Source organism: Diachasmimorpha longicaudata, chromosome 5 (genome assembly GCF_034640455.1).
Source record: "Diachasmimorpha longicaudata isolate KC_UGA_2023 chromosome 5, iyDiaLong2, whole genome shotgun sequence".
In the NCBI taxonomy this organism is placed as follows: domain Eukaryota; kingdom Metazoa; phylum Arthropoda; class Insecta; order Hymenoptera; family Braconidae; genus Diachasmimorpha; species Diachasmimorpha longicaudata.
In genome coordinates, this window is record NC_087229.1 from 1,006,116 (window position 1) to 1,125,852 (window position 119,737).

Here is a 119,737-nt window from a genome sequence, read left to right on the forward strand (position 1 = left end):
TTTTTGTGATAAACTCGATTTTATGCGAGTCAATTTTAGTTTAGTTCAAATCATTCGAATGCGGCGCTGATAAAATGGGTAATTACATACTCCATTCGAAGAAGATATTTGACAATATAGACGTTGATTTGTATTGACTGAAAAGTAGATAATACAAAAACGATGGGATAACTGATCTCAACTTTTCTCAATCGAAAGCATTGAAATAAAATTGCTGATTGTATTTTAATAGCATTTTCTTTTGTGCCTATTCAATCGATAAATGGTATGGATTAATCATGGTATTTCTATATCTTAAAATTAATTTTCTCAGTGCAGAATTGAATCATTGATAAATTATCGCCTTCACTATTTTCCAAGCGTACTATTTCGACTATGTTAACATTAAAAAATCCAAAGTTACATGAAGTAAGAACCAATAATCACTGTGGAGAGCATAAAACATTTAAAGAAATGATAAATAAAAGCGTGAGTTGTATAGAAACTCACGCATATGTGTCATTGTAGTGAGTATTTTCTAAACGTGAAAAAATCATTAAAAATGCGGCGAAATATTGAGAGAGATATGTGTGCGGGACAGATATACAAGGACAAATTAACACCTTATTTTCACGGAAGCCAAAAAAAAATGTATGCATAATATCAGTAACAATAGTCATAAAGCTATAATGTTAATCATAAAGTAGTGATAATGGTAAATAGAACGCATTTCATTCGTTATTTTCTGGAATAGATACATCTGCACAATATTTGGCTTCTGCTGACTATCCAGAGTGAATTACCAAAAACTAAATAAAACAGTTGATTTTATCATTAAATGAGCAATGTCAAATATGTTTGTTGTGAGACCATAAAAGATTCTATTAGTGTCAAAGAGTCCAATCTTTCTCTTATTTTTCATTAACGAGAGAAGGATGACAATTTCCATTGAATAATATTGCTTTCAGCAATTAAATTGTCTCGATAATTTCCTCATAACAAAGAAATTATCCTAGTACTTAATTTGTAGAATATATCTCAAAAGTGAGGTTCTTATATTCGTCCAAAGGAATTACAAAAATAATCAATGGAAGTGAATATTTTTCATGATTAAAATTCATTGATAGACATATGCACCCGTCGCTTTGCGCAATCAATAGATGATCGTTATGTGTATTTAAATCAGCTGGAATAGATGGAAAAAGGTTCTCCTTGTTTTGTCAAACTCCATCTTTCAATCAAAGCCTGATAACAACCTCATCATTTCGTTCCGATTGATGAAACTCAAAATGTGAATCAATAGATCCACAAAAAATTTATAATGAAACAGAGCTATCGGTGCAGCTGGCCTGCCTCAAAGCTTTGGAAATTTCATATCAATCGAGAATATCCAAAAATTATAAACATTAAGTGATGGAATTTGTGTTGGATAACACCAGTGGTGTGTTACATTGCCGTTGGACACTGTTAATTGATAATTTAATTCTAGTCCTTAAGTTGTTCGTTATTATTGAGAAGAAAAAAAAACCTTGATTATCTGTGAAACACGAAGTGAATTATTGAAATATGTAATAGAGGTGGAGAAATTATGTAATGGCCAATTACTGATTAATATTGTATGGCTGGCGCTACTCGGATACGCTGCTCACGGCTTTATCAACACCCTCTGATGTCCGATAATTAATGAAATTCATTTGACCATGACAAATATTCGTGAGGTGATCGTTTATTCGTCGTGATTATGTGGCGTAGTCAACTGAGCTCGGGGGGGGGGGGGGTTTATTCGAGAAGCGAAGCGAGATTAATAATAAGTATATGAAATAAAAAACTAGATAGTGTAATCAAAGTTGACATATAATAAATGAATGGACCTGAAAATAACCGATCAAATTATTTATTGTTACTCTCGTTTGAGATAACATAGAAACCGCATGTCAAAATTATTTGGAATTCGTGAATGGTGTGGGATTTGTGGGTAAAATTCCATTTTCTAACTTTGTGCTGATAACTTTTGTTCTCAACAGCATTGTTTTTTTCAGATACTGGCCATTTAATGAATAAAACACAATTACTTTAACTATCTTATTTTTCTCTTATTTATTTCATTTAGCTTTCATTTTTGGAGCTGATACAATCCAATTCATAAGATTTTTGAAGTTATCCCTGACATGAGTAAATCGTTTAGGATTATTTTGACCAGAAACATTTCCCTAGGCTAAACATGTCATGCAGACGATTGTGCTTCGAGCGTACTATTCTTTTGCACATAAATCTGATTGTAAAATGCTAAAGTCAGTAGTAGAACCGAGTGCATTTGCTCGCGGGTAGCAATATCGTAGGAATTGTACGTGGTGACGATCCTGGGGTTGATGATTATCGGAGGTAGTTGAGGCATGTACATCACTTGCTGTTCAAAGATGATTTTCGAGATGATGGCCTTTGCAGAAACCATTTCACTTCCCAAAATGAGATTGAACATTTTTGCTGGTGATCGAGCTTGCATCATGTAAAAGTTCCCCGTGCAAATTTCCTCTTTATCTAAAAAAAAACCGTAAAACATTTCTTCAAAGTCTCTCAAAAGTTGATGAAACCATAATTAATTGTTCGGATTTAATTACTGAAAGGAATTTAAGGACACATCATAATTTATGTCTAATTTTACGTAATTAAATTTATATGAAAATTGGGGGAAATATCACTTGTTAGATGTCTTCTCATCCCAATCCCACTGATGATCATGGCAATGATCTGCTGTCGCTGTAGATGAATGAAGTAGGTGGCCGGTTTTAATTTTCCCAGAGCTGCGTAGCCATCTGCCTCCATCACGTAGGCGTCAGCGTGTGGCATACGTAGAGTCAGCTCGGTTATCAGACTCACTAACGATATAATATTCATTTTCGATAAATTCAATTGTTCGAAATGCCATTCATTGATTTGGCCATCGGGCTCCAGTAGAGCCCAACTGACTGCATTTCCCCAAACGTGGACGCCCAAAATACTTTTAATTGCCTAATAAAAATTGACATTATTGAAATTTTTTGAAGTAATTCGTGAACATTTCTTATAATTTTTCTAATAAATATTGTTTTTTTACGACAAATTTCATGTTTCATGGTCCGCGAAGTTATAGTTGTTATAAGTGACGTTCTATTAATGTTAAAGCTCTAGTCAAAGTCAAAATTTTTCTAGAGAATTCATTCAATGGGAAATATTTTTCGATTTTTTTTTCCATAACAATAAGAATTGCACAAAAAAATTCATTATACCTTTCTCATTGACCTTAATTTAAAAAAAATAAAAGATAAAAAATCTCAAAGAATACTGCGAATAATGATATTAATATTAGCGATAAATATTTTGTTGAAATTTTATGTGACTTTCTCGAGAAAAAAGTAGGAAACGTTTCCGCAAAATCATTTGGTGACAAATAGAAGCAGCAAAAAAACTATATGATTAAAAATGCTATCAGAATACCTACCATTGGAGATGTTACCGCGGGAGTTACAATACTCTTCGGAGAGTTCCCCTTAGTACTTCTAACTTGTTTTCCACCATTTAAGATTGATGTGCAAAATTTCACCAACGACGATATATCCAGGGTCATGAGGACATCATTAAAGTCCCGAAAGGTCCCATGCTTCGCTCTCTGTGCCAATAGCCTCTTCAAGGGTCCCTCTTTTATATCGTATTTCGCGAAATCACTAACTTCACATTTATTTATCGTATCTACTATCACAGTCTCTTCCTCTTCGCTGAATGTCGATGAGCTTTTGCGAGGTGAGTAGCACTTCGACGCAGAGGAGAATTTCAATTTGTTGATGATTTGAGAACGACATCTCTGAAAAACAAAAAATTTTTGTATTACTGTCATTGCTGTGTATTCAACGAGAAAGAAGACAGAAATTTCATAGTCCCTTGTGGAAAGAGTGAAGTTCAACGTAATTTACCCCTTGAAGCTGGCGAAATAAAGCAGTAGATTCTGTCAACCACATTGTTTATTTACAATAATGATTAATTTATTTTTTGGTATTATGATGGGTTGAATAAGAGGTATAAAATCTACACAGAACTCACTCAGCAATTTTATTTACAAATTCGGTAGCATACAACCATGAACGTGTACTTAACCTCACAAAAACATGTGTTTCATTTTCATCTACAGGTTCGGACAATGGCTCATCAGCCAGAGTTTCAGAGTAGAAAATAAGATGACATTTGTTACGTTTTTTCAATAAAGAATCCGCATAAAAAATTCATATTTAGAGTAAGTAACTGAATATCAACATCAAATAATTTGCAATTGGGTATTTTATTGCTTAAAAAATTGAGTCTACAAATTCTTACACACAATTCTCTCAGAATCTAAATGAATCAGATTATTGTTCATCTGATTGAATCGGTTGTTTGAAAAATAACGAAGAATTTTAGAAAAAAAATGGGCAATTTTTTGTTCTTTTCACTACAAGGGGATTTGGAGGCGATATATTTCCAACTAAAATCTATGAGAAGCATTTTTAAACGACAAAAAGTTGTGGTTCCTCCAGCTAACGAGAAATATTGAATAATTTTCCTCTCTATCATCATTGCTTTAATCCTAATCATAATAGATAATTGATAATACAATAGATAAATATTGAATAGTTTTCGTTTCCATAATTATTATTTATCTCTCCACATTCTCCAGAGGTATTATATTGCACCCCAGGAGTCCCTTGCCCGTCCACGGCTTTGGCACAAGTGTTAACACTACGTAATCACTCCTGCGTTTGACTTTAACAATTACAGATTTGTTGAGACTGTGAGCGACAAGATCTCCAATATCCTTGAGGGATCCGAAGTTTTGAAAGTTGATGGATCCAAATTCGGTGACGAGGTCATTGATACGCAGTCCCTAGTGCAAAAACCAAGAATAGAACCATTACATTTTGTCGTATTAAATAAATAGAAAAACGTTATAAAATAAAAATGCAATTTGTAGTTGAAAAATGGACGAATAGAAGGAAATTACAGCTTGTTCAGCCGGCGATCCCTCTGACACCAGATTCACCCTGAGGAAGGGCTCGCCTGGTGATAAAGTGTCCTGGACAGGAGTTGTAGATACAGAACGAGGGGATGAAGATGATGAGGTTTCTGGTGGGCATGCCTTTCCCACTGAATGTATCTCGGTTAGTCCTGCTTCAATCCTCTTCATCAGGGCTTTGTAATCATTCTGAAGACCTGGGGACGTTGGTTAATGGTTATTCATTTAAATTTTTTGCCAGCTGCAGGGGCTGTTAGAGAAGTAGATAAGTCATTCTAAAATAAAAGATGAGTTGGTAATTACAACTACGTTATTTATTATTTTGTGACACAGTGTCGAAAGAGGATATTTGAGGACAAAGTAGCATCAGAGAAAATGGTTACACTGAGAGAAAACATAGTAACCTTTACGAAATATATTTCATTGGATGCATATTCTCTCGCATAAAAGTAGAATTCTATTGCTTCAACGTTTTAATTTTTCATTTTCACGGTGAGTGCATAATAGAGCATAGATCATGAAATATTCCGTTGAAAATGGACCATTACTCCATTAAAAATATTTTATTGCATGCGATTCCATTGATATCGCCAACAATAACTTTTCAGATCAATGGAAGGCGATACATTTGAATAACTATTAAAATCCAATGAAATAGTCGGGGAATACGAACCGATATACGATAGATTCAAACATTCATTGATCGAAGCATGAGATTCATGTTTAGAGCCCTCAGAATGAACAATTGAAGTATAGGTTATTCACACAATCCTCTAAAAGTGCCAACGTATGTCGTTACATCAGTGAATTACTTCATTGGCACTATTGAACAAGACCGAGTAATTAAGTCATAAAATAATCGTTCCATTTGACTAAATTTTTCTCTCAGAGTAGCTTAAATGATTAAATTGCATTGTTTACTAACAGATTATCTTGGCTCGTGCGTGTCTTACTTGGTAGACATCGATGTCAGCTCTAGGGTAACCCTCAGAGTCCACCAGGGCCTCTAACATCCCTACATGATTCTGAAATTCAATCAACCATTTGTCATTCGTCATGATATAAGTGCAAACATAACCAATTCTTGTAAATCACTCACCTTGTCCAAGATACCCTTTAACTCCGTCAATTCACCCTCAATTTTATCCTTCTCTTTCATCAGATTCAATACTCTCGTTTTAGCTTCTTCCAGCTCCATGTCAACTACCATTTTTTGGCTGTTTTTTGTCTCTGCCAGATGATGAACTCATCCGAATGAAAGGCAAATGTTTCTGTTTGGTTCAAGATTTGTTTGATCGGGGGGGCTCCGTTTGTACTTTCTCAACTGTACAAATGATCAACTGTACAGAAAATTTTCAAACGATAAGAGCACCATTATGTAGGGATTCAACTGTCGAGACAAAAAGGTAAGCTGGGGCGAGACAAAAAGGTACATGTGGCGCTGGGTCCACATGTACAGCCACATTATTGTCTCGACAATTGGATCCCTATACACCGGTGCTCTCTCAACGTTTGAAAATTTTCTCTACTGTTCATCATTTGTACAGTTGAAAAAGCACAAACGGAGCCCCCCCTATCCTCTTTGTCTCGGTATATTTCGATATTTATCTTCTATCGTTAGGTGACGCCACTTTCTATTTCTCAGTTTTGACTTCCGGACTGGGGGATTTCGGTTTCTCGATTTCTGGGAATTGACCCTCAGGTCGGGAACTGCGCAAGAGACACCGGTGTTCAACTAACAACTCAGCGTTGTAGTTCCCCCCAAAGCAGGCAACACGTGTTTTTTCGATAAGGCAAATTTTTTTCCCGTTCGGTTTTCTAAATAAAAACGATCAATTAACAAAAGATAGCCATTGTGATAGATGTGGTTGAGAGAGGATTGAAGAATGCCACGAAGTACCAAGGAATCCGACGATGAATTCGAGCCCAGAGGTAAGGGTTGTGTTCGTTTTGGCTGTAACGGTTTTTCCTTGTTCTATTTTTTATCTGCTGATATTTGTCGTTGAGGTTGTTCATCAGAGCTAATGCCTTCTAAGCAATGCAATCGTCCATCGCCAATGCTTTTTGGACTTCAAGTACTTTTTATAGGTTGACATTTTTTGGCGTTTTTTTATTTCGTTGCCTTTTCCATTTTACTGTTTTGTTTTGCATTCGTCACTTTTTTTACACTGAAATTTTTAAAGAATATTTTGATCACCATTTAACTACTCACGACGAGCTTTCCACTGAAAATGATTAACTTCAGCATTTTTACTGAGTAAAAAATTCTATTGGGAAGTTTTCCAATAGAAAATGGTTTTCGGTCAAAAAAAAAAAAATATACTACTTTTCAAATTAGTATGAATGAGCGAATTATTATGAATTCCACGGGTAACCAAAAATTCTATAGGACATCTAGGAGAACTACCCCAAAATTGTAATGGATTCATTATTCCTTTTTGGTCATGTCTTTTTCAGGCTTTCTATGTATTTTTCAAACAATAGAAATTTTCAACAAAAATATTTTATAGAGTAAATGGATAGAATTCTCTTTTTCATACACGTTATTCCATTGAGACATTTTTTATTGATATTTTTCGCGTGATGTTTTTCACATTTCTACTGTAGAGAAAAAAATCGTTGATTTTATGGAATAAATGTCGTTGGATTCATATTCCTTCGTATTAAAATAGAATTCCATCGTTTTCAATAGAAATGGACGAGGTTAATCACAACCCATCTCCGGTAACTTAAGTTCTTCATAAAATAATTAAAAATTGCCTGATTGAGATTTTTTGTTTGCTAGGGTCCATTCATAAAGGAGAAACGAAATTATATTCGCTGAAAGGTTTTTGATTTTTTCGATTTTTTTGAAAAAACTGTGCGTTTTTAAATGCCTTTAATCACATCCAAATTTTCGCTGAATGTCAGTGTGTGCCGTTTGTAGATACTCCAATATTGTTTCCCTCCGAAATTAAACCAGCCAGAAAAATTTTCAATGCTCCTCATTTAGAATCAGTGAAAATAAATTTATAATTCATTACATGCAAGCGGTCCTATCCCTGGGAGCAAATGAGCCCGTATTTTGTAAAACAATTTTCATTACCTCTGCAACAATATAAATATAAAGGTGTTGTCCCCCCGCTCATTTATTTAAAAACACAATTTGTCAACGAAATGGTACATCGCCATGAGTTGACTTCTCACCCAGTCGCCCTTGTGTTTCTCACTGTAACAAATGATATGACTATAATATTCTGATCTTAGGGCGAAGAACACGAGCAACAGCTTCCTCAGTAACCGATTCCCCCCTGCGTCGTAGCACCCGAAGGAGGGCCACGACAAAAGATGATTCATCGCCGGAACCTGTGACGAGTGATGTTGGGCCATCGACTAGAGCGAAGAGACGTATAACACCGACATTGGAGTCAGCTCATGCTGAGTCGGTGAGGAATTTGAGATCCAGGAAGACATCGACCACTTCTGATGTCTCTGAAGCTACTGAGAGCGATACCGGCAGTGAGGCGAAGAGGAGAACTACCAGGAGGAGTTCGTTGGCACTCTCGGGCATTGAAACACCTACCAAAGCTAGATTGAGACGAACCATTAGAGCAGGGTCTGAATCAAAGACAATTTCACCAATGGTTCGCCTTACTCGTCGAACTCGTGCCTCCTCTGTGGATCCGGAGGCAACTGATGAGCGTGCTCCAATGACACCCTCGACCCCCCTCCACACCCGCAAAGGACGTGCCTCGATGCAGCCCTCAGAACTTCCAGTTCTTGAAGAAATCCAAAAGCATGAGAAAGATGTTCCTCATGAGGACGACGATGTCTTTCTGACGCAGTCCTCTCCCTCCAAGCTCTCGGCTCCATCTCCGAAAACCCCAGTGCTCCAGAAGTCGACCCCAACCTTGATGCACAAGAATGAACAGCCCATAAAAGCTCTCCACGAGGCGTTAATCACTTCTACCACTTCCCGAGCTCCGCAGGATTCTGCAGACACTCGTCAAAAGCTGATGGATAATGCCAGTGGCAATACCCTCAACGATATCCCCAAGGTCCTAGTGGAGAAAGCCCACGTTAAGGCGAGTCCGGGGAATAAAGAGAATGAGAAGACCCCCAAGTCCACTCGGGATCATTCTTCGAAGCTCTTTAAGGCCACCGGTGGAGACCGCAAGTCCCTGAGTTCAACTGTTCTAGAGCGTCTGGAAGTGGATTCACGTTCCAATATCGATGATCAACTGTCAAAGTCAAAATCTCCGTCAATGGCGCTGGAAAAAGTCATCACACTTGAGCCGGATGTCTCCGAAAAAAAAGGACTGGAGGAAAAGGAGGACTCAATAATTTTCATCGATGATACCGACACTGACGAGGCACCTGTCGAGGTATTCAGGGATGATAAATCCACCAATAAAGGCCTGAATCACGATGAGATCATCATTGCTGATGCTGGAAGTAACGAGATATCTCCATGTAAATCACAGACTCCTGAGGGCGATTCACCTGGGGTGGATTCGAAGCCTGAAATTATCGAGGAAAATTTTAAGGAAGTTGAACAGGTGGAGGATCAGGTCGAGGCTGAACTCAAGGATTTATTCAAGGACATACCAGCTGACAATTGGAAGAGTGGAGGATCCAAGTCTCCTGTTGACATCGAGGATGAGGATAAGAGCGATACTGGGTCTGATATAGTACTTGTCGGATGGTCTGCTGATGAGAATGAACTTGATGAGAAGACCAAAAAGAATTTCAACTACGATTCTGATGATACTGTTATCATTCAGAAGAGAAAGCAGAGCTCCGCTGGGCATAAGGGTAGTCTTGACCATGGGGGTGAGGAGAACAAGAACTTGCAGAGAAAGTCTGGTAAGTCGTTGAATCATTCTACTGGTGACGATGTTGATGAACTCGGTGAAAAATCGAGGAAAGGTACGAGGAAATCCTTGAGGAAGTCGCAACATCCAGCCGAAGAGGAATCTGTGAATTCAGATGTTGAGGATGAATTAAATAAATCCAGAGATCTGATTTATCGGTTTGAATCAGGGATTATTAATTTTGAAGAAAATTTTAATGAGTCGAAGAGGAAGTCGGATGTCGACAGTCAGGGGAAGCATCCTGAGGGAAGTGTTGAATCCAGGGCGAGTTTGTCTGGAGGGAGAAAGTCCACTGGAAAATCTGGGAATAATGATCAAGGTGAGAACGCTAAAGCGGAAGAGAGCCCTGATAAGTCTAGGAAGAGTATTCCTCTTTCTGAGGTGAGAAAGTCATTGGAGAAATCGAAGAACCCAGTGGAAGAAGAAATTGATGATGAAGCTATGGACGTTGATGTAGTGGGTGATGACGAAATGGAGATATCTGATTACCATCCCAAGGAAAGCCCTCAAGTGGATGCCCCTGGCGATGAATTAATTGAAGTCGATAATAAACCAGAAGCTGGAGAGGTGAATTCAAAACCTTCTGAAACCCTTATTTCATCATCAAATGGAATAGTGCATGATGGGCACTCGATGTCACCAAACGTTTCTGAGAGTGCTAGTACATTGAGAAGAAGTGCGTTACGAAATTCAGTCAATGAAGGGAGAGCTGAAGGTGAGGAGAAGGAAAATGAAAACTCTGCAGCTGTTGAAGAAGAAACATCAGAGGTCGATAATGTTAGTGATAAAGCTAGGAGGAGTGCCAATCAGTCAGAGTTACGGGTTTCCCTTTGCAAGATTAATACTCCGGTGAAACAACAGGAAATGTCTTCATTGGAAAAACATGAAGAGCTTCTACTGGGAGATAAATCAGAGAATGTTTTGAGAAAGTCACTATCGGTCTCGAAAACACCGACAAAAGTCCAGCAGGAGGATGGAAAATCCTCTTCTGAGGATGAAGACCCTGAGGACATCACCAAGAAATTCAACAAATCGAAGGAAGAGTTGATTGAATCTCGTGAGAATATCGAGTCATCTTTGGAGGAAACATCTGCGCTAGAGGGTAATGACACTTCAAAAACCGGAGAGACTCTGAAAAAATGCGAGAGGAGCCTCAGAAGATCATTAAATCAATCGAAATCGCAAGATGATGAAAAAGCTTCTCATCAGCAACGAAATTCTCTCGCTGTCGAGATATCGTCGTTAGCTAATACACAAGAAGATGAAGATGAGCAAAAAAATGATGAAGGAATTTCAGAAGGTGAAGAGACCCTCAATGAATCCCAGAAGAGTCTCCGGAGATCATCATATGCGCCGAAAGCAGATGAAGGTGATGACAAAGTTTCTCCTCAGAAACGAAAATCTCTCCCATTGGAAGAATCCACATTAGAAAAGCCACGAGATGAAGAAAGCGTAGGGGTTGAAGGAACCCTCTATAAATTGAGGAGGAGCTTGAGGAAATCATTGACACAATCGAAACAAGATGAAAGTGAAAATTCCGAAATATCAAAGGAAGTTTCTCCTCAAAAGGGTAATTCTATCGCAGCCGACGAATTATCAGAAGGGGAGGATGATGACGATGATGATGAAGATGATGAAAATACTCCAGAACTTGAAGCACTTAAAAAATCATGGAGAAACCTCAGGAAATCGTTGAACGAATCAAACACTCAGTCAATAGAAAAAGATGATCAAGAGTCTAATGAATCAGAAGAAACTTCTCAAGAGCGAAAATCGACATCCGCAGAAGAGGACGAAGTTGAAGAAGCTCCTGGGATTAACGAGTCTCTCACTCAGTCCAGAAAGAGCTTGAACAAATCACTGAATAAATCGAAAACTCCAGTGAAGAAAAATGACGATGTTTTATCCAAAAAGTCTCCAAAAGTTTTATCCCAAAATCGCAAATCTCTGGCAAGTGAAAAATCATCATCAGAACAAGAGGAAGAAGATGAAGAAATTCCAGAGATTGAAAAGTCTCTGGACAAGTCTAGGAAGAGTTTGGAAAAATCACTGATTAAATCGAAAACTCCAGTGAAGAAAAGTATTAATGACTTGTCTAAGAAGTCTCCAAAAATTTCTCCCCAAAAGCGCAAATCACTGGCAACTGTAAAATCGTCAGAAGAAGAGGAGAAAGAGGAAGAAACTCCAGAGATGGAGGTGTCTTTGAACAAGTCGAGGAAGAGCGTGGAAAAATCAGCGATTAAACCCAAAACTCCAGTGAAGACAAGTGTCGATGATCTACCCAAGAAGTTTCCAAAAACGACTCTCCAGAAGCGAAAATCTCTCACAGTCGAGGAATCATTGTCATCAGAAGAGGAGGCAGATGAAGAGATTTTCAACAAATCCACAAAGAGCCCCAAAAAGTCAGCCATCGAATCTAAAACTCCATCGAAGCAAAAAGACACGGAACAACCTCAGAAAACTCCGAAAACTCGCCTTCAAACGCGAAAATCTCTGGTACTGGAGAAATCACATTCATCAGAGAAAGAGGAAGAAGCTCTAGAGGTTGAAGAGACTCTCAGCAAATCTGCAAGCACTTTGAGAAGATCCCAGATTGAATCCAAAACTCCATCGAAACAAAATGGAGAAGGATCCAAGGCATCTCCAAAACCTTCGCCGCAAACACTTGGAGAATCATCATCAGCAGAAGATGACGAAAAGGAGTCTGAAGATGTCGATGAACAACGCAGTCTGTCGACTCAAGTCCAGGTAAATTCAAACTCAGACCCTGATGAAGACATTGACTCTGATATCGAGCAGTCAAGGGTTGTTGTTTCATCGTTGCTTTACGATGACGACTCGGAGACTAGTAATTCTGACATGAACTCTGACATCGAAAAGGAGTACAACTTGAATGGAGCCGACGTTGAGGAGTATTCAGACGATGGTATCCCTGGAGACGATCTCCGTAAGTCTGACTCTGAAGAGTCTGGTTCTGATGAGGAAGAAGACGACGAAGATGAGTTCGATGATTTTATCAATGATGATGAGGAAGAGGAAGAAGACAATGAAGAAGACGAAGACGAAAGCGAAGAAAACGAAGAAGAAAATGAAGAGGACGTGGAAGATCATGAGGACGAAACCGTGGAGATCGACGACGAAGATGAAGAGGTCTTCGTTTCACCCCCAAAACCCACCAAAAAAGGTCATGAAAAGTTGAAACTCAAAGAGACTAAAAAGAGTATCAGTGAAAGCCTGGAGGACACGTCTGGGAACAGTTCTCTTGAGACAGGAAAATCAGAGTCGACCAAGAAGAATAAGAAGAAGACTGCAGAGGTCCTGACAAGTGTAAAACCATCGGTTTCAAGTCCCCCCAAGTTCTCAGCGATTGCTACGAAACTACCAAAATCAGTTGCTTCCTTGAAAGAATCAAAATTAGAAAAGAAATCAAAGGTAAACCTTACAATGAGCCTGGACGATCCAGATTTAGCAGACACTAGGCTGTTGATGAAAGAGAAGTTGAACGACTCTATGCCAATCCTGAATATGAAGAGGTTGTCAGCCAGAAGGAGTGATTTGCAAGTACTTCCTGAGGATAAGGAAGAGAAGAAGAAAACAAAGTCGAAAGGTAAGAAGCACAGTGTTTCTGAAAAATTGACTGATAAGAGTGAGGAAGTGACTGTGTCCAGCAGTGACAAGAAATCGAAGAAGACGAAGAAGTCGAACAACTCAGAGCAGAGCAATGCTACGAATGAATCCACCAAAAGAAAGAAGAGCAAGGAAGTTGACCTGGAGATTACATCTGATGTCCCAAGATTGAAGAAGAAGAAGGTCCAGGTGGAGCAATTAGCTGACAGTGATAGTGATGATGGACCTGAGGTGTCATCGTTCACTCGAGGTCGAGACCAGGCACTGACAGCCGCGAAGGGACAGCAGGAGAGCATCAAGGCCGCCAAAGAAACTAAAAAGAGTCATAAGAAAATGAAAGGCACAAAGCCAGAGAATCCCAGCGTCGTCTCCAGGAAACCGATCGAACAACTCCCCGAGGAGACCCTCTCGAATCTTTCCGACATACCTCTGAGGCCCAAGAGGAAGAGGGAGATTAATGATGATGTCTTTGTGCCTACGAAAACCATGTTCGATGTCAAGAATAAAAAGCCTAAGACCATGAGTATCGATGATGAATTCGTACCTCTTAGTCTATCTGGGGGCACAACAACCTTTGAGGTCGTCACTTTGAAAGAAAAGAGGGGAAAGAAAACGTCGCCTGTACGGAGTTTCAAGGAGAGAATGATGAATAGAGTCCCTCGTCAACCCACTTCTGCTTACATGGTTTATCAGCGAAAACTTCAAGCGTCTGGCAAAAATAAGTATTGAAGAGGTCAGGAATTTTCATTTTTGTGGCATTCTCAGGGGGGGTTGAAATTTAGTTTCTCTTTTGGAGAGTTTTAGGGATAGGAGGAGGACTGGTACCAATTTTAATTAATAAAGCAAATGAATTTAATTGACGTTTATCTTTGTTGGTGTTCATGGGAAAATTCGATTTGTCGGTGGGAGGGCGAAGGTTGATAAGACGTGGGTAATCTCGGAGAATCAAATATTTAACGAAAACATTTACCCACGTCAGTTGGAAACTTTTTTTGTGAGAGTGGAAAAGAATTAAAATTTATCATTCGATTTGTATAAATAAAGCAGGGGAATAAATTCACATCTTATGATTTAATCTTCATGTTCGTTCATTTGATAGAAAAGATTAATCATTCCGTGCAGCTATCTAGTTTCATTTTTGCGTTTGTTAATCATGATTTAGATTTTTGCCTCACTTTGACTATTCCTTGAATTTAATTCTATTTTTTTCATAGTGTTGATTCCCTTGACATTTGGAATTCGACAGTATGGAATTATATTTTCACAATAGAACAAAGTTATTTCTCTGCATTGTTGAATAATAAATGGATCGCAAGAGGAACTCGAAGAATTCCTCTGGACGAGAAAAATCCACTCGCAGGCCTCTAGTTCTTCGTCGATTGTCGATTTAAAAAATTGATATTTTTTGTGTTAGAATATTTCAGGTGAAAAAAAGGTCTTCTAGAACTCCTCGTACCCCCATACATTTTCCACACAGTCACACATCGAATATAGGCATTAATTGACTTCAATCAAACATTAATTTTGTGAAATCAGAATACGAATAGTAATGTTATCTTTGTCACCATTATTATCTTCATTTTTATTAATTTGATGAGAATGATCGATAACTTTGTGCAACTGCTAGGTTTCAGTCGTATATTCGTCGGTTAATCTTTCAAATTTCAGTCAGAAACTGATTAGTTCTCCAATTTAAATGATGTTCTTGGTGTACCTTTATCGAATATGGAATTTAATTTCCCGAGTAGTAAAGCAAACTTATTCTTCGGAATTATCTTACGATAAATGACGGAAGACTGAGAGTAAACAGTTTTATCATCGCATGGAGCCATCGACTTTCCTCTCAATGTTGAAATTTTTGCAAAAATTCTAGTTATTGAATGTCTACAGAATGAATGGGAGTATTTTGTTTAGTGAAATGGAAAGACAAGTCGACGATGCCAGATGATGGGGAACCACGAGGAACTATACTCTTCCACTGACAATTGTTTTTTTTACTTAAAGCCATTTCAATTCAATTATAATTCTCGAGTTGACTGATATGAACATTATGTGGATGTGCTTGAGTTCGTATCTCTCATAATTTTTCCATTATTGTATGTAAAAAACCGTCAGAAGCATTTAAGAAACACGAGAGGAAGTTGATAGTAATGTCATTGTTTTGTAAATTATAAGGATATTTGAGTAATTGGAGAAATACAATTTTAATAGGAAAATACATGTGTTTTTATTTAATTTTCATCATGATTAAAAAAGGGCGCGCGTATGTATAGTAATCTCTCTGCCAATCTCATCTTCAAATGGGGAAAAAATTTCTAAACTTCAAATACAAAATAATTTTAAAAATATATATGAACGCCTAATGAGATATAGTTGTCAGCTTTAACTAAGAATAAAGTATATATTATACTTCCTATTATGTTTAATATTATACTTCAAAAATTCTTTAAATTATTCTATATATCAAATAATTTAGACAATAATTTTTTAATATTAATTTTATTTTAATTTTTCATGTCATATTTTAAACTGAAGTCGGTAACTCTACGCTTTCAGTGAATTCAAAGATTATTGAAAACTACACAGAGTTGTTATAAAAGTCGGTCACATTTGGAATTAATTTTTTCCTGAATTTAATCATCGTTTCTGTTTGTCAACAAAAAGGTAAACAATTAGAGCTTAACACAGTGTGTTATCATAAAATCACGATTACTGTTGTAATCAAAGATTAAAATCTGAAATTTTGATCATCACACACGAAAAAATCAAGGAGTTTTTTTATATTTCGGAAATAATAATTTACCGTTCGAGAAATAAGTTCTATTATTTGTTTATAAGAAGGAAATTTTGACTTTTTGCGAATTGTATTCATGCAACCAGTTGGAAAATTTGGTAACTGAAAATATTCAAAAGCAGTAAATCCAGTCGGTAGAATACCTACTTGGGGGTAAAGCTACTGCACTTTAGAATTTAAATGTCGAAGTAACAGTGGAGAGTGAACACTAATGGTGGCAATTATGCCGCCGTCATGCAGGGGGAATTCTGAAAAAGTCTAGATATTGATGATTACTTGTAACTACCTATTTGACGTAGCAAAAAACATTATTGCTACATCATTTCCCGCCGCTTTATGCAAATGGCAAATTTAGAAATGGTCTTCATTATTATAATTCTCCTATGTAAACTGTCGCAGATTGTCTATGTAGTTTACTCAAATTTCAAAGCGCATATGTATTGGCAAAAAATCATCAATTTTTTGCCTTTTTACTCGCCTTCACGTTGCGATAAATACTGTACCTTTCAGTGTAATACCTCTCCATAATTCTTGGATGGAAAGGGTTTGTCATGCGAATGGAGTGCTCATAATCACGTACTACATAAGAATTACATTATCACCTTTGGTTGTTATCACTCGTCATTAAATAAAGAATCACAAGTGCAATCGTGGTGATTTCCATGCTGCGGATGCCGATAGTGTATGTTATCGGAACTCGTCATGGACGAAAACTTGAAATTAAACGAACACCAGCTGCTGCGTTATCACATTGTTAGTTACAAGTGATGATTGATCATCGAGATATTGATCGCAATATTAACGTTATGTGTATAGGGTCACGTGGATTTCTAATGAGGTGATAAGCGCGTCCATAAAGAAGAGAGAGTAAACAATCAAAGACATAAATGCAAACAAAGGATCTTCAAATGCGTGAAGAGCAAATGATGAGTGAAGCAATTAATGGCCAATTGATTAATAATGACTGTATGACTGCCTGCAATTATTTTTATTCATAGCTGCCACCACTCATGCACTGAGAGAAAAATTCAAAAATGCCCTTAAAATGAAAAATATTTCATTGCTACTACCACAAAATTATTGTCTTTATTCGTTGAGTTTTTTTGCTCAGTGTTCATACTTCGATCAAATAAAGCTTCGAATCCCTGAATATCTCATTGGATTTTAATAGTTATTTGAACGGATCGTCTCTCTTTGATGTGAAAACTTATTGCAGGCGATATGAATGGAATGGCATGCAATAAAAATTTTTCAATGGAACCATGACACATTTTCACTGAAATATTTCATCATCTATGCTCTATTGACAACCCACCGTAAAAATGGAAAATTAAAACGTTGAAACAATAGAATTCAATAAAATCGATCGATACGAAAGAATATACATCCAATTAGATATATTTCGTAATATCTACGATATTTTTCTCTTAGTGTAATATTGTCAGAAACAATTGACTCTTCCCCGAGAAGATTGATTAATAAAAAAGTATTTGTTTAATACCACAAAAAGTACGAATAAATATCTTGTTTAATCAAAAAAATATTATCCAAGTTTATTTAACTCCAATCCATTTAATAAATCATTTCTTCAGTTGGATAATTACACATTATCAAAAATAGGTCAAAACGACTCGTTCTCGGTTAGCATTATTTTTATTATTCAAACATTTCTTGTTTCATGATGATCTCACTGATTTCGCCAAAAATAGGCAACTTCAGAGATAAGGAAACTTCCATTGTTCCTTTTATCTGAATTTCTCATTATTAATGGAGCACCAAATCCCTGAATATGATTCAATCGCCAGATACTAGATACTCAGTACTGCGATATCAATCCGTTTATCAGTCAATTTATATAAAAGGATGAATCGAGTGAAATATCACGGCAAAGTTACCCGATTTTTATCGAATATAGTTTGACGATTGTAACGACATAGATCATCATTAATAATTCAGGAAAGAACTTACTTAGTGACATTCACCCATCGAAAATAATTAACTGTTATTGTCCGTCGTTTAAGACAAATTGTTACTTTTCCTTTTAAAAATGCAAAGTTTCAATGCACATACAATTCTTATTATAGCCGTGATCAATATACCCCAAATATTGGGTCACGGTATGCTAATGGAGCCGGTGAATCGACTCAGCGCATGGAGATTGGATTTTAATACTCCAGTTAATTACGACGATAATGGTAATTTCTGCGGTGGATGGGCGGTAAGTTGAATGTACAGAGACAATTGCATTGCCCCCAGAACTATTTTCCGTTGATGTGTTGTATCATTTAATAGTTCGGGTTTGTTTCACAAATCATCGATCTCTCCGCAAATTCAAGTCTGATTACTGGCGATAATCTAGTTATTGCCACTAGAGTCTTATTAGCTATTTAATGGCATCTGAATAACAGTATTTTCTTCGGAATTTATGTAATTAATGCACTAAGGGGATGGATAATATGATTTTTAATGCTTTTTAACAAATTTTGTGCAGTGGTATGAACCCGATCGAAAATCGTAGCAGAAGAAAACAGCGAGTTTGGTATTTCTAGTGAACTTTCTATTAGTTTCTATTTTTCTGTTTATATTAATGCTATGTTAATAAATATTCCATAGAACAAGTCCATCAAATCTGATTTTCATAGGACCTTTATCTTATTTTTTACAAAAATAATTATCAAGTTAAATCATTTCATTTTTATCATTTATTATTTCGTTTTCAATAGAAGCAACAGTGACTTTTGATTATTTTTAATATTTTACCGCGGAAAAAAATAACTAGCTAATTAAATAACTACTACTCAATATAAATTTTTATCAATTTGGGATTACAACTGTGGATTAAAACAATAAATTGGTCAAATTATGAATGAAAAAAAAAAACTTTTTTTTTCGAATAAAATTCGTCCATTGGAAAATCCTGATTCCATTTAATTTTGCATATTTTTGATACTGTCATATTCCTGTGTGTGTGGATGATTCGATGGCTTATAATTATGTAAAAATATCGAGGCTAACATGTTGTAGGAACACGTCAGATTGAATGATCTTCACTGAAATTAATTTATTTCTCCCCAGGTTCAGCATCAAATCAATGATGGTAACTGTGGTCCGTGTGGAGATTCTTATTCAGATGTTCAGCCCAGGAGCAGCGAAAATGGCGGAGTCTATGGAACTGGAACAATTGTCCGAAAGTAATGATTAACAATTAATTTTTCAAAATGAAAAAAATATTTGTAGTGCAGGGGATATTATTTCCAGTGAAAGGAATTATAATTATAAAAAAACTTTTATAAAATTATGTCGCCATTTGCAGCTCGCAGGGCAGTAGTTGAATGAAAATTACGCGAATGTTTCATATTTCCTGAGTGGAAACAAAAATTTGGTGAAACTTACGAAGGATGCGATAAAAAGAATGTAACGCTCCGTACAAATTACGTCCCTCGGCGCGTAGTATTTACGGTGCGTTCACGAAGAGAAAAATTCTTTAAAAATTACGTGCTTATTCCGTAATCTGCCAGTCAAAACAGTACACGAAAAAAGTTATTATTTTTGCTAAATATCCATCTACTTCAGAGAAGTATTTATTTTTTTGTATGTCGGGGGAATTTTTTGCGAGGGAATGTGAGGGTAATTTTTGTGGGAAGGATTTTGTCCGGGAAATTTTAGATTGGGGGGATAAATCCAGTTACCTTATAATAAAAAGAGCGCGGTGTATCATTTACGGAGCGCTCCACACACAGGGAAGAATTCTATAAAAATGACGTGCCTATTCCGTAATCTACCAGTCGATCACCACAGTATTCCGTAAAAATTACGGAACAGTAACGCAGTTTTTTACTGAACGTTCCATACTCTTTCTGGAATGTTTTGAATTTTTTGGAAAAGGGCGTAACTGTTCGGTAATCTTCAGCAAATATTGTTTTGACTACCAGATGACGAAACAAGCACGTAATTTTTGAAGAATTTTCCTCTCTGTGATCTCTACTTTTTGTTCTTTCCAAGTTCTAGGTAATTTTTACTGATTATTTTTCCCACCCAAATTTCAGCCAATAGAATTGCACCATTTGTTGATATTTTGTATAGCCTACCTCGAATATCAGCGATTATTTTTCCCATCCAAATCTTGGCCAATAGGATTGCACCATTCGACGTTATTTTGTATAGTCAACACGGTATTTCAGCGGATATTCTTGGAAATTTCACTGGAAATTTTGCATGTTGATATATATAAAAAAAAACAAATGTTGAAGTAACCCTCAATTGTATCTGACAGATTAAATGGCAATTCGTTGAAAATTATGTCTCATGGTGCAATTCTATCGGCCAAGATTTGGATGCAAAAAATAATCCCCCGAATACCACTCGAACTTCGAAATTATCTGATATTTCCCTCAAGGTTCCCTGCAAACAAATAAGCTCGTCAAGTTTTCCAGAAAAATCACTCGCGCTTCGCGCTCGTGATTTTTAAACTGGAAAACTTGACACGTTCATTTGTTTGCAACGAACCTATCGGGAAATATCCGATAATTTCGGAGCTCTTGTGGTATTACATGCGATAATTTTTTGAATATTTTGGTAAACAAACGACACTTAACCAAATAAACCTCTTTTCATGTCATGGCACAATTCTCTTGGCCGAAATTTGGATAGGAAAAATAATCCCCTGAATACCACTCGAGCTTCAAAATTATAGAATATTTCCCTCTAGGTTCCCTGCATACAAATGAAGTCGTCAAGTTTTTCAGGAAAAATCACTCGTGCTTCGCACTCGTGATTTTTTAGCCTGAAAAACTTGACTCCTTCATTTGTTTGCAACGAATCTATCGGGAAATATTCGATAATTTTGAACCACTTGTGGTATTATATGTGAATATTGCTCTCCATTTGAGGTAAATTTCCAATTTTTATATCCTATCAGAGTTCCACTACACACAGGGAAATATTCAGTAAAAATTACGGAACTGAAGTCGACTAAGGGATTACAAACTTAACTAAGAAAATTTACGTGTTAACATCACAATTTTTCACAGAAAAATTCGATAAAAATTTCGAATTTATACTAAAAAATCCCGTAACAGTTCCATAATATATTGCTTCACTAGAAGAACCCAAGAAGGAAAGAAATCTAAAATCGTACTGAGACTTATTCAAGCCAACAGAAGATTAATCCACTAACGAAGTGGTAAAACGAAACAAGTCACTTTTCACCATCAACCGATTTTTCGTGAATATTTCGAAGTCTAGGAAAGATGGCGAAATTTTCCTCATGAACTTTTTTGTGAAGACAATTGAGTACTCCAACAAATGTCATGACCAAAATTGCGCAATCGCTCTTAGATTCGGAGATATGACTCAAAAACTCAACGTAGTGAGGAGTTCACTTATATCTTATTTCATCACTTTGTTATTGAATTTTTAATTATTTTCAATGTGAACTGCAGCAGTAATTACTAATAACTAATTCCATGTTTTCTCATAATTTGTTAATAGTTACACCGAGGGTCAAGCCTTCACAGCAATCGTCCGGATAACAGCGAATCATCGAGGCTACTTCACCTTTGCCCTGTGCCCATTGTACTACCCAAGTGACATTGAAACTGAAGAGTGTTTTGATAATTACCCAATTTTGACAGCGGACGGCCAATCGACATACTTTTTACTCCGTTACGATAACGATGATTATGCCATTGACTTGGTACTACCCGAGGGCCTGACGTGCGATCATTGTGCTCTCAGATGGCACTACACAACTGGAAATAATTGGGGTATGTGTGCGGATGGAAGAGGAGCGCTTGGATGTGGAAGACAGGAAAATTTCAGGACATGCTCCGACGTTGCCATCTATAGCAGATAATTGATCTGGTTATTTTCATAACAAGTAAATCTGTATTTATGCAGTTAGATGCCACTCAAATCAATGACATCGATGTCCTAATAGAAATCATCGAAATCTCATAATTTAAAAATTCTAAACTAATTTTAGTTCTGAGACCTATCGCTATTTAATTATGCAGTTGCACAGAGAAAAAAATTCGGTAATTAATTAATTATGATGGGATTTATCCTACAAAAAATGATTAATCTAAAAATCAAAGTGGCCTATTTTTATTAAAAAATATTCATTCAATTCCTCAATTTTAGTGAGTCTTTGCAGCTGAAACTTTGCATTTTGTAAGCGTACAAATAATTCAAAAAGATCCATTTCATCCTCCACCCCCACCTCTGCTGTGAGGACCATAGTCTGATATGATAGAAAATCAAATAAAACTTGGTCAAAAAAAATGGGGCGGTTAGAACACGAGGGCTCACGTTATTGATTACTTCTCCGAAAGCCCCAAATTTGTAAGGTTTTAAATCTGCCAGTTTCATTGTTTAAACGGGGGTTTCGCAAAAGACAACTGCACATGGGCAGGTTTTTTTCCTCATTTGAGGTTTTCACTCTTCACCCGGTGAATGTGGTGCAGCCAGTGGGGACGAGTCTAAAAGAAGAAATCGTAAAAATTCAAAAGGGTGTATGAAAGAGAAAAAATGCAGAACTGCGGTTCGCCAAATTTAAGCCGGCGAAATGTTTTTTTTTCCTTTATTGAGACTCAATTCTTCCAGTTTTATCGGATTAGTTTCTTCTTTGTTGAGATTCCATAATGAATGGTTAAACAGAATTATGCAAATAAATTCATGGAAAAATACTTCTTTTCTCACCATACCCTCCCCCGTAATCTCCATCATCATTCCAGTTAGTGGTAGTGTTGAATCCCATCCTCGAGGCGTTTTTCTGGTTCACAGGCTCCATCAGCATTCCGTGACCCAGAATCTCGGCACAAATTGGCCACTACAATCACGCCAACAAGCAACAATTTACCCATTCTTGCCAGCGTTACCTACTGTTTTCAACTTGAATGATCAATTTGATGTTCATGAACATCCGGAGTGGAAAGAAATCTTTAAACACTGAATTCTGAGGAGTTAAGTGAATTCAATGGAGCAAAGTTAATGCACCTCAGATATTTTTTTATAAAATTGCAGCGATGCAATAACTTAATATTATGTCGCGGTTGTTTGTTCGTAGAGGGAAAAAAATAGAATCAAATTGTAAGGTTATGTTGGTGTTGGAAAATTAGAACACAACTCTTCTTTTTATCTTCAAAAATCACTCGACAAGGTTTATGATGTGCTTGAAAGAGTCTCCAGAAAAGGACTAACTTATGATCTATTGTGCTCCGAACTTGAGAGCATTGTCATCCTTACCACATGTGGTATTCAAAGGAAACTCTGCCCTCTGCAGTCACAAACGTTTTCTTGTTTTTTCCCTTAGTAAAGGTTTTTCATATAGTAAGAAATTAGTCTCTGGACACCGGTCTTCTAGGTCAGTCGTGCCTTCCTCCTGCCAGTAATAAAGAGTTCTAATAAAATTAATTGATTGCATTGCTATATTTATTTATATACTTTTATCCACATCCCAATAGTTGATTTTCGGGGATTTCCCCGGGTACAAAATTCACTCTTTGTAAGTACAATTACGAGATTTCCCTTGGTTGTAAAATGACCACAGTTCTTCCTGAGTTTTTATAACATTTGGATATTTCCAAAATACATCTGCTGACCAGAAGGGGTCGTAGAAAGGAAATATTTCAGGGGGTGGATTACATTACCCCTTCCAGGGCAACGGAGTCTAACTTGTAATACATCTTCAGTCTCTTGTAGATATTCATTGTGTGAAGTGCCTTCTGTCTGTCAAGTCTTAGAGATATTTAAAATTAAAATCATTTCTGAAAGTTAACAAATGCGTTTGCTCATTTAATAGCATAATGCAATCGAATAAAATAAGAAACTTGCGACTTCCCTGGAAAGAGTTGGGGTAGTTGAAGATAGTTGAAGTTCACGACCTAGACTACCTTCTATGGTACTCTCCGAAGTATACTAAACAACGGTCGGACCTCTTCCAAAAACTGGGCAAAACGAACTGCATCAAGTCTTACACAACAAAAAAATTTACCAACGCAATGACCATATGTTCCTAGAGGAAATTTGCTGATTTAAAAAAAATGCGAATTCCAAATCTAATAAATTATCTATTGTAGGGAAATTAAATATGGACGGAAAAGTAATGTAATAGAATGAGAGTGTAAATAACCTGCATTATAGGTTCCATCACTATAAATAAATTTTTTTTAAATGATAGGAAAAGCTCACGTTCTAAAATTTTAGTGCGATTGTAACACAAAAATTCCCGGAATTCATTACGGACAACTCAAACCATTTTTTTGCAGTTTCCACGGACGGAAATAGTTCAATAAAACTTGTGCGAAAGTTCCGTAATTCTGATGTGAGACCAAGGGTCCGATAAAAATTACGGAGGGTTCAATAAAAAGTGCAGAACGCTCCGTAAAAATTATGTAATTCACTGCGGATGATGTACCGAGTGTTCTGAACTTTCTCGCTCGTTTCCTGGAATTCTCGAATTTCATTGAATACCGTTTTGTTTTCATTGAACTTATTCTCTTCTTAGGGAGAGAAATATTCGGTAAAAATGGTGTAGAAGGTCAGTGAATTCATTGTAGCATTCAGTGGAAATTATATAAATAAAAATTAGGAAGAACTTAGTTTCCTAATAAGGTTTTAGGACTTATTCCTCTATGTTGAAATCCTCCGCACAAAACTCCCTTGACAAACTCTCCCACCCAGAAATTTCTCCCAAAATCACCGAAAAAACTTTCTCAAACAGAAATTTCTCTCAACATCATCCCAAAAGAAAATTTTCAAAATACAGAACTCGTAGTATCGTGACTGAGGAACAACTAAAGCACAAAATGAAATAACTAAAAAGAGATTATGGATTATTATGGAAGACACAAAAAACAAGATCAAATGAATGTGCATTAATAATACAAAAAAATCACAATTACAAATGAAATAATTCAAGGGGAGTACAAGTTCGTCACATGTAGGACGGGAAATTTATACAGCGTTCCACATTTTATGACGTCACAGGAAATTATTGAGTGGGCTTTTGGGCGTGATAGGAACCGGCGTATTTTTCAAGCAGATGATTTTGACAAAAAATATTTTTAGCCGGGTGATTATGTCGGGCGACTTTTTTGCCAGGGAACGTGAGGGAGATTTTTGTGGGAAGGATTTTGCGGGGCACATTTTGCCCGGGAAATTTTGGATTGGGAGGATAAGTCCAGTTACTTTATAATAAAAAAGGCGCGATGTATCATTTACGGAGCGTTCCACACACAAGGAACAATTCTATAAAAATAACGTGCCTATTCCGTAATTTGTCAGTCAAAACAATATTTGATAAAAATTACGGAACAGTTCCCAGGCAAGAATCGCCAAGATTCACGCCCGGGCCAACTGTGAATTAGGTCCGGCAGATCAAGCTTTGGTAATCCTAGACTCCACCAGCTTGCGCCGAGCTAGATTCCAAGCTTGTGCCAAGCCTGGGAAAAGTCTGGTTCATTCAGCTTTGGTTCATATCCTCTCGATCAGTCCTGAGCCCAGACTGACGAACTGCCTAAAATTTATTTCTTTTTAACTATGCCGATTGTACTTACAGGTGAAACCAAAGGGTGGTAATGTCCTATGCTATTGTGCCTAATTGTTAACCCCCTATTGTTACATAAGTGTAAAGTAAGTTTAAAGTAATGCCACAGGGTATCTGGTTCATTTGTAATTTATCTGGATATGTTCAGTACTATAAACTGTTTAAATAAAGCCTAAGCATTTTTTGGAATGTAACGTGGGCCTGGCCCCACGTTACATTCCAATGCTCATCCACTATTGATCCAGGCTTGAATGCCAAGCCTGATCCAAGCTTACCTAGTCTTGGGAATAGCTTGGGTAAAGCTTGGGCCATTGGTGCTTTCCTACCTAGGTATTAACAAAATAAATAAATCCCTCACCCACCCGACTATTTCCAAAAAATATTTTTCTTCCTCATGCTGCAGAACCTTCAGCCCTTTCCCAAGGACTGTCAGGGCACCCTGCAACGCCCCTCCCTGTCACTAAAAATTAGTACGAAAATTCACAGTGCAGTTTCTCCCAAAGTCCCTCCAAATACTCCTAATTACAATTTTCATTAATATCCCCGAGTTCACGCTCCCTCAATTATTCAACCCACAGAAATAAAACCCCATCTGTTGGTACCTACAGCAAAACCTCTCCCTTTCTCACCCCCCCAAAAAAAGAAAAACAATTGGAAGCCGGAGGTGGCTGCATGCTGGACAATTTACGAGCATCCGGTCTCAGTTGTTGCCAAAATCGTTCCCTTCAAAACGAGGTGCATGGGGAAGAGTCAAAAACGCCGGAAGTTGAAGGTGCGACTGAGGTAGACAGACAGTCACGTCTGGTTTAAACGACTGAGACAGAAAATTCGTCTCGACGATCGATAAACTATTCTCCGTAATTTTATTACATCAAGAGGAGAGAGTAGCGCGGGATGATGACTTGGTTGGGGCATAGGCAGGCTGAGGAAAACGGAATTACCGTTAATTGCAATTACGATGGGTGGAAGAGGAGGGGGGAGGAGGTACCTATGGGCATATCGAAAATTTCATGCCCAACGGAGCGTTTGTAGATCGGGCCGCGTCAACCTAATGTCGGCTGCCATCTGCTTCCACTTGCTTTGGGGGTGGCTATTACCTTGTGAGATGTTGGAAGGGGTGAGGGGGTGGTGGGAGGCAATGTTTTGTGGCTGGAGTATAATGTCTAGAGACTTTGTCAGGTATATTGTGGGTTAACGATTCAATACAGTCAAAGGAGAAGTGTAATTAGGTGGATTTTGATGTTTTTGGCGATGGGGAAGGGGGTGGACAAGTTGGGGAAAGTTAGTCGGAGACTTTGGGGGATTTCAGAGGCTCAGAAAGTGATGGGGAGTTGGTTCAAAGTTGAATGGTATTGGAGTTTTTGAGGAGTGAGACGAGAGGGAAATAGGATTTTTCCTCCTGAATGCGTCCTCGTAGGGGCGGCTGGTGTGGGGGTAGAAATATTAATTATCGATACCCTTTATGAGTGTTTCGGTTTGCGAATCAAAGGATTTTCTTTTGATGGATATTTTTGGGAAGTCTGAGAGCTTGTAAATAGAGATAGAAGTAACAAGTGTGGGGAGAGATAAATTCTTTAAAGATCACCTGCCTGTTCGATAATCTATACGGAGAGAAAAATTCTTTGAAAATTACGTGTTTGTTCCATAATCTGCCAGTCAACACAGCATTCTGTAAAAATTACGGAACAGTAACGCATTTTTCACTGAACGTACCATACCTTTTCTTTTGAACGTCCTGCACTTTTTCCTGAACGTTCGCTGAAAAAGTGTGTATCCCAGGTAGGCAATCACCAATGGCCCAGGCTTCACCGAAGCTATTCCCAAGACTAGGTAAGCTTAGATCAGGCTTGGCATCCAAGCCTGGATCAATAGTGGATGAGCATTGGAATGTAACGTGGGGCCAGGCCCACGTTACATTCCAAAAAATGCTTAGGCTTTATTTAAACAGTTTATAGTACTGAACATATCCAGATAAATTACAAATAAACCAGATACCCTGCGCCATTCGAAAACTTACTTTACACTTATGTAACAATAGGGGGTTAACAATTAGGCATAATACCATAGGTCATTACCACCCTTTGGTTTCACGTATAAGTAAAATCAGCATGCCGCCTTGTTGAAAAGAAAGATAATTTCAGGCAGTTCGTCAGTGGGGCTCAGGACTGGTCGAGAGGATATGAACCAAGGCTGAATGAACCAGACTTTTCCCAGGCTTGGCACAAGCTTGGACTCTAGCTTGGCGCAAGCTGGTGGAGTCTAGGATTACCAAAGCTTGGTCAGCCGGACCTAATTCACGGTTGGCTCGGGCGTGAAGCTTGGCGATTCCTATCTGGGTACTGTACTGAGAATAAAATTTAGTAAAAAGGACGATTAGGTCTGCTCCATAGGGCCAATAGAATAGTTGATTGATGAAACGAAATATGGAGGTTCATTTAGGGGACTACGGGATTGAACTCGATGGGTCGATTATTGATTCTGAGAGGTCCGAATATGAAACTCCATATTCTCTGGATATTTTTTATTCATTTTTGACGAAATGCGTGGCAAGTTTCTGCAAGAAGCTGCAAGTGGCTATTGCCCGGGGGCATTCGCCAAGTATTTACATATTATATACTATCGTATATAATGATCTCCTCCAATTTAATTTCACGTCTAGATCTTTATTCACTTTTTAACATTTACTTTCTAGTGAAAGACTCGATATAATTCTCGCTAGGTTGATAATCCAACGTGGTTTGCTCGAGAATCACATGGTGACAGTTCGGGTTGACGTCAAAAGTGATGCTACCAATACACGATAACTGATGTAAGTAAGAACAGAAAAAAAAAATTACTTTGTTTTACTAAGTGACGATAAAAAAAGTATCAAAGGTGTTTACAAGTTTGCTCGTGTGACGCGATATTCCGTGCATATTTCACCGAATATTAATTGTTATTTGAATGTATCGCCTTTCGTTGATCTGAAAATTATTGTAGATGATATCAATGGAATCGCATGCAATAATATATGGTTAATGGAATAATGATCCACTTTCAGAGGAATATTTATTGGAAATGGGTTATTTGAAATAATAATTCTGGATATAATTCAAACTATTTCTCGACTTTATTACGTAACTCAAATAATTGTGCTTGAAAGACACATCCGCTCTGTGCCGATTCCTTAAAGGAACTAACTAGATTTACAAAGGGAAACAACATCTTGGACCTTTTAGTCCACATATTTAGAATCAAACCTCACACTTCTCAGAATTCCAGTCCACGAAAATGTTTTTCCCATTTAAAGTATAAACACTCAGAAGAGAATGAGGTTGATTTTTGCTTTCTATTTATTTATTTCATGAAAAATCTAACAATATTTAATTACCTTGGGAATTCACTGTGAAAAGTCAAAACTCACCGGTTGAAACAATAGAATTATATTTTGATGCGAAAGAATATGCATTGAATAATCATCATTAAGTTTGAATAATGCTCATTATACATTAATAGAATTAATTCATTATTACAAATAAATGGATTTTCGATGCTGCCAAAGGTCCACTGGATTCGATGAAATGTTCATTCGTTAATCGTTAACGAATGTTTATTTGATCAACTTATTTAACTTGACGTTCGGCAGCCAAGTCTGCCATTCGTTAACTATTAACCAATATTCATATTTATATTCAACTCTGCTATACGTTAATAGTTAACCGCTTTCGTTTGAAATAAATAAATTGTTCTGTCAGTGAATCGTTCTAGAAGATTGTTCTGTTAATTATAAAGTTGAGCGACGTTTTTCAAAGATTAAGAACATTAAAAAAAGCCAGTGAAATTCTCCATCTGGAAAATCTGAAATGAAAAAAAATCATTAACAGCGTCCATTCGAGGTCATGCGCAACATAGTCAAATCGTCATCTTCAAGAGCACTCAGAATGTCATAATTGAAACCTAATTAGGCTCCCCTAGTTTTCTAATGAAAAGTAAATCTAGGCAAACGTGAATTTTCATATAATATTGCGCACAGAAACCTTTCTGTTGGTTGAAGATCAGAAATCTTCAGAAGAATCATGGAAAAATCATCGGAAGATCTCTCTCGTCGCCAGAAAAAATTCTTTGGCAGATCTTCAAAAGACCAGTTTTATTTGGAAATATATTCAGAAAACAGCTTTTTAATGATATTTTCCAAATAAAATTCAGAACATTTACAAAAGAAAATGTATTCAGAGTGCATGGTATGTCTGTCTATAGCAGTGTTTAGTCGATGTCAGTATTTTATAGTTTTTTTCAGAACAGTGTTGAAATATTTAGAATAGTTTTAATAAACAAAAAGAGAGAAGGAAAAGAAAGAAATGAGTGAACAAGGGCCTTTTGTCAAATGGGCCCAGAGTGTGAAAACTTTGGTCACCAAGTGTTAGTTCCTCTGGAGACATCATAGGAGGAAGATATACCTTCTGCGTGCGATAATAAAGAATTAAAGTTTATAGACAAATCGTTTGATATTATTCAGTAAATCCCTATTCCTAATCCAATAAAATGTCTCTCAAAGAATTCTTTTGGATCAACAGGAAGATCTTACGAGGATTCGTCTAAAGAATTCTGGAAGACCGTTGATAGACAATATTTTTTCTCCACTGGATTTTCTAATATTAACACCCAAAATCTGTGAAATTGATTGAATTATAACATCGATAATAATTTGTTGTTGTAATTGTTTACATCGGTGCATTTTTACGATGTGGTATCAATGCAATGAGTGGTTCAATGTTCTATTTTATGGTTCAATTTTCACGTTGAATTATGTATTGGTACAAATTGAGAATTGAAGAATGGGGAACAGAAAATATTTTATTCAGAAAAAATGCCAGGAACATCGTTAGATAAAAAGTACTCAATAATGTTGTTTCATCCTTCAATTTCCCTCGAGATATTTTCTTTATGAATGGAAATAAAAGAGAAATGTTGAAATGATAATAAAGTCTGGATGTCGGTCACTGGGGCCACCCAATCTCTTCCCAGTCCAGAAACTGGTGATCGGCAACATTGGCCGCTTAGCATCATCCTTTTCCACTTGGCTCTCGCACGAATTCACCCGTAAACCCCTAGGAATGTCGAGGAGCTGTGGGAGGGGTCTGAGAATGGGTTCCCTTCCTCTTTTTTTTGGAAGGGGAGCTCGGAAACTAAACCACTATCTGGAAGTGCATTCACCTCGGATTTAAGGAATTCTGTGGCACAAGGTCATTAGCCAATTCCCTTCCTAGCAGTTTAAAGGGTCGTTAGGGGGTTAATTAACACTTGCTCATTTATTCACTTTGCGAAAATGCCCATCATCATCTGTCAAAATTCTTCGTTTTTTTTTCACACACGAAAAAAAAGCAGAAAAACTTTTTTTTATATTATGAACAAACTTACGATAGATAGAATATTCATTCAACTGATTGTCTTCTCATTGGATTAGGCATAGGGATTGTCTCAATAATATAAAAACGATTTAACTATCAACTTTAATTATTTATTATCGCACGCAGAAGGTATATCTTTCTGGTATGATGTCTCCAGATCGACTGACTCTTAGTGACCAAAGATTTCACACTCTAGACCCACATTTGACGAAAGACCCTTGTTTATTCATTACTTTCTGTTTCTTGTTTGGTCCTTTTTATTAGCAACATTCTAAACATTTCGGTACTGTTTGGCGACAAAGTATAAAAACTATAACATACTGAGATGGACTGAAAACAGCTATTGACAGATGATTCATTTTTCTCCACATATATCGAGCACTCTCAATGTTTCAAAATTAATTCAAAATTTGTTATGTTTGTGCTGATATGATGCATTATGGAAACAACCGTGATTCAAATCTCTGTCAGAATTATTTCCATATAAAATATATTCACATAATAATATCTTTATTACATTGAAAGACGTCTATAAACCTGAAATCCCCCGGAAATTCCACCTCTTTCATGATCGTAACCATAAAAACTCAATCTCACCTCACGAAAACCCTAATTCTTCTCCTTTTATCACCGATTTTTACGAATGTGAAAATTTTAATAACATTGTTTTTATCCGAATACACGAATGACCTAGTTTGGTATTTGAATTCATTGACAAAAATCATTTAAACGTTAAACCAATATGTTTATGACTTTGAATTTATTGAACACCAGGTGTTTCATTCATCGAATCTATTGAATTTAATCAACGTTTTATTGGAAAATTCGGAAATTGGGCATGAAGGTGATAACATTTAATAACTGAAGCGTGAGTTAGATCTGTTACCCAAGAATTAAGTGTCAATTCCTTCCGGAAGAATTGTTCTTCTTTTCATTACCAGTACAACGACTAATTTATATGTGTGTACATGTATATGTGTCTCTCCGATATAATTTTATCACAATAACAAAACAAATCAAATCAAGTAAATATTTGTTCCAATCGATGAAATGTACACTACAAATATCCGTTTTCATGTTGTACGGACCGAGTTCGAAAACTCATTCCGATGCGATTTCTAGAGTTACAGAATTATTTTTTTTAATTTGGTCCTTTGCTTCGCAATATTGGCGCAAAGTAGGCGTCACATTGGCACGGTGGTTCTATGGCAGTCTCATGAAGGTCTTGTGGTGTTATTAGATGGTCACACAGCAATTATATTTGTGTTTTGTGAGAGATTTATGGGGTCTAATACTGATATATGTATAGAGATTCTTTCATACATATATAAGGAGGGAAATTTCTATAGCGATCCACATGTTGTGACATCACAAAAAATTAATTTTATAAGAAAATTTTACTGGAAAAATGGACTGGCCAGACCGAGATATTAATCACATAACTACTGTGATAGATTAGGAAGTTAAAATTAAAATATTAATGTAACGAAGAACGGCTAATTGGGAGCTACATGCCTGGATACCGAGAGCAGCGGGATGTTATTGTTTTACTTTTCACAAGTATCCTACTTACTACAATTTAATACTTTATTTTATATGCGGAAACCAAAGATAAAAGGTCAAGTATGTTCGTGCATGCCGAATTTTAATAAAAACTAGAGATAATCGCGGGCGTGTTTTATGGTATGTGATGGAAGAAAAAGGAGTATAGAATGGTTTTTAGATTAAATAAAATTTTTTGGTCAATGAAATGACGTATTCAAAAATATGCGCATGTTTCATCGAATATGTATTTTAAGCATTAAATGCAGCATTCAATAAAATTTATGATAATTGTAAAAGATTTTGATTATAAGTAAGGTGGATTTTATTGAATGATCAGTTTAGTGGATAATATATATATTATTTCATTATATTTATATTATGTGATACTTTAGTGAAATAGAATGGTAACACAAAACTTTACTAAAAATAGACGCACGACTATGAGAATTAGGCAGTTATTGAATTATGATAAAACCTAAAAACAGTAGATTTTTTCATGTCCAGGGTTTATAGGGATCAGATAATTTACATGCAACATGAAAAATAATAAGCTATCAGCAATTCTCAAATGCGAGCAAACAGAATTGAACTGCAAGGAGCTTTCCAATTCAATTTAAACTGCCAAAATTGAAAATTTAATCGACACGGTGAGGGAAATTTTAGAAAAATTTCCAACATGGCATTCTCATAACAGCTTACGACATTTGTAAAGCTTAAATGTCCTGAAAACTCTTGTCACACAATCACAAGCATAAAAATTCAATCTCGCCCCTCGAAAAACCTAATTCCTCTCGTCTTTATTTACTATTCATATTCAATCTCTCGGCAGAATCTCCCCATTGAATGCGTGAAATCACATGTATACCTTCCGCATTGAAAGTCATATATGTTTGTTGTATACATCCTGACGGAGCATTGAGTTTTGAATTGAAAGAAGGGGGTCATGGGGCGCGGGTATAGTTAAGAACTCCAACGCAGTTGGTGGTGTGTAGAAAGGTACACGAATACATAACGCTGGAAAGTCCTCTTTCATCTCTCTCTCTCTCTCTCTTTGGCTGAACCGCGCCGTCGCTCGACTGGGCCTCGGCCACGATGCCACCACGCTGCCTCCGTCCTCAGTCCATTCCACGACGTCGATCCAAAACCTACTCCAGCTACTGGAGCAAACTCCGGCCCGCGCTTCATACAAAAACCCCAGCAATCGCATACTCAAATACTCACAGTTGAAAACATTTTTTTTCCAGTTATATTCGTGACGCGGGTGAATCGGACGCGAGTTTGTGGTTTGATAGGAGGGATTGTGGTAAGTTTTAACAATTGATATTGTTGGAGTTGAGGAGGAAGTGTATCGACAGGTATTGGATATTGATAGGAGCATTGTGGAGCTTTGATGCTTTTGGATGACAGGTATTTAATTACTGGGAAATTTCAAATTTTGATAAGAGAGGAATGGACATGACGGCTGTGAAAGGCATCACATATGAAAAATTCCACGTTTAACAATATAATGTTGCGCTTTTTTGGACCTTTTGTATTGTCAATGAGATCGTATATGAGTGTGTAATGCTACATATATATATGAAAAATTTTGATTGATGTTAAAACCGTCGTATGATTTTGAGGTGAAAGACTTGCGATTAGCCGGTTGCATGGCATATTGTTAAATTTTTGGGGATTTCCCCAAATACAAAACTCACTCTTTCTTCTCTGAAAAATATGTTCCAGAAATTTATGGTGGTAGGGCCCCGAATGTATGAAAAAAAAAAAGGGGAAACGTTTTTATTACCCGCCTTGCTTAGCAACATTTGGCGACCAGAAGTGGCCATGGGGCTATAACATAAAAACCTTTTCGGGGGTGGAAATGTTCTGGTCCATGAGGCCCAAAATCCTATCTTTAAGTTTAGTCTATCGTTAGAATCTCTAGAAGAACGTACCTCCTGACATAAGTAGAGTCAAAAATATATAGATTAAATATAAAGTGTTCAAAAGAAACCACAGTGTTCCTTATTTCAATCCCATAATTTATGATACCATAATTTTAAATTTATGATGTCTGAAGTTTATAAAGTTGCACGCGCGTAAGAAGTGCGCGCCCATTTCTAGTTAAACATGAAAATTTGGCACATTTACTGGACATTTCTATTGGAAATCCGTGGAAAGTTCTAGCTGAATTTTTCATTTGGTAGTTTCTCCGCTGTATTTCGTTTTGCATTATAAAATGCAAATAAAGCAACGCGATAGAATGCCTGGCTAACTGTATTTCGATAGAATAGAATTTCAAAGAATATTCATTCAGAGGAATCGAAATCGGGTTACCTTTCTTGTTACATGTGTCATAAAATTTTCCATGAAATTTTAACAAGAATTTTTTAGTTTTCAAAACATTCCACGAAAGAACTTGCCGCGTACCGAATGAAGAGAGCTCGCGTTACACTATATTTTTTTTATTATCGGGAAGTGGGCTTATATTAATAATTTTTTATCAACTATTAATGGTGTTTTTACTGGAAAAACAAAATATGAGGGATGAACTAGTATACAGAAGACAAAAGCATTTATTTAGAGACTATTTCATAAGTCTCCGGTAGTATAGTGGTCCAGTATTTCCGCCTGTCACGCGGACGACCGGGGTTCGATTCCCCGCCGGAGAGTTTTTTTTTTTCTAACTGAAGCCGATATTGTGATTATTACGTGCTCATAATTTTAGAACAAAAAAAATGTAATTAAATGGATATTCTACCTGTTTCCTTTCTTTTTACACATTTCACAATCACCTTAAATGATCGAAAGTACGCTTTTACATGGACTCCACCACTCTATAATCCTTCCCGGTTGTCGGTAACGAAGGTAGCCTACGCTTATTGAGGACATAATTCTATAAGTTAATTTTTAGATCAAGTTATTATTTAGAAAACACAATAATTACAGTATATATACATATAAAAATTAGAATTTGAAAAATATTTCCAAAATGTCACTCAAATACAACTTTTAGTCTATGACTTTCATAAATCTCCGGTAGTATAGTGGTCCAGTATTTCCGCCTGTCACGCGGACGACCGGGGTTCGATTCCCCGCCGGAGAGTTTTTTTTTTTAATAAACAAAGTCATAATGACAATTATCACATGTCCATAATTTTAGTAGAAAAAAATTTTAATTACTGCATGTATCACAATTAAAATAGTATTTTTTACTTCAGCGTCCAGTAAAAGGTGGATCACGCGTATTAAAGCATGTGTTACTGGAAACCAGGAAATTTATAGAATTTTTGGGTTAATTATTCATATGGAATATCTCAATCAATCTTTCATGAAAGTTCAAGAAGAGTTGTTCAGTATTTCAAACCAAATTTCGCGGAAAAATTCACCGCGTATCGTTTGAATAGACGTTGACTTGCACTATATCATTTCATTTATTCGAGTGACTTTTGAAGTGAAACTTCTTTGGGCTGTAATTCCAATATCGTATGTAACGAAAAAACGACAGGAAAAGGGAGGGAATGGCGCGCGGGGGGGAGCAGCAGTCGGACGGAAAGAGACATGGAAGAAAAACGAAAACGCGATAGATTCGGAGTAGGAACATGGCTCATTTTGTTAATATGATGAACAATACTAATGAAACCTTTTTATTAATATCGGGATAGTTCACTAGGAATTACCAATCCAGTGGCATCAAATGCTTTTTACACATTTGAAAATCATGAAATCTCCGGTCTAACTTATCCTTCAGTAAAATTCCCGAATTTTAAGTGGTTCGAAAATGAGAAATTCGTAATTTATTTAAATATATACTCTGATATGAATATTTGAGATCAATTTCCTTGATTTTTCAATGAAATTATTGGAATATGGGTGTAAATGATCAAATTATTTGAGACACAGTGAAATACTTCTTAGAATATTCTTAATTAGCACGAGGAAGGCATGTCTTAACTAGAGGGCCGTTGTCCAGAGACTGAAAACTATATCAAAGGGAAAAGAAAAACAGTTTTATGACTCGAAGAAACATTCAGCATATGTTTAGGATTAAACCGTCTCGAAAGCGGAGTACAACCGATCGTAAATTAGTCCCTTAGTAGAGCTGTCTCCCAGAGAAACAAAAAGAGGTGTCGAGTGATTTTTGTAGGACAATGAAAGTACTGTACTTAAATATTCCAACAGAAATCGTCAATTTCCTGATTTTTGTTCCTAAATTGGCTCCGGTATCACTGTTCCCCGAATTAAAAAATGCATTGACACCAATTTCCTTGTTTTCTGTTCATTTTCAGGGGAATATGGAATAGAAATTGACTATTCTATTTCGTTTTTCCACGAGATTTCCCCGAATTTTCAATGACAAAATGTTCTGAAATCTTCCTGTGTGGCTCAATAAAAATTTCCGAAAATTATCAGTAGTAATACTCCAAGACCTTCAAAATTATCGGATATTTCCCGAAAGTTTCGTTGCGTAGCAACGAGAGGGATAATTTTTGCAGGTTAGAAAACCCTCGCGCGTCGCACTCGTGATTTTTAAACTGAAAAACTTGACACGCTTATGTGTTTGTAGGGAACCTTGAGGGAAATATCAGATAATTTCGAAGTTCGAGTTGTAGTGTATTTTTTAAATTAGAGTTTATGTAAAGTAAAATAGTCTTTTATTATTGAATAGATGATAGTTAACGGTAAGATGTTTTACAATAATCGTTAGGTTTTTAACAAACAATAATTAATATTTTTAAGAGAATAAATGGGAGCTTATGGGTGAAGTGCTCTCGCCTGCGTTGCTGGGCGAACTGCCTGATCTTGTTCCTTGTCAAGATCTTTGACACTGCATGTGTCACCAACAACCGTGTGTTTCGTCATTTGTTTAGACGATCGAGTTCAGACCTGCGTCGCCATGGTCCAGTACCTCTCGTATTTCCATCCTCCAACTCGGTGGTTCCTCGCACAGGCCCGTCTTTGTTCGTTACCCCTAAAGTCTCTAATGACCCCTTGGAAAAATTTCTCCCACATTCGGCCATACTGACCTCATGGTCGACCTCGCCATGAATCCTGTAACATCTAGATAAACACAAAGTAAATTAGTCCTCAGCCTCCAACTACTCATGGATGTGATTTTCAATCAATTCAACCCGACATTGGCAATCTTTGGAGTGATCAATTCCACCTGCCAAGGCCAAGCTGCACCCATTGAATACCATTTCATGCAATAGGATTCAGGAATATTAGTAGCAAGGTTTTATCAAGTCCCAGCCTCTGCCGTAAGGTTCCGATCGTATGAGTTTGACCACCTCTCATTCGCGAAATCCTTCCGACTCGACCATTGATCCAGCCTCTGCCTGAAAGTCCTGACCATATGAGGGCGATCACTCCCTCACACTCGGGCCAACAGACTTGGCCCATATAGCCTTTCCTGAGCGCCTTTAAGGCATCTGCTCTAGGCGAATGCTATCAGAGCACCATTAAGGCAACCGCTCTTGGTTAAATCATAACCATGCAACCCGTGCAGTAGCTTTGCAACGAGTTCAAGCCGAATTGATAAATAAAACTGTCAACTCACCAGTCAGGTCTTTGTGGCATCAAATGTGACCCACCTCCGCATACTATCGACCGCCACCACAGAGCGCTTAAAAGGTGACTTCTTTAAGTCTCGAAGGTCGTGAACCTCATATCGATCATTTGGCAACACCGCTGTCACTTTGAACGGCCCCTTTGCCTTAGCAACTAACTTCTTGCTCGCACCCGTAGCAGGCGGAGCAGCAGCTACCATCACCACGTCGCCTACAGCATACTGGGGTGCCTTGAACCGTCGGGCGTCGAATCTCCGCTTCTGCTCAGCCTGTTCAGCATCTGTTGCGCCTTTCGCTGTCTCCCTCAACTCCTTCAAGTTGACCTGATCCAATACATCTTGAATCTCAGTCAATAGCCTCGCATCTGCATGGCTGCGTGGTTTGAACCCAAACAATAATTGCGTTGGGCTCACTCGAGTGGTCCTGTTGGTACTGCTATTTATTGCACTCTGCACCTTTTTTAGACTAGCATCCCAAAGATCTTCATCTTCTCCGGCACAAGTAGTTGCCAATGAATTGAGCACAACTCGATTCATCCGCTCACACTGACCATTAGCTCGAGGTGTTGCGACAGCATTAAGTACGTGCTTTATACCATACTCTGTACAAAACCTCTTAAAAGCATGGGACGTAAAGGCAGTGCCTCTGTCGCTTATTATACGAGAGGGTACACCAAATATTGCAATTAACTGGTTAAGCGCTTTAAGTACACATTTCGTACTCGTATCACGGACAGCCTCGAGAACACAAAACTTCGTGAAACCGTCAACTATCGTTAGTATTTGAGTATTCTTATTTTTACTCCGTTGGAATGGTCCTACATGATCTAGGTGGATTGTATGGAATGGTATCGCCACCTTCTCAATCGGATGTAAAAGTCCAGGTTTTCTCCCTGAGACAGACTTGTAATAAAGGCAATTCAAACATGAGTTCACATATTTGGAGACAAATTTCCTCATTGACTTGAACCAATAATTTTCGCGAACTTTTTCCAACGTTTTCTCTAAAGCAAAATGTCCCTGATCGTCGTGACAAAGTTTGACTATATTAAATCGGGACATTCGTGGCACTAACCATTTACTTCCGTTCTCTGTTTTCCTGAATACTATTCCGCCTTTCAAATCATATTTTTCAAAATACAGTTTGGTATCAGAACTCATTTCACCACTCTCCAGGATTTTCCTTATAATTTCTATGTCTGGATCTTGCATCTGCGCTACCTTGATCCACTCTGTTTCGGTGATATCCACCGCACAACAATCGATCGGGTTACGGCTTAGATAGTCTACGTGAGCTAACTGGGCGCCAGGACGATAAACAATGTCGAAGTTGTAATCTTGGAGAAATACCCACCACCGCGCGACACGTGGTTGGATATCTTTTTTATTCGCTGTTGCTCGTACCGCGCTGCAATCTGTTACCACCGTAAACTTTATGCCTAAAAGATATACGCGAAATACCCTCAGGGCCTCAACCACTGCTAACGTCTCTAAATCGTATGAATGGTATTTCTGTTCCACGGGTGTCGTCTTTCTACTAAAATACGCGATTACACGCTTAACATTTTCGGCTTTCTGAATTAGAATTGCTCCTAGTCCCAACGCACTGGCATCAGTATGAACTTCGGTTTCACGTTCAGGGTCATAAATAGCGAGCACGGGTCGACTGATTAAAATTTCCTTTATTTCTTTCACGACATTAGATTCCTTTTCCCCCCATGACCAAGTAATATCTTTTCGCAACAAATTCGTTAAAGGTGTCACCTTCTGGGCAAAATGATGAATAAATTTTCGGAAATAACCGGCGAGTCCTAAAAATTGTCTTATTTGTTTTACATTTTGGGGATCTGTAACTTTTGTTACCGCATGGATCTTATGCATTCCGGGTCGCACCCCTTCGATGGAAATTTCCCGACCGAGATAATCGATTTTGTTTTGGAAAAATCTGCACTTTGCCAAATTCAGAGTTAGATTATTTAATTGAAGGAGTTTCATCACTGTTTCCAATTTTGAAAAACCTTCCTCAATGCTTTCAGCTGGTATTAAAATATCATCGATATATACCAGTGCATAGCCCTTCATGATCTTATTCATTATCCTTTGGAATACTGCTGGTGCATTGGCAAGACCAAATGGCATACGCAAGAATTCCCACTGTCCATCGGGCGTTACAAATGCGGTTAAAGGAATGGACTCCGGTTCCACCGGAATTTGATAAAACCCAGATTTCAGGTCAAGAGATATAAAAACGCCCTTATTCGCTAATTGATCAATCTGATCGTCAATCAACGGCAGTGGATAAATTATGCGTTTCGTGACTTTGTTCAACCCGCGATAATCGACTGCCATTCGTGGTTCCCCATGTTTTCGATCAACCAGTAAAATTGGGCTGGCATAGGGAGAATTGCTCTCACGAATAATACCGTTATTTTCTAAATCGGCGACAATTTCTCCAACCTTTTTTCTTTCTTCCCTAGATAAACGATATGGCCCCCGACGAATAGGCTCATTATCCGTCAATTCAATTCGCATTTTTCCGGCGGTTGTACATCCTAGCTCGCTCATAGTCAGCGCCACATTACCCCGATATTTATTTAAAAGTGATATTAATCGCGTTGTTGATTCAGCATCAAGTTCCTTACAATTTATATCTATTATCTCAATCGATCTCCGAGAACCATTTTCAACCATGTTTACCTCTCGGGAATTTACATCGTCCAACTGTTTATTTAACGTGAACGTTACTCCGGTCGCATTTGACAACGCCATAATCCCAGTCTTAGCCAACACATCACGTCCAATAATGATTTCCTTTGAAAGTTCATTATCGGCAACTACAAAGACTTTGATTTCGAATGATATTCCATCGATGTGAATTTTTAATTTAGAACGAGCTAGAGGGACAACGATCGCGTGATTGAAACCTGATAAAGTTTTCTTTGTTTCCTTTTGTTTCAAATTAAAATGTCGAGCTACACTTTCCCGTATGATCGAACAATCGCTACCCAAATCTACAGTGCATATCCTGTCCTCTTTTTCGATCCGACATTTCTTCAGAGGTTTGTTTATCTTACCGGACTCAACCTCGAGAACACGTAGCGGTTGTGGTCCCCCCCGTTTTAGTCATGCTTTCTTCTCCATCTTCGTTTTATTATTATTATTTTTCTTTTTGTAACAGTCAGCCTCGATATGACCTAACATCTCACAATAATCGCATTTAACCCTTTTTTTTTCCGATTTTTCTTCCCCGGTCACTCGAGGGTCCTGTTTAGATTTTCCGGCTTGACTATTATTTGGACAATCGCGTTTCTTATGCCCCGGCTTCTTACACATAAAACACAAATCCTTCTCATACTTCCCACGATTTTTGAATTCGATCTTTTTAGAATCTTTTGTTTTATCCGTTTTTCGAATCTTTTCCTCTGGAAATTCACTAATACTTTCACAGAGATCGGCAATGGTTTTATTTTTTGATGCCATCAGATTCATACGTAATTCCTTACTTTCAATGTCATGAACGATCAATTGGACTACATTTTGCTCCTCAATTTCTAAACCCAATTTATTAATTCTTCGAGACTTCTCAAAGCAATACTCTAATAAATCGCTACCTGGTTCAGCCTTATAATCCGCTGCTGCATGGAATAATACCCCAAAATTATCTCTAGGTGGAAACTGTCTCATTAATGTCACCGAAAATGCCTCCCAAGTCAACGGTTCCTGACTGAGTGACTCGTACCATTGCCGTGCAATCCCCCTTAACTTCAACGTTGCTAAATACAATTTATGTTGGTCCGACCAATCATACATTATTGCATACCTATCAATTTTCTCTAACCATTTGGTTGAAGATAGAATTTTCGATTGCGGATTGAATTCCGGCAAAATCTTTTCATTAATATATCTAGTTGACAGTTTCGAACCTGTTTGTGCAAAACCCGCGAGCGCCTCAGTTAACTTGTCAATACTTGACTCACCGCTTCCTGAAGCTTTAATCCCTCCTTCGGTAGAACCAACCGTTCCGGACGTTTTCATTTGTAATGAACTGATGAGAGAGTCACCACTAGAAGGACTCAAGCCTCGAATAACTCTGCTATCCGTGCATCTGGATCCCAAATCATCTCGATTGCTTCGATGCCTATGATGTATTGATGGGCTCTTCTGTTGCCCACGACGATGACCATGCTCTCTAGAATGACTCCTGGATCGTCTGCTATGAGACTTGTGGTTCTTGGACCGACTTCTGTCTCGCCTGTCCTGGGATCTGCCAACCTTCGATCGGCTTCTGTCTCGTCGACTTCGACGTACTGGGGTCCTGGAACGAGTTCGATTTCGACTCGACCCCGAATTACGTCGATGCTTCCTGTCACGATCTCGTTCAAGATCCGACATGTTTGATGATCGATTAACACACGTTAGATCAAAACTATTAACTCACTGAGTTCACTAAGCACGTGTGTAATCCCACTTCTGAACTGTAGTGTATTTTTTAAATTAGAGTTTATGTAAAGTAAAATAGTCTTTTATTATTGAATAGATGATAGTTAACGGTAAGATGTTTTACAATAATCGTTAGGTTTTTAACAAACAATAATTAATATTTTTAAGAGAATAAATGGGAGCTTATGGGTGAAGTGCTCTCGCCTGCGTTGCTGGGCGAACTGCCTGATCTTGTTCCTTGTCAAGATCTTTGACACTGCATGTGTCACCAACAACCGTGTGTTTCGTCATTTGTTTAGACGATCGAGTTCAGACCTGCGTCGCCATGGTCCAGTACCTCTCGTATTTCCATCCTCCAACTCGGTGGTTCCTCGCACAGGCCCGTCTTTGTTCGTTACCCCTAAAGTCTCTAATGACCCCTTGGAAAAATTTCTCCCACAGAGTGGTATTCGGGGGATTACTTTTTCCATCCAAATCTTGGCCGATAGAATTGCACGATGAGACATAATTTTCAACGAATTGCCATCCAATCTGTCCGATACAATTGAGGGTTACTTCATCATTTGTTTTTTTTATATAGGCAACATGAAAAATTTCCAGTGAAATTTCCAAGAATTTCCGTGGAAATACCGTGTTGCCTATACAATATAACGTCGAATGGTGCAATCCTATTGGCCAAGATTTGGCTGGGAAAAATAATCACAAAAAATTCGCTGACGTTAAAGCCGCTGAAAAATAATGAGAAATCCGCTGATGTTCAAAAGAAAAAAGTGATTAATGAGCACACAATTATATATATATTTTCTCGAAACCTGGTTTTTATGTAGAATCAAGGGCGTTTACGGTATATGGATTTCTAATAATTTGTTAAAACTAGTATTTAAACAGTATTGGCAAAGTATCATTCAAATAAGAACTTTAGATTTAAATTTTCATACATCTCCGGTAGTATAGTGGTCCAGTATTTCCGCCTGTCACGCGGACGACCGGGGTTCGATTCCCCGCCGGAGAGATTTTTTTTTTTAATAAACAAAGTCAAAATTATAATTATCACGTACCCATAAATTTAAGAGAAAAAAAAAGTTGATTCCCATATGTATGACAACCAAAATAATATTTTTCACTTCACCGTAAAGTCACGGGTCACGGCGGAGTTGTCAGCATGTAATTGGCGAGTTATTGCGCACGAACATGTAAAATAACGTACGCTACTATGGCAAAAACTTCATGTTCATTTATTCCAACAATTTGGGGTGCAATACTACGCAACAAATGCAGTAAACGTGCGAGTTCTCGAAGGCCAGCCACAAACGATTTTTTTAACCACACGAGTCACAAAATCTATACCGCATGGGTTTCGTATGTTGCGCACGTTATTGATAATGCGTCTTGAAATTAAATATTCACCTACCACCAATAATTTATCTCTCATATGACATCTCAAATATATTTTCATTCCCCCATTTATTCCGCACATTTTTTTTATATTCAGTACCGTTGAGCGTCAATAATACCAGTGCTGTTGATGGCAGAGGTGAAAATATTTTCCACCGGTTACTTGGAGAGAATACGAATGAAGTAGCGCGTGTAAAGTGCATACCGAGCGTTGCTTTTACATTTAAAAACTGTTGGAGTTTGAAATTTATTAAAGGGATATTTGAATGTTCAACCCTGCACCGGGGTTTTATCATTAGTTTTGAGTTATGAATTGGGACGAACGAGAAATTATTTTTTGATGAATCCGGTGTGCGTCATGAACTTTCTACGATGACGCATTCAGATTTTTTTAGTGTGTGTAAATGTGTCACATGAAATGATCAATTTGCGAAGGTGATTCTAGACAATATTTTTAATTCTATACGAAGATAAATATTTAGAAAAAATAGAGGAACTCATAGTTCACTCACTGATTGACTGAGAAATTTTACCTAACAGCATCGTAATTTTTCATAAACGATTCACATAAAAATTCCGTGAAAGTTCCGTTAAATTTCGTGTCACCGCACCTCCATCCGGAATGACAGAAAAAATGTGATTTTTACCGAAAATTTCGCTCTGCGCAGATCTTGAAATTAGCTTTTTTTAAAGACTGGAAGAATCATTAAGAATTCATATGCTCGTAAAAAAGTTGACTCCACAAATACTGATAACTATACGATAGTGGAAGTAAAATAAAAGAATCCTCTGATACTATTACTCTCTCTTCCCGTTGCGATACGTTCAATAAAATAAATTTACCCGATGGAAATGAAGAAAAAACTTTGTATATTAACATGAAATTCAATTACTTGACATGAAATATTCAATGTATATTAAGTAGAGCCTCGGGAAACTTCTCGAGAGAGTTCGGTATCTCTCTAATCGGATTTACAATTGTTTGAGTCTTTGAACTCAAACGATTGTCGACCCTCATCCACTGGGTCAAAGGGAGGAAAAATCAGTGCCAAGTGGTTGAATGTTGGTACTTTGTATTCATCCTGGATAACATCGTGGAAACGTCTCAACAATTCTCTGTTTTCTTCCCTCCTTATATCTTATACGTGACGTACCTGATTCCAGCAGGCGTGATTGTCTGTTTGAATAAGCTATAGAAACTACCATGAAAGTTTCAGTGAACTACTCACGGAGTTTGATTGAAGTGGGTGAAGCTACTGGAGATAACTGGCATTATTGATGATTTTTTCGGGGGATTGAGTCATTACATTCTATTGTAATGGGGTGAATACACCCGTGAAAAAAATCATATAAGAAGCACAGGTTCCAATCTACCCGACCAAAAGTGTCTGTAACTACTTCCATTTGTGTTGCGAGGCTCCTTTTATTACTTAGTCTATGATACACTGCCTTACCGACACTTTGTGTCCACGAATTGCAATCATTTGCATAACGTGAGAGCAAAATTATACGTAAGTCGCTGAATTTTTAGGAAGCATCTCGTAATTTTCCGTGCCGGGGACTAGAATTGAGGTGCAACATCCTTGAATACTGGAATGTGTTTTACTCACACATAAAAATAATTCCTACACGAAGAGAAAAATATCACAATTTTTATAGTGTGATTCCAATTAAAATTACTGTGGTGCCTTAAAATTTCTTTATTGGCTTAGGAAAACTTCTATATCGGCCTCGTAAAAATTAAAAGTCAGTTACAACATTTCTCATGACGAAGTCCAACATCGGTAATAATCGGCTTTATTCGGCGCTCATCGTTAACCAATCCCAGTGAGTTATCGAAAAATTGCTGGCACAGTAAAAAGCCCCAGTAAGAGGGCCCAATAAAATAAACTGACCTAGATAGGACTTTTCCAAAAGATTTCTATCAATTTTTCATTTAACCTCAAATAAAAAATGATGGACCTTCAAATTTTATAATGCTGTTTAGTAAATTTTACGAAGCCACATGTCATTAATTAGAACATTGACGGTATTGATCAAAATTTTTACGTGTGAATAAAAGATATTCAATTGCACCTCGATCATAGGGCCCGGCACATTAATTTGTCACAGCCTTTTCTTTCCGTATATCAATCCCGTAAATTTTGTAATTAATGATATGGGATTGTGTAAAATTTACTGAACATCACTATAAAATTTGGAGATCTATAATTTTTTTATTTGAGGTCAAACGAAAATTTCATAGAATTGTTGTGAGAATTTCTATTTTAATCACTTTTCACTGTGCCACACAACAATTTTTCCATAACTCATTGTAATTGGTTAACGATGAGCGCCGACGATAGCCGATTATTAGCGACGTTGGCCTTCGTCATGAGAACTGTTGCATGCGACTTTGAATTTTTACGAGACCGATATAGAAGTTTTCCTAAACCGATTAAGAAATATGACTACGCGACATCGTAATTTTTCTCAGCCCTGCAGTTTCCGCGGAAATTGTAAAACAGCGCAGTAATATTTATCGGAATCACACTATAAAAATCGTCAAATTTTTCTCGCCCTATAATTCTAGATTAAAAATTCAAGTTCAATTAATAATTTTTCTCTGAACAATACCGCTCGATGACCACTCGATGGTTCGTCGATTCACCATCAGCTTGAGCACTTGGTCAATGGTTTTTGGGTCGTTAATCGATCATTAGATAATAATCACTGAACAGTTGATTGCTACTCGATAGCCAGTCGATGGTTGGTCAATCGACGATCAATGGTCGATGGCAATTCGATTGCTAGTCTCGATCCTCAGTCTATTAATTCAGTAGAGATCGACTAGTACTTGGCTGCATTTTAGTATTAAACGAGCCCTGGTCCACGTCTGGTACGCAAATCGCCAATACTGGTCGATCATTGGTTCGATGTTTGGATGATAACACCGAGCCAACCATGTCAAATAATAATAGACCAAGCATTGGGGTCATGTCGGGCCCAATTATGGCTGCAATCTTGGGCCATAATGAAGATTTCTATCGAAGGAATTGAAGATTGAACAATTTCCCCGTCTCTGTAAATAAAAGAATTACATCAATTGGCCGGTAATGGGAAGGGGAGGGGAATAAATTCGTGTTATCAGGCTTTTTTTCAGGGAGAAATGTCGGGGGAAAAAGCCCAGGAAAAATAATATAACGACGTGTGAATCGGGAGATTTTCACATGTGAAACTATCTTTATGCAATTCGCAAATACGTGTGCCCCCAGAATGCCTTCAAATTCTCTTTTAACGAAATGGTGAAATTGATTAACTAGGTAACTAATTAACTTCACAACAAGGCTTTTGCTCCAGTGAATATTCCAGTTTCTACATCCCACAATAATGTTCATTGTTTCAGTTAATTAATTTCCCTGAGGGAGCGGAAAACTCATTAATTCATATGGTAATTAATTCCTTGATTAAATTGGAAAGAACAAAATTTATATCACTCTGCAAATACCTCAAAAATGGTGGTATCAACTGAAAGTCATTAAAAAGCCTTTGAGGCATGAAGTAGATTTCACAAAAAAAAACAATGGTTCATTCCATGGAGAGATGATTTAGTAAATTTTCTTGGCTTAAGTTGCTCGTGTTTTTATTACATTTTCATTACAAGTGAATGAGAAGCATTTAGGGCCACATAATTGGGTAATTAATGGTGATGAATTTATCCGATAACTACCTCAGTGGTTTTTTAATGAAAAATCTCAGTTAAAAATTTTGGATAGAAGATAAACTTTGCAATTAGTTTTCTCGAAATGTTTTCTCTTCTCTTAATATCGATAATGTTCAAACATCGTCGGTAGGTTTCCACGTAAAAACTATGGATCTTTCGAATATTTTTGATTATTTTTCCCACCCAAATTTCAGCCAATAGAATTGCACCATTTGTTGATATTTTGTATAGCCTACCTCGAATATCAGCGATTATTTTTCCCATCCAAATCTTGGCCAATAGGATTGCACCATTCGATGTTATTTTGTATAGTCAACACGGTATTTCAGCGGAAATTCTTGAAAATTTCACTGGAAATTTTGCATGTTGCCTATATAAAAAAAACAAATGATGAAGTAACCCTCAATTGTATCTGACAGATTAAATGGCAATTCGTTGAAAATTATGTCTCATGGTGCAATTCTATCGGCCAACATTTGGATGCAAAAAATAATCCCCCGAATACCACTCGAACTTCGAAATTATCTGATATTTCCCTCAAGGTTCCCTACAAACAAATAAGCTTGTCAAGTTTTCCAGAAAAATCACTCGCGCTTCGCGCTCGTGATTTTTAGACTGGAAAACTTGACACGTTCATTTGTTTGCAACGAATCTATCGGGAAATATTCGATAATTTTGAAGCACTTGTGGTATTATATGTGAGAAATCTTTGAAAGCATCTTTCAAATATCTCTAAAAGATTGACTTGAATATCTTTTTGGTGAGCTTTTGAGAGTGCTTAATATGTATGGACAAAAATGGATCGTCTGTCTATAGCTGTTTTCAGTCCATTTCAGTATGTTATAGTTTTTATAACTTTTTTCCAAATAGTACCGAAATGTTTAAAATGTTTTTAATAAAAAGGACCAAAGGAGAAACAGAAAGGAATGAGTGAACAAGGGCCGTTTGTCAAATGGGTCTAGAGTGTGAAAACTTTGGTCACTAAGAGTCAGTTGATCTGGAAACATCATACGAGAAAGATATACCTTCTGCGTGCGATAATAAATAATTAAAGTTGATAGTTAAATCGTTTTTATATTATTGAGACAATCCCTATCTATAATCCAATATGAGCCATAAAGATCACAAGACAGCATTTTTTTAATATCTTCAGGAAGTATTTTTTCACGAGATATTTAGCACAGAATTTTTTTTTTCATATTTTTTTGTGCCGCAAATGTCTGCTGCAAATCTTGAAAAAAAAAATATCCTTCGAAGATAGCTTTGGCTCATCCAAAAACTATTTAAAAACTCTTCCGAAGATTTGCAAGAATCTTCCAAAGGTTTCCTTCCAAGGCTAAATTTTTCGGATAGATCATAGAATCCGCCAAAAAGTAATTAGAAGTTGAGTAGGAATTCGACAGAGTTGTTTATTTAATCGCCGAGCTTTCCGACTAAATTTTTTCGTCGGTGTATACTTCAAGTGAGAGTGACACATTTATTTAAAAGGTGCTTTTACGTTGAGATGTGAAGAGCTCCGTAGAAATGATCGAGTCGTTCGGTAACAGCTGGATATTTTGGTCGTTCGAAAAACTTATCAAATCGTTCATGAAATTTTTGAAAGAATCATCGAAAGATCTTCGGGTGATCTCGCTGGTGCCCCAAAAAGTTTCTTCGGAAAATCTTTGAGAGACAATTTTCGTTTAGAAATATATTCGGAAGAGGATTTGGTAAAAATCATTTTCAATGGTGAAATCCTATCACCTGAAAAAAATATTGCCAAAAATCTTTCTGAGAATCTTTTTGGGTCATCAGAGAGAGACCGAAGATCTCCCGATGATTCATCTGACGGCTTCCGAAAGATCTTCATCAGCAGACAAAACTTTTCCACGTGGAAATAATCCATTAATTTGGTAAAAATTATTGTTCAAAAAGCTCGTTAATTATTTAGTGATTATCAAACTTTACGATAATTTCTGCCGAATTTTTAATCTGGGTAGATGAAAAAATTATAAACATACTCCTCGTGTGGGTGGACATATTAAAAAAAAATGAATTCTATTGTAGTAGAAAACACTTAGCCCTATCCCCCTATTGAGTTTTATTCTATTCGTTTTTTTATCGATGAAATAAAAAACGAATTCCTGACGTTGGCAATCAGTGAAACGACAATAGAAAGTACCAGTTTAGTGAGATGGCTGATCGGCCGACCCGGAAGGAACCCGATGAGCACGAGTTGACCTACATCCGGTGTAAAGCCAGTGAGCCAGATCTTCATGTGTATAATGTTTGTAACTCACTCATACATCCGCAAAATACCTGTCCCGTTTGGTCAGGGTAATACCCAGTGCGGTTATCTGGCTCACGACCACATCAACCCCCACGCTCACTGTTATTCTCTATTCATCGCTTCATTATTTGCATTAACTGCATATTCGATACAGCTTAATTATTGCAATAGGATCATTCGATATACTCACAAGTTGTTTTGTTCATTTGTCGTTTCCCTGCGTGTCTGAATTGATTCTACACAATAAAATAAAAAAATACTCTAATCGAGTATGAAATACACTTGAACATAAAAATGAATAAAATAAAAAAATATATAAATAAGTGAGTAATATTATTATACTTATTTCAAGTATAATAAAATATACTCGATTCAAGTATTTTTTTCAAATATATTTTTCGCGAACGGAGAGCGTTTTTTAAAGAAAAATTACCCTACTCTAGAACGTAAAATGGAATCATGCGTCATTGTGTCTTCATTTTTATTGCAAAATATAGTAAAATTAATATATCATAAATTTTTTTTAATGCAAATTAATTTTTAACAAAATCTGCAAGGAGAGAAAAATGTCGTATCTTTTTTGGTATTGAACTTTCCGTCATTTTTATCTGAGTCGTCTGTGAAAAATTACGATACGATCACGCAAAATTTCATAGACGATTCCGTAATCGGTGTGCAAACTGCGACTTCAGTAATGTTTGCTGAATATTTCTCTCCGTGTGGGAAAAATGGCCGTGTTAGCGCGATAAAACACGTTCATTTGGATAGAACTAGAAAGTTTTATACGCTAGGGCCGGAATTTTTCTCTGGCGCTGCTACGGATTCCTTTGGAGTCCGAAAAATTCATGTGTCAGCGGTGAAGAACAATTTTGATTTTTTAGAGAATTTTCAAAAAATATCTTTTCTCGATAGTTTTTCGACCAACCCTTTTTTACAACTATTCTTGATTTGAACATTGTAAAAAACAATAGGGTCTTTTAAAAATGCTCGACAAGTTAATTGTTTTTGGATAGCTTTCGGCAAGTGATGAATAAAATACTCAACTTTCTAAATACAAATTCACAAATTTCCAAGCTCAGATAAAATACCAATACTGATTGCATAGTATATCCACCTAAAAGGTAAATAGAAACTATCAGGATATCTAAAAAAACATAAATAAATTCCTAAAATAATTTTCCTCTTGCCTGGCCACTTGAATTAATTAAAAATCGATGGAAAATGGGAGGAAAAAAATTACAAGTCTTGAGGTTAACTGGGGGAAATATAAAAAGCTCAGATATATCGATCCCGACGTCAAGAGACCGCCAAACTATATTCCACCGAACATGGGTCCTTCCGTTTATTTCCTGTGCTCTCTCTGGCACTCACCGCAAGGCTTTTCACTGAAAATTTCATTGCATCCGGGTAGCAGTTGAGGCAGAAAAATACGTCTGACTTGGAGGGAATTATCTTTTGAATTTATATGGGGCAGACTAGCGTTTTTTATCATCAATATGTTATTTTTACACGACGGCGCTTCTGGTGATGTCATTAAACTCTTATAGAAGTGGGTATAAAAATGTCGAGGAGAATTGGTTCTTTCAATTTGACGAGATACTCTTCTTCGGGGATTCTTTATTCATGAGATTCAGGGTGAAGGGTTGAAACAGAGAAGAGTGTGGTATCCGCAGAATAATTGATTTTATCAACAAATATTTGAAGATTCTATTGGAGGGAATTTCGTCATTGATAAAAAGGGTTTTCTAAAAATTTATGGAATTTGCGGGACAACTTCAGAGACACATTTTTAAAATGAAATTTCAAAACTAGCGGAGGCTGGGGCATGATCTGATATCTTAGAGAAGGACTGTCATTTCGGTTTATCCATCATCCTACAAATTTCGTCATTTCGATTTTTATCTTAATCCTGAAATTGTTAATTTACGCGTCCAATATACTAGAGTCGATGGTATAATGGGACATTCTTAACACACTAAACAAATTTTAATTCTATTTATACATTTTTGGAGCTTTAATTGTTCGGAAGATGGTAAAAAAGGATTTTTCAATGAATACAGAGGATTGAATGTGTTGATAGTTCAACCTGGGGTATAATGGGGTGCTAGAAAAAATGGAAACGATTTTTTTGTATTGGCTGATATATATTTATATACTTTGAATGTTTTTCAATGTCTAAAGCATTTTTGATCATTTACGAGATTTAACCTTAATTTATTCAGAATTTATTTTCGTAGCAAAGTGCTAAGCTATGGTAAATTACAACCGAAGCTTTCGAGAATTGTGCATTTATTGTGCATTTACACAAATTATTTTAGGAGAACATGTCAAACAATCTTTTTTTTTAGCTCATGAAATATCTCATTCTCTCATAAAATTTCTCGTTTCAAGGATAAATTCTCAATTATAGAAAATTTGAATCTCAATTTATTACACTTTACCACTTCGCTACTGATGTCACTAACTTCATTTTTAAATTTGATTTTACTCTTATTTATTTCTGTATTTCCCATTTTTTAAATTGTATTTTATTCAACTTTTTCATTTTTCATTTTCTTCATTCTCGAGCTTTTTCGTCTTACCAACGTTTCAACAAGTGCGAAGCGGCTTATTTATGGTGCTGTGTTCTTATAATACACAAAAAAGCGATCTTTCAAAATTTCACGTTTTCGAGGTAGCTCATCGTGCCACGGATACCCCACCACAGAAAAATCCCAAGCTTATCTCAACATCTTCTCACTATATCAATGATAAATTTAATAATTACCAACAAAAGACCTGCATGCCCTGAATATTTAATTTTCCTACCTCGAACCTTCCACCAAAGAAATACGACGAGGGTTTCTTTAGTAAGATATAAAGGTGAAAAATAAACGGGTAAAATATTTTTGTTGCACGCAAAAGAACACGGTTTATTCTCAAAGCTCCTGGGATAACCGAGAGAATGAAGACAAAGAACGGAGGCCTGTGTAATAAGCAACAATGAAGTACAAACGAAAAAAAAAAAACGCCTGCTCTCTTCCAATCCACCGAGCATTCGAGTATTTCGAATATTTTCTACCACTAGAATTGTAATTAAATTCTCTTCCTTTCTACTTTGTTGTTTTCCATACTGTTCACTCAATCCCTTGGCTCACTATTACCGCGGAAAACTCTTGAACGTTTTCAAAGATGAAGGAGAGGGCTCTCTTGACTTTCATCTTTCCCGATCTGTTAATTGATGTGTACTGAATATTAAAATTTTGAAATTTTAGCTGAGCAAAAGAATTTGTTAATGAGTCTCATATTTATCAATATCAAAGCCAATAATTTGTATTTTTTTCCTGAAGGATTCAAGTCTTTGACAATTTTTTTTTCTCTACAGAAATGTCTCTTAAAAAATCCAACTGTCTGAGAAATGCTGATGAACATCCGTCTTAAAACAAAACTATTAATTTCGTATTCTATCTTCTTCCTATAGGATAATTAATTCTTCTGTTTACAATTTCTTCGCCACTTTTCGTAATTAAAAGTTTCAGAATGTAAATTCTTAAGTGACACGGGAGAGCCCCTCGAGCTTATTAAAGCTCTGATGTCTCTCCAATTCCATATCTACCTGCACTTCCAATTAAGAAAATTATGGGAATATAAAATGAGTTATGAAAAAATAAATGACATTTATTTATCTTACTCTTGCTCTCGTTTATCTTTCTCAGCCATTTCTAATTTTGTAAAATGTTTTGTGTGATTCTAGGAAAGTAAAGGAGTTGACAATCCAAGGAGACTAAACTTCCAATTGCATGAACTGAGAATGCGAGATAATTTACGTCTACACGTTCATGATGGTGTACCACGAACAATGCTGGTTGCCATTGTTCCATGTCTTCTGGTACTCTCATCGATCCAAGCTGGTAAATTTCATCTGAAAATTCCTTGATAATTATGAAAGTGGAGTAGTCATTGTTGGCTTTATCCTTATCCTGGGCGAAGAGAGGGCTTAATTTAATTAACAACGCCTTGTCAATTTACAAAGGAAATAAGAAAAGGAGGCAAAAACAAAAAGCTACCACCATCTTCATCAGCTGCTTGATCACTCTAGTTTCGTATTTACATTTTCCCGAGTCATTTAATTGATAATTTCTTATTGAGTAGATTCAATGACAGTCAGTTTGACTTCTAAGACATGACTCCTGTGAAGGGCAGAATAAGGCAGGGATTACGTCGATTGAAATCATTAGGATTGTCCGGAAAATATTTCGATAATTCGATTTTAAGAGAAATTGTTGAGTCGATACTTTCGTAGGAGAAGGCTTCCAGTATTATTTGGGGACAGGAGAGGACAAGGTGCTAGCGAAATAGTTATTTCTCCAGCTTACAATTATCGATCTCCTGTTAAAATTCAAATGGCACTGGCAAAGATTATTCTCTAGATCGCTACATAAGTTTAAAAAATCCTCAATCTGTGAATTTTAAACGGAGAAAATTTTTTAGTAAAAATTGCCCTGCCCCCTGCTAAACCTGTATTTTACGCAATCATTGATATATAAAAATCAAATCTTGTTTTTCGTTTGAGAAATATTGTCCTGGTGATAATAAATTATCTCACCTTATCTCACTTATGTTAATTTTTGTGTTTCTAACCCAGTAATTTTAACTTAAATTTCGAGAAATATTCTAGGTCCGCTCAGTAAATTTTGTCCTTCCAGAACAGTAAAAATCAATAGCAGCGATAAATTACTGTACCAGCTTCAACATAAAATTGTTAACATGACTGTGACGATTTTTGGAGATTTACTAACGCAATTATGGACACGCTGACAAAAGACTAAGCTCTGCTATAAAATTAATTTTTATTTTGTTATAAAATTTAATTTTCTTAATCTTTCATCGCGTGGCACCGTGCAAACATCCTTGAAAATCCCCACGACATTCGTCCTGAAAAAGACTATTTCAAGTTCAAGGAAGGGACGTCCTGGGACGTGAAAAAGTCAAGATCGGCCAGGAAAAATAATTTTCCCATGGAACTATGTTTTTTCTCAATTCTCACACACATATTCCAGATATTTCTAGGAACCATCATATGTGCATATTCCATGATATGCCAACTCATCGTTCAGAGTATTTCCACAAGAAAGCAGAAATGATTAATGGGTATCAATAGTGAATGGGCGCAAGTGGAGATGGAGAGTGCGGGGCACTTGTTACAGTCATGGGGAAACGTAAAAATAAACCCGGAGTCCAGATAACGGTTTCTCGTATCCTACTGCCACACTTTACCGTTTTCGTTTACCTGAGCGAGGCTCCCAGCCACTATCAATGCGTAATATTTTTTATTTTCATCCACAGAATGGTAAAATTATTATTTGTCCAGTGGTAAATGGCCTATGGGATTTTACTTTGTGGAGTGCTATTTTTTTCGGATCATGATGTTGAAGACAAAAATTACTCGTCATTAATAGTTTTAGCAAGAATTAGCGTTCAGCGAAACTTGGCATGTCGCAAAATTTAAAATAACGGGAAATTTTAATGACGAGAAGGGAATTTACTACAAAAGATTCTATTTTAATTTCTACTGAATTATATATGAGTTTATATAGAAATATTTTAGTAGAAAATATTCTAAAATATTTTCAGCATAAAATCTTATACGAGAGAACTCAATAGACCATTTTTTCAAAACAAATCATTTTATCGAAATATTTTCTATTCAAGCTCTGTGGCTGAATTGTGTTTATCTTTTTTTAATAAAGCGACCAGAATAAAATGAAACAAATGTTGAATCGTGAAAATTGTAAAAAAAAATCTCATTAACATAACGTGAATAGAATAATTTAGATCCAATAAAAATTGGAAATTTCTTAGGCGTAATCGGCCTTCTAGATGATTGAAGATAAATGAAGTTAAATTTTTAAACATGCGAACTCTATTTCCATGTACTTCTAATTTCGTCTAAATGTAGCGGATTCGAAAAAAATAATAACGAAAAAATATATCTTCAGAGAATCTAATTTGTTAATCCCTCTACCCACGAATTATTCATTTGGATATTAGATTGAAATTTTGTCAGTTTATGACAAGATAACTGATCCACAATTCGTTAAGACTTCCTACGAGATTATATTCGCTATTGCTCAACAGTCGACAATAGCCCCAATTGGGGGACTGTGGAATTCAATTAAAGATATAAAATCAGTTTATATTTTTCGATGAATATCAGAGATACCTTGACAGGTATTGGGTATGGAGTCTCTGATGTACATAATCCGTACCGCATTCAAGTCAATATGAGTAAATATAGGTCGAGCGATCGTATGAAAACTTGCCTCTTAGCATCCTTACTGGGCTATGCTCCCATTTCAATTTCCATTCAAATGAAATATTGAAAACTCGAATGTTTCTATTCAATAGAAAATCGATCGAGGATACGGCAACAGCACCAAAGATGTTTTCCACTCACCTGAGGAGTCTTCAGACTGCCGCTTGATTGTTTAACAATTTTTCTCTTTTATATTATTATTTCTGATTTTTTCCCCTGAGACATGCTGTAAAAGGGTGAAAAATCTGCTGCGTCAGATAAAAAATGTGCGCATGTATGTGGCTGTGTGCGTGCCTGTCAATAAAAGCCTTTATCGCTCTGCAACAGCTTGACTCAAGTACTTGAAATTCTGTATAAATTCATGGATATAGAGACTATCACGCTGTAGAATTTACATAGAATTATTTAAATAAACTTATGAAAAAATTCGGCCGAAAACTTTTACCATTTCACTAGAAAATTCTGCGAAATTTCTCGCAAAAACAAGAATTCTGGTGGAAATTCGAAGAATTTTCGTCAAAAGTTTTATTTTTTCTCGTAGATTTCATTTGACATATAAAAATCTGTGACTTTTTTCATTTGAATTTATCTCATGAATTTTTTTATATCAAAATTATTCAGCACAGATTTCTGTAGTGAAGTGGTAAAACGAGTCGAGAGATGAACTTTGGCCTCGGGTTTTGAGCAAAATATCAATATCCAAAACATCTAGAAATCGTCATAGAATGTTCATAGAATTTTTTTGTGAGACTTTTTTCCAAAAAAAAGGGATTGTAGAACTTCTGAAGTGATGCAATGGTCGCAAAACTCCGAAGAGACTCTGCAAGGGTTTCGTGGATTTTTTCGAAAAGTGTACCTCATGGGTTTTTTTTTATATGTATACGCAATGAGCTGTTTGAATACTGAATGTTGACGAGTCTTCAATATGATTTTAGAACCAATATTGACAGCACCAGGTAGATGTCCAGCTCTGACAGAATTGAGCTCGTGCCCATCCCGTGCACCTCCATGCTCCAGTGACTTTGAGTGCTCGAGTCCATCGGAGAGATGCTGCGAGACAGTTTGCGGTCTCAGATGTGTCCTAGGGGAGCTGACGGGCTGCGAGCAATTGGCTATAGCCGCTGGTCGACGTTCCCAAACAATCGTCGGTCATGGAACTGGCCAATTCGTTCCGCAGTGCAACAATATCACTGGCGAATTCGAACGAATTCAGTGCGAGTCCAACGAGAAAAATTGCTGGTGTGTTGATGAATTCGGTAGCGAAGTCGTTGGTACCAGAGCGCCCGCCAGGGATTTCATCGATTGTGAAAATCCAAGAAGCTGTCAGGCACATTCTTGTCGTATGTTGTGTCCTCTGGGATTCGAGGTACGTAAAGCTTTCAGTGGGGCTCAATATCTTTACTTTTTTCTATATTTCAATTGAATAAGAAATGGAAATTATCGGTTTTCTACCTTTTTATTCGTCCCAACGATCTCGTTCCACAGGGATAAATTCTTCAGTGAAAGGGAATTGATTGATAATTGATAATCACATTGTATTTAAACCATCTGTGGAAAAATAATCAACAAGTTAGCACATTTTTCCTGAGCTGTTGACCAATCTTTATTCGATTTGGTAATTTCAATTGAACTTTTCTATCTGTGCGCTGATTCATCTTCGGAGAACAGCGAAATTAATTCAAAGTTCTGATTTGTTTGAAGCCAAGTTAATAAATGAATTATAGTTTTGTATAAGAACAATTGAACTGTATTCGATTAAAATGTGTTTTCACTTGGAGAGCACTTGAGAAACTGACCAAGAGACGTCAAAGTTACAAAGATTGATTCCTTTCATTCCGGACTTAGTCATCTGCATTATATTATTTACTGAACTTTCATCTGAAGTTTTTTTGTAAGATCACACGGACGGTCTCTCCAAGAAGGCCGACCCCTTTTGATAATAAATTGAACGTATACAGGTCTGTAATACGATCGAATTGTGTTTGCTATTTTCAGTACTAAGAATACCAACGAACTCAACACAAACTGCATTACGAAGAGATAAAAAAAATATTAGTTACCAATTCCCTGATGTATCCATTTATTGGTATTCGATCGAAACTTGATTGGAAGTGAAGTTGTGCACCCGTTTGGAGAATGTAAATGAATAAAAAACAATATTTGATGAACAAAGAAAGGTGACGAGACACCTGAAAAGTTAAAATTTCACGAAAAATCATCGATTGATAACACTTTTAGCTTAATTTCTAGTCCACAGACGTGTCAATTCTTTTTGCATCCCTCTTCTGCTCTACATTCTGTTAATAAACATTTATTAATCATTTATAAAATCTGTTTGGTTACAATATCTTAATTCTGGTCAACTCCTCACTCGCTCAACTTATTAATCTGATCATTATTATTCCAGATTGACGAAATAAGTGGCTGTCCAAAATGTGAATGCCGAGACCCATGCAAGACAGTGACATGTCCAGGGTCCGGTCAGACCTGTGAGCTTGTGGACGCACCCTGTGCACGTCCACCGTGTCCCCCAATTCCCAGTTGTCGAAAAGCAAAATCCCTTTCTACAATTTGTCCTGCAGGCGAGCCCCTGCAAATAACCGATTCACCTCGTCCTTTCCTCTGTGGAGATACCCCAGGAAAGCCAAATTGTCCACCCCTTTACCGTTGTTTGGTCCAACCAAATGCTGAATATGGAGTTTGCTGTCCCTCGAGCCTTCGCCTCCAGCGCCCAGGGACTTGTCCAACGATCGAGGAGCCAGCGGACTGTGGTGCCTCTTGTGAACACGATTTAGATTGTCCAGGACCTCAGAAGTGTTGCTCCAGTGATCATTGTGGTGGTAAAGTTTGTGCTTTTGCAACTGGATTGAGTTCATGCCGAAAGAATCGAATGTCTGCTGAACTGTTGAGTATTTCGGAGAAAGAGGGCAGAGGATATATTCCTCAATGCACTGAGAACGGTAGCTACAATTCCCTCCAGTGCTCCAGAAATGGTCTAGTCTGCTGGTGCGTGGACACCGATGGGAGAAAGATTTCTGGTACAATGGGCTCCGCTAAGAATGTCACCTGTGAAGAGGCTAAACCAAGAGCTAGAGCTCTTGATGCATCTTGTCCATTGCAACAATGCGCCCAAGTTTGTCAGTATGGATTCAAGGTCGATGAAAGGGGATGCTCCACGTGCGAATGTGATGATCCCTGCCAGGGGTAAGTATACCTCATTACTTAGTTATTTACTCATTTTGCCGTGAATTCCGAAATTTTACAGAACTTTCATGAATCATTGACTTTCGATGACAGACAAATGTATAACTACTGAACAATTGTAATTGTAATGCAGTAATAGTATGCTAATAACTCATAATATCGGCTCCGACACTTTAAATAATAAATTAAAATTTGAGACAGAATTTTTTCTAAAAGTTGTGTCATTTTGACTGAATATTTCTCTCGGTGTGGAAGCATTATATTCGCCACTCCATAAAATATTTCGTTCATTCCGGCAGGATAATTAATTTTAGCTGACCGACTTCTAATAATAATAGGAATAAATCCAATTGTGAATTTAAATATTTCTGCAGATTTTCTATCGTTAAAAAAATCCATTTTGAATCAATATCCATGAAAATACGAAAAATTTTAATTAGGATAATGTGAGCTACCACCATTGGCGACTCGTCGCTTACCATTGTTGAGATAATGTTGGCTACCAACAGTGCTGCAATAACGATTATTAACATTCAGATAATATTAGCTGACTGTCGACATTGAATAGAAATCCTCAATTTCCAACAATTGGATTTCATATTATAGTTCCCTGAAAAATCATAGGTTCTTGGTGTGCAGCAACACCAAAAAAATTTCATGTCCCCGTTATGGTAAACATATCGCCTTCTTCCACGTGCAAACCACCCTAGCCTTCGGTTCCGAAGGTAATCTTGCACGTGAAGGAATGTGATTAGTTTTGGCAGGCCCGATCATAAAATATTTTACATCTCAGGTACACTTGTCCGGAGGATCAAGAATGCACCCTCTCCCGGGAAACCGGCTGTCCAGACTTCCTGTGTCTGACTCGGCCCATCTGTCGTCCGAAGAAGACCTACAAGAACCCGTGTACCGTTGGCGGTCCCCTGTCCGATGAGAACGGCACAGTAATCTTCTGTTCCCCAAGCTCCACATGTCCACAGGGCCATTTGTGCACCCTGATACAGGACTCTCCTTCCTCCGTCTGCTGCATCCACCACAACTTTACGAAACCCCGTCGCGCACCTACAATGTGTGAATATCTCAGGAACTTCACAGATCGTATGGAGGGAACTCATTCAGGAATGACCTTGGCCATTCCCCCACCTGAGTGCCTCCCAAATGGAGCTTATAACGCCCTTCAGTGCTTCAACTCCACGTGCAACTGCGTTAACACGCAAGGAGTTCCAATCCTCAGAAACATAAATCCGGAAATTCAAAATTGCTCTGATATTCGCGCCATAACATCCGAAACCTGTGGGGAATTCCCGAATTGTAAGTTGAAGTGTCTCTATGGTTTCGAAGTTAATACAACTGGTTGCGACGAGTGCCGATGTCGTGATCCATGTACCGACATCACCTGTCCCATTCGGGAGGTCTGTATTATGGTCGACGTGAACTGTGGTGAAGGTAATAAATGTCCACAGGTTCCCGCCTGTCTACCATCGACAAAGTCAGGACAATGTCCTTACTTGATTCCGAGTTCATCGAGCTGCGAGGTCCACTGCAGCACAGATCAGGAGTGCTCAGGTTCACAAAAATGTTGTTCAACGGGATGTGGTACCCAGTGTGTTAACCCCGTGGTAGCGACCGGATGCCAACACGCCCGAGCGCTTGCCGAACACGCAGCCAGGGAGTCGGGTGAACCCGCCCGGAGGCTCTACATCCCAAAATGCGATGACAAGGGTCGATTTGAGCCAGTCCAGTGTCATCTGGACACCTGTTGGTGTGTTGACGAAGAAGGAAGGGAGGCGGCGGGTACCAGAGTATCAAATGGCATGCGACCCACCTGCAATACTCCCGTCGATTGTCCGGATATCAATTGCGAGTTGAACTGCACCGATGGCTTCGACTTGGATCTTTTGGGCTGTCCCACGTGCAGCTGCAGAAACCCCTGCAAGTCCATTAACTGCAGAGCTCCCAATGAGGCCTGTAGGATGGTCGAAGTCGCCTGCAGCATTCCGCCCTGCCCACCTGTCCCCGTCTGCTTACCCAAGAAAGATAATCCATGCCCCAATGGAGCACCGCTCATCAGTCAGGACGGCACACCAGCGATTTGCGGACCCCATGGTCATCACTGTCCCTCAACTCACAAGTGCGAGCTGTCTCCGCTCGACGAATACGCTGTCTGCTGTCCCAAACCTCGCGACGTCTGCTTCGAGCCTCCAAAATTCATCGACTGCGTTGGACAGTCAAATCCATCCTTCAACGAGACCGAACGCTGGTACTTTGATCCTGATAAAAACGAATGCAGATCCAAATCAGGATGTTCGATTGGACATAACGACTTCTCGAGTAAGTTCGTTTGTGACGATGTTTGTCCAGTATTGACAGCTTGCGAATTACAGAGGGAGAGGAATCTCAGGAACTCCCAACGCGTCAAGCAGCCGTCATTCTTACCCAGATGCAATGCTGATACTGGTGCATGGGAGCCCGTTCAGTGTCTCGAGCACGTGGGTGTCTGTTGGTGCGTTGATAAAAAAGGAATCGCCCTCAAGGGCTCATTAGTCAGGGGAAAAGAGCCCAAATGTAACTTCAGACAGGCCAGAAAGGGTCGCGGGCCTTTTGATGCTGCAGAGACCATCGAAATTGATAGCTGGATTGATCCTGAGTTCAAGGTTTATATGAATAACGTGGAGACTGCTATCAAAAGTATCTTCACTACCAGATGCGAGGCCATGCGGGAACGGGGACATGTGCCAACTACTTGTGATCAGGATGGACAGTTCGAGCCAACCCAGTGTGCAGGTGGTACTTGCTGGTGTGTTGATGAAGCTGGTAATCAAGTTGTTGATTCAGAACCTTTTTTTAAAGATGCCAAAATCTGTGATGTAACACCTGTAGAAGCTGTGGAAGTCACTTTGAGGTTTCCCGGGCATTTTGTGAACGATGACAGTAGTGAATTCACACTTGCCATTAGGGATCTCCTCAGGGACCTTGGGGCTGTTGTCAAAGATGGTATCGCAATCGAGCTCGATCTTGAATCTGCCATCATTGGGTTTGAGATCACTGGAAAGAACAAGGTGGATGTGGCTTTCCATCTTGAGGAGCTAACGAGGAACAGGAGTCTTGCCATCCTGGGGACAACTGCTGATGCCACTACCTCCAGGTTTATTCATAGACCAGTGGTTCTCCATAAGAAGATTAATGTAATGGCACTGAGGCAGAAGGACTTATCCAGCGATGCGGAAATTACTGTGTTTGGAACTACTGGCGTTGTCCTTGCTGTCGTTGGTACTTTTGTTATTGGGAGTCTTGCAGCATTGATTGCAATCTATCGGAATAAGGTACATGTCTTAATATTATTTTATTCAATTTCGTAAAATTGGATACCATCAGTGGAACACGTTAAGGTTGTTGTCGTGCGACAGTCTCGGCAAAAAATTTATGCGCTGTCAAACGGCCGAGATTAAAGAACAAAATTGTGATAGTATAGTCTCACATGATTGATTACATGGTGTATAGATAGCTAATGTATGTATGGCTATGTATTAGGATACGCGTCATTCTAATAATTCTGAGTTATATAAATTTAGAAACTTTATGTAATGATTTCTCGAAAACAAAATGATCGATGGACTAAATTTTTTTGGCTGCATTCATTGATGTGGCTTCGAGCGCAAAAAATTTTCCCCGAAAAACTATGGAGCTATTGATTTAATAAAAAAATTAATCCCTGATGATCCATTTAAACACGTGATAAGTTACTCAACTTACAAACAGAGAGTGATCATTTTGCAGATATACCCTTTGAGGTATTTATTATAAAAATTTTCATAAAAACTGCCGTGCAAATATTTTACGCGACCACAAGCTTCAAATCTATCGCAATGAATATATGCGAGTGGAAGAAAATTGGTCGCAAATTTTAAATTCTCAAGATGCGGATTTGTCAAATTTATGTTGGGTATCTACCGACGTTAAAAAAATCAAATCAATAATATTTCGGAATAAGAGGATAAGTATAAAGAAAGCCATACGAAGGAATTTCAAATCGAACCTCGGTAACATGACAATAATTCTGTAATTAGTGCTATTGCTATATTATGAGGGAGCGAAACTGTCAATGAGATGCCTGGATCATTGGAAATATTGTGTGGATGGCGGAGATAACGTGAATTACGGGAGGAGAGTGAGCGGGTCCAAGAAAATGCACTGAGCACGTGTCAGAGTCACTAACAACAATAGTCGATTTAAAAAAAAAATTATAATGTCACTAATATTAACAATTGCTAACGCACTAGCACTGAGCGGTTCCGAAAAAAAATTTCTAATTAAGAGTCGGGAACGATACGTATGCCCAAAAAGATAGTATGAGAACCAACAATCTTAATTATCGCTAAAGAAAAACTATAAATTGAGGGGATTCCGAATTGAGATTAATTTAATGCGTTTCGAATGAAGGAAATAGAATGATCACACTGTTAATTAACAGGCTTATGTCGAAGGTTGAGCGGCACTAATTAGTTGTAAATTGGTTCAATAATATTGGCTACAATGATATTCGTTGCTAACGCACAAAATCCTCAGAAACGACTGACAGAGTCTCGGGTTAACAGGTGCTACGTGTCCTGATTTTAATGGTCGCATGACCTAATTCTAGTGTCCCAGTTTGATTGCCCAGGAAGTGACGCCTCAGGTGTCAAGGTGAGAATCCTGGTCATCTAGGCGAGACATGATCAGTGGTTTGTGTTTGTGTACCCGGAGAACGTTGCGTGAGCAGTCGGTGTGAGTGTGTGTGTGGATGTGTCAGCTGACAAGGTTTCCAGGAGATACCGAGATGGAAACTGAAACCGAGGCCAAATATCTGCTGAAATGAGTTATAAGAGTCTCAGAAATTTTCATATTTTTCAGGACGAAATGATCTCTTCAAACTGCCATTATCTTCTCATTTTCTGACCGATATCTTGTCATTTTTAGAAATTTCTGAGAAACAATGCATAAAATTGTGAATCGATGAATTTTCATAAAATTTAGCCAACAATTTGGGAAAATAGACGCACTACTATAAAAAATTTAGCAATGATTCACAATTTTTTTCATGGCCATCTGACCCATAATTTACTAGAAATTTACAAACCATATGAAAAATGAAAAAACATTGGCAATAGTTCCTTCAAAAAATATCTCCACGAAATTCGAAAGTTTTCGTTGCCCCTGAGACTTTGAAAAATGATTTCTATTCGACCAGGAAATTAAACAAATTTTGAGATTTCAACTCTTCGATTATCACACATTGTTGATTTTTTACAGATGAATACCAGATACTGCACCCCACAATCATCGCCCAATCACGGAGAGTCCCTAGCGAGTACTGAAAAACCTGTCTACATAATCTCTAGCTTAGAAAAGGAGAAGACTTCTTTAGATTCCAGTAGGCAACTAGAGGAGAACATTCAGAGCATCCAAATTAAGCACATCACCGATATTTAAGGAATTTAGTGTTTTTTTCTTATGTCGTTTCCCTTTTGTATGAGACAATGGCACGTCAAGTATTTAATAACGCTTTCGTACTCAAATCATTATTTATTGACATTTGATATAGGTGAGTATGCGTGCGTGTGTGTAAGTTTATTGATTCATTCTATAGGAAAGTGGTGAACTGTTACGTTTATATGAAATTCTATTGAAACGCGTGAAACCATTTCGTAGAAAAATACTATTTAAAACTTGAGAAATTGAATGCAATTTTCGGTAAGAATTCTTTCTGTTTTTCTTCAATTCTATAAAACATTTTTCTCCTTTCTATGTTCCTTTTGTTTATTAAAATCCCCAATAGAAATATTCAATCCAAAGTATCGATAAAATTAATTTCTTTTTTGCTATTTTCAGTTTAGAATTTTCCGGCTTTTGGCTTCAATTTGTTAATGAGGCATAAAATAAACATGTAACGAAAAACCATCAACTTTCTTTTGGAATTTCTTTTACGTTTGCAATAGCGAATTAGTGCCTTGAGTGTCGATTCCGAGGCATCTAATTTGTTCCATTTTTTCATGAGAAAAACATGATTCCAATAAAATTGCTGAAAAATATTTCTGAAGCAGCCCATAGGATATTTTTTACCATTCTTAAAAAAATTTTTCTACCTATTTTATATAAATAGTGCAAATTTTAATGTCATATCAAATAAAATGATTTCGGTAGAAGTTGAATTGGCAAGAAATAATTCATGTTATTCTAAAAACAACCTCTGTCGCTTAAACTGGAGACCGTAGAATATTTTTTAACACTTTAACAATCAATTCGTGGCATGAATTATTCGATCTTGATCGTAAGTAATTGATTTCTGATGAATGAGAAATTTCAACTAAATGGTCCACGACCTTTAATACCAATAGGCTACCCTCAAGTCAAATTTTATTTTGAAAAACTAGAAAAGGAGATAAAAGTATTTATAGAGATTGCCCTTTTATTTTCCACTCTCTAATGACTAAATATAAGCTAAGATAATTACCCGGATTAATTTATCGTCCAGACAATTAGATTTACAATGAGTATAACGAATTGTAAGTCAAATGTGATAATTCAGTCAGTTAAATCCGAGGTAATTACCGAACTATTGTTCTGTCTATTTCAAGTATTTATTTATTTATATTTATAGTTTTCTAATTCTCTTTGTACTTTTTATTTACATGTTTGACAGGCTTTTGAAGCACGTGGAGTGGAGAATAGGTTCTTCAGCTTCTGGTGTTGTCAAAAATCTGTCGAATGTCATTTTGTAGACGCGTATCGTGTACCCACAAATATAAAAACAAAGTGATAAGAATTAATTAAGTGAAAAATCCTTTCGTAGGAAAATTCTTTTACTTTTAAAGACACAAACTATTGTTAAACAATTGTAGTGTTAATTATTTATTTCGCTAGTACTATGACAAACCTGTAATAAACGTAATGAAATAATTTGATTTTTTGGTGTTTAGTTCGTATTTGTTATCTAAGAATAACAAAACCATTCCTTACATGTGAAAAAATTAAATAAATAAATCCAGGATGTACAATATTCTTAGTTATTTAAAGAGCTATTGTCGATATCTCCTCATTTTGGGAGTTTTTTAAAAAGATTTTTCACTAATGGTTGATGGAATTTCAACAAATTGGAGCTATATACTGTTTTTAGGTTTTATTATTATTCAGTATCTCACGAAGTTTCATCGCCGTGGGAGCATTTTTCTTCTAACTCAATGAACTTTTTCAAAAATTTACAAAACCCTACCAAAAATTTAGACAAGTGGGCGTACGACTATGAAAACTTGTGAGTCATTGAACAACGGCAAAACGCTATATTTTTTCATGTCCACCTGATTCAAAAATGATAACATATTGGCAATAACTCCTTTTGAAATTCTTAAGATACTAATTCCGGTCCAGCAACCGACTTGTTCACTCGATATATATTTCGAAAGAAGTGAACAGGAGGTGTTAAATTAGTTCAATCGCTTTTCCGTTTTATGAAGATGATGACAGACCATGGGTCATCGCGATATTGCAATTTGTTAATTTATCGTACAGATTCTTGAAGATACCAGTATGTAATTACTGATAATGAGTTTTCAGAGAGTCATTCATGAGGAAACTTATTGAAAATTTGAGTAATGCCATTCAATTGACAATGCTCTCCCTTTGTTCTTTCAGGAAGTCTCTAGCCACTCAGTTAGATACTGGCATTTCATTGGGGTGACGTCCCCGAGGTCACAGCAATTTTTCCGCACCTGAAAAATAATTCACAAAAATTAATGAATGTCCTGTGCTCACCTTAACATCATTCCACCCCCCCTCCTCAAAATATTCGTTCTTCGCATAAACAAAAAAACTTACTGGACAAAGTCCACAAGGTGTGATAATAAGCCCCGGTGCTTTGACAATAGGTGTGATAGCTCGATAAAGAGTGTTGCCGTCCCCCGCGATAATCCTCTCAACCTTCCCATCATAAACTAGAGTGTCAAGTATCATCTCCAAGTCTTCAACCGACAGTTTAACTTTACTGATCCCCAAATCAGAGATGAATTTCCAAACTTCCTTGGAAGACGCGAAAGTGACATTCCTGGCTGCGATGGGGCCTCCCCTGGAGCCCTTCATCTCTTCCCTCTTGAGTTCAAGGAACCTGTAGCACTGTTGATTCAGTACATCCACGAATTCTGCTTCGAAGTCCTGATCCTGATACCAAGCGCCACCAGTGACGGATCTGTCAGGTACCTCATTGTAAAGCATGTAAACAACCTTCCTGCCCGCGGCCACTGATTTTACAGCTTTTATCAGTTTTTTGCTTTCGAGACTCTTAATTATTTTTCCTGTCTGGGTGACGGGAAGATTCGCCTTCCACCTTACATCCCTGCTCCAGATTCCCTTGTTGCCAGCAGCTTCAATGATGGAATAGACGATCCGCTCTTCATTGTCGGCCCCTTTAGTGGTGGAGACTTTTAATTGGTACAACAGGGTCGTTCCCTTCTTCAAGATTACTATCTGACCCTTCTGGAGGAGCTTATTCAGGGCTGAGGCTTTTTCTGCGGGCTTCAGCGTTGGAAGCTCTTGAGAAATGTCTACATCACTCACACCTGCAGGATGTGCCTGCGCTAGCTTCATTATCCTGAGACAGACATCGGGATAATAATAATATACCAGTAAAAAAATTTTATTTTTTTAGCAACTGTAAAGTGCGATCCAACCGAATGGAGCGAGAATTTCATTCCTTCAGGAACTGAAAATACGAGTCTAACCTCGCTTCGCTCGGAATGAAATAGGGTGGGCCATACGGCAGTAAAGCATTTTTTGACTCATTTGAGTTGATAATGAGCCAGAAAGTAACTTACTTCTTAGAAGGATAATATACTATTATCAAATAGGAAAGTATAGGGTAAAGCAGATATATTTTATTGAAACTGCTGTACTAATCGGAGGTTAGAATATTCACAAATTGTGAATAACTATAAATTCTCACTTTTGTTCAATTGAATCTGCATTTTTGCTGATGGAACTACCCGGCTGAGGGTCATCCACATCTTCACTCTCCATTTCGTTACGATCTAGCTGCAAGAGAATACGATGATCACTGTTTCGTACTTGATAGACAACAACACATGGAAATTACCACTACATAACCTGAAACACTAAACAACAAAGCTCAACAGCTCTAGGCTATATTTCTTTGTCGTCCAGAACTTATGGCAGATTGTGAAGGTGATGAAGCTATAGAGTTAGGCTCGAAAACGTGGGATCGAGTCATAGAATCAGCATCAAAGGTATGCAGAAGTATCGCATCACTAGAATTCCAATGAATAATAGTAACGATGATGAACATCAAATAATCAACTATCATTAGGATAACAGTACAACATAAATCAAAGAAAATTTAAAGGAGTTGTGGACCTTATATGTAAAAAACTAACTAAATAAATGGTAAAATAATTTATTCAGACAGGATACCGAGAAGGCATAGATGAAGGCTCGCAACAGGTCCTTCAAGCAGACTTTGACGTAGGGTACGAGGATGGCTTCAAGACCTCCTTCATCCTTGGAAAATACAAAGCCCTCGCAGCTCTCAATCCCCAAAAGAATCCTCCCGAGATTGAGAGAATTTTGGAGGCCACACGAAGAGGAGAATGCCACATTTGTAGATTAGAATCTTCAGGAGAGATAAACCAATTGGAATCTGCAGAGGCCATCAAACAACATAAGGGCCACGTGATTGGAGTTATTAAGAAATTGAACGACTATTTCGCCCCATTACTTGAAGAAAAAAATCTCATAATTCAGGAATTGAAATTAACTTGACATTTTTGTAGAATAAAACAAGATTTTTGTGATGGAATTTTTGGAAAGATATAATTTATTTCACCGTATAACAAAGCTCTTATAAAAGAGGCGACAGAGTTGTAAAGCAGGATAATTTATTGCTTCTATCTACTCTGCGGAAAATTGTAGCTAATTATGCCAGGTGTTTCAGTACATCCAGAGATTAGTCATCCATTAATTTTCATTCTCGACAATTTTAACAAATCCTACCGATATTTCTTTCATGGAAGTCTCACAGACAGAGGAGTTTGATTCCAAGGCGACCAGGACTTTTTTGCAGGATTATCTGGGTTATTAGTGATGGTTACACTGAGAGAAAAATATCGTAGACTTTGTGAAATAAAGAGTGTCTCAGAATGTTTTTCGTTTTTAGATGTTAAATAAAATTCAAAAACGAAAATCATTCTCAGAATGATTTTCGTTTCGTGAGACACCCTTTATATCTCGTTGAATGCATATTCTTCCGTGTTAAAATGGAATTCTATTGTTTTAAGGTTTTAATGTTTAGTTTTCTCAGTGGATTCTCAATGGAAAGCAGATAATAAAATAATGTACTGAAAAGGGGTCATTATTCCATTTGAAATATCTTATTGCATGCGATTCCACTGATATCGCTTACAATAAGTTTTCAGATTAACGCAATGCGATGAACTCAAATATCTATTAAAATTTGATGAAATATTTATTAAATAGGAATGAATCTACGATAGATTCAAACCTTCATTTGATCGAAACATGAGGTTCATGTTTGGAGACCTAAGAATCAACGATTGAAGTATACAGTTTGAAAATATTCCGTTGTCACTATTGAGCAAACCAAGTAGCTGAGCCAAAAAATAATTGTTCCGCATTACTAAATATTTCTCTCAGTGTATAAGTTGTATTATTAGATATTTGCAGCGTACGTCGACGAAGGCAGTGAATAATCAAATGTCATGAAAATTGTCAAAAAATTGGATGAATATTTCGTGTGGTGGGGGAAAAAAAATTGATTAAAATCGAGGATTTCAAATTGACATGATGAATTTGGAATGAATTGGAATAGTCGATTAGAATAATCAATTCTTTTCATTTTATTAAACGTGCGAATACGCATGGTTCACATAATGAATAATTGAAAGGGAGAATAAAAATCGAATGATGATTTTTTGAGAATTAAATGATCTAGGATTTTACAAGTAGAGGCCTTCGGGTGAGCCCTCTTTCTTCCTATAGAGTACGCTCTCCTTAGATTTCTTGAAATCATCACTCGTTACTTTCATACGACGTTCCCTGAGCGCCATAAGTCCAGCTTCAGTGCATATTGCTTTGATGTCAGCACCGGAGAGGTCATCCTTCGACATTATTAGCTCCCCGAGATTCACATCTGGTGCCAGGGTCATTCTACTCGTGTGAATGCTGAAGATTCGACGTTTTGTCTTTTCATCGGGCAGTGGAAATTCAATTTTACGATCAATACGACCCGGACGGATGAGGGCTGGGTCCAGGGTCTCGATTCTATTTGTTGCCATCACTACTTTTACATCTCCACGACTGTCGAATCCTAAATGAGAAAAAAAGTTTATAAGTCATTTATTGTTATAAGAATTATTATTTGTTCATTTTATATTTTAAAATCTATTAAACAAATTTTTCGATCACAGTAGTGAAAACAAAAATGAAAGGTCCCAAACTTGGTTGTGAACGATTACACTGTTGTCGTTTGTAAATAAAGCAATCGAACCTTTAATTGAAATGGTTTGTAAAACATTTTTTCATTTGAATGAAAAAATAACTCTCATATTGGGAAAGTAAATGACCACATAAGAAGAAAATGTAAAATTAATTAAGCAATTCCTTACCATCCAGTTGATTCAAAAGTTCAAGCATAGTTCTCTGGATCTCCCTTTCACCCCCGGAATTGCTGTCATATCGTTTTGTTCCAACAGCATCGATTTCATCAATGAAAACGATAGAGGGTGCATGTTCTTCAGCGACTCTGAACAGCTCTCGAACCAGTTTTGGTCCGTCTCCGAGGTATTTTTGAATGAGTTCGGATCCAACGACTCGGAGGAAAGTCGCTGAAGTCTGATTGGCTACTGCCTTCGCTAGGAGAGTTTTTCCTGTGCCAGGGGGGCCGTAGAGAATCACTCCTTTGGGGGGTTTTATGCCCATCTCCTCGTAGTATTCGGGATGCGTTAGGGGGAGTTCCACTGACTCTTTTATTTCTTGAATCTGCGTATCAAGTCCTAGAGAAATAAATTATAATTAATTGATAGAGTTAATCTTTCACTTAAAAGAATTAACAAAAATTTAATGAATATTTTAATGAAATCCGTAGCAAAGTGGTAAAACGAGCTAAGTTGACGTATTTTTGAGTCATGTTTCGGAGCGATATCTCCGAATCTAAGGGAGATAGCACAATTTTCGTCATCACATTTGTTATAGCTCGTAATCCACCCAGCAGAAAATGTTCGAATGAAAATTTTGATATGCCCCCTAGCTTTGGAGATGTTAACCCAAAACTGGTCCACTGGTCAGAAGTGACGTATCATATTTTACCCCTTCGCTACTGAAATGTTAATGATTCCATTTCAGAAAAAGCTAAATATGGCAGATAGCTGATTATATATCTACCATATATCATTTCCATATGAGGTAGATGCTATAAATAGAGCATACAATCTTATACATTCCATTCCAGAATGTATTTTTATTTCAGTAAATAATAAATTTCTTTTTTTTATAATTACATTAGACAAAAGATGATAGTACAGAATAAATAGATATAGACATCAAATTACATAACTTGAAAAGCGAAATAGAAGCTCCAAAGATTTTTGACGTTATATGATTTGACAGTAGTTTCCCCCAAAATGAGGAAATCGGTGAAAAAATTATTCATATTCTTTCAATTCGTAGTTAAAAACTCCAAATACTTACCTCCAATATCAGCGTAAGTTTCTTGAGGTGCCTTTTCCAGCTTCATAACCGTAACCATCGGATCGGTGTCATCGCCAAGAACTCCTACAACAGCATGAACCTTGTGATTCAGTAGAACAGAGCATCCAGGTTCTAGTTGATCCTTATCCACGAACGATAGAATGGATACATAATGTTCAGATCCAACAGACGTTGAGACAATAGCATGATTGTCATCGATAATTTCCTCAAGAGTTCCCACAGACATGGGAGTGCCCCTCAGATCGTCGACTTTGGACCTCTCCTCCTCGTTCTTCTCCTCCTGGGGCTTGAGTCTCTCCTGGTTCCTGATGAACTCCTCTTCCATGAGCAGATAGTCCTTTATTCTTTCCAACTTTAGGAGCTTCAATCTGCATCTCGTGTGTGGAGTCACTTGTGGCAGCTTTAGAGCTACATCTGGACCTTTTGTTCGGCGCTTCTTTTTTCCCACCCGAGTGGGAATCGGTGGCTCGTACTTCTTCTTCTTGTCTTTGTCATCTTTTTTATCACCTCCTGTGCCTCCAGCTCCCGATTGATTCTGACCCTAGATTTTTGGTTAAATTAGTTTTGAGAGTGATTTGAGGAATTGGTAAGTTAATATTATGAGACATTGGAGAGATAATAAACTGTATTATGCTGTTAATTCGCGAGATTTCGTTTATGATTCAGGTCCCTTCAAGCTATTGAAACTTTAAAGTACTGCCGTAATAATCATATGGATGTAGAAAGACGTTCTCAGTTCAGAATTTGACAGCTTTTTGTGGCAATTTTCTAATGAGTAAAATAATAATGTGATGAAAAGCAGGAAAAGCCATCCATTCTCTAAAATTTTTTTACGTGTGCGATACCTTGTGGAAGTAGAAGGAAAAGGTCAAGAGAGCGTCAACAGCATTCGTCACATCGATTTTTGTTGAGAGAAAAATGAATAAAATTGTCATTTGTATAAAGTGTTACGACCTGCTTGTGAATGGCAAATACTGAGTATTCACAATATGATGTGAATCTAAAACTTGATTCATGGCACTGTATGGGTTTCTAAAATATAGTCTGGCAGCCTCATTATTGGTGATAATAAAAAGTGCAGGAGAAGTTCAGTTCAGGAGTTCTTATTCGTAATGAACATCAGCATTATATTTGTGAAGGTTATACAGTGGAGAATGGAATGGTGATAATAATCATTAGTCCTTTTCTGGAATCAACATCATGATATTTTTCGAGGTTATACATTGGAGGATGGAACGTCAAAATGAGGCTAGAGAATATGATCCTCATCTCCACTGCCATGTTTTGGGGTGACTGCAATAGTACCTTAAGGGCTAAAAGAAATAATTTCAAAATTGGACTTTTTCGAATTTATTTTTCTCCTTTCAGTTTAATGTAAATGATTGAACCCTTGACCAAGAATTCAGAGCAACACAGGGTTATGAAGTTTATTTTCCATGTACGTGAAAAAACTGCAAAATGTATTTTTTGTAACAATGGAAAGAGTCAACTTTGATGAAGTTGTATGGTTCCGATGATTTAATTCAAAATATTAATTCACAAATGTTTCTCGAGGGTTCTCGTAATCATTCAGATCACTTTTTAACTGGTTTAGTCGCTACTTTGAGTATTTTAGAAGTACCATTATTTCTACAAGAAAAGGGTACAATCTTCAACGAACAATGAAAGAATTTAAGTTTGAAAAATGATTACTTTCAAGTCAAAATTAGGGAAAAATGAAGGTGCATAATTAACGAAGAGATGCAATTTGCTCATAATTTATTAGATTCTTTAGAAATGTATGAACTTGGTGGATAACCTCTCAAAAGTACAGTAGATCTATCATTTATTAGAAAATGGATCTTTAGGTAGAATTGTGGAGAGATGGCAATGTATGAGACAGGGAAATATATGAATTAATCCTTATTACTGAACTTTTTATTGTAGTATGTGTACTGTCTGGACTTACCATTTCTTTTTCAGAGTTGTTGACAGAAATTACAAGTCACTCAACAGAACTAATGGCCCATTCTGGGAGTGTATGAAGGGGTGAGATGGAATGTTTGATCGTAAAAATTTATAGCGGTGGCGCATGAACTACACCTATTGGGGGCAAAGAGGGGGGCTCCGTTTGGACTTTCTCAACTGTACAAATGATCAACTGTAGAGAGAATTTTCAAACGTTGAGAGCACCGGTGTGCAGGGATTCAACTGTCGAGACAAAAAGGTAAGCTGTACATGTGGCGCTGGGTCCACTGTTATGTCCAAAGAGGATAGACCAAAGTGGATGCAGAGACCATAGGGGAGATCAGCAGGGCCAGTCCTGGGATAAGGTATGATTCAGCCAGGTAATCTCAAGTGAAAAACAGGGGACAAGGTCTCGCAAGCGCCACGAGGGCGCGCGGCGATCACTTTCACCTTCTCCTTAACTCCTGGTCATCCCCACTCTTCTAAGCTGTTCGGCGCAGAGATTATTTCTTAAAATGCAAAATGATTTTAAAGAGTACGGAAAAATGTGAAAAAATTCTTTACAAGGAAGAAAATAAAGGAAAAACACAAAAATAATGAGAATCATTGTTATTTTTTGTTTAAGTTCCTATCTCTTTCTCCATGATTTTCCCACTCATTCCCGCGAATTAGTGAACTATTTCATAAAGAAATATAGAATAATCTATTTTTTTATTGATTACGAATAATGGGATACTAGTAATATTCAAAATAATGTAAGTAAATTCATTGATTCACCCATAAACCAAAATGTTTTTTCACGAAGGGGTGTTGGAGTGTGGGGAGATTTGTTTACAATTCGCGATTACCCATTGGTTTATCCTATCGAGACATTTAGGAATCGATTTACAGATCGTGTGCTAATCGAATCTGTGAAAATGGTGAAATCGTGTTCAATTGGGAATTGTAAAAACTCATCGTGGGACAGTTATCGGTTTATGTTTTTCACGTAGAATGTATGAAGTGATGAATAGATTCTTTAAAAAATTACCATTCATCCTTTTCCTATCCATGTTTTTCTTTATAATTTTCCGATGTGCATGTCAACCCGTTTTTGGGAGAAATTGCAAAAAAAAAATTGAGCGCCTTCGCCGAGATTTGAACGCTCCACCGTAGAAATTGTCGAGTAGTGGGGACGAAACGCGCATGAGGAGAAGACGGTGTACAGCGCCGCGCACGGCTTCCGGAGGTACTTGTCCCCTGTTTTCTTGTCGGCGACATCAAAGTTTGAGATTACCTCCCTAAATCATACCTTATCCTGGGAGATCAACCACGAAATGTCCTAGCGGTAGTGCTGGAACTAATTTTGCAGCCGGATTTGTTGGTAAGGTACCGAACATTACGGCTGCAAAGTCGGAGCAGAGGGAAAAGTCGGTAACGGAGATAGCGTGGGGTGGGGGAATACAAGTAAAGAGGGGAAATTAAACGGCTGGGCAGGCGTTCTGGATATCCGAACGGCGTTGAGGGAAGCTTTTCCCTCATTAGAGGGGGGGGGGGTTAATTTTGAAAAATGCAGCTTGACGCGCATCAGTTCTCGGCGACGGCAAGCGAGAATACCCAATAACCCCCCACGATTCAAAAATTCATTTCCCCCTCTGTAATTGTGTGCGGGGTAGTTACTGTGATGATAAACTCAAAGAAAAAATAGAGTCTTCCAGCTTGATCCTTCCCTACGGTTGTAAGTCGCAGGTATACACCTTGGTGCGGCAACACTGTCTCCTGCACTGCTACTCACGAAAAGTAATTCGCAAGTAGCGATGTTCTTGTTTATGTGAAGGGAATAATTAATCTCAATTACATAAATTGATGTTCACAAATAATTAAAAAATCTTTAATTATTGGATTACATTATTTATTCCCTTCACATAAACAAGAACATCGCTGCTTGCGAATTACTTTTCGTGAGTAGCAGTGCAGGAGACAGTGTTGCCGCACCAAGTTGTATACCTGCGACTTACAACCGTAGGGAAGGATCAAATTGGAAGACTATTTTTCCTTTGATCATCACGGTAACTACCCGCACACAATTAGAGAGGGAGAAATTAATTTTTGAATCGTGGGGGGTTATTGGGTATTCTCGCTTGCCGCCGCTGAGAACTGATGCGCGTCAAGCTGCATTTTTCAAAATTAATCGCTCCCCCCCCTAATTCGGCTTAAGAAACGAAACCATCGTCATTCATCCGAGATTTCATGAGCAATCAAATGACGTTGGTTTCATCACTTGATCTCAATTAGACCGGGCAATATCCATTTTTTTAATTTAAACAATAGATCCATTGTTTTAATTTAAAAATTAGAGCGGGCAATATCCATTTTTAAGAATTTAAAAATTGATATTGTCCGCTGTCATTGAGATCAAGGGATGAAACCAACGTCATTCGATTGCTCATTAAATTCTTCATTAATGATGGTGGTTTCGATCCTTATTCGAATGAGGAGGGGAGGGATCAATTTTGAAAAATGCAGCTTGACGCACATCAGTTCTCGACGGCGTCAAGCGAGAATACCCAATAAACCCCCCACGATTCAAAAATTAATTTCTCCCTCTCTAATTGTGTGCGGGTAGTTACCGTGATGATGAAAGGAAAAATAGTCTTCCAATTTGATCCTTCCCTACGGTTGTAACTCGCAGGTATACAACTTGGTGCGGCAACACTGTCTCCTGCACTGCTACTCACGAAAAGTAATTCGCAAGCAGCGATGTTTTTGTTTATGTGAAGGGAATAAATAATCTAATCTAATAATTAATGATTTTCTAACTATTTGTGAACATCAATTTATGTGATTGAGATTAATTATTCCCTTCACATAAACAAGAACATTGCTGCTTGCGAATTACTTTTCGTGAGTAGTAGTGCAGGAGACAGTGTTGCCGCACCAAGGTGTATACCTGCGACTTACAACCGTAGGGAAGGATCAAGCTGGAAGGCTCTATTTTTTCTTTGAGTTTATCATCACGGTAACTACCCCGCACACAATTACAGAGGGGGAAATGAAATTTGAACCGTGGGAGGTTATTGGGTATTCTCGCTTGACGCCGCCGAGAAGTGATGTGCGTCAAGCTACCTTTTCAAAATTATTCCCTCCCTTCTTAACTCGGATTAAGAAACAAAACTAACGTCATTAATGAACAAGTTAATGAGCAATTGAATGACGTTAGTTTCATTTCTTCATCTCCAGTAGAAGGGCAGAAATTACTTTTTGAATCGTGGGGGGTTATTGGGTATTCTCGCTTGCCATCGCCGAGAACTGATGCGCGTCAAGCTGCATTTTTGACAATTAATCCCCCCCCCCTCTAATGAGGGAAAAGCTTCCCTCAACGCCGTTCGAATATCCAGAACGCCTGCCCAGCCGTTTAATTTCCCCTCTTTACTTGCATTCCCCCACCCCACGCTATCTCCGTTACCGACTTTTCTCTCTGCTCCGACTTTGCAGCCGTAATGTTCGGTACCTTACCAACAAATCCGGCTGCAAAATTAGTTCCAGCGCTACCGCTAGGACATTTCGTGGTTGATCTCCCAGGACTGGCCCTGCTGATCTCCCCCATGGTCTCTGGTGGATGGGTCTAAAATAGGTACAGCCGCAAAGAATGGGGGGGGCTCCGTTCGTACTTGCACAACTCTAAAAATGAACAACTGAACAGAAAATTTTCAAACTGTGAGAGCACCACTGTGCAGGGATTCAACTGTTGAGACAAAAATGTGGTTGTACATGTGGACCCAGCGCCACATGTACAGCTTAGCTTTTTGTCTCGACAGTTGAATCCCTGCACAGTGGTGCTCTCACAGTTTGAAAATTTTCTGTTCAGTTGTTCATTTTTAGAGTTGTGCAAGTACGAACGGAGCCCCCCCAAAGAATGGTACAGGAAGTGGCGGCCATTTTCCCCAGAAGTTTCGGGGGTAGGGCCATCTAGAATCACTGTAGGGAACTGAAAAAGAGAATTTCTTTACCTGTTGTGAAAATTACCGATCGAAGAAAAGAATGCGAATGTCCTCTATCATAATTTTATTGTAACACATAATTTTTATGTTTTATAGATGGCGATAGTAATCCAATAATCATCTAAGGTATGATTCAGCCAGGTAATCTCAAGTGAAAAACAGGGGACAAGGTCTCGCAAGCGCCACGAGGGCGCGCGGCGATCACTTTCACCTTCTCCTTAACTCCTGGTCATCCCCACTCTTCTAAGCTGTTCGGCGCAGAGATTATTTCTTAAAATGCAAAATGATTTTAAAGAGTACGGAAAAATGTGAAAAAATTCTTTACAAGGAAGAAAATAAAGGAAAAACACAAAAATAATGAGAATCATTGTTATTTTTTGTTTAAGTTCCTATCTCTTTCTCCATGATTTTCCCACTCATTCCCGCGAATTAGTGAACTATTTCATAAAGAAATATAGAATAATCTATTTTTTTATTGATTACGAATAATGGGATACTAGTAATATTCAAAATAATGTAAGTAAATTCATTGATTCACCCATAAACCAAAATGTTTTTTCACGAAGGGGTGTTGGAGTGTGGGGAGATTTGTTTACAATTCGCGATTACCCATTGGTTTATCCTATCGAGACATTTAGGAATCGATTTACAGATCGTGTGCTAATCGAATCTGTGAAAATGGTGAAATCGTGTTCAATTGGGAATTGTAAAAACTCATCGTGGGACAGTTATCGGTTTATGTTTTTCACGTAGAATGTATGAAGTGATGAATAGATTCTTTAAAAAATTACCATTCATCCTTTTCCTATCCATGTTTTTCTTTATAATTTTCCGATGTGCATGTCAACCCGTTTTTGGGAGAAATTGCAAAAAAAAAATTGAGCGCCTTCGCCGAGATTTGAACGCTCCACCGTAGAAATTGTCGAGTAGTGGGGACGAAACGCGCATGAGGAGAAGACGGTGTACAGCGCCGCGCACGGCTTCCGGAGGTACTTGTCCCCTGTTTTCTTGTCGGCGACATCAAAGTTTGAGATTACCTCCCTAAATCATACCTTATAATCATCTTTCAACGTTCTGTCAAGGGATGCTCAACCTAAAATACTAACGAGAATGTGCATGGAAGCTATATGCCCCGTTTTTTTCAAATAATTAATTAATTGTTAATGAATTAATTTATTGTATCGATGATGGTTATTCACTCTTTGAACTTAATCAGATATTTTTTTCGCAGTGCTCTATAATATTTCTTATTGTTACGGTTAATTATATATAATTGGACCAACCTAAATTACCGGTGATGGAATTTAAAATTTAACAAAATAATAAATAAATAGTTGTTCATTCGATTATATATAATTAACCGTAACAATAAGAAATATTATAGAGCCCTGCGAAAAAAATATCTGATTAAGTTCAAAGAGTGAATAACCATCATCAATACAATAAATTAATTCATTAACAATTAATTAATTATTTGAAAAAAACGGGGCATGTAGTTTCCATGCACATTCTCGTTAGTATTTTAGGTTGAGCATCCCTTGACAGAACGTTGAAAGAGGATTATTAGATTACTATCGCCATCTATAAAACATAAAAATTTTGTGTTACAACAAAATTATGATAGAGGACATTCGCATTCCTTTCTCCGATCGGTAATTTTCACAACAGGTAAAGAAATTCTCTTTTTTAGTTCCCTACAGTGATTCTAGATGGCCCTACCCCCGAAACTTCTGGGGAAAATGGCCGCCACTTCCTGTACCATTCTTTGCGGCTGTACCTATTTTAGACCCATCCATCATTTGTACATTTACAAAAGTACGAACGGAGCCCCCCCAAACCCCCAGAACTGAGCAGCAGTATCCTATTAGCCGCAAAAAAACGATTTTTGAACAAAAAAACTTATAGAATCGTTTGTACTTCGTTAGCAGGTGATTGTACCTTCGTTTTTAACGTTCAAGAGTTGATTATTCTTCTTTAATTCATTAATCAAAATAATGCGTGAAGTTAGCCGACGAAATTTTGAAAAATCAATTATTTTGAGTTTTTTTTTTCATTCGATTGTAAATCGTTTCTACAATCCGCCTCTATAATTATTATCGTTTAAGAGTCCATATTTTTTTATGAATCATATATTTTTATCAATACCATTTGGCATAGGCTCCCCCTCGCCCCTTGAACTATATTAGCTGAGAAAGGTTAGAAAAATAGAGTATCTCGATTTTCTTCTTACTATTAATGGCAAATCGTTTGTAGAATGTATATGTCAGCTTTTTATCGTTTAAGAGCGAATTTTCTCCTCATTTCAAAAAAACCTTTCAAGGGAACGTGCATGCGGCCCAGATTTGAGAAATAAATGTATTAGTAAATAGTTTAACGTCTATGCAATACTCTCCAATGAAAAATGCATTCTAATTCATTGCAGTTTTTTTTTAACAATCAATCGAAAATTGCATAATTTTGAACCCCGTTTTAACGCTCGTGACGTCATCAGGCGGTGACTCCGGGTTCTTATCGCAGTCGCTAGATGACAGCACTAATGTTTTTCTAAACGTCAGCCGGTGTCAACATACAGCAGAGCTTATCTTATTAAATATAAATAAATAGCAGTTCAGGATTAAATAGCTCATTGCTAAAAATACTAAAAATGTAATTATACGTTCAATTTTATATACCGACGGTAGGAGTGTATGATCCGGTGGATGGCGCCACATGAGGAAGTATATGGAGATAAGACGGGTCTCTCATAAGAATAGACGCACACAAATAGAGAATATTGTATTTATTGATTGCACACGACTAAACTATATTTAATGGTACAGAAAAAAGCGCGGGGCCACGTGGCGTGGGTGTCCGAACCGGAAGAAGTATATAGACTAACTAGCTTAGTAACTAAAATGGCTGTCTCGTCAAATCCCCTAGATCCAGCCTCGGCACTAGTAACTGTTTGCGCCGTTGGCGCTGGCGCGTGCCTCCGTCGGTAAGGCTGGACTCTGGTCGAGGCAGATCCGCCACAACCACTCTCCCCCCAGTGACCTGACTGGGTAGAGAAGGGAACGAAACTTTTTTAGGTGGTCTAGCTGCTTTGGCGTAGGTTCTCAGAGGTAGATCCATGGTTGTCGAGCGATGTTCCTCAGGTACAACGATGGGTGGGGTAGGCTCTGGAAAGGGTTGTTCCTGCTGCTGGGCTGCCTGGTCTGAGTCCGTCTTGGCAATAAATGCAGGCTTGAGTCTGTCAACAGAGATTACTTTGGCGGTGCCATTAATTTTTATTACAAAAACCCTGTCGTCCACTCGGTTGACAACCTCATGTGGTCCGGTGTAGGGCGGGTCGAGCGGTTTTTTAACTGAATCGACACGCACGAAAACATGACTGCAGCGATATAAATCCTTGAGGATGAAACATCGTGCTTTGGTGTGATGGGCAGTGGTGGTGGGCCTCACCCGTCGCATGTGATCTCGAAATTTCTCGAGGAAGAAATTCGGGTCTGCTGGTAGGCTCTCCGAGGTGAAAAATTCACCCGGAATTCGGAGTTCTGTGCCATATAGCAGCTGCGCTGGTGAGGCTCTCAGATCCTCCTTGTAGGCTGTCCGCAGTCCAAGCATGACCGATGGAAGAAGGTCTGGCCAGGGTGTTGGGGCGTTGCACATGAGCGCGGCCTTCACCGTGCGGTGCCAGCGTTCCATCAACCCGTTAGATTGCCGATGAAACGGCGTGGTGTGGATCCTCTTGGCTCCCACCATTCTAGCCAAGGCGGTGAAAAGCTTGGACTCGAATTGTGAGCCTTGGTCCGTGGTGATGCGCAGTGGGGTTCCGAACTGGGCAATCCAGTGGCTCCAGAAGGCAGTCGCAATGGTCTCTGCTTCGATGTTGGCCAACGGAACAGCCACAGGCCACCTGGAGAACCTGTCTATCATTGTGAGACAGTATCGCAGGCCTTTCACAACAGGTAGCTCAATGATATCCAGGTGGACATGCTCGAACCGATTGTCCGGGACACCTATATGGGCAGGCTCCATGCGGTTGTGACGCTGGATCTTGCATTGCTGGCACGGTATGCACTCCCTGCACCAACGTGCCGCATCACTCTTCATGCCAGGCCAAACGAACTTTTCCTTCAGCTGACGGATGGTGACTCGACTACTGGGGTGTGCTGAGGCGTGGACGACGTCAAACGCTTGTTTGCGGAGGCTCCTCGGGATGTATGGGCGAATCCAGCCTGTTGACGTGTCGCAGTAGATTGGGTGGTCTTCAGTCACCAACCGTTGGAGTTTGCAGGATGAGTCCTCCCTGTCGAGCAGACTCTGGAGCTCCTCATCAGAGTCCTGGGCAAGCTGGATGGCTTCTGGGCTCAGGATCCTGGGCATGTCTATGGTATTGACACATGAGAGCGCATCAGCGACGACGTTGTTTTCTCCCCTGACATGGACGATCTCGGTGGTGAACTGGGAGATGTAGCCCAGTTGGTTCACCTGTCTAGGGGAGGCCTTTTCTAGCCGTTGGGAAAAGGCGTAGACTAGAGGCCGGTGATCCGTCTTAATGACAAAGGGACGGCCTTCCAGAATGTGTCTGAAGAACTTCACTGCGCAGAATATCGCCAGGAGCTCGCGGTCATATGCACTGTATCGGGACTCTGTCGGGCTCAATTTGCGCGAGAAGAATCCGAGGGGCTTCCAGATGTTGTCTTCCCACTGTTCCAACGCCGCTCCGATGGCCGTATCCGATGCATCCGTCGAGAGCGTGATGGGTGCTGTGGGGGAGAGGAAGCTGACTCGAGCTGCTGCAGCGATTTTCTGCTTGCATTGCAGGAAAGCTGTTTCGGCTTCCGGGGTCCAGGGTATCTTTCGCTTGTCGTTCTTCCTGGAGTCCATGATGAAGCCGTCGAGTCGCGTTTGGTCGTGAGCTGCATGCGGGAGGCATCGCCGGTAATAGTTGAGCATACCGAGGAACCTGCGAAGCTCGTTGATGGTAACAGGCTTCGGAAACTCAACTATTGCCTGCACCTTGCTCACAGGAGGGGAGAATCCCTGCTGATCCAGCTTGTACCCCAGGTAGATCACTTCAGCCTGGCCAAATTGGCATTTAGTGGTGTTGATGCTTAGGCGATTGTCCTGAAGAATCCCCAAGATGGTCTCGAGGTGTTGGAGATGCTCTTCAGGAGTCCTGGAGTACACGATGAGATCATCGATGTAGCAGGCTGCGAAGTCGTAATCTCTGAGGAGATTATCCATATGGCGCTGGAAAGTTTGGGCAGCGTTGCGTAGCCCTGGGGGCATGCCAAGAAACTCGAAAAGGCCAAAGGGTGTTGTTACAGCCGTCTTGGCTATGTCCTCCTGGGCTACAGGGATCTGGTGGTAGGCCCGTACGAGGTCGAGGGTTGTGAAGACCTTACACCCATGGCAGCGCTGCAGGACATCCTCGATGATAGGGAGAGGGTATCGGTCTGGCACTGTACGTTGGTTGAGACCACGATAGTCTCCAGTTGAGCGCCAGCCTCCCTGTCTCTTAGCCACCATATGGATCGGACTTGCCCACTGGCTGCAAGAAGGTCTGACGACCCCGCAGCGCAGGAGGGCCTGGATGTCGTCCCGAGCAGCTTGTAACTTGTCCCCTGCAAGTCGTCTAGGTCGCTCAGCAATAGGTGGGCCACTGGTAACGATGTGGTGCGCTATCGGGCTATCGAGCTGAGTTCTCGGAGCAGCAGGTGGCTTGGTAACTTCCACATACTTTTCCAGCAGCTGCCGTATCCTTGGCGCAGGGGCTGAACTGTCGTTGGTAACGGTGGAGATGCTGAAGATGGTGGTCTCAAGGACCTCTCCGGGGGTTGTGAGGTTCGTGACTGGATCGATGAGACGTTTACGCTTGAGGTCGATGAGAAGACCGTAGTGGGTGAGGAGGTCTGCTCCAATGATGGGAACCTTCACGTTTGCGACTGTGAAGTTCCACTCGTAGTCTCGTCGCAGCCCAATGTGCAATTTGAGGAGCTGTTGGCCAAATGTGTCGATGACGGTGTTGTTGGCCGCAAAAAGCTTCAGGTCCGAGGGCTGCGTCGAGCCTAGCTTCTAAGCATGGGGGATGACAGAGATCACGGATCCTGAGTCAACCAGGAAACACTGACCCTTGGCCTTATCCCTAACGAAAAGGCGATATTCTTTAGTGGCGTCGTTGGTGTTGTTATTGATGTCTGAGCTGCCGCAGGCCGCCTGGACGGACGGCAGCGTCGCTAGTTTAAAGCGGACTGGTTGGGGCTGTTGAACCGAGCGCATGGAGATTGGCATTGACGTACCCTGTCTCCAAAACGCTCGTGAAAGTAGCAGAGGTCGCTCTGCCCTCGTGCTGCAGGTGTGAGACGGCGATTACGGGAGTGCGATCGCGGTCTCCTCGCGTTAACCTGCCCCACTTTGGTAGAGAGCTGTTGGAGAGCGTGGCACAGGGTCTCAATCGCCTTCTCCACAGAGCTCACCCTCTGCTCGATGAGGCTGATGGACCTAGTGAGTTTAAGGTCCGAAGTCGTTGATGGGCCCTGGCCGACGGTGTGTGGGCTCGGCGAGTTGGGGAACGCCTGATGCTGGGACGTTGCCATGACGTAGTTGCCAGTGCTGTTCTCCATCACCGTATCAGCAGCTTCAGCCAATTGGTCCAGAGTTGAAGTGGCCTGCACGACCTTCAAGATCTTGCAGATGACATCCGGCAGCAGGGCTAGCCACCTACAGCGGAGGAGCTCGTCCGAGACCTTCCCGTCGGCGAGGTCTCTCATTCTCCTCAGAAGTTGGCTGGGTTTTTGATGGCCAAGCTCGAGCTCCGTCAGCAGTTTGTGCAGGCGTCGATCCACCGACTCAGAGAACCTTTTGATAATTTGCAATTTAAGGTAAGGATACTTATCTCTGGCTGGGGGTGCCTTGATGATGTCGGAGATCTCACGAAGATGCTGACTCTGGAGGGCCTCCAAAACGGCGTCGTACTTGCTGCTGTCGCTCGTAATTCGCCTGTTACGGAACTGTGCTTCGATCTGGGTGAACCACGCGACAGGGTCTTCGCTGATGAATGGGGTCAGCCTGAAGCTCGACAGGGCCATAACCTGTAGCTCCTCGATGGCGCGCTGGTTCATCAGATTTACCCCAAATGGTAGTGAATGGGTACTGGGACTAGCTGAAGCACCGCCAGGCGCGAATTCGCCGAGAGCAGGGTCGATCCCGGGGTGCACCACGTTTTGATTTTGCCCCATTGTGGGCAGCGTTGGAGATCTAAAAGGCTCTGTTGGTGCCTGATGTGCCTGGCTATGTTGGGGCTCCTGGTCGGAGCAGGGCCGTGTGGGCGAATATTCAAGCGGCATCGGAGGTTCGGCGTCGAAGTAGAGGCTTGTAAGAAAGTGAGGTTATGCGCGTTATGGTGATCTTTTCAGATCACGTCGGGGTCACCAATTATGGAGATAAGACGGGTCTCTCATAAGAATAGACGCACACAAATAGAGAATATTGTATTTATTGATTGCACACGAATAAACTATATTTAATGGTACAGAAAAAAGCGCGGGGCCACGTGGCGTGGGTGTCCGAACCGGAAGAAGTATATAGACTAACTAGCTTAGTAACTAAAATGGCTGTCTCGTCAAATCCCCTAGATCCAGCCTCGGCACTAGTAACTGTTTGCGCCGTTGGCGGTGGCGCGTGCCTCCGTCGGTAAGGCTGGACTCTGGTCGAGGCAGATCCGCCACAAGTATAGGACCCGCCGATGACGTCATGAGAGCTTTTGGAACATTTGAAAATTACATTTTTTGAAAAATCGATAATTAATTGTTACCATTAACTATGTAAAAAAATAATAAAAAATCATGCAAGTTCCGTATTATTTTTCTTTTTCATAATACTTGTCTTGATATCTCCTACTTGAAACAAACTCCGTTTTCGAGACGGTTTAATCCTAAACATGTGCTGAAATTTCAACAATGGACCGCGTTCATTTTGAGTCATAAAACTGTTTTTCTTTTCCCTGAGAGCGTTTTCCCTTTGATATAGTTTTCAGTCTCTGGACAACGGTCCTCTACCTAAGACGTGTCTTCCTTGTGGTAATAAAGACTATTCTACAAAGTATTTTCACTGTGTCTCAAATACTGTGCAACAAGTTAACATTAAAACAATAAAAATGCCACCAACGTGTAGAATTTCCGATGAAGAAGCACTCGCGATTCTGATGAAGTACGAAATTTATTTCCGATCAGGAGAGATTCCGATCTACTCACATAAGGTGTGGAAAGATCTTGAAAAAGAGAAAGACAATGCTTGGTCCCATCATAATTGGTACAATAAACTGAAACAAAATAAAAAGCGTCAAAATAAAGCGGGTTTATGGTCGTTGCTCATGAAGAAATTGTCAGTTGAGTCAGTCCAAAACGAAATGCTGGACAGTACATTGGAGTTATCATGGAGACCATTGATATTCGATCAATTTGCTTTGATAGTCAATATCTATTTTTTTATTAATTAAAAACTTTTTCAAGCAAAAGTTAGCACCCCATTTTTTATTTTTCGATTGAAGGTCAAAAGTAACCTCGTCATTGGATTGAAAATTGTTTGTAGGTCATATATAGTCCATTGTCATTAGTCTATCAATCATCATTTATGGGCTATTAATTAATTAAATAATATTATTCTGACGGACGAGTGCGCATGCGGATGAGTACATGCGCTACAATATAAGAAAAATATCTACTCTTAAACAATAAATGATTTAGATTTAGATTCTACAAACGATTTCTTATTGATGACAGGAAGAGAATATTGTAGGAATAGAATATTGTGATACTGTATTTTTCTGACCTTTGTCGGCTAATATAGTACAGGGGGGGGGAGCCTATGTCAAATGGTATTGAGAAAAATATATGATTCATAAAAAAATATGGACTCTTAAACGATAATAATTATAGAGGCGGATTGTACAAACGATTTAGAATCGAATGAAAAAAAAATCAAAATAATTGATTTTTCAAAATTTCGTCGGCTGACTTCACGCATTATTTTGATTAATGAATTAAAGAAGAATAATCAACTCTTAAACGTTAAAAACGCAGGTACAATCACCTGCTAACAAAGTACAAACGATTCTATAAGTTTTTTTGTTCAAAAATCGTTTTTTTGCGGCTAATAGGATACTGCTCCATAAACTCGCTGCCTTAGTTGAAAGCTTTGGCCTCACCAATAAAGTCGCCCACATCTCTAACCTAATCAACAACCTATATCATCCCTCTTCCCAGACCACCCCCCCTCCAAACCTTCCTTCCTCTTCCCTGTCCGCCCCTGCGTCACCCTTCAACACCTCTCGCCCCTCATTATCCACCTCACTATGAACTTCACATCCTCAACTAATTCTGCCTGCCCTGGACTCAAAATCTTGCAATGGAATGCCCGCAGTCTTAGACCAAAGCTAGGTGACCTCCAAAATATTGCCTTCAACTATGATATCATTCTCCTTTCTGAAACCTGGCTCAAACCCTCTCATCCTCACACCGCCCTCCGCGGCTTTTATCTCTACAGACATGACCTTCTAAACCAACAGGGGGGTGGCAGTAGTAAGTGGGCACGATTGGCGAATTTATTCCAGGAATCGTCCCCCTTCCCCCCTTTTTCCAGACGTCTCCGAACACGTTTTCCCCATTGTCCTTTGAGGAGGACGTCGCCGCTCTAGGGCCCCCTGGGGTGAGGGTCCCCAAAAAATGTAATTGTTCGACAGAAAGTGGGTGGTGGGTGGGTGGCGAAGGAATGCGAGCAGGTCCCAAAACACTTAAAACCATCCCATTGTTATGCAATGGAATGTCGTTCACGTGTTAAAGGAAACTGTCCATTATTTTTTTTTAGATGGAGGATTACGCAATGCCCTGGCATGAATGGCGCAGTAAATGGATGCTTTTTTTTTACAGCTTTTTAGGGCAATAAATTTTCCCTGGCTATGGAAGACCGTTGGAAAAATTCTCAACGATGTCTCCTTTTTTTTGACTAAGTTTTTCTCTCTCTTTCTTTTATTGCATGGTTTTTCCTTTCAAAAGTTTTTTATCTAAAAATCAAAAATGTTTTTGCCTTCCGTCTTTTTTCTCATACCTGAAAAGATGTTGAGGGTTTTTGTAATAAATAATTAAACATAGGGTTAACATTTTATCTTTTTTTATATTTCACAAAAATAATAGGATACATTTTACAAATCTTTGTCTGGATTCAAATCATTTACATAAAATCATATGTGTATGGTTTTTTTCAATATGAGAGCTTTCTGTCAGCCCCTCCCGCGAATTTATCCAAATAATTAAAACAATTATGGAATAATTCTCCAAATAATTGGTACAAATATCCGAGATTTTCGTGGGGTATTGTACGTCGAAGATCATCGCGAGCCATGAGATACATTTCCTCGAAATTTACGCGTATGCGATGATAAAGATCCTCCGTGGCAGGTATTCTATTGTATTCCATATAATTCATAGCAATACCTGTAATTGATCGCACAAGCGATTCCTTATATTCCTTGAGACGCAATGTCTCCAAGAAATCCAGCCACTGATTAATCCATGCAGCCTTGTTTTTCAATGTAATGATGCTCTGCTCCATCATCATTATGGGAGTCTGATTTGCATCATCATTGCGAACAAAGGTCACGCAGGGATTTTCAAAACTACGGTGGAATTTCACGTTTATGGCCCCAAATTCCTTTGCAGGTACATTGTGGTTGATCTTTGGGTGAAACTTCTCAGGGTCAAAGTAGTCGGTTACGGCATCCAAATCGTTGAAAAAAAGGGTCCATTCTTCTCGTGTCATTGACAATATGGCGCGTTTCGGGCGTACGCCCATAAATTGTACAACCGGGACGAATCGACCGAAACACGTAACTTTTAAGCCGATACGAATTTGTTTTGTCTCTGATCTATTTAAAGATATAACTTGGGACAATACCACATGCTTTTGCTTCGCTTTTGTTTGGTACTTTCCATGTTGAAAAAATGAATGGATGAAATCGGGACGACTGAATAAAATCCACCGCGAGCACCCGCGTTTTATAGCGCTACGTATGAGAGTGGAGGGGACAGAATCCCCCACTATACACATGACAGACCTATAGCCGTCACACATTATCCCCCAGCGCAGGGAGTTCTGCGGCGGCGGGGTCACACACGCGCCCCAATTTCGCGGTTTTCGTATGTAACGTGGTACCCCCACTCTTACCATGCAACCTTCCTATACCGCTTTTTTTGTTAATTCGAGTGACGCGTTTGTTGTTATTCGTTAAAAGACATTGCAATAGTAAAAATGTCTAAAAACTTTGAAACTTACGCTTTAGAGTCCCTTAAAAAATATCTCCTGGATCGCAAATCGTATGAGGGACGACAAAAGCCTCAATTTCGCCAGAAAAGAGTACGCGTATGTGTTGATAAATATACAGATGATGATTACCTAGACAGTGAAGATAGTGATGACATGTGCATTCCAGCAAAAGCGCGGAAAATCGTGATAGGGTCAGGATTGGAATGCGAAGTGGAAGATTTCCTCGTTGATCCTTCGTGCGTATGTAAATATAAATTCCTTGGTGAGACATGGAATAAAATCCATATCAGATATCGCAGGGATAAATTACACTCTCAAGATGAGAGCATAGACATGTGTACGACATTTAAAGTATGTTACAATGAAGAACCTGCAGAATCTAATAGAGAAATCGAATCAAATTTTCAAATGAGATATAATCCTCCATCACTGAGAAGCATTGCAATCGCCAATTTATTAAATGAAAGGAAATATGCGAAAAATGCAAAAACTTTGGCTGTGGTTATTGAAGCAATTGTGCATAATAGTGATGTTTTATTATATAAAATGTCGAAGTCAAATGGTTTTTTCGACTGCATAGAACACACAAGATTATGCAAAGCAGGCGTGGGGGAAAAACTCTATTGATACCACTTTTTTAGGGTGTGTGAGGAAGAATGTTATCTCCCTGTGGGGGAGGAGACATTGGTCTACAAGAAAGGAAATGGACCAATCATTGACCTTTCCTTTCAATAGCCAACAAATGCAAAACAAGTGGGGGGCGAAAAAAAGGAAAACTCGAGCATCCTTCCTCATCAGCTATTCAAAGCACCCCCCCCCCACCAAGGCCAAATTTTCAAAAAAGTGTGGAAAGCTTAGCCCCTCCTCTAAACTAGGGATGCATCAAGGAACCCAGTGAGATCATTTTACTGCATTTGCGTTTTTTACGTCAAAATGACATCAAGTCAAGTGAACTCATCTCCAAAATCCAGTTATCAATCAGGTTATCAGACTGGAACTTTTAAACCTAAAAAATCTAAATATTGTGGAATCAACGCGAATAAAAATGGAATTAAGATAATTAGTGATCGTGTAGTGAAATATAACAGTGATGAGAAAAAATCAATTGAAAAAATAGTGAAAAAAGTGAAACTCCAACGACATGAGATTTCCAAGACAGGTCCTGTCATAAATATTGACTCTGACCTTCAAATGGTTGAAAAGAAGACGAAAAACTCAACCAGACGATTGGGACATAAATCACCCGGTAGCACTCAAAGTGACTCTAAAATCCTGAAAGTCAATAATAAAAAAAAAAGTGAAATCGTGCAAGTGAGTACAGAGGAAAAAAAGTTGTGGATTAATATGCTAGAAAAAGATCTTGATGTGTTCAATCAAGTGAACTATATTGATAAGAAAAAGGATCTGAAAAAAATACAGGCTCGCGAAAAACGTTTAAAACTCGCGGAAAAAAAGAAGGCCGACTTTATCGCCCGCGAAAAACGTCGCGAACTAGCTAAGGAAAAACAAAGACAATTTAGAGCTCGCGAATCAGAAAAAAATCGATCCAAGGACCACACATCGAAGGATATCATCCCTGAGACCATGATGGAATTGGATTCATCGATCGAGATCATTCCCAGCACTCCATCAGTCATCAATTTAATCCTGGAACGCGAGGGTGAAGATGCTCAGCATGGATCATTGAATTTCGCGGCCTCAACCCCTACAAGTAAATATTTAATCAATCAATCATAGGAATTTTTAGATTAGATTGATTTCAGCTAATCTTGTATTTTTTTCATTTCAGAACCGCGAAAAACTATCCAGGAAATCGAGGCCGTTCTAGTCGCGTTGGGCGCGAATCTAGAACAAAGGAATCGCGAGGATGATCACGAAGTGCGATGCACTCCAACGCAGCGTCAAAAAGAGCTTGATCAAATTGCGATGCAATTGGATCAAAGCGGGGATGATGATGATGAAGGATTGGCCATCCAGAGTCTTGATTTCACCCCGTTATCACCCAGTAATCGTTCGGGTTAAACATTCATTAAGCATTTTTGTATTTTTTTTCTTTGGAAAGTTTCAATAAATGTCATAAATTTTATTGCATTAACGGTGAGTCTTGACTTTTTTTTATTGCTAGGCAAGACCCAATATTCCCTCTCCTGTCCCCAGCCCTTTTTTTTTCTCGTAGAAGCTAGAGGAAATTTCTCTCGCTTCTTCTTCTTCGTCGATCCCCGGAATCCTTTCGTTTATTGTCTCTTTCCCTCTAGTTGTTTAGAAGGTTTAGAGAACAATTTTGACTTTTTCCTCGTCTTTCCCACATTTATCCTTTGTCATCTCCCTCTAACTCACGGTTTAGAGGGCTGAGGGCGAAATAGTGGGGCAAAAGTTATATAAACCGTGAGGTCCCACTATTCGCCCTCTTTCACCATTCACATCCGGAGGACTGCAGTGTCTCGTCCCGTTTTAGTGTTTTTGTGTTTTTTTAAAAAATTTGTTTAAAATGGTTATTGTAACCTGTGCAGGAGCGTGCCAGGAGCACTTTGGTTTGGCGGTAAGTTTTTACATATTTTTTTTTTTTTTGCATATGTTTCGCGGTTTTTCAATTTTTTTGTGTTTTCGCGTCCGCGGCTTGATTTTGGGGATTTGGTATTTCACGGTCACGTATTCTTGATGTTTTTTATATCGCGTATTTTTATATTGTTTAAATGTCGACCCGTCGTGGGCATACGTTTCGCGTTTTAAAATTTCAAATCCGCGTATTTTTTTTTGTTTCAATTTTTGTTTGTTTTAGTTTTTTGATTTTCGTTTGTTTTAGTTTTTAGTTTTCTAATTAATTTTGCTTGTTTTAGTTTTTTTGATGTTTTTTCGTTTTCGTGTTTTTGTATTAGTTTTTTGATTTTTGTTTTTTCGTTTGTTTTACTTTTTAAATTCATTTTGTTCTTTTTAGTTTTAGTTTTTAACTTAATTTTGTTGTTTTTGTTTCTAATTTTTAATCCATTGTTTTTTTTATTTTACAGATGCAGGCCACCAGGAGGGAGCGCGCCTACCTGCGGGAGGCCAACGAGTGGCTGCGGTGGGAGGATGCGGAGGGTGAAATCCTGGATGGCGAGAACATTTTCGCCATCCAGGATCTCCATAACCGGGCCGCCAAATGGTTGGCGGATGCCGAGGACGAAGCCTACCTGGTGAGTTGGGTCTCTCTGTCTCTCTCTCTCTCTCTATTCCCTTTATCCCCTCTAACCCCTTCCTGTCATTCCTCTCCTAAAATACCCCCTCCCTTCCTCATTTTCCTATAAATATTTAATATTAATGTGTTTTTTCTGTTTCAGCGTGGAGCTCGCTGGGAGGGAGGTGTCGGACCGGACACCCCAAGAGCCCACTGGATCCGCGCTCTGAGGCGCGAGGCGCGGGAGCTGGAGGCCGAGGGTGAGCAGGTGCTCGTCCTGTACGACGTGGAGGATACCTGGGCCCTCAGGATCCTCTTCGGGGAGGAGCCCGCCCAGCCCGACCTGACGGAGGAGGACTGGTCCCTGGAGCAGTGGGACTGAGATCCCCCTCCGCCCCCCCTTAATTAAATTAAATAAAAAAAAAATTGTATTTTAGTTGTAAGATTTTTTTTGAATAAACTTTTTTAAATAAATATTTTTTGTTTTTTATTGATTTCCCTTAGTTTTAATTTATAAAATAGAAATAGAAAAACAAAACTTAGTTCAATTTTAATAGCTTAAAAAAATGTTTTTAGTTTTAACTTTTTTTCTTAAATAAAAGAATTTTTTTTTAAAAGAATATTCTCGTTTCTTTCTTTTATTTATACATAACCTTGTCTGTTACTTTTAAGTTTAAAATCTTAGTTTAGTTTTATGCTGTTTTAATAAAAAAAAAAATTTTACTTTAATAAATGTTTTTCTTTCTTTTTTTAACATACCTGTAAGTTTAAATTTATTCTCTTAGTTTTAAACTTTAAGATAGAAATTGGAAAAAAATAAATAATACAAAAACAAAATACAAAAAATTTTTTTTAGATTTAAGATTATTATTTAAAATAATGTATTTTAGTTCTAAGTTTTTTAATAAAAAGTTTTTTTTTAAATAAATATTTGTGTTCCTTTTTTTTTTTTTTTTAAACATTCACTTCGTTTATTTTTAAATTATTATTAAATAGGAATTGGGTGGGAAAAATTTAAAGGGAATCTTTTTTTCTAATTTTTATTCATTTATTTATTTTTCATTCTATAACATACATTTTTCTTACAGATAATTTTCATTTTCGCGGGCCGCGGGTTTTTGAAACTTCGTATTTCAATTCGAAATACGAACGGCTAAAAACCCGCCAGTCAAAGCTGACGGTGGCGCCCCCTTAGAATCGGTAACCCCTCCCAGAAACGTAGATTCCCAGAATTCCACAGTGTCGGTAAAAACGTAGGGCCGCCTCCTGACACCAGGAGGCTCTGCGCAAATGTAAACACTGTAGGGCCCATTTTTAAAATAATGAATATCTAGTGAACAAATAAACTTAAAAATATGTAATTTGGATATTAATTATCAACAAACGATTCCCTATCCCTTAATAATAACTATTCGAGTCTACAAATAAATATTAAGCGAGTGGAGGAATAGCCCCTACTCATTAAGTTGTTTAATTAATTATTAAATAATGCAGGCCTACAAACGTTTTTCGTGCATAACAATATTATACAAAACTACAACAATCAATCTAAATGCATAAAATACTTAATTTTTAAAAAACAGTGCGCCAACTAGCAGCGGTTCAATCGCGGTTTTTTGAAACCATAGGGCAGAGTCGCAAAACCATCAAGCCGCCGTTTTGGGCCTGTCGCACGTACGATCTTACTCTCAGGTTTCGTGATGACGTCATGATACACTGTCCGCCGAATACCATGATAGTCGATCTGGTAGGGATCTGCTTTATCGACAACGAGCGCGCGAATCGAGTCGTAATGAATTTGTTTACGCGATTCATAATTCAGTCTAACCCCTTTTATTTTACTAACTTCCGCGATACTGCCGTCCGGTTTTTTTACGCGATAAGTGTAAAATTTAGGTCCCGCAGAGACAAAAGAAGTAATGAAACTTCCTTCTCCGTAGCCCTCTACCTCGTCGGTCAAATCCCCTAGAAAATTCCCTAGCGGTAATTCATTTGATCCATCGCTAACGTAAATGACCGAATCTGTATCATAATATAAAACACGTTCTTGCTGTTTTTCTAGATAAGAATATAACTTTAGGCGCGCGTGAGCGGTTGTATAAGCCGCAATAACGACATTAGCCTTAGTGGACATTTCCGCGGCTTCGTTTAAATGTTTCCAGCACATGAAGAGAGTGTCGTTATCGACAGGAACAAGTCCTGTTACTTCAATTTCAGGATTAAACATTATATTTGCAAATTCCTCATGTGTTCGAATAATAGCTTTTTTTGTTAAGTTTTCCCTCTCCCCAAATTTACCCCAGAGACAGTTTAAACAAAGTTTTGCTACGGCTCTTAATCCGGCATTCTTTTGAATTTTATCTTTGTCAAGTTTTATACCTTCTCGCGCCTCATATTCAGCAATATATCTGTTGAGTCGTGATAGCAATTTGTTCTTCATATGGTGTCTCATTAGGATTACGAATTTTATTACTAGAACATCTGTATCTTAATTTTCCCCACTCATTTACGATCATAATTTTCATATTTTAATGTAGTGTCATAAAAGCACTTCCACTAAAAATTCCTAATCCCAGGTCACTATATCCCTAGTCCCTATGACCATCGTCCGCGTCCCAGGGGATCTAGACCCTACTCTAACTTTATGAGTCCCAATATTTGTGTTAGATTCCCAATATTTAGTTGTTCCGGGAATTCCCCAATTTTACAATACCGAGCAATTTACAACGATTCTAGCTCGGTATAAAGGCTGCGACTTGCTCATCTTGAGTCAGTACGATAAATTCATTCCCAACATTCAATACAGTCCACTGTGACATTGTACAATCCAAAACCAAATATATTCATTAATATTATCAAAAAGTGTTAGAATTTCGAGTATTTTATCCACCCCATTAATATCCGAATAAAGTTTACCACGGCATTCGGAAGTATCTCTCAAACGATACAATATCTATTCTTTGATTTATCATCTACACACTCAGCGGGCCAATCCGAAGCCTCTTGTTTTATTTTCAAAAAAATGTTAATGTATTGGGCAAATAATCCGCCTGTTCGCGTCACAGAATTATAACGCGTAGTTCTCTTATACTCCCAAAGCTCACTGATTTCTAATATTTTATACCCCATTTCTACGGCTTTACGAAGTTCTGGAGCGACCCAAGTTCCCAAAAATTCGCGATCAGCGGGATCATCATGAGGGCAATTGTCTTGTACAAGATCATCGCAGCATGATCGACAGAGAGGGAACAGTAACTTTCCATGAGCTTTTACTGGTAAAACAGGGTGAAATAATTGACGAGGGGGTAAAACGCGACATTTCACAAGACCTTCTATCCGCGAAATATTATTATTAGGGCGTATAAGCTGACAATCACGCCCCACATGGACAGTGGGATGTCCAATCAGGAAAATCCCTGTCTTTAAAACGTATGGGAATAACGAAAAAACGTCAACATAGCGAATTTTTTCATTATCTTTTACATCATAATGTGTTACGGTATTTCCTGTTCGTCCCCCGAAAAACGCATCGCGTGGATCCAGGGCTATAAACATCTGCTGATCAACGTTTTCTACAAAATTCGCCAGTGCATGATCTGTCTTTTTTTGACGAATAAAATCGCATTCCCACATTTCAACGACTTCATAACCCGAGTGTCGCAATTCCCGTGTAATAGCCCCTGTTCTCTCAGATCGACTCTCTAGTGTATCCTTGTGACTTAACTCTTTATCTCTAGTGAATTTGAAACACCGTGGGCATCCATGCCAATAACATCCGTGGAACTGATATGCATATTTCTTATTATTATTCGCGGTATCCTCCCAAAAACCATCTAGACGCAGGCCTGAAGTTGTTCTGTGCTCACGAGTTCGTCCGGCATGTATTATTCGATGATTCTCGCAATGTTCGCGCCACAAGAGCCATTCAATTGCGATTTTCGACTGCACTTTCCCTAACCGATATCCTCCCTGCGGTATAATGCTGATCTGCTTGTCTTTTAAGAAATTTGTTTGAAAAATACGCATGCATGTAGAAGCGATCGTTATACATTCTGTAAAAGGACAGACATTTCCAGCATTCATAATCAGTTTTCGAAATTCAACACAGGCTCGTCTCAAAATTGTAACATCAAGCCTGCAATAATGAAGAATTTCTTTACGAAAATCAAATTCATAATTTTCTTCGACACGATCATTATACCAGGATAAGAATTTTTCACGATCTTGTACTCCCATAGTGTCAGCACCATAATATTTTCTATCAGGTATAGGCCCTACGTAGTTTTGATTGTCTTTTGTATTGAAAAAATGTGGAAAATAGCCTTTCGCTATATTCCCCAATCCAAAAGCTTTCGGTAAACTTGCAAGACCCATGTGAAAATAATTTAAACTGTCTATAAATTTATTATCCCCAAAATCCATCAAGATAATGTTTGTTCCGTTAATTATCGCTTTAATTTGACTGATAATGCGTTTCATGACGTCTCTCAAAACGAATTGTGAATCATAGCCTTTCGCGTTATGTGCAATACAAACTACTTTTTTATACGTCTTACCCATCGACGTGATGTAATCAACAAATCCTCGCACAGGATCCTCACCATCGAAAACATTTTCCCGATGTTTACACACGCCACACGGATTTCCGTGATTATCGTTGGCGTTCACAATGTCATCGTCGGTCATATCTGCACAACGATCACACACAGTTTGGGCAACGCAAAGATTAGGAATGTGTACGTTGACATCTGTAGTTCCTTGCAGAAGCTCATCCTGTCTGGTTTCAAAGTCGTAGAAAACAAACGCCACGCGTTTCAAAGTCAATTTTTTCTTGCTTTTTAAGGTGGGCATATAGCAGAGATGAGAAATATCTTCGTCCTTTTGACATACGTTGCAATAATATTTATGGCACACATGATTCTGAGTTTTGCGATGATTAATTTTCGTATTACATTGGCCACACAATTTTATATAGTCACAGACGGTGGGGTTATTTCCGCTGAAAGATCCTGGTTTCTTATGTTGATCGAAGCACAATTGCCCGTGAAACTCTCGATTACAATCGTCACACACTATTTTATCAACAATCGTAGAGTCACACGGAGGATTCTTCAAACACCTATCACAAGTCCTATCACAAACATGTCCTTGCGTAGTGTAAGGTTTGTTACAATGGTCGCAATAATACTTCACGCCAAAGAATGAAGGTAAATTTTGGATTGGCTCATAGTGGTTCTCTTCAGGATAATACACAATCGGTAAGGTATATCGGACGGCCATCTTTCTGCTAATCAATTCAGGTGTACCATCGTAGAGCACAGGGTGATCTTTTCCGTTTCTCATGAGGGAATAGACCTTGATAAGGCATCCTTCTTCAGCCAAGTATCGCTGATATTGAGCAACTTCCTGTAGACCACAGCCTTCGTCAGGAGCAATGACTCCTGCCCTTCGAGTTAGTCTTTCGGCCTCCTTACGTTGCATTTTTCCCTTGCATTGCCGGATTGCCTGCCATACCTTGTGGATCTTGCTCTTCTCCGCTCTGGTTTTTAATTTTTCTGCATGTGCTTTGGCCACAACAAGTGATCGGGCTAGACACAAGCCATCTTCATTCGAAATCTGAAGGATACATTTTCTACTAAGCCCTCTTTTCATGCCGTTTTCAAGGAAACCTTGACCTACCGGGGCTTCAGCCACGTGAAGTTTGATCCAAAACTTATCGGCACATCCGAAACCGTTTGCGCTCTGCGCGATAGAGCTGACAAGATTCCATAGATCTTGAAACTCATATCCTTTGATCGCACGTGGACTTATCCAGGCATTGTCTCTTTGCATATTTGCAAAATTGAATGTAAGACACATTCGATTCATACCACGTCCTCCAGCCTCAATAATTTTATGATAGACATCTCGAAAAGCTTCTTCAACCCAGTCGGCAGGGTCACGACTTTCAGGTAAAGGGTTGATTGCAAACTCCATCACATGTGTGTCGAGTTTGAAACGTGGAAGCCTCTGACGTGATCGTCGTATTGTCCTTAAGGCAGGCAATCGATTTTCAATCTTTTCTTCGCGGCCATTTTGTTGATCTGAAATTGGGTTTAGTATTTTTCAATAAAAAATATGCCTAAAATTTTTTCTCGGTATTATAGAAGGTATGAAGCTAGATACTTACCATTCTGTTGATCTAGTAAATCTAGATTAAACTCTTCAACAGCTTCCAAAGCCTTAGGGTCACTCACAACATTTTCACCACCACCACATTGAATATCAAAGAGCGCAGAATTAAAATTTTCGAATAAATCTCCATCAAAATTATTTTCAATGGCAAAATCACCGAATAACTCAAGATCAAAATTATTTATCCAATCAAAATCTCCCTGTGGAGGTGTAGTATTTTCTTCGGACGCGTCACTGGGCCCCGCTAAATCGTTTGGGTCCGACATTGTGAATGTCCCTTGGACGACTGCAGTTAGTGCGAGAAAATTCGGGCTGTATTGGGAAAAGTCAGGGGTTTTACTGTTGGCGCCACAGGGGGGCTACTGCACTTCTTCGCCTTTTTTACCTGCCCCCGCCTACGCGCATTGTCCTTGCCCTAGTCATAGGCAAGCCCACTTGACCCGAATACAGGTGCATTACGTCACGCCCCTCTCTAGCATTTTCAAATCCATATTTTCGGATATCGTTAAATTGTATAAAATGATGAGATTTTAGGCATGATTAATCAGAAGGCAATATGGACACGAGGTGGAAACATCCCTTTACTGCAATGATTTGTGGTCCCACGGGTTGTGGAAAAACATTTTTTGTTAAAAGGTTTTTGAAGGAAATTAAGCAAATGTGCGATACACAAATTGAAAAAGTGATCTTTTATTACGCTGAGTGGCAGAATGGATATTCAGATTATGATAATAATTTTGTCGAATTTCGTGAAGGCCTACCAAGATCTGGAGATTTTGATGATAATAAGCCAAAATTGGTTGTCGTGGACGATTTGATGCGGGAATCTTCGAATGGTGCAATAGTTGATTTATTTACAAAAGGAAGCCATTATAAAAATCTCAGTGTAATGTTTCTATCTCAAAATTTATTCCACCAAGGAAAAGGACAGAGAGACATTTCATTGAATACAAATTACATCGTCGTATTTAAAAATCCCAGAGATCGTGCACAAATTGCCCATTTGGCTCGTAAAATCTATCCAGAAGATCCAAAATTTCTGCAAGAAGCCGATTTTGATGCAACTTCGGCAGCTCATGGCTATTTGTTGCTAGATTTGAAACAATCGACTCCTGAAAACTGTAGGTTTCGTACCAATGTATTCCCCAGTGATCCCCATCATTATGTTTATATTCCGCGGAAGGATCGCAATATAAAAGGAGGAGGGGCATCACGGAGTGTACCAGTCGTTCATGTGTAATGGCAAGGAGAAGTCGTTCTGAAAGCGGCTCTGTTCGCAAGTCGCTGGGAGAAAAAAATACAGCCTTATTACACGCACTCATCTACGCACCACCCAGGCTACGCCGAGTAATAATACAACACGCTAATAAAGATGTAATTCGCTGCATTTGCGAGTGTGCTTTAAATTTGTTACACGGAAATATTCCTTTGAAAAATTGCGAGAAATCAAAACTGTGCAAACATAAAAAACTATTGAGAAAACTCGCCGATAAAAAACAAAGTTTAAATAGTAAGAAAAAAATCATTAATCAGAAAGGTGGTTCAATTTTACCGATGATATTGGGTCCTCTGATAAGCGCACTTATCTCAGCCATTGTATAAGGATGGAACATGCACGTAAAATGATTCTTGTACCAGAGGACAGTGTGGAACGTCTAAAAAAAAATTCTTCACATGTTGATGCTCACCATGTTTTAACTGAATTGGCTAAAGAAATTCAGCCATCAGCCCAAACTCCAGGCACTGTTACAAGTAGATTAGATACCCAGCTATTGGAAATTTTAAATTCGAAAAGCCCGAGAGACGAATATGAAAAATGGAAGCTGTATAACGACGTTCTGAGGCGATATTTGTTTTATACCGAACAAAATAAAACGCCGGCGTTAGAAACGGAGGCCCACGTCGAAACTGAAACCACTGAACGATACGACCCAAAAGCTATTGTTGCTACCGTACCTAAAGTATATCAGCGAAAAGCCGCTGGTATACTAGAATACATTGACGCCATTGATACTGCTAACAGACTCAAATGGAATTCAAAAGGACAAGTGACTTTGGATGGACAGACATTTCCTGGTGTCAATATTGTGGATCTCATACAAGATGTTGTCAGAGCACGGAAAACATATTCAGCTAAAGGATGGGAGCATTTTGCCGTTTATCTCCAAAGCCTGAACACCCCTCGGGAGTTTCTGGGTAATCCCAAGTTTCATCAGCCTCCACCAGCATTGCCAGACATTAGGAATCGAAGAGAACCTGAAATTTCAGAGGACGAGAGTTCCGTAGACGAAGGTAGAAGAAGGAAAAGCTATAGATCACGCACTCCTCCTGTTCATCGCCCCCGTAAAAACTCGAAAAAACCCCGGCTTAGTTCTCCCTACACTGCGAAAACCGGCAAAGTTACATCATGGCTTCCGTTTTGAACAATGAAAAACTCTCGAGGACATATTTTAACCTTCCAGAGCCTGAGGCATACACAGGGGCTCGAAATATTTTGTCAAAACATAAGAAAGAAATACCTGAAAGTGAAATAAAAAATTGGCTTAATGCTCAGAACACTTATACTCTTCATAAACCCATTAAGCGTAAATTTCCACGTCTTCATTATACAGTAACCAACATTGATGATGTGCGGGAGGCAGACCTAGTTGAATTGAGATCATTAAAAACATATAATGATGGGATTTCATATTTGCTTGTAGTTATTGATGTCTTGAGTAAGTTTGCCTGGGTAGAACCATTGAAAGACACATCAGCATCACAGGTTCTTGAAGCTTTCAAGCGTATAATGGATACGAATGGAGGTCGCGTTCCTGTTTCTATACAAACGGACAAGGGAAAAGAATTTATGGCCAGCAGTGTCCAAAAATTTCTGTCTGATAAGAAAATAAAATTTCGTGTTGCACGTAATCCCGACATAAAAGCTGCAGTTGTGGAGCGCTTCAATCGGACATTGAAGGAACGTATGTGGCGCTACTTTACACATAGTCGAACATATAAGTATACAGATGTTTTGAAACAAATTGTCGAGTCTTACAACAACGCGCGACATTCTTCAATAAAGATGGCGCCTGCGGCTGTGACGATGGATAATGCACCATACGTATGGCGTAATATACAAAGTCGATTCAAGACGGAGAAACCACGTAAAGAATCCTTTAAATATAAAGTTGGCGACTATGTACGCATCAGTCGAACGAAAGGCACCTTTGAGAAAGGATATGAAACTAATTGGAGTAAAGAAATATTCAAAATAACGAAAGCTGTTTTTAAGCAATCATTGCCGATATACGAGTTGATGGATTTTGCTGACGAACCAATTGAGGGATTTTTCTACGAACCAGAATTGGTGCTTGTCAATAAACCAACGGACGAGGACGAGTTCATAGTGGAACGTGTCATACGCTCGAAGGGAAAAGGAAAAAATAAGCAGGTTCTTGTTCATTGGGAAGGATATCCTGATAAGTTTGATTCTTGGATACCTGCTGCAGAACTGTATGCAATTGGGAAAAAATGAAGAGAAACGAATTTTATATGGTGCTTCCCAGCAACAGCAGCATGAGCTATCATCCTGATAATACAGCATCGAAATTCACAACCTTGCTTCCAAAACAAGTTGAACTGGAAGGAGAATGGGTAGTGGGTCTGAGTGAAATACAATTTCCTTGCAATTTTTTACATATACGTGATCGAAAAGATGCTTCAATCAATTTCGTTAGTAATCCAATCCCCAATAAGAGTAAGGTAAACGCACTACAAACATTTTTGATGTGAAACATCTATAGGCGCACCCCTAAACTGAATCGTTGGCGTGGCGAAACTTGCCGTGGCGAGCATTCGCCAGGCTATACTATGGTATGCCTATCTATATTCTGTGTAGTAGAGTGTACGGTGTGGCTTCTCACTCAGTTCGACGTTGTTGTTTACTACGGTACACATAACCTGCGTTTTATTTAATTTTTCATTTTAATTTTTGACAATAAAATATGTGTGACAGTGATAACTCAGAAGATCAAAGTGATCAACCTTGTGCAAAGAAAGTGAAACTACACAATGGTATACTACCAAGTCATCAGTAAGTAGATCGTATTTTTCAAGTCTCCATAAATGTAATTATTATATTTTTATATTTAATTAATTATATTCATATTAATCATATTAATAATTTATATAAATTATATTAATATTATCTTCAATTAAGTATTCTTTTATTATTCATGAAGGAATTAATATAGAAAAATTTATTAATAAAATTTATATTTGCAAATCCTTAGTCATATATTGCAATAATTAACTAAGATTTGAGTTCATGAGTATATTGAAGCCACACTTAAAATTTTTTTTTTTTTTGTGTATTTCAATATCATATTGTTTTAAATATTTCAGTTCCCAACAATCATCCGAAGGATCACAAAATATTATTATTGAAACTGGACGTCACCCTGATCAGTTAAACACAAGGCATACTATCAATGTTGTGTAAGACTTTATTAATCGAATAGTACCAGACTATTTTAAACTATTGCCTCTATTGGAAATATGTGTTCTTCACATGTTAAACTACAAGACGGAAGTGAATTAATTATGATTGTAATATATACATTTCACCTAATAACAAAATGGATCATCTCATTTCATTTTTACATGAAAGGTTATTTCCTTATAGTCAAACAGGTTCAATAATTCTTAAAACGAATAAACATAAACTACCATCATTTTTAGCTGCATATTTCAGTGTAAATTTTGCAAGAGCTGAATCAATGCCATTAATGACATTTCTTCAAAAAGAATTTCCATGGCAAATCAATAACGATCCAAAAGAATCTACTACCAAATATGAAACAACAATAGATTTGTGAGATATCTTGATGGTGTTTCATCCAATACTTTCGTAACGTACTTTAGTTATCATCGACCAATCGTCACAGTAATACCGGCAGAGGAAAAATCGAATATAACTATTATTGAAGCCACAGATGAAAATATTTAAATTGTGGCAACTTGATACTAATATCGAATTTTTATATCATGTAAATAAATGTTGATTAAATAAAGTTACCATTTACTGTAAGAATCTCGTAATACTTCATTTTTTCATTAGGCTATATTTAATTCCTGTAATAATATTATCTTTTATGCATATTACTTGTACACACACGATGTTTCACATCTGCCAGGCGTCCCATGATTTCTACCTACTGCAGTTTTCAAAGATATAACAGATTTAGTGGGGTTCATGAATACTTTTCCGCCTTTGAGTGCTCATATCCGATGTGAATATTTGACTCAACAAAGTTTTGTGAAAATTGTAAAACACTGCAACACCAGAAACTGCACTAGCACAGTTCATGCAATAGACTTTTCCGATAAAGGAGCCGATATGTTGGGGTTCGAGAGACGTGTGCACAACCTCACAAGCGCCAGGCCCTATTGTGAAGGATCTTTACCAGCAAGTTTGGCCAGAGGCTTGCCTGCGAATTTGTTCATCTACAGCGATATTTGTGTACCCTCCGTAACAGGTGACGTGCAGTCATCTCTGTTACGAGTGGTACCATTCAGCGTTTCTACGTATACCTATGGGTCCATACACTGTACTACGTTTTCCACTCCTCATTATATTCCATTGATGAGGTATTCATTTCGCACAATTGAAATAGATATAAGATGCAATCAGGGTGATATGATTCCATTCGAGTATGGTCCTTTGAACGTGACACTTCATTTCAAGAGGATTGATTGACTAAAAAATGAGTCCCTACATTACATATTACGCAAACCAAGCTGGTGGAGGAACAGTGGATCGATATAGTGATTTTGGAAGGGTATTCGTTGGAAGTCCTTATCAAAGAGGACATGGAATTGGTGCTTTCCTTGGGGGTCTTTTTCGGCGCATTCTGCCCTATCTGGGAAGCGCAGCCAGAGCTGTCGGTAAAGAAGCTCTCAATGCGGGTATTAACGTTGTTGGGGATGTAGTGACAAATGGCAAGCCTTTAAAGGTGGCGCTGGAAGACCGATTAGCCGAGTCTGGATTGAAATTGAAAAGGAGGGCCCAGGACAAAATTGGGACCATGATGCGTGGTTCAGGATATAAGAGGAAGCGTAAACGCCTCGCCTCTCATAAGCTCACTGGCCACGGATCTGCCAAGACATCCAAAACTCGGAAGAATAAAAAGAAGAGACCCGTTGCAAACAAAAAAAGCAAGAAAGTGAAAAAAGTAACGAGACGTAAATCAAAGCGGAAGACTCGTGATTTGTACGATATTTTCAACTAATTATCATGTCGTTTCGACATTCGCACTCTTCTGAGTGTGTGAAGTCGGAGCTGGACCTATTTATCATACCACCTACCCAAACAAGTATTGAAAATTCTCAATTTGTTTATTATAATCCTGTATCTACGCTGTCGGACGATGCCCCAATTGAATTCATCGTACCAGGCCATGGAGAAGAATATATTGATTTGGCACATACCATCATCAAAGTTCGCGCCAGAATCCTGAAACCCGATGGCTCTGCTGTACTCGAGGACTCTGTTGGTCCTGTGAATAATTTTTTACATTCAATGTTTAATCAAGTGGATGTATATTTCAACCAAAAAGTTGTGACGCCTCCGAATAATCTGTACGCCTATAGAGCATACATTGAAACATTGCTAAACTATGGAACAGATGCCAATCCCATCCCATCCCATCCTCCCATCTTGGAATGTCTCTTTGGGCTACGGATAGTTATGGTGCAATGGATTCTACTGCTGTAGCGGCGGGTGATGCGAGAAACAACAATGGGTTAGCCGCACGTCAGGCCTTTACTAAAGGTGGAAAAGCCTTTGATCTACTGGGACATTTACATTGTGACGTGTTCAATCAAGATAAGTTTTTGATGAATGGCGTAGAGCTACGCGTTCGTCTTATCCGTGCAAAGGACGACTTTTGCCTTATGGACGATAGTGCCCTGAATTATAAGCAGCGTATAGTAGAAGCCTCCTTGATTATTCGTCGTGTCAAACTCAGCCCTGGAACTTTGATAGCTCATGCTAAAACACTTGCAAAGACAACTGCGAAATATCCTTTGACACGGGTTGAGGTCAAATCTTTTGTTCTCCATAATGGGATTATGGGAGAGACAATAGACAATGCGATTTTGGGACAGCTGCCTAAAAGAATCATACTGGGATTTGTTGAAAATGCCAGTTTCAACGGCTCGAGGAAGAAGAATCCCTTCAACTTTCAAAATTTTGGGATAAACTTTTTATGTCTGAATGTCGATGGACGTCAAGTACCTACAAAACCTCTGCAGCCAAGTTTCACCTCTGGCGTCTGCCTAGATGTGGAAGCATTCAACACACTATTTGCTGGTACTGGAACACATTTCAGTGACCATGGAAATAGCATATCTCGTGCGGGCTATTCCGATGGATTTTGCTTGTTCGCGTTTGATCTGACCCCTGATTTATCTGCAAGTTCCGCTGGCCATTGGAATCTGGTGAAAAGTGGAAGTATTCGCATTGAAGTTCGCTTCAATAGAGCAACAGAGTAGAATGTAAATTGTTTGTTGTACGCCGAATATGACAATTTGCTAGAAATTGATTCCACAAGGCAGGTTATTGTCGACTACAGCGGATGAAAATGGAAGACTACTTAATGGATGTGCAGCATAAGATTGCATTAGTTGCATTTAACCTGCTGAACGAGACCAACGCTCATTTCCCGGATTGGCGTCGTTCTATGAATACACTTGAGCTCCTGGAGATATTACCGCATACAGATGCATGCATTGGAGGTGTCTACCCTGCCGACCGTGTCCCCTGGACATGGCCCCGGCCCTGTGCTATCATCGTCAACACCGACAACCACAATCAGGCAGGAAGTCACTGGGTTGCCGTTTACCTCGGTTCAAATAGGCGAGGAATCTATTTCGACAGCTTCGGAATGCCACCCTTCGATACAAGAATCTCTCAGCGCCTTAAGCGAAATTGCAATGTTTATGAATGGAGCCAGAAGAGACTCCAAGATATATCGTCTGATGTTTGTGGGCAGTACTGCATTGTTGTGCTTCACTGGTTGTTCAATGATCGGTCTTTACAGTCCTTTCATAAACTATTTACTTCAGACACAAAACGTAACGATCGCATTGTTATGAAAATGTTCAACAAAATTATTCAAAAACGCAATTGTAATCGTAGAAATTTAAGTAAGCCTTTTCAGAACTTGTCTGGTAAAGGTAGTGTGCATTGTACCCAACGGTCTTTAAAAAATATATTCCGTTTGCATTAATTTAATAATAATAATAATAATTTTGATTACCTCTATTTTTTAAATCCCTAATATTATGTACCACCCCTCATACAAGTATAATTTCTGAATAAATGATTTATATACTCAATAAATTATGTATTATATATTTATTTCATTTCCACATATATACCCACATTTCCCACGCCCCCCCCCGCCCTTTGAACCACGTGACCCTTACCCCCCCCCCCCCTTTGAATCGCGTGGCCCTTGCCACCCACCCACCACCCACTTCCTGTCGAACAATGACATTCTTTGGGGACCCTCACCCCAGGGGGGCCCTAGAGCGGCGACGTCCTCCTCAAAGGACAATGGGGAAAACGTGTTCGGACACGTCTGGAAAAAGGGGAAAGGGGGGCGATTCCTGGAATAAAATTCGCCAATCGTGCCCACTTACTACTTACGTACCCTGGAAACCACGCAAGAGAAAATACTCGAAGAATTCCTGGAGATGAATCTCCCTAAGACACTGGGAAGCCAGGAATTACAGCCCTTACGTCCCATCACATCGACGTTGGAGCTAATGCTCCAATCAAGCAAAAGCCCTATCCTGTGAGCCCCGCCATTCGTGAGGTCATGTGGAAGGAAGTCGACTCGATGCTGGAGAACGACATAATAGTGCCATCAAAGAGCGAATGGTCCAGTCCCGTCGTTATGGTTCGAAAACCGAACGCTAAAAACCGATTTTGCATCGATTTTCGTCGGGTGAACACCGTGACAAAGAAAGATGCCTATCCAATCCCTAATATGACTGGAATATTGGATGAATTGCGTCATGCGCGTTATATCACTACGCTGGATTTAAGCCAAGCGTACTTTCAGATCCCATTAGATCCGGAAAGTCAGGAAATTACTGCGTTCATCGCTCCTCGAAGAGGTTTATACCACTTTCAGCGGATGCCTTATGGCCTTACTAATGCGCCGGCTACATTCCAGCGCCTACTCGATCGCCTATTGGGTCAAGGGTTATACCCCAACGTCTTCGTCTACCTAGACGACATCATCATCATATCTCGGACCTTTGAGGAACACATGAGATACCTCAAGGAAGTTCTGGATAAAATCAAGTCCGCTGGATTATCGATAAACAGGGAGAAGAGCCACTTCTGTTGCTCCCAAGTTAAATACCTTGGCTTCATAGTCAACAGTGCAGGATTGCAGGTAGATCCGGAGAAAATCGAACCGGTCCTCAACTATCCAGCTCCCAAGACCCTTAAGCAGTTACGCCGATTTCTAGGTATGGCGTCGTGGTACCGTCGTTTCATTCCACAATTTGCGACTACCGCCGAACTCCTCACACGTCTCACCAGGAAACAACAACCTTGGCAGTGGGGAGAGGAACAAGAACATGCTTTCAACGCTTTGAAGGAAGGCTTGACGACTTCGCCAACCTTGGCCTGTCCGAACTTCGAGCTACCCTTCACTCTGCAAACAGATGCCAGCACTATTGGATTAGGTGCTGTACTCACTCAAGTTATTGACGGTGCTGAGAGAGTCATTGCTTATGCGAGTCACGCATTAACAGCCACTGAGAAGAAATATACGGTCACCGAGTTAGAGTGCTTAGCCGTCTTATGGTCTATCCATAAATTTCGTTGCTACCTGGAAGGGTATGCCTTTACGGTGATCACTGATCACAGTAGCCTTCGCTGGTTGCATAATCTGAAAAATCCAACTGGACGACTTGCCAGGTGGGCCCTCAGCATGATGGAGTATGACTTCAAGATTGTACACCGTCGTGGAGCTCTGCATCACGTACCTGATGCCCTATCCCGTGCTCCAGATCAGGAGAGTGCCGATTATGAGACAATCGAGCGTATTCGCGTAAGCGACGATAAATGGTACAACAATAAGTTCTACCATGTGCAGAAGGTGCCGAAATTCTTCCCCGATTGGAAAATTTCAAAGGGACAATTATACCATCATCGCCCTTCCGAATTTATTTCCGTGGAGATGGAAGACTTGGACGCTTGGAAACTGGTTCTCCCAAGGGTACTTCGCTCACAAGCTATTGCTGAATGCCACGAATTGCCGCAATCTGGCCACCTTGGAGTAGATAAAACTTATCGACGACTGGTCCAATTGTACTACTGGCCCAAGATGTTAAGTGACGTCATAAGTTTCGTCAACCGCTGCACTACGTGCCAATTATGTAAGGTGGAGAACGCACCACCTAGAGGTTTCATGGGGAATCGAGTAATTGAAGAACCTTGGACTACGGTTGCCGCCGATATCATGGGCCCAATCACTGCTAGTAAAGCTGGCCATTGTTACATTCTCGTTCTTCAAGATCTCTTCACGAAATGGATCGAAGTCATCCCTTTGCGTGGTGCAACTGGGAAAATTATTCGAGAACATCTTGAGAATGTTATAGTATCTCGTTGGGGAACTCCGAGAGTCCTATTCACGGACAATGGGACGGAGTTCATCAATAAGGATATCCGTGCCTTAGTCGCCATCACGGGTATGCGACACCAAACCTCGCCTCCGTATCACCCTCAGGCAAATCCTGTCGAACGGGTGAATCGGGTTTTAAAAATGATGCTTAGAGCCTTTGTGGATAGCGACCATCGAACGTGAGTAATTTTTCTTGCAAAAATTATATGGAGAATTATCCTGTTCCCCTTCCTACCTCATCCAAAATCCTATCCAACGATTTCCTTTGACGTCACATCGGGGATTTCGATATTCACACCTGCATGAATTTCGATTCGCATTCAATACCGCGTTTCACAACGCCTTGCAGTCTACTCCTGCCTTTGCCAATTTTGGTCGTGAACCTCTACCGGCTATTTCTCTTCGTCGAGACCTGGAAGGTGAGCTAGAAATAGAACCTGGATCACCGGAAGAGTGGGTAAAACGTATGAAACGGCTGGAGATCCTCCGTAAGACCCTGCATCATGCGTTATTTGAAGCTCAAGCTCACCAAGCTCACTATTATAATTTGCGCCGTCGTGATCATGAATTTCATGAAGGAGACCTTGTTGTGCGCCGATCACACCCACTTTCGAATGCAGCGAAACATTTCTCTGCCGCTCTTGTGCCACCCTTTGAAGGCTCTTACGTTGTTTATAAGAAAATATCGAAAACACGTTATCAACTTGCGGATTTCTCAGGTAAAAATCAAGGTGAAGTATCAGTACAGGATTTAAAACCATATACACCGTCGCTGAATTAGATGAGGATGACGAATCATAATCTAAGTACCCGAGATGAGAATCGCTTTTATTTTGCTATTGTATGCCATATTTCACCTATTGCACCTCACTATATATGAACAAATTCCCTTACTTATACATCCAATTTCTCAGAATACCATGGAGAAGGAGATGGGTGAGGAGCCTATGAAGGTCAACGACCCAGAGAGAACACCCTCAAACTTTGCGATACGGGACGCCAACCTTGAGGAGACTACTGTCTCGAAAACTGCGACCAAGGACGCCAACCCAGTCGAGAGTCAAGCGACTCTCCCACCTGCTGACCAAGCCACTGCCAGTAAGGCCAAGGACACCACCGTCATTCAGCTGCCAAAAGCTGAGAAGATGTGGTGGTCACCATTGACATCATTTGGTGAAGCACTTTGGGCTATAGCCCATAAAGAGCCTGCCTTTATGGCCGTCTTGCGTTTATTCGCCACCTCTCTGCTCAACCAAGAGCCACCTGCAGAGTTTACTCAGATGCCTCCATTTCCATCACTGGAGGAAATTCAGGGGGAGAAGCCCCAGACGCAGGATTGGTACTCCGCCTGCATTGCTGAGGAGGTTGCCCAAATGGCCATTGGGGACGTTTCCCCAACACCTAATCCCGACCCAACACCCTGTCCACCTGACCACACTCAACTCCCCAGTCCGTGGTTCACCTATCCCTCAACCCCAATTGCAGATGCAACTGCCACAAATGCGAATCCCTCAATTCCCACTCCGGACATATCCTCACCCTGCCCAGAACCTAACCCCAACACCACCACTCCTATGTCTAACCCCGAGCCCACACCCAACACCCCTTGTGAGGAACCCACCAATCCTGCTGATGTATTGGAAATACACGCGTCCCAAGAAGAATTGGCTGAAACCCCTGCAGAAGATCCTGCCAAACACCTGACGGTCAAAGATCTGCCCGAGATCACTCCAAGTGAGAAGGTTGGAGAAGTCTCCAAAGATTTCACCAAACGCTCCCGGAGAGGAGTTCGGTGTCATCAATGCCATGGGTATGGTCATGGATACCCCGACTGTCCAAACCTCGTCAGGCATGACTACTGCGTCGTCTGCGGGAAGTGGCGTTGTAACGTCTTTTCTGGTGAACTCCAACGCCACGAGAGAGCTCGAGCTGCCATCAAGGCCAATTCGGTGGACCAGCTACCCCAGCCGAACCCCAAAACTGCACCACGTGCCACCATCCTGAACAAGTTCAGAACCCCGAAGGACAATCAGGGAGCTGTGCCCAAGAGGTCCGTCACTATCTACCTCCCTGATGGAACTATCCGCTCCAGCCCTTCGGAGAGACAATCTGTCCAAGCCAGATTGAGTCATGCCCAAGGCCTCACTTATGCGGATTCAGTCGCCAAACGGCTGAAGACCTCCGCGATGGGTCAGAAGGTCCCTTCGGTAGTCTCGTCCACCACCTCTGAGTCTGCCCAAGGTACCTCCAAACAATCTGCCAATCCGGCCAAGCGGTCTTCGGGTAGTGATCCCACTGAGACCCGGAGGATCAGTATTACGACTGCCACCCCCCGGAATGCCGAGGAATAGCTAGAGGGTATTGCGCGTTTGGACCCAGCTGCCTTTGCCCGGTTCGTGGAGAAGATGAGGACAGCAGGGCCTCCAAAATAAAGGACAACCTTTTTTTTTTGCTCATCAGCCTATCGCGCCACATGCTCCCCTATGAGCCTATATTTCTCGTTGTTTTGCGGATACGACCGTCCAAAGTCGAATGGTAAAGGGAGAGAGAAGGGAGACTTATCAACATTTAGTTAACCTGTGAGAACCATTGACTGAATAAATCCATTGTTTCGAGTATGGACCCAAAAATTCCCTACGTCATCGACTCCAGAGTGTCAAGACATGAGACTCTCAACTGAGGTCGTGGGTTCGAAGGACACCAAACCATCAGGTGAGCACTATGCTACAGTGCTGAAGGAAGGAAGGACGGACACCCAACACCACCAATACCAACTCTTGAACAAGGCGTACCCGGATACGGAACCGTCAAGGGGAAGGGGTGTAAGGAATTCCAAAGGAATCCTTTGAGGTCTATACCAACCTAGATTTCGTGAGTAAAAGAGAGAGAGAGAAAATAAATCAGTAAGAATTTAGAATGAGGGATTAATTTAATTATTTTTAAGAGATCTAAAATATATATTCTTGCGTTTTTAGTTAATTAGGTTTCGGAATAGTAAAATCAGTAGCTATATGGAATTTTTGTTACGTTTATTGGGTTTTGCGGATAATTGACGCGTGTCGCGGTTTGGCAATTTGGGTTATTGGTTCAAGGAGAATTATTACGCTTTTAGGCCAAGATATTACCAAGCCACGTAATTTATTCGAATTGAAACCCCTCTATTGTTTTCGCGGAAACGTGTAGGTGCAGGTGAAATACTGCCGCTCAGATAAGTGGATTTACGGGGTAGGATGGGTTTTGAGTTTAGTTTTAGGGTGGAAGGCCACGCGAGTAATCACGACCATTACCATCGCGTGGATTGCCAAAGGTCGATTTAGGTTACGTTTACGTTAAAATTTAGAGCGATAGAAAATAAAAACAAATCGCGAAAATGTTATTTTATTTTAATTATTTAGTTACGTTTCTTCTAACCCCGGAGATCCCGAGAATACGACCGCGGAGATAGAATTTGAGTTACGCGACCATTTGAACTTTCGCGCCGAGACCTACCAGGCCAACTCTGCGTTGCCATAACGCCTGGAGCGCTACGCTCCCGTCGGTCGCCATGCGCCAACCTGTCGCGTAGCAACAGTTGCTACGCAGACGTCGCCGACATCACCACGTGTGGTATCAGCATCAATCGAATTAGTAGTGAATTTAGTGATAATTAGTTTATTAGTTGTGCTCGAACCATCGCCAGGAGAACACCAAATCATCAGGACAATTATCCGAGGACCATTGAAGTCGAATCGACGCGTTGTCCGAGATATAATCGATCATTGTCTCCCAGCGCGTACACGTCGCAACCGTGAGCTTTTCATTTATTGTTAATAATGGTTATTAGAGATTAAATCAATTTATCCTGGATTCTCATTTCAGGGTAGTATTTTGCGGTTTATTTAGTTCGATTAGATATTGCTCTGTGCGGTAGAGCCTAAATAACGCCAAAACCATGCAGTTACGTCTTTTACGTTCAACGTCTTTTATATTGCTTAACAATTGCCTAGCAATTGCAAGCCATGTCAGGGTGACGCAATACTCATGACCTTGATGAGGTCACACCTGTTGTGGAATTTGGGAGAATATTCTCGTATTGAGGAAATACTTTGCGCTAGTCGCCAAAATATTTGATTTTACGTTACTGCCTTTGGAATTTCGAATTCTTTTGTACATTTGTGCCTTTTGGTTTATTTTATATATTCCAAAATTACGTTTTATTATGGATTATCCATATATTCCAAATTAATTTGGAAGAATTTGCAAGTTTTGCCTTTTACCGATATTTCTATGAAATATTGTGTCTGCGTTTATCGCCTATGGATTTATTCCATTTTTGTGCCTTTGGCCCTTTTGGTTTATTTTATAATCCAAAATCTGAATTTGGATACGTGTTAGTCGTGTGGATCATTTGTAGATTATTGTCTTTTACAGATATTTTTCTGGAAAGCTGTGTTTGCGTTTATCGCCTAGAGATTTGTTCTTTTTCTTTTATTGTGCCTTAGACCATTGCGAATTACACTTCGCTAATAAAAAGTGTCTAATGATTCGTCGTTTCGAATACGAGTTTACGTGTGTTTACGTTACGCGTCTCCGCGAGAATGTCCCGCGTATTTCTCTCGCCAAGGTCGCGCCTCCGTATAGTGTATATCCCGCGTCCGTCGTTTTAGATACTATGTGTTATGCTCTCGGAGCCCGTACGTTTTATAGATTATGTTACGTTAGGAATTGTCATTATTAATTGCGTTTATGACGCCTTGAAAATTATAATTCGGATTTATTGAATTTATCGAGTATTAGCACTGAGTTCCAAATTATGGACTGTTAGGTTTTCGGGTAAATTAATAACATTTAGCTCGATATTAGGATCGGTATATTCTCTTTGTTTTATTTGGTTTTGATAAAATTTATTGTAATGGATTAGATGGATTAACATAGTTGAATTTCTCTCTGCGACGATACGCTTACGTTCCTTAAAATAAATGGAATATCGAGTAATTTATAAGATCTCTCTCTCTCTCTCACAAAAATTATTGGGTTTATATCTGCGTTATTATTAATATTTGGAATATTGTAGAAAATTGTATTTTGAGTTCTTATTATCGAAAGTTAAAGAATATAGTTCCGTAAAGAAATATTAAATATGTGTTGAGTTTTGAATTTATGGAATTGATAGCCCAGTGACCAGCACACCCCGAACCACCCCTCTCTCCATAACCTACATCCTGACCAGCGTGAGCAAATACCACCTTTTCTTTGATCTTTTAGCTTTAAGTTATTGAGTTTACGTTTTAGTTGGAATTTTAGTTCGTTGCCGTGAGTTATCCGCTTCGAGTACGTTTTTCGGTTTGTTGTTCCCGTCGAGACAAAGAACAACTGGCGCCCTTCAGAGCATTTGTTCCGTTTTTGGACGATCAAAGGAAAAGGGCGGGTTAACTGGTTCATTTTTATGTCCGTAAAAATCTACCACGTTACAAAATATTGACTCTGACCTTCAAACGGTTGAGAAGAAGAAGAAAAACTCAACCAGACGATTGGGCCATAAATCACCCGGTAGCACTCAAAGTGACTCTAAAATCCTGAAAGTCAATAATAAAAAAACAAGTGAAATCGTGCAAGTGAGCACAGAAAAAAAAAAGTTGTGGATTAATATGCTAGAACAAGATCTTGACGTATTCAATCAAGTGAACTATATTGATAAGAAAAAGGATCTGAAAAAAATACAGGCTCGCGAAAAACGTTTAAAACTCGCGGAAAAAAAGAAGGCCGACTTTATCGCTCGCGAAAAACGCCGCGAACTAGCTAAGGAAAAACAAAGACAATTTAGAGCTCGCGAATCCGAAAAAAATCGATCCAAGGACCACACATCGAAGGATATCATCCCTGAGACCATGATGGAATTGGATTCATCGATCGAGATCATTCCCAGCACTCCATCAGTTATTAATTTAATCCTGGAACGCGAGGGTGAAGATGCTCAGCATGGGCCACTGAATTTCGCGGCCTCAACCCTCACAAGTAAATATTCAACCAATCAATCATAGGAATTTTTAGATTAGATTGACTTAAGCTAATCTTGTATTGTTTTTTGTTTCAGAACCGCGGAAAACTATCGAGGAAATCGAGGCCGTTCTAGTCGCGTTGGGCGCGAATCTAGAACAAAGGAATCGCGAGGGCGATTACGAAGCGCGATGCACTCCAACGCAGCGTCAAAAAGAGCTTGATCACATTGCGATGCAATTGGATCAAAGCGCTAATGATGATGATGAACGATTGGCCCTCCAGAGTCTTGATTTTACCCGTTATCACCCAGTAACCGTTCGGCTTAAACATTTATTAAACATTTTTGTATTTTTTTAGATAGCTGCAATAAAGGTCATAAATTTTATTGCAAGAGTGATGTCTTGACTTTTTTTTATTGCTAGGCAAGACCCAATATTCCCTCTCCTGTCCCCAGCCCTTTTTTTTCTCGTAGAAGCTAGAGGAAATTTCTCTCGCTTCTTCTTCTTCGTCGGTGCCCTGAATCCTTTCGTTTATTGTCTCTTTCCTTCTCGTTGTTAAGAGGGTTTAGAGAACAATTTTGACTTTTTCCTCGTCTTTCCTACATATATCCTTACCCTCATCTCCCTCTAACTTACGGGTTAGAGGGTTGAGGGCGAATAGTGGGGCAAAGTTATATAAACCGTGAGGTTCCACTACTCGTCCTCTTTCACCATCGTCATCCGGAGGACTCCAGTGTTCGTCAAGTTTTAGTGTTTTTTTTGTTTTTCGTTTTTTATTAAAAAAAAAATTAAACATGGTGAAAGTCACCTGTGCAGGAGCATGTCAAGATTATGCTCGCGAGGTAAGTTTTTTTCTATATTTTTTGCATGTTTTTCGTGGTGTTTCGCAGTTGTTGGTGTGTGTTTCGCGGTTTTTTAATTCTCAGTGTTTTACCGTCCGAGGGTTCTTTTTTTAATGTTTTTTTCACGCGTTTTTATATTGTTTAAATACCTGCCCGTCGCGGGGTATAGGTTTCGTGGTTTTAAAATTTAGAATCCGCGTATTTTTCTTATTTCAATTTTTGTTGTTTTAGCTTTTAATTTTCGTTTGTTTTAGTTGTTTAGTTTTCAAATTCATTTCGCTTGTTTTAGATTTTTTAATTTTTCGTTTGTTTTAGTTTTTAGATTTTTCGTTTTTCGTTTGTTTTAGTTTTTTAAATTCATTCTGTTTGTCTTTTTTTAAATTTTTAATTCATTGTGCTTTTTCTATTTTCCAGATGCAGGCCACCAGGAGGAAGCGGGCCTACCAGAGGGAGGCCAACGAGTGGCTGCGGTGGGAGGATGAGGAGGGTGAAACCCTGGATGGCGATGCACGCCAGGGCCGCCAAATGGTTGGCGGATGCCGAGGACGAGGCTTACATGGTAAGCTTTGTCTGTCTGTCTGTCCGTCTCTCTCTCTCTATTCCCTCTAACCCCTTCCTGTCATGCCTATCAGTCCTCTACTAAAATACCCCCTCCTTTCCTCATTTTCCTATAAATATTCAATATTAATGTGTTCTTATTTTCCTTTTGTTTCAGGCCGGAGCCCATTGGGAGGGAGGTGTCGGCCCGGACACCCCGAGAGCGCGGTGGATCCGCGCTCTGAGGCGTGAGGCGCGTGGCCTGGAAGCCGAGGGCGAGCAGGTGTTCGCCCTGTACGAGGTGGAGGATGCCTGGGACCTTAGGATCCTCTTTGGAGAGGAACCAGCGCATCCCGATCTGACGGAGGAGGACTGGACCCTGGAGCAGTGGGAGTGAGGCCCCTCTCCCCCCTTCTCGTTAATCTTAAATTAAAAAAAAAATTTGTATTTTTAATTTTAAGTTTTTTAAAAATAAAATAAAATTTTTAAATCAATATTTTTTTGTTTATTTATTTATTTATTTCCCTTAGTTTTCAATTAGAAAACAAAACAAAAAAAAATACAAAAAATTTTAATATTTGAAAAAAAAAAATCTGTATTTTAGTTTAAGTTGTTCAAATAGAAAATTTTTATTTAAATAAATATTTCCGTTCTTTTTCTATTAAATTTTTGCTTTCCTTTTTCTCTTTTTTTACATATCCTCTAACCTTAGTTTTAAGTTAAAATCTGTATTTTAGTTTTAAGTTGTTTTAATAAAAAAATTTTTTTAAATAAATGTTTTCCTTTGATTTTTAAATATATATTTCTACCCCAAGATTTACTTCCGTTTAGTTTTAAGTTTAAAATAAACTGTATTTCAGGTCTAAGTTTTTCAATAAAAAAATTTTTACAATAAATATTTGTATTCCTTTTTTTACATAATTCCTTCCCCTTAGTTTTAAGTTGAAATATTAAGAAAAAAGTAATGTTAGATTTAAGATTATTATTTGAAATAGTGTAGTCTAGTTTTAAGTTTTTTTAAATAAAAAGTTTTTAAAATAAATATTTCGATTCTTTTTTTTTAAGTGTTTACTTTTTTTATTTTCAAATTATTATTAAATAGGAATTGGGTGGGGAAAAACATAAAGGGAATCTTTTTTCTAATTTTTATTTTTTTATTTATTTTTCTTTATATAACATACATTTTTCTTACAGCTAATTTTCATTTTCACGGGCCGCGGGTTTTTGAAACTTCGTTTTTCAATTGAAAATACGAATGGCTAAAATCCTGCCAGTCAAAGCTGACGGTGGCGCCCCCCTGAGAATCGGGGGGGGGGCTCCGTTTGTACTTTCTCAACTGTACAAATGATCAATTGTACAGAAAATTTTCAAACGGTGAGAGCACCACTGTGCAGGGATTCAACTGTCGAGACAAAAATGTGGCTGTACATGTGGACCCAGCGCCACATGCTACAGTTTAGCTTTTTGTCTCGACAGTTCTCGACAGAGAATCGGTAACCCTTCTCAGAAAGGGGGGGCTCCGTTTGTACTTTTTCAACTGTACAAATGATGAACAGTAGAGAGCATTTTCAAACGTTGAGAGCACCGGAGTGCAGGGATCCAACTGTCGAGACAAAAAGGTAAGCTGTACATGTGGCGCTGGGTCCACATGTACAGCCACATTACACACATACACACACATTACACGTGTGGGGGGATTGTGAAATTAAAGATTTAATCAAAGCATTAAAATCTATTTACACTCCTATCAAGACTGAATGGCAGTTGCAAGGAGAACTAGGGTCATTATTTCAGAGAGACACGGATTTAGTAGTGGTCTTTGCAAATAAATTAAGGAAAAAGGGTCAAGAAATCGTTGAATTGCTCAAGGTAAAAAACCCTGAATACAACGAAGACCAACTTAAAGTCTATAACGATAATGTTGATGAAAATGTCAAACGATGTTTTCTTCAAGGTTTAAAACCGGACATTGATCAGCGCATGCCGACATGTGTAACAATGAAAGACGCGTACGATAAAGCAATTGAAATCGAGCGTAAATTAATTGCGAAAAGCGAGTTAAGAGGCGAAAAAGTAAAGAAAATTGAAGAGAAAAAATTTGGTGATCAATCGAAAGATCAAAAAGCGGTTAAATTCATAAAAAACAATAAAAATCAAAATAAAAACGCGAATTCACGTAATGCCCAGAAGGGGAATCGTAATAAAAATGGTCAAAATCATAAAAATTTCAATAATGAAAATAATCGCGGGTATAATAAAAATAATTTCCAATCTAATGGCGGGGCCATCTGTCAAATTTGTAATAAACGTGGCCATTCTGCTAAAACGTGTTTCACTCGTTTAACACGTTGGCTGCCGTGGGGGCCACCGGTGACCGACACTCGACTTGACTACAGGGCCGTGGGGGCCACCGGTGACCGGCGGCGCGCCCAATAGTTAAAATACCTAATACATGGTGGCGCCTTGGCCAAGTCATGTAAAATTTGCGCGGCAGCCAACGTGTTAAACAATCAAAATTCAAATAAAGTGATTTGTTAGATTTGTAGTAAGGGTAATCCCACTGCAAAAACGTGTTATCTTTTAAATCAGAATTCACAAGAAAATCAATTAAAATGTCAATTATGTGACAATTTAGGCCACACTGCAGCTAGATGCAGGGGTGGTTGGAGTCAATCGAATCGATTTAATAATTCGAGTCAATCAAAGAATGTAACTTGTCGATATTGTAAACAAGAGGGACACGTTTTGGAAAATTGCCA

At 38.8% G+C, this 119,737-nt stretch overlaps 11 protein-coding genes and 3 non-coding genes across 17 annotated transcripts; 10 read left to right on the top strand and 4 right to left on the bottom strand.

Moving 5' to 3' along the window:
- Positions 1 to 1,769: 1,769 nt before the first annotated feature.
- On the bottom strand, positions 1,770 to 4,122 carry LOC135162716 (uncharacterized). The gene is made up of 4 exons (XM_064121477.1): positions 3,927 to 4,122; positions 3,458 to 3,817; positions 2,679 to 2,988; positions 1,770 to 2,517 (listed from the first exon to the last, which is right to left on the bottom strand). Exons 1-4 carry the CDS (start codon positions 3,969 to 3,971, stop codon positions 2,204 to 2,206), a joined length of 1,029 nt encoding a protein of 342 aa, XP_063977547.1. The 5' UTR covers positions 3,972 to 4,122; the 3' UTR covers positions 1,770 to 2,203.
- A 147-nt stretch (positions 4,123 to 4,269) lies between these two features.
- LOC135162718 (26S proteasome non-ATPase regulatory subunit 9) lies at positions 4,270 to 6,530 on the bottom strand. The gene is made up of 4 exons (XM_064121479.1): positions 6,099 to 6,530; positions 5,925 to 6,024; positions 4,988 to 5,196; positions 4,270 to 4,870 (listed from the first exon to the last, which is right to left on the bottom strand). Exons 1-4 carry the CDS (start codon positions 6,207 to 6,209, stop codon positions 4,643 to 4,645), a joined length of 648 nt encoding a protein of 215 aa, XP_063977549.1. The 5' UTR covers positions 6,210 to 6,530; the 3' UTR covers positions 4,270 to 4,642.
- A 155-nt stretch (positions 6,531 to 6,685) lies between these two features.
- LOC135162714 (uncharacterized) lies at positions 6,686 to 15,695 on the top strand. Its single transcript, XM_064121475.1, has 2 exons — positions 6,686 to 6,931; positions 8,246 to 15,695. The coding sequence occupies exons 1-2, from the start codon at positions 6,886 to 6,888 to the stop codon at positions 14,206 to 14,208; spliced, it is 6,009 nt and encodes a 2,002-aa protein (XP_063977545.1). The 5' UTR covers positions 6,686 to 6,885; the 3' UTR covers positions 14,209 to 15,695.
- Positions 15,696 to 18,136: 2,441 nt separating this feature from the next.
- On the top strand, positions 18,137 to 22,959 carry LOC135162717 (uncharacterized). Its single transcript, XM_064121478.1, has 3 exons — positions 18,137 to 18,491; positions 19,349 to 19,464; positions 21,764 to 22,959. The coding sequence occupies exons 1-3, from the start codon at positions 18,321 to 18,323 to the stop codon at positions 22,125 to 22,127; spliced, it is 651 nt and encodes a 216-aa protein (XP_063977548.1). The 5' UTR covers positions 18,137 to 18,320; the 3' UTR covers positions 22,128 to 22,959.
- Positions 22,960 to 33,861: 10,902 nt separating this feature from the next.
- Positions 33,862 to 66,547, top strand: LOC135162719 (neurogenic locus notch homolog protein 1). Of its 3 annotated transcripts, XR_010299002.1 has the most exons (7): positions 33,862 to 34,055; positions 53,841 to 53,997; positions 57,338 to 57,768; positions 58,810 to 59,606; positions 60,400 to 62,929; positions 64,896 to 65,336; positions 66,286 to 66,547. XR_010299002.1 is itself a non-coding variant. In XM_064121481.1 (6 exons), exons 2-6 carry the CDS (start codon positions 53,898 to 53,900, stop codon positions 65,073 to 65,075), a joined length of 4,038 nt encoding a protein of 1,345 aa, XP_063977551.1. In that variant the 5' UTR covers positions 33,862 to 34,159; positions 53,841 to 53,897; the 3' UTR covers positions 65,076 to 66,547. The 3 variants fall into 3 exon arrangements, 2 of the variants coding, with proteins under 2 accessions (XP_063977551.1, XP_063977550.1); XM_064121481.1 differs by having other exon boundaries at positions 33,862 to 34,159; positions 64,896 to 66,547; XM_064121480.1 differs by having other exon boundaries at positions 64,896 to 66,547.
- On the top strand, positions 35,331 to 35,403 carry Trnad-guc (transfer RNA aspartic acid (anticodon GUC)). The gene has a single exon. It is a non-coding gene; the product is annotated as a tRNA-Asp (tRNA).
- Positions 35,765 to 35,837, top strand: Trnad-guc (transfer RNA aspartic acid (anticodon GUC)). Its single transcript has one exon. It is a non-coding gene; the product is annotated as a tRNA-Asp (tRNA).
- On the top strand, positions 43,680 to 43,752 carry Trnad-guc (transfer RNA aspartic acid (anticodon GUC)). The gene has a single exon. It is a non-coding gene; the product is annotated as a tRNA-Asp (tRNA).
- Positions 65,080 to 68,711, bottom strand: LOC135162721 (DNA-directed RNA polymerase III subunit RPC6). Its single transcript, XM_064121485.1, has 3 exons — positions 68,578 to 68,711; positions 67,458 to 68,226; positions 65,080 to 67,351 (listed from the first exon to the last, which is right to left on the bottom strand). The coding sequence occupies exons 1-3, from the start codon at positions 68,649 to 68,651 to the stop codon at positions 67,271 to 67,273; spliced, it is 924 nt and encodes a 307-aa protein (XP_063977555.1). The 5' UTR covers positions 68,652 to 68,711; the 3' UTR covers positions 65,080 to 67,270.
- A 27-nt stretch (positions 68,712 to 68,738) lies between these two features.
- On the top strand, positions 68,739 to 69,447 carry LOC135162722 (uncharacterized). The gene is made up of 2 exons (XM_064121486.1): positions 68,739 to 68,878; positions 69,054 to 69,447. Exons 1-2 carry the CDS (start codon positions 68,801 to 68,803, stop codon positions 69,408 to 69,410), a joined length of 435 nt encoding a protein of 144 aa, XP_063977556.1. The 5' UTR covers positions 68,739 to 68,800; the 3' UTR covers positions 69,411 to 69,447.
- A 1,033-nt stretch (positions 69,448 to 70,480) lies between these two features.
- On the bottom strand, positions 70,481 to 74,478 carry LOC135162720 (26S proteasome regulatory subunit 4). Of its 2 annotated transcripts, none has more exons than XM_064121483.1 (4): positions 74,323 to 74,478; positions 72,354 to 72,915; positions 71,273 to 71,659; positions 70,481 to 70,974 (listed from the first exon to the last, which is right to left on the bottom strand). In XM_064121483.1, the coding sequence occupies exons 1-4, from the start codon at positions 74,323 to 74,325 to the stop codon at positions 70,604 to 70,606; spliced, it is 1,323 nt and encodes a 440-aa protein (XP_063977553.1). In that variant the 5' UTR covers positions 74,326 to 74,478; the 3' UTR covers positions 70,481 to 70,603. The 2 variants fall into 2 exon arrangements, with proteins under 2 accessions (XP_063977553.1, XP_063977554.1); XM_064121484.1 differs by lacking the exon at positions 74,323 to 74,478 and adding an exon at positions 72,999 to 73,144.
- A 16,485-nt stretch (positions 74,479 to 90,963) lies between these two features.
- Positions 90,964 to 92,546, top strand: LOC135162211 (uncharacterized). The gene is made up of 4 exons (XM_064120422.1): positions 90,964 to 91,316; positions 91,395 to 91,622; positions 92,116 to 92,144; positions 92,541 to 92,546. The coding sequence occupies exons 1-4, from the start codon at positions 91,190 to 91,192 to the stop codon at positions 92,544 to 92,546; spliced, it is 390 nt and encodes a 129-aa protein (XP_063976492.1). The 5' UTR covers positions 90,964 to 91,189.
- Positions 92,252 to 93,143, top strand: LOC135162244 (uncharacterized). The gene is made up of 2 exons (XM_064120483.1): positions 92,252 to 92,778; positions 92,923 to 93,143. Exons 1-2 carry the CDS (start codon positions 92,611 to 92,613, stop codon positions 93,139 to 93,141), a joined length of 387 nt encoding a protein of 128 aa, XP_063976553.1. The 5' UTR covers positions 92,252 to 92,610; the 3' UTR covers positions 93,142 to 93,143.
- Positions 93,144 to 113,211: 20,068 nt separating this feature from the next.
- On the top strand, positions 113,212 to 115,960 carry LOC135162459 (uncharacterized). The gene is made up of 3 exons (XM_064120941.1): positions 113,212 to 113,408; positions 113,480 to 115,615; positions 115,695 to 115,960. The coding sequence occupies exons 2-3, from the start codon at positions 115,249 to 115,251 to the stop codon at positions 115,955 to 115,957; spliced, it is 630 nt and encodes a 209-aa protein (XP_063977011.1). The 5' UTR covers positions 113,212 to 113,408; positions 113,480 to 115,248; the 3' UTR covers positions 115,958 to 115,960.
- The last annotated feature ends 3,777 nt before the right edge of the window (positions 115,961 to 119,737 follow it).

Coding starts and splice junctions, on each gene's coding strand:
- LOC135162716 (XM_064121477.1), bottom strand. CDS start 3,971: ATGTGGTTGACAGAATCTACTGCTTTATTTCGCCAGCTTCAAGGG. Junction 2,989..3,457: donor CCGCGGTAACATCTCCAATG/GTAGGTATTCTG, acceptor AATTTTTATTAG/GCAATTAAAAGTATTTTGGG. Junction 2,518..2,678: donor GATGAGAAGACATCTAACAA/GTGATATTTCCC, acceptor GTTTTTTTTTAG/ATAAAGAGGAAATTTGCACG.
- LOC135162718 (XM_064121479.1), bottom strand. CDS start 6,209: ATGGTAGTTGACATGGAGCTGGAAGAAGCTAAAACGAGAGTATTGAAT. Junction 6,025..6,098: donor TAAAGGGTATCTTGGACAAG/GTGAGTGATTTA, acceptor ATTGAATTTCAG/AATCATGTAGGGATGTTAGA. Junction 4,871..4,987: donor GATCGCCGGCTGAACAAGCT/GTAATTTCCTTC, acceptor TTTTTGCACTAG/GGACTGCGTATCAATGACCT.
- LOC135162714 (XM_064121475.1), top strand. CDS start 6,886: ATGCCACGAAGTACCAAGGAATCCGACGATGAATTCGAGCCCAGAG. Junction 6,932..8,245: donor CGATGAATTCGAGCCCAGAG/GTAAGGGTTGTG, acceptor TTCTGATCTTAG/GGCGAAGAACACGAGCAACA.
- LOC135162717 (XM_064121478.1), top strand. CDS start 18,321: ATGCAAAGTTTCAATGCACATACAATTCTTATTATAGCCGTGATCAAT. Junction 18,492..19,348: donor ATTTCTGCGGTGGATGGGCG/GTAAGTTGAATG, acceptor ATTTCTCCCCAG/GTTCAGCATCAAATCAATGA. Junction 19,465..21,763: donor ACTGGAACAATTGTCCGAAA/GTAATGATTAAC, acceptor ATTTGTTAATAG/TTACACCGAGGGTCAAGCCT.
- LOC135162719 (XM_064121481.1), top strand. CDS start 53,898: ATGCGAGATAATTTACGTCTACACGTTCATGATGGTGTACCACGAACA. Junction 59,607..60,399: donor TGTGATGATCCCTGCCAGGG/GTAAGTATACCT, acceptor TTTACATCTCAG/GTACACTTGTCCGGAGGATC. Junction 62,930..64,895: donor TTGCAATCTATCGGAATAAG/GTACATGTCTTA, acceptor GATTTTTTACAG/ATGAATACCAGATACTGCAC.
- LOC135162721 (XM_064121485.1), bottom strand. CDS start 68,651: ATGGAGAGTGAAGATGTGGATGACCCTCAGCCGGGTAGTTCCATCAGC. Junction 68,227..68,577: donor GCAGATTCAATTGAACAAAA/GTGAGAATTTAT, acceptor TGTCTGTCTCAG/GATAATGAAGCTAGCGCAGG. Junction 67,352..67,457: donor CACCTTGTGGACTTTGTCCA/GTAAGTTTTTTT, acceptor ATTATTTTTCAG/GTGCGGAAAAATTGCTGTGA.
- LOC135162722 (XM_064121486.1), top strand. CDS start 68,801: ATGGCAGATTGTGAAGGTGATGAAGCTATAGAGTTAGGCTCGAAAACG. Junction 68,879..69,053: donor TCATAGAATCAGCATCAAAG/GTATGCAGAAGT, acceptor TAATTTATTCAG/ACAGGATACCGAGAAGGCAT.
- LOC135162720 (XM_064121483.1), bottom strand. Junction 71,660..72,353: donor AACTTACGCTGATATTGGAG/GTAAGTATTTGG, acceptor TTATTTCTCTAG/GACTTGATACGCAGATTCAA. Junction 70,975..71,272: donor ACTTTTGAATCAACTGGATG/GTAAGGAATTGC, acceptor TTTCTCATTTAG/GATTCGACAGTCGTGGAGAT.
- LOC135162211 (XM_064120422.1), top strand. CDS start 91,190: ATGATGGAATTGGATTCATCGATCGAGATCATTCCCAGCACTCCATCA. Junction 91,317..91,394: donor CGCGGCCTCAACCCCTACAA/GTAAATATTTAA, acceptor TTTTCATTTCAG/AACCGCGAAAAACTATCCAG. Junction 91,623..92,115: donor ATCACCCAGTAATCGTTCGG/GTTAAACATTCA, acceptor TAACCTGTGCAG/GAGCGTGCCAGGAGCACTTT.
- LOC135162244 (XM_064120483.1), top strand. CDS start 92,611: ATGCAGGCCACCAGGAGGGAGCGCGCCTACCTGCGGGAGGCCAACGAG. Junction 92,779..92,922: donor CCGAGGACGAAGCCTACCTG/GTGAGTTGGGTC, acceptor TTTCTGTTTCAG/CGTGGAGCTCGCTGGGAGGG.
- LOC135162459 (XM_064120941.1), top strand. CDS start 115,249: ATGCTAGAACAAGATCTTGACGTATTCAATCAAGTGAACTATATTGAT. Junction 115,616..115,694: donor CGCGGCCTCAACCCTCACAA/GTAAATATTCAA, acceptor TTTTTGTTTCAG/AACCGCGGAAAACTATCGAG.